Here is a 144,179-nt window from a genome sequence, read left to right as displayed (position 1 = left end):
CATCAGGGACAGGAAAGGTGAGTGTTTATTTATCAGTTCCTGTCCTCTGTTAATCAAGGGTTGCTCTAGGGGTGTTCACTTTCTTCTTACAGTTTGCACATGACCCATCACAGCCTAGAATCTCAGTGGACAGAGAAGCTTGGGGCAGAAAGCAAGGGATGGGCGGCACAGCTGAGGTGTGTCACTTTGTGGAAGGTTATATCCATGGCGCAGCTGGTTGCCACAGCCATTTGAGCAAAGTGTTGGGCCAAGGGGTTGGAAAGGTGTTTGACATACTCTCTCTACTTCAGTACACACATTGATCACATAAGGTATTTGCTTCACATTTGTGTAGGTAAATGTTCTGTCATTAGCACTGAGTTGTTGAGGAGGTTCAATGAGATGTGTGTGAAAGTGCTCTGAAAAATATAAATCATGTAGAGTATAGCACTACACATGCTATATGGAGATCTCCAAAGCTGAAGGTCAAAGAGCGGTTGAACAATTTTTTTAACCCATCAGTCTGTAGGTACTTTTGAAATCAACACCGCTATCATCTCACTATTATCGTGTAAGTCGTGAACCTTCATGACTTCTTGCTGTGTGCCATCAGTTTTGACGTTCCAACCAAATTTTGGGTAAGGGTTTATTCTCTTTCTTCAAAGTGATTACAGCACAGAGAAATCTGGGTTTTCAGTGGAAAAAAATCACCTTAAGACCTCAACAGGGCATACTTGACTGAATTCCAAACTGAGTGTTGATGTGACCCTGTGGATCGGAAAGTCCAAGTGGTTCACCTGCCCTGTGCCCAGTCATTTGGCTTCCTGCTCTCTTGGACACTTAGCCCTGTAATATTCTAAGGTAAAAATGAAATAGAAGGGAATAAAATTCATGCTGAGTAGGTTCAAATTGGAACCAGTTTGCCACTTTCTGCCTTTAGTGGAAGCCGATCTGTGTTCTACTTTCAGAACTAAATACAGTTATGAGATGTTGAATTTTCAGTGTTGTCTTTCTCCTTTGTAGTTGAATCCTCACTCCTGCCCTTACCCACTGTGGGATGTTGGTCACATCATTTAACCTCTTTCGGCTTTAATTTTCACCGCAAAATTGAGATAATGTTAATATTAAATCCCATGAACTATGATGAGGATGACTTCAATGTGTTTGGAAGAGTTCCTGGAGCATTCTAATTCATGTTAGCTGTTCATATTATTGTTATTATCATTATTGGTTTTGACAAACATCTATAGCTTTATTTTTTGAGTGTTTAAATGTAATGGTTGTTTCTATTAATTCAATTTAATGATGAGCTGCTCTAATAACATTTTATATGAAATATAAAGGCTCTTAGAATCATCTTGATGTCCTGACTGAGAGATGAGTTTAAATGCTTTTGACCCTCTGAGGTGCCCTCTGACATCAGGAAAGCACACAGCCTTTCTAAAGTTGATTTTCTAAACAGAAAATTGATAGCCCTGTCCATAACTGATATAGAAACAATTTGAGAATGTCAAGGAACTCAGAAAGAGTAATGATTTTGGTGATGATGCTGAGTACTGATGGAGGTTGCTTTCCCCGCAGAGAGCTCCATGTGCCTTGTGGTCCTGTTGCATGTCCTTCACATGCACCTGTGAAGGAGATTTGGGCTCACACCGTGTCTGTGTAGCAGACCTCTGTCTCACAGATTTATAGAAAAGAATGTAAGTGTAGCCCAGTGTAATAGAGTCTGACTCCATTTTTTTTTTTTTTTTTGATGTTTGCTGGCATCCTAAGCCTCATCCCTCCCCGCTCCTCTTCTGCCCCACTTCTGGGAAATCTGATAAGAAAGTCTGAGTGCTTCCACCTTTGATGTTGGTGGGAAGTTCAAACCACACAAGCCGCTGCCTGGGCACAGAGGCCCTCATGCCATCCTCACCCTCTTACCACCATAAAAACCTCCACGCCATTCTTCCTCAGCTCTTGCAAGCCATTTTCAGACCAGCTTGAGGAGAATGCCCTGCCTTCCCCACAAAGCCTCATCATGTAGGTAGTAAACCTTTCATATACCCTTTTCCTGTGGGTGATCAGTCTTGACATTCTAACCACATTTGAGGTGGGGGTGGGGGGGATCTACTTTGTTTCTCCAGAGTGGTTCCAACACTCAGATACTGTCTTGTACTTATAGGGACCCGGGTTCCTTGGAGAAGTGAGTCCAGGTCCAGGACAAGGACAATACAAGGTAAGTCTGGGATATTTTGTCATGCATGCCCTAAAGCAAGGAAGTGCTCCAAGACTAGTGGGGTCATGTCAAAAGAATTACAGAAGCCTGGAGGAAGGGGCTTCTACTTGTCAAAATGGGACAATTTGAGCATTGAAAAGAGTAATGATGGTAATAGATTATATCACATTGAATATAAATCTATCATGATAGAAGAGGGCAAGGAGGAGGGAGAGAAGAAATAAAGAGGGAAGCTCTTTTTCAAGAACATTATTCACTAACAAATGTAGAAAAAGGAGAGAATTTTTTTTAAAATCACCATTTTGCAGATGAATATGTCAAACAAAGCATCAAAGAATACTAAAATTTTTGAGTGAAATGTTGGGCTAACAAGATATTCACATGAGATCAAAATATTATCCCATGGGTTATATGGTTTAATTGCCAAGGAAAATTAATCTTTCAATTAGATATGTGATACAGTAGGAGGTATACAGCATTGTCTCTGTGCTGTGCCAAAACATTTGACCTGATTCTAGTGGTGAAGAACAATTAAATACAGGATGTGGGACATGATACAGGACAACTGTCCTGAATTTTTCAATATTATGAAAACAGAAACAGAAACAGAAAGACTGCTCTTCTGGAAGAGATGAAAGAAATTAAAAAGACACAACCAAATGCGATGTGAACCTTGATTTGGTCCTAGGCTGAAAAAGTAAAACAATTTTAAAAGACAATTTTGGTCAATTGAGGAAATCTGAAGATAGGTATATGAAAGTGACACTGTGGTTATATAGGAGTACACTCATTCTTGGAAGATGTGTGATATTTAGGGATGAACTGTCATGGTGTCTGTAAAACATACAAGAATGACAAAATGTTAATATTTTGATGAATCTAGATGAATGGTATTTATCATTCTCTTCTTTCAACATTTTTGTAGGTTTTAAAATTTTTAAATAAAAAACTTCAGGTTAAAAAAAAAATTTCAGGTTAAAAGCCCAAGTGAACAGCAATAGGAACAAAAGAATTTCAGAGGAGTGCTAAGACCACCACAATTCCTGTTACTTCCTCTGAAAGCTTAGTAGATTTGAACAGAGTGTAATGTTTGTACGTGGAAATTATTCTCAATGTAGAAAATAAATAGCAATTATTACTATGTTAAAACACCTGCATGGCAACACATGTTCATAAATCAACGCTATAGTCCCCTATCTAGAGCATCTATTTGAATCACTTCGCTCCGAAAGCAGAGTAAATATGTGCTCTCCGCCAACAAGGACAAATTGACAGCTGACTTGGAGATCAAAAGATTTATGGTTGCTGCAAATCCCCTTATTGTGGGACCTCGTTAATACCAGATTTGATCTGAGAGCATCATACTTGAACTGCAAATGAACCCTGACTTCTGTGATTGGAGAGCCACTGGCAAGACTCACCTGTGATTAACATCTCTCTGCTCGAATAAGGATGACTGCTTGAGGATGACATTTCCAACTTGTTCCACTGGTGTTATTATGTCTGAAAACAGCAGTAATTCCTCATCCTGCTCCTGGGCCCCGAAAAAAATAATTGGCTTGCTCATTATCTTTTAGGAGCCTGGAGGAATTTATCCTATTAAGATGGTGGGCAAATGAGTAGTTACTCAGCTCTCTCTGACTTTGTAATGCCTTCTCACAACTTGTTATTGTGCTGCCCTTTGCTGAATCTTTTTCCCTTTCTATAGTACCTTTTTTTTTTAAAGATGACAACTTCTTTTTCTTTTCCTCTGCTGAAAGACTCTGTATGCTGAGAGATTGCCAGTCAGTGTAGTATTATGAACTCAGGGTACAATGCAATTGTAAGAGAATTTTCCAGCATTACATATTCCATCCTCAGCAGATGTGAGATATAACTATCATAATCATACTGCATGTTTTTTCACATTTGTAACAGCATTTTTTGTTACCTTTTTGTTTTCTTAAATGTTCCTCGGATTTCAGTTTTTGTTTTACCACAAATCTTTTCTCCATGGTAGAGAACACAGATTGCATAAAAATGAAAAACCTTGGGCCAGTTTAATGGATACACTGAATTTAAGGAATATGAGTTTTGGTAAAAGTGAAACTTCCTTATAAAATAACTATTTGTCTCTGGAAACTGGAAACTTCCTGTTGAATGCATACTTTCAAAACGAAAACAGATTATCATCTCAGTATCATATGAGTGTTTCCAGATATCTAAAAGAGAAAAGCCTGCAATCAGATTCAGATGACACAAGTTTGAATTTTGATGTTGCCACCAGCTCTGTGTGTAGCCTTTGAACAATCTGTCAGGCTTTTTTGAACTAGTTTTGTGAAATGGGTACAATAATCACCAGTACACATGGATATTGTGAGGTTAAATCATTATCATGATGACATCTGTCAGTGAGCCTGGAAGTATTAGGTATCCAATACATGTTGGCTGAATTTGAATCTACTGAGAATCCCTAACATCCAAGCAGTTTAATATGGAAAGGACATTCACACCCTGACAAACTAGCTAAATAACTCATTTGACGTTTACCTAACAGGAAGTCTGGAGGTAGGTGCTGCTGTTCTTGGTTCAAGGGTTCAATAATATCAGGGTCCAGCAGCAACGCTCTAGGTCACCTGGCCTTCCCTGAATAGTCATCACAAGATGACGGCCACATCTCCCATCATCAAATCTGTGATTGTGGCAAGAAGAGGATCAGTGGCTCATGTTTGTCCCTTTGATCGTGAAACAAAGATTTTCCAGAAGCCCAGGTCAACTTCTGCTTCCACTTCTCTGGCCAGGACTGCATCACGTGTCCTGCTCTGGGTGGGATGGAAACTGGAAAGGGAGAGCTTAGCTTTCCGAGCCTCTGCTGTAGCACGGAGCAAGGGAGGAGAGGGAAACAGGACTGGCATTAACCCTGAGCAGCAGGCACTATTTCTTTGTTATCTGAGGCACTGGCGGGGCATTTGAAGAGCTTGGGCTTTAGATGGTCTTGATCGGCTTTGCCAGTTACCACCTGGTGACCTTGAAAGTTTACTTGATATCTCTGAACCTCAGCTTCCTTATTTACATTAAAAGGTTAATAATAATCATCTTTCAGGGTTGTTTTAAAGATTATAATATATAATATACATAGTGGACACTGGATATATCCCAACTGTTGCACAGGACATGCTTATACTAAAATAATATCCATTGTTTATCTGTAATTTTAATTGATTAGTTAAATGGAGTACTGGGGATTGAACCCAGGACCTCGTGCATGCTAACTAAGCAGGCACTCTACCACTGAGCTATACCCACCCTCCTGAACCTGAAATTTAACTGGACATCCTGTGTATTTATTTGCTGAATCTGGCAACCTTGCCATAAGCAGATCTTAAAAGCTGCTTAGATCAGTTACAGGATCCTGCTATGTCCTCCAGAGTCCAAAGAGAAAGCAAGGCCCCTGAGATGTCATGATTTTGTGTTTCTCTCTTGTCCCCAAGAACAAATTGTTCTTCCTTCCTGGATCAAAGGGTGGCAGAAATAATACCTTCTGTAGGTAGTTATCCCATTAGCTAATGAATAATGAATTCTTTGCAATAATCGGTTTTATTTTTTTGTGAACATCTAGATAGTGAAATGACCTGGAGGATAGGGGTAGGGAGACACAAAGTTTCTGCTACAGAAAATTATACAAGATTTCAGGCACTAGAACTGGATTTTTGACAGGGATCCACCACTAGTGTTGTAACTTTGTACGATGAGCTTATCCTTTGTATGTTTATTTTCTTTAATATATAATAGGCGTAGCAATTAACTCATAAAATTTTAGTGGGTATCAAATGAGGTCATTTATGTGAAAGCACACTATAAATATCAATTTTTATTAAGAGTTAGAAGCTAAAACTAGGATCAACCTCAAGGGAAGTATTTGTAAAACTAGGGCTAATTTTGGCATTTGATAATTTTCTAGGAATTTACCCACTTATCTTTCAAAATTTATTAATGTATAGTATCTAGCTATTCATCAATTGCTGATATTATAATTGTCTACCTAAAGAACTAGTAGAATCCAGCAACAATCTATTAGGACCAATATAAGAGTTTAGAAAAGTTGCTGAATACAATATCAACTTACAAAATCAAAAATGTTTCTGTATACTAGCAATCAGAAAACTCCAGAAAAATAATATTCCATTTGTAATTGCTATAAAACTAAAAGTATCTAAGAGTTAAAATAGTCTAGAATATGTAAAATGTTTATGAAGAAACTTGCCCAACTCTACTTTTCAAAAAGTTAAAATGATGACATTCATGCAAATATAAAATCAACATGTGTCAAAGACTTAAAACTAATTCATTAACAAGGGAGCCAATAAGGTGTTATGGGTAACTTCAAAGAGCACTTAAGAAGCCAGGGATTTATAGGCAATTTAACAGAGAAATATTAGGATTGCTAAATTAGTTATAAAACTAATGTCCCACAGGCAAACCATAAATCTTTGGTGTTACTGCTTCCATTAGACACAAAATTATTTGCATCTAGTGGACAAAATTCTAGAAGTTTACATGTAACCTCACTAAGTATGAGACCTATTAATAGTAAACAATGACATAAACTGAATACATTTTATAGCAATCCTTTTGTGGCCTTTGCCCCCACATGATATTCAAAGGATGTGCCACCCACCTTTTTTGGCCTTATTTCCAAGTTTCAAATCATTTTCCTGACACACTTTAAAATCTGAGTGAAGGACACGAAAGATGATATGAATAAATGGAGTGCTATTTCATGTTCTTGGATGGGATGAATTCATATTATTAAGATACAAGTTCTCTTTAATTCAGCAGATGAATGCAGTGCAATTTCCATTACAATTCCAGTTAGGTATTTTAGAGAAACTGCTAGATGTGCACTAAAATTCGTAGAGAGAAATAAAAGTTTATGGCTGTCTGTTGCTTAAAGTCATAAAGGTGAAGCACTTGCCCTGTCAGATACTAAGACATACTACAAGGCCAGAGTAATAAAAGCAATGTGCTATTGGTGTAAGACCACAGAAACAGCTAAGTGGAAGAAAATAATGCACTCAGAATGAGGCTCACATAACCATGCGACTTCAATAAACTTTAAAGGAATTACCACAAATCAGTAGAAACTGTTGAGTTGAAGTTTTTTTGGAAAATTATCTTACTGTATGGAGAAAAATTAAATTGGATCTCTACCTAAGCCTACATATAGTATGACCTCCAATGGATTAAAGATGTAAGTTGGAAGGGAAAAAACATACAGCTGATAGAAAAGAAGTTATGAGATAACCTTGCCGATCTAGGAATGGGGAAACACTTCAAAAAATTTCAAAAGGAAAAACAATAAAGCAAAAGATTGATAAATACAATCATATAAAAATTAAGGCTTTTCCCCCCTCAACACCCTGTGTAACTAAGATAGGAGTATTTCCTTCCATGTAAATGATGCCCCAATAAAGATAACAATGAAATATTGTGGGAATCTGCACTTTGGATTGATTTGTACTAGCAAGGTAGTTACTTGTATGTATATCTATGTAAAATCTGCAGATACAGACTCTTGGGGAAGACCCACTGGGAACCTGATGGAGATGGAAATGATGGAAAGAGACTGAGAAACAGCTCCTACTGCTCCACCCTATTGCAGCCCTCCCTCCCTGAGCAAGAAAGATTTTTCATGTACACAAACCAAGTAAGTTGGGGGAAGTATGCACCTTAAAGAATCCAGGAGATGAAATGACCTCTCCATAACTCTGGGAGACTTTCTACCTTCATTCTTTCGGCACATGTTCATGGCACTAACCCTGGTCCAGTCATTGTTGTAGTTGTGGGGAGAGAGCATCAAGCAAACCTGATCCACCCTCTCTACCTGAGCAGCTGTCACTCTGTCTCCAGCACCCTCGGGGAGACTTCAGGCAGGGAGAGGACCACAGGGGAAGATCCCCATGGTTGTGAAGTTAGGAAAGAAGAAATAATCTGTGGAAGCATCGACGCACTCAGGAAAACAAAGGCATTTCACTCATGAAGAATACTATGGGCCGAATTAGTAGACGACTAAATGGGAGTGGGTGGTTTCAGTGTCTGAAATTGGCAAGGGATTAATAATTAGCAGGGAATTTCTGTATACTGACAAGTCAGTTACTGCAGTGGGAAAATAGGTGAAGAATACGAACAAGCAATTTATAGAAAAGAAAACTCTCAGAACCAAGTACCCAAAGGCATGGTGAAGATAACAATCTGAGAAATTCAGCTTAGATTAACAATATTAAACTGGCAAAAATTAGAAGGCTGTAAAGTGCTGAGTGTTGTCAGGGAAGCACGTATGCAGAAAGCTTCACGGGGGAGTAGATTGGCACAGCCGTTCTGAGGAACAGCCTGGTGTGATGTAGGCAAAGTAAGTATATGTATATACTATGATGCAGCAACCCTGCTGCCAAGAATTTATCCCAAAGAAAATTTCAAACATGGAGTTTTTATAGCATGAAATATATGAAGATATTTATTGCAGTGATGGTTACAGTGGTGGGAGTTGGCGGCAGCTTGGGTGGAGTAAATAAGCAAGACTTATAGAATATAGACGATGGGTGATTAAGCAGCCTTAGGAGGAACCTATCTGATGTACACAGAGAAATAAGATTGGATCTTCAGAAGATAGTACTTAGACCAAAAAGTAAAAAGCCAAGTGAGATGTTCCTTATAAAGATTTACATAGTTTAAAATAAATGCCAATAAAATCACTCAACACGTTTTAAAGCACTTTAAAATAAAAAGAAATAAACACAACAGAATGATTACCTTGGAACAAATACATATTAAAATTAGAGAGCCTCATATGGACCAATGATTATAATGTGTCTTGAACTGAGAAGTATTACCCATTTTGCCTTGTTTATCTGATGAACAACTAATAAGATAAAATGAAACAGAGTGCATGGGAAGAACCTAAGCATTTGTGGTGATTGAAAAGGTATGTCCTGCTTACTCCTTGTCTCTGTTTAAATATACTGCCATGATCGCTTCTCGGGTGTGGCCCATCTGGGAGGCTGCCGTGGGCTGATTCAGGGTTTCACCTTCTTTAAGCTCACAGACCAGCAAGGAAAATCCAGAAAGAAGAAACACAGGCAAAATCAAAAGAGTTCTGGTCTCTACTTTTATGCATACTGTTAAAAATGCTGCAAAAGTTTTGAATATTGTCTTTGCTAGGAAGTACCCCAATGTGTCTGCATTTCCTCCCCTATTTATTTAGTGAATCGTTTTCATCTTTTATAACAGCTTATGCGTCTACAGTTTTCTAGTATGCATATCTCTTTGATGGTACATTGTTTTATCTTCATTACAACTCAACTGGAGATCCTGTCTTTTGCAGCTGAGAAAACAAAGACTTGAGAGACCAAATAACTTTCAAAATATCACATTTCTGGGAAGTGATGGAAACAGAACTGAACATCAGGTCTCCTGGCTTCAAACCACATGTTTTAATCTAATACTTCAGGCTGCTTTAATGCAAGGAACTCTTTATTTCTAACTGAATTTCAAATAATTGAAGAAAAATTAATGAAGTCCTTATAGAGCTTTTGATTGCTAAATATGTGGAAATTAACTAAGAATTATTTGGTGAAGAGTCAGTTGATATGACAACCAGGGAAAGGCAATTTTCAGGTGGAAGTGTGAAAAGCAGTGATAAATAATATCATTCCCTGGTCATCCACTATTTGGAAACTATAATGCATTTTATAATAAATTTTGAATTTCAAGGAATTTCAATTTATCCAAATATATTAAGCTATGACTTGAAAATATTCTATAGTGTCATCCCAGATGCAATTTCCAAACAAGAAATATTTATGGCATTAAACTTCTCAAAATCGGAAAATTTTTTAGGCATGTATGTAATTCAGTTTTGCAAAATAACAGGTATACAGAACTTACACTCTTGAAGAAAAAGCAACAAGCATCTGCTGTAAAGTGTCTGCTGGGTTTCCTCCAAGTGTCCCGTGAGAGATGAGACTGTCACCTCTCTCTCCTGAACCACACGATGTCTACAGCCTCCCAGTGCTCACTTGACACACAATTATCAGAGAGATCTGATTAGAGTTCTCTTACACACTCCTTCCACATTTGCTTTCAGAACGAAGACATAAATATTGCCTTGTCTAGCCCCATCTACCTTTCAAAACTAATTTCCAGCAGTTCTCCCCAACTCTAACCTTCAACTCAAGTAAATACACAGTCCTCCCACCTCCTCCAACTTGCTATGTTCCCTCTCATCACAGCCCTCTGCGTATGTGCTTTTTCTGACTGGAATGTTCTGTAATGCTCTTCAACTCCCTTCATTGGTTTAACTCTTATTCCTTCCTCAGACCTCAAGTCAGAAATCATTTCCTGAAGAAGTCTTCTGGGTCCACGTTTCAAGTCAAGTCCTGTTGATACCAGCTCTCGGAGAACCAGATCTCTCTCCTTCAGATCACTTATGCGGTTTGTAGTTAAACATTTATTAATGTGATCATTTGCTTAATTTTTGTCCTATCTCCCAACAAACTAAAAATCCCCAAAGAATTTGTTTCTTAACATGTTGTTTTAATTTTTTCTCATCATTTTCTCACCCTGTATCTAATGCCCTATTGTTTTTGGGCGGCGTTGGTCATTTATTTTGACTCTTCAGCACCTTTTTCTTTCTTGTATTTGGGGAATTCTTGACCTTCTGAGCCCAGGACCTTCCTTGCCAGCCATCATACTTTGCAGTCAAGCACAAACACATCCCAGGCTGTGACATCCAGCCTTCCAGAGACGCAGTCTAAAAGACTCTAGGAGTTGTCTCTGGTACCTGGAACCACCAGTGGAAACTGTGGTGTTGTGTCTTGTTGTGGCCTGGTGCTGGCAGAGTCTTGTGTCTTATTTTGGAGATTGTTCCTGGAAGAATGGGCATCAAGCTGGCTTCTGGGCCTTTCCCAGAGATTCGGAAACTTACATCCTTTTAATAAAATATTTTTCTACTTTAATGAACTAGAGCAATTTCTTTGGTTTTCAACTCAGGTAAGAACCTCAAAATGAATGAGTGAATAATGGAATCTCTTTGCTGCCAACCCAGATTGGATGTTTTATTGTTTAAGATGTTCTATGAAGTTATTGCAAAAGGGACTTGAATTATAGAAATGATCTGAGTGTTGTCTAGAGGCTTGTCAAGGCCCAGTATACTTCAGCTGTAGGAGGCTACAAAAATGTTCTTGGTTTCCTGTACATATATCCATTACCTTCCTAATATCTATTGCTAAAAATCTTCTGACAAGTAGTTTGGAGTTCTGTGTAACCAGTTTCAGAATAATTCAGCTCTTAATGCTTTCTCTTTGTTATTTTACTGTACATTGCTAAGTTGAAAGAAAAATGTTAGGTATTTTTGTGTCAGATTTGTGAGCACGTCATCCACTGTTCTATGCTTAGAGAAGATATTTCAAATTACACAAATTGAAAAAAAGATGTATATATGCCATGATTCTGTGAATCGTACAGAAAAGATTCTGTGAAGATACGTGTTTTATAAGATGAGAATAATCATGAATGCATATTTTTCTGGTAATGAACTTTGGAATCCTGGATGAAAGGTCTGGAAGAGCATGAAATATAGTAGAGCTTGCTTTTGTTAAATATGTTAATCCGGGTAACAGAAACAGTGACCTAACAGCTGAACTGGCCTTCCCTTGAACCACCTACCAATAGACCCACCTAACATTCACTTATAACAAAGACTTTCAAGCTCACATGTCACTGAGTCACAAAAATGTGAAACATAACTGCTGAAGACAATTGAGAGTCATGGAAACTGGGAACGAAAGGAGCATTCATGCTGTTAAAAAATAAACTGAAGCATATTAAAATTTTTGAGCTTATTTGAGCAAAATTGATTCAAATTGGGCAGTGCCAAACCAGAAATGGTTAGGAAAGATCCACCAATAAGAGCTTTGGGAGAAGCTTTTATAGAGAAAAGGCAGAAGCAAGGTAAGGAAATAATTTTTTTGGCATAGCCTAAAGCCTACCTGGTTGTTTGTGATTAGTTGTCCTTACTGTTTTGATTTGTAATCTTGAGCCAAGGAAGATGAAGGCCAGTCTTTGTTCTTAGTGATTTCAAATTAGAAGACTGGGAGAAAATTGAAAATGTTAGTTTGGAGAGTTGTAGCCAAATACTTGTGGAAACTAGAATTCAGGATCCAGTTTGGTTTACTGATACGTATTATAGCACCTCAAAGACAATGCACAGGACCAGAATCTGTATCTACAAGGCTGTGTAATAATTTTCTACTGAAACATAATTTTTTCTCTGTAACTACCCTCATTTCTATCAAAGATAATCATAGAACTAATTTGTTTACACAAGTCTAATCTTATTAAACTTGGCCCCATTAATTACATATGTGCAGCAAGAATAGTGATTGACTGTATCAGCGCTCTTAAAATATGCTTTGCTAGAACTTTTCACAGGAATCTTAGATTGGATTTTTAAAACTTCTCCAGGCTAAGAAGCCAGGCCAAGAATTCACCATCAGACTTCGCCTGTAATACCTATCAATTTGGATGAATTCCTCTCTTCTTCAGGTCCCCGAGATTTCCTAAGGTTCCTGGGCCAGCTACAAAGTGACTTTCTTAACTCACCTGATAAGGCTGCTGGGAACCCAGTAAGCAAGGTAACAGGCTAACTTTTTTCAAGGGACTTTTATTTGTTCCATATAGTCAAACTTAGTTCTGTAAAGTTGGTCACATCTGATTTTATGTATATTCTCAAGTATGACATTTCAGTCAAAGCCTTGCTGATATAACCAGTGTTTTCAATTGTGTCCTGTTACATGGAGAACAGATTATTATTGAACTTATGCAAATAACTATATTACCATGAAAATAAGAAAAGAGTTTCTGAGCGTTCTGAATTCTGAATTCTGGAGGGATCAGGTAGGAAGAAAGAGATAATTATTTCATCTTTGTTTACAAAGGTATATTTTACCAAATTGCTAATAGATTAAGAGAAAAAAGAAAAAGATTTCCTTAAATCTGGTAAAACAAAACATTAAAGAATTAACAATATTTCAAATAAAATCATAAAAATTATAATCATCCTCCTGAGTTCATTTAGTCCCATGTAGTTAAGTCTTAAGCTTGATCTTAGTTGATATTAATCTTTTGTTACCTGTTTTATAAAACCATCAGTTTCTCCATTAAAGTTCTGCAGATTCTTATCCAGTTCGGTGGTATGATCTGAAAGTTATCAGAAACTTACTAGAGTATTTTCCATGAGTCTCCTTGAAGATAAAATGCTTTTACAAGAATACTTTTACAAAAGCATCAGAGTAAGATAATAACTGTCTATAAATGGCAAAGGACTTTAAAATGGCCATAGTTAAAGATCTGAGAGTTCATTATAATGGAATTGACAAGGAAATCTGGTTATTTCTGTGACACACAATATTTTAAGATAATAACTAGGATAACAACTAATAACAGTAAACTAGGACATATCAGACTTCGAGGAATTTTATACAATTTCTGGAATACTTACATTAATAACATATATCCACATATTATAATCTAAAGGAGGTTTAGCATCACTTCCTGTTTCCCATGTGATTTAACATATCAAATAAATCTAATTAGTTTAATATCTCTCTTTTTATAAGGAGAGAGGACAAATCTTTTGAGATGTTCAGAGACCCTGTGGAAAATCCCAGAGTTTGTTCAAAGGCAAAAAGTCCTCATTTAGAATTTATTTTTTTGGAAATCAGTGAAAAAAAAATCCACTTAACCAAAGTGGCAATTAAAGACTTTGAAGGCAAATACAGAAAGTTACATAATTGTAAAACTTAAGCTCTTTTTATATTGAGTAGACTGGGTTTTCTTAAGTATTAAAAGACTTGATAAAGACAATACAAAGCACAAAAAGTAATTTTGCTGTAAATACAGAATCTTTGCTTTTTAGGTAGAGTACTTAAAAGGGAAAGAAAAACTTTTCACAGTCTTATTAAGAGAAGGCAAATATTCCAAAATAACTTTGTCCTTGTAGTAGATGAAAGAAAATTGTTTTACACTATTAATTAAAGCTTATTAAAAAAACCCTTATAATAAATTCATTTCATTTTAAGCCAGCTTGACTATACAAAGTAAAATTCTCCTTTTCTCTCCCCCTCACTCTCTCTTTCTCTACAACTTTCTATATCCATTTAGTTTGTCCTTTATTTTCCTCTTTTCATTATAAAACAACTAGTTATACTTTAGGACAAAACTACTTTCATTTCCCTTAACAAAAGTGCACCTCTGCAGCTCATAGCTTTTCTTAGCCAAAATACACCCTACTTACCCTGAGTAGAGATGTTTCCCTTATTATTTCTAGTAATTTTAATTATATTGATTAATTAGAATTTTTAACCCTTTTAATCCTTTATTCTTAACAAAAACTAAGAAGTAAGAATTGTGGATTGTCTGTTCCACAAGCATTCTGTGGATTGGCAGATTTAAATACATTTCATAGAAGTGTAACTGCTAGAAGTGTAATCTTCCTCATAGCAAATTTTTCAATGTACAATACATGTTTACTTATATACCCAATATCCTTAGTTTCTTTGTTATAAGAAGTCCAAAGTAGATAAACTTGTGTTCAGTAATTAATGTTGAAGTATTTTATCTTACTTGGAAATAATAGATATTCAATGAATATTCATCATTTAATTATCTCAGTATAACTTTAAGGTTTCAAATTACCAAAAAATTTTTGGAAATTATTTTTAAGCATAATTATTCTTGAAAAGTTTATTTACAAATGTTTATTTTGTTTACATCTATTTAATTTACTTGCTCTTAACAATTATGTTTAGATTAGCCATGAAAATGTCATGAGACATTAAACAGCTATTATCTTAAGTTATCTTTCTTGCTGACAAATTCTATGAGAGATAACATCAGCTTATTTGACTTTTATTAAACCTAGGTAGAATAAAAATATTATATTTATTGCTGATAACTCTAACAAAATGCCTGTTTAAATTAAACTAACAAACTTAAACTAGATTTATTAACTGAAGATTATCCTAGATCATATGAACTTGAAAAACATTTGGGTTAGTTTTTAAATTTTTTTAGAATATACTTAATTTATATAGTGCTTGTTTGTCTTTAAGTCTAATAAATAGAGGCCTTAACAAATTAATTTTGGCAATACTATCCGGAGATAGAAAAATGTCACACATTCATAATATACCTACATAGACATACATAAACATACATACAGATGCAGTCAGGTTTTATAGCTTTCATTTTAAAAGTTGAGTAATGAGATGGGTATAATGTCTACTGTAGCCACTGCTCCTGTCATCTCTCCAGGATGCTCTATAAAACATGTCCTGCTACTGTTGTCTGTACTGGCCTGCTGTGCCACCAGCATTCTGTCCTGGTTACCCATCTAGTCACCTTGACTCACCCTTGCCCTCTCAAGCTCTTTGTGGTCTTTTCTCTCTGCAAATCCAGGACTATGAGCTCTTCACCATCTTTCCTAAGAATCTCACATGCTCAGCCTTTTTTCTGGCCAATAGGAAATACTTACCTCTTGTGTGTCCTGCTCCCCACTTTTAGTGCTGGTAGTAGGGGAATCTACTGTAGAAGTCTTTACTCCTTAATGACATTGCTCTAGGCTTACTCGCCCTCTCCCATGAGAGGGCGGGTTTGGATAAATTGAAGTTCAAGCTTCAACTCTATCAGAGTCTTCCCTCCCTTTGGACACATAGACCCTGAAGGTGAGACTAATCTCACAAGTGAGGCCAGTAGATAGAAGTAAATCTCTTAGTAAGTGAACCCATCAGCTGCCCAATAATATCTCCATCTCAGCAGAGTCTTCCTGCCCTTTGCTTGTTTCAGTGTAGGCAGGAATACTTAGGATAACTGAATACACTGTGTACAGAGACATCCTGATGATGATAATCTGAGAGCAGAGTGTTATTACTTACAGGGTTTTATTAAGCATTGTTCACACCCAGGTGAGGGGTAAGTACTGTAGCAATCTAATGGAAAAAAAAATTACACAGTGGCAGAAGCCACCTTGAGTTTTCTCCCTGCATAATGAATTTCTCAGTGACTTCTCTAACTTCCCAGCGAGAACATTCAGTTCGTAAAAGTTATCAATATGAAAGAACTACTGAGGCACACTGTTGCTCCTTTTGTTCTGATAATAGAGACTCAGGCAAGCTCCTATGTAGCTTTCTTTTCCAATGTGAATGCTTTAAAAAAGAAAAGAAAAGAAGATGAATTGTAGCTTGCAGAGAACAGTCAGTTGGAGTGAAGGGTCCAGAGCTACTGCCGACTCAGGTTAAAGGAGGGAGAGTCGTGGTTCTGGTAAAGCACTGCCTTCAGCTCCATAGGTGGAAAGATGTGTGCCATTAAACAACTAGAATCAACCTCTCACACTGTGATAAAATGCTGTTGGTCCTCAAATCATGGGAAACAAGGGGGCTTTGCTTGTCCTAAGGGGACTTTCTTTTCAAAGCTGGGAAGGTCATAAAATAATTGCTAACACTTTTCTAACCTCTGGTCCCCTTCAAGGCGTGGAACTGAGGGTTGTTTTGCCTTGAATCATGATAAAATATAACGAGTGCTGGTTTCTCAGTCACCGTGTCACTTATGATGTCCAGTATTTTCCAGGTTCTGGTCCTTGATCATGGTGAACCTGACTTATGAGCTATATTGAATTTCCTTCTAAAAGCCAAAACAATATGTTGTAGACGGCTATGTTTGACTATTTTATGATGACTTCTACTTTCATCTCAAGAAAAATGACATTCATACTAAATGTCTCTTTTGTGCCTATTGAAACATCTTTATTCTTTTACAAGGTTTGCCTGGCTTTTATTGTCATGCTTTTTTATGAAGGCAGAGACATTGAATGAATGGCTATAGTTTCTACATTTAAATAATCTTTTTTAACCTCCTCATTTATATATATGGGTTTTTATAATGTGATGGTTTCTTTTTTTCTTTCTGCTGTGTCTCCTTGGCTTAGCTACATCCCCAGTTATTCAAACATGAATCTATGTATTGCTGTGAGGGGAATTTGCAGATGTAATTGAAATCCTTATTCAGTGGGCTTTAACTATGGGAGATCATCCAGGATAATCTAGGGACTGATTAAAGCAGTCGAAAAGACTTAGGAGCAAGGCTTATACTCCTCAGCCCTGATCCTCATTTTTTTTTTTTGACTGCTTTTTAACTGTGGGATGTGTGTGTGTGTGTGTGTGTGTGTGTGAGAGAGAGAGAGAGAGAGAGAGAGAGAGAGAGAAAGAGAAGAAAATAAATTGTGCTTATGTTTTAAATTTTTTTCTAGCTTTACTAAGATATAATTTTCAGGTTTCATCTATGTTATTGCAAGTAGCAAGATTTCCTCATTTTTAATGACTGGATAATATTCCATTGTGTATATTAAGAGAAGAGATAACAATTGGTAGCAAGGATGTGGAAAAAGGAGAACTCTTGTGCATTGTTGGTGGGAATATATATATACACCACATTTTCTTTATAGTCATCTGCTTGTGGGCTCTTAGGTTGTTTGTATGTCTTGGCTATTATGCACAATGCTGCAGCAAACATGGGGGTGCAGCTGTATCTTTGAGATCTTGATTTCATTTCCTTGGATATATAACCAGAAGTGGAACTGTTGGATTGTATGGTAGTTCTGTTTTTACTCTTTTGAGGAAGCTCCATACTGTTTTCCAGAGTGGTTGCACCAATTTACCCTCCCACCTTGATAGTGACCTCTTGTCAGATATATTATTTGCAAATATTGTCTCCCATTCCATAGGTTGCTTTTTCACTTTTGTTAATTTTTTTTGATATTCAGATGCTTTTTAGTTTGATAAACTCCCTTTAAAATTTTTGCTGTTTTTGCTTGTGGTTTTGGAGTTATATCCAAAAAATCATCTCCAAGACCAATATCAGGGAGCTTACCTTCTATATTTTCTTCTAAGGAGTTTTATGATTTTAGGTATTACATTTAAATCTTTAATTCATTTTGAGTTAATTTTTGTGAATTGTATAAGATAGGAATCTATTTTCATTCTTCTGCATGTGAATATCCAGTTTTCCCATCACCATTTATTGCAAAGACTGTCTTTTCCCCACTGTGTATTCTTGGCTCCCTTGTCAAACAGTAGTTGAACCTATATATGTAGGTTTATTTTTGAGCTCTCAATTCTGTTCAGTTGGTTTGTGTGTCAATGTATAAGTCAGTATCATTACTGTTTTGATTACTATAGCCTTGTAATTTAGTTTGAAGTAAGGACGTGTGATGCCTCTACTCTTGTACTTCTTTTTCAAGATTGCTTTGGTTATTTGGTGTATTTGTGGTTCTATATAAATTTTATTTTATTTTATTCATTTTTGTTTCTGTATGATGTCTATTACTTTTTTTTTTGAAGTATAGTCAGTTTGCAATGTTGTGTTAATTTCTGGTGTACAGCATGGTGATTCAGTTATATTAGTTTATCTTTCCAGATCACACACAAGTTGATAAATATATAACTAATAAATACACAACTGACCCTATTATTTGAGTGAAGATTTGAGGAATTAGTAAAACAAATGATAGTGGATTATGCTTTCATCATTTGGATTCTTTTTCAAAAGTCTAGTAAAAGTAGACTTATTTAACAAGTTTATCTTATAATTTAGTTTGCTCTAGTACCAGCCTTCCCCAGATTCTTATGTGTTAAACAACCAGAAGTGGACATGTCGTTATTATTGTAGCCTCAAATCCTAATTGGACCTTTGGTGAGTTAAATTGTATTTGAAAGTATTTTTAAAACCTTGCAAGAGATTGCAGATAAGGTGCCTCAGACAGTTATTTTGGTTACACGGTAAAAATGTTTTTGCAAGAAGACTAAAAGCCTTTAGGGCCAGGGCATCAGAGATACTTGTGGTTTTGATTTAGCTGGGATTTTTTTCCCCATTACTTCTTGCTTTACACATCAAGGGGGAAATCTGATGCTGTGCATAAGAGCAAGTTTCACATGGAAGATTCTTTTCTGGTATTTTAAATCCTGGGAAAATAAACCCTTATTTTTATTTCTTGTACTTGGAGCTGTAATAGGGAAAAATCCTATAATTTATAATCCTGAAGGCTTCTTCTTGTCTTGGATTTATTTGTCTTGTATAAATTAATTAGCTCTTCAGTATCTTCTTCCATGACTTACTTCTCTTTAGCTGCTAGATCCAAGCCATACTTGGGTGTTCAAGAAATGACCAGAAAACAAAACAAAAAAGAAGTCTTGCTTCCCTTCTAGTGTTGTCCAATCCACTTTAACAGGAAAGAATTATAAGAGCTTGATAATGGCATCTAAAGATATATAAAGAATTGTCAAACTGTTTATACCCAAAGGAAGTTTAAAATTAATTTTTATTTTTAAAATTTGTAAATTATTCTTATAATTATGATTTGATAAAACCAAAGAACAGGAATTTGTTCAACAGGAAAAAAAATGCTTTGAGTGTGCAAATGTAGCAAAAAGTTTTGTTTGATGTATTAAATATAAATATATGTATAAATATAAATGTTTATATGTAGATATATTAAAACACCATTCTCTCCCTTAGAATTCATGAATAGACATGTGAATTATTATTTTTTGGTGGTTATTTAATATCAGAGACAACTTTTTAGCTAGGAAATTAGCAATGCATATCAGAGGTGGTTTTAAGATTCTAGAATACATTTCTAAATCATTGTATAGCAAAACAACATATCAGAAATTCTACCAGACTGTGATCTCCTTAAAAACAGGATCCATTAATTCCGGTAAGTACTGAATATACAAATGTGATACAATTTCATTTAGAAAAGAAAACATGAGGTTTGAAGCTAGAAAAGCCATCCTTGTTTCTCTGAACTTTAGATGAAATGACAGAGAATGGATTGTTTCTGTAGAAATGAAGCCCTAACCAGACCTTCGCAGGTGCAAAAACAGGGATAAGTTACCCCAGTGCTCCAGAGGCAGACTGAACAAGACAAGAGGGGCTTATCTCAGACAAGTACAGAAATAACAGAGCCTCGTGCCAATTTTTGAAAATTAATTATTTAGAAAGAGAAAAATCACATCACTGTAGCCACATACTGGAATTCGCAGGAGGCCTGTGTGGAGCTGCTTTCCTTGTGTGATCTCAGAGACACACAACGTGACTCTGCAAAACACCCAGCTTCCTGCCGGGGCTGATTATGGCCCACAGCCCAGGGGGCGTTGATGTGAAAGAAAACCCTTATATTTCATCTTCAGAGTTGATAGTGGAATGTGATGATATTCAAGGAAAAGCTGCAGGTAGAAATGCACATCCTCTAGGGAAAGAAAATCAGAAGTTATCAGCACAATTACAGTTAGTTTCTGTGATAACTGTAAGCTACTACAAACATTGAGCAAGGACTCTATAAAGACTCCAAATGACTGTACAGAACTTGAAATTGTGCATTTGTGTGTGTTTTGATCATGTCTAAAATGAAATTATGTGTTAATTTTTAGTATTTTTTTTTAATCAAAAGAAGCATTTAGTTGGCCTGAGTTAAATTCTGTTGCTGGCGATTAGGTTCTTGTCTCGTCGTAGAAAGAATTCAGAGATAAGACATGGAGGTGAAGAAAGTAAAATAAAGTGAAGATTTATTAAGGGATAGTTCGCTCTCAAGGGGAGAGTGGGCAGGCTCAGGTGAGCAACTACACTGAGTTTCTTTTCCAAGTTGTTTACATAGGATATAAAAATGAATGGGCAAAATATTAACTGGGGAGGGAAGGGTTTGGGATTGTATTTTCTGATTTTCATCCTAGCTCCACCTTCCCAGTGGGAGGAGGGATTCTGTCCTTAATTAGTCTAAATCGGGAGTGTCATAATGTTGGTGCATGATGGGTACTTCTAATCTGCAAGGCTAATTTTATTGAGATGAGGGCATAATGAGCAAAAGGTTACATTTGGACACTGGAAATTCCTGTCTTTTCTCACCTTTCTTTGTCTGCCTCTAGGACACTTGTCACCCCAAAAGGTGTGATCTCTTACCTGTCCCAAGGTTCCTGCTTTTCTCTACCCAAGGACCCCCGTTGTTCACAGGATGTATGATTTCCTGCTGTTTGGTCTGTGCACCTCCTTTTTTCTGCCTGTTCCTGCCATTTGGCCTACGTCCCCCTTTCTCTTCTCATATCTAGCTATCTGCCTGCTCTAACAGTTCTTCAATGGCAATTCTGCTCAGTGGAGACAGTGGAGCAATGGGTTTTTGAATGTATTATAAGCTGTAACAGATATATGTTATTTTTGTTTGCCCAGCACCTTTCCCTCCTCTACAGGAAGAAGTATGCCAGTTTTCCTCTGGGGAACTGGATTACCTATTTCCTGCCCAAGTGTCCAGGAGAGACTTCACAGCATAAAAACTGTGACCCTGATTTCCCAGAGCGTGGTGTTTGTTTTGTGGAAAGACACCTGACCTAAGTGGGCTGATCAGAGTAAGTTCTTTTGGTTCTAAGTTGAGCTTTTCTAAAAGACATGCTCTTTATTTTCTGCTAGCTTGAACATGAAAGGTGTGGATTAGCTATCTTGCTTCATTGTGGAACTTGAGAATAAGCCATCCCATTAGGGAACAGAAGGGAGAGAAGGAGAGAGCCTGGCTATGCTGAAATAGTTCAAGCGCTGGGCTCAAGTTATACATGATTTTTAATCCATGTGATCCAATAAATTCCTTTATTTGCCAAATTAGCATGAGTAAGGCATCTATTATGCAACAGAAGGTGATTTAACTAATGTGATAACTGAATAAAAAGCAGGCTCCTATTCTTCTGCCCTTTTGAATACAGTGAAGTGTTTATACGAAAAAACTGAAAGAAAAATTATCAGGTTACTCATGCCTCAGAAACTGAAAAGTTCACCCAAGTATATGATTGCTTTGAATGTTGGTGCCAGAAAAAATGAAACTAAAAGATCTGAAGAGGGTATTGATAGAAGCATTTATTGAATGTGTCTCTTGCAAAACAAGTTTAATAACACATAATGTTAATTTTTTAAAACTTTAAACACCGGGAGAGTATTATTTCCCACCTTTTTAGAGCAACACCCCCCATTTGTAATTCTTATTCCAGGATCCTTTGTAAAATAATTGATTATAGTTTAATTTCCCTAAACTTTGAAGGGCTAAATAGTTGTCTGTAGGTGTAGGGGCAGAAAAAGTTTTCCCTTTTCTCTTTTAGGTTCTTTGACTGGTCTAGTAATTAAATTGATGTAAGACAGAGTAACAAGAGAAAAACAAAATTAATTTTGTACATATGAGATTCCCCTAGATATGAGACCCAAGCGTGGGGGCTGGAGGTGTAAATTGATTTCTACTTTGAACATTCTTCTGGATTTTGGACCCCTGAACTGATTGACTGTTCTAGAAAGGGTACTTTATACTTGAAATGCATCATTTAATTGAACTGAAATGTTTGTTTGCTGAGCCAAAAGCTGTCCTCTGGGAGATAATTTCATGCCTTCTACAAACCCTAAGTTTCTTAGCACTTGTCAGTTTGCATGGACCAACACAGATTTAAAAACTGTAGAAACATCTTGGCTGCAGGGGTTTATTTCCTTGGTAATACTGACTGTGACTTGTGAACATCTGAGTGCCAGAAGCAATGAGGCCCTTATGATTTTGGACAGCTATGAAGTAAATCTAGCCTGTATGATGGGTATGAACTACTTGATGAAATAAACTTTAAAACACGGGCAATCGTAGGCCGTGCACATCACCCATGCTTTACCTGCTCCATGTATTTGGTAGTAACGAGTACTAAGGGGAATAAGTTTTCTTTGGGTTCTTCACAGTAAACTACTCTATATGAGCAAGTGAGCTGTGCCTAGCTCTTAGTTCAATAAATTGTTTTCACATTAATTAATTCCTGCATATTAAAGTTTTCCCCCAATCATGCCTAAAATGTTAACCTGTCCTTTCAGTTTGTGCTGTTAAGAAGAATCACATCATGGATTGCATTTTCAATCCACTATGCACAGATTGCCTTCAAAGGCCGGCAAACGCAAGCGCTATGTAGTTAGAGCTGCAGAAAAAAAACTGGGATCTTTTGAATATTGCATAAGCACATATGGGATTTTCGGCTTTAGCATCCTATGAGAATGAGGGTGATCAGATTGTTTTGAAGTAAACAAATTATAGGAAAGCTATTGCCAGAATCCATTGAATTCATCTTCTGTTACCTAGGGACTTTTTTTTTTTTTTAAATTCCAGATGCTTGGAATTAATTCCACATTCAAAGCTTGTTGTCTAGAGGAAGAAAGATAAGCTCCTTTATAATTTTTTAAGAGGTTAAAGGTGGGAAAGTTTCTTAATTTATTTTCTTGGAGGAAACAAAATATAGCAAGACAGCATTATAATCCCTTTTAAGGATTTATTGAAATGTCAAACTCAGGGGGACTGAAGCTGTATGAGGAAAATGAATAAATAGCAGATTAGCATTTAGACAATATCCTTTCATTGACTATAGGAAATAATGCTGAATAGAATTAATTTGGATTTTGGCAGGAATTTGAATAGTAGAGGTAAAGCAGGCAAGTAATTGGGTAAATCTGAATCTTGTAAGAACATTTACTAGAATAAATTAAGGAATAGCATGATGACAAAGATTCTTTTGGAGGCTCTAAGTATTAAAAACTAAGAAAGTAAGGATTTTGTACTTGTTCAATGGTTTTCCAGAATTTAAAAAAGAAAAGTCTCTTTTTTTTTTCCTTTTGTTTTAAAATCAAGATTTTTTTTTTTTAGCACCAGTGCAATTGAGAACTAAAATCTATCACTGGTATTGAAAACCATAATTTGTTGGTGAGTTGTCCAGGCTAGAAGTAAAATGATTTCAAACCCTGTCTGGCCAGTTTCAGTTTGAATAGACAAAGAATGACCCTCTAACTCATTATTTGAAATCTTTGGATCTCTTTAGATAAAGAAAGGGTACATCATTTTTAATAGAAAGTTTTCTTCTACATAAGAACCTGTTCCGACAATTTAATGACTATAGCTTATGGAGCATAAATTCTGGACATTTCAGCTATTTTCTCCACTCTCATTTTAGATCTAATTAGAACTAGATGGCCTATTTAAATGTATACATGCAAAAATATTTCTATTTAATGGAGAATCTTAAAATACCCTAAATTAGAAAGCCATTTATTTTACTGATGATGTCTTCAAACTGTGCCATGACTTGATCAGCTCTTACAACTAAGTGTAATTAATTCACTTCATTCATTCTCCTTCCTAGATGGTATGACCTTTCAGGTCCTTGTTGGGAAAGCTTCTTTATTATATGTCTCAAGATGCCTGAGTCTATTACCACTTTCAGTGTAGAAAATACAGGTTCATTTTTCTCTCCCAGGCATGCTTTCTAGTAGAAGAATCTGGAGAGAAAAGAAGTGGAACTCTGCCGCATATTGGCAGGAGTAACTAGAAGGCCAAAGAGCTTATGGAGAGATAGCCTGCTCTTAAGAGGGAAGTGATGGGAACAAAACCACAGCTGCCCAGGCAGTTGTTTAGATGAGACATCATAGTCTTAAGAATATTGCCCTACCTTTTGCACTCCTTTCTCTCCACTCCTGTTAGTTTATTTCAGTGGGCAACTGTGATGAGGATATCCTTGGGCTGCCTGTTCTTAGAAAAAGGGGGAAAAAAAAAAGAAGAGTAGGCTCAGGATCCTACTCTTCTGGTTGTGGTTGTGGTTGGCGTGGTTAACTGAGAGTCATAATATTTCACCTGATGGCAGTGCCCCCATTGCTTATGGAGAAAATTGCCTAAGAGAACATACTTTGCCTTCTTTGCATGGGTCCTGGGCCATCTTACAATGCTAAATGAGGCGTGAAGAGCCTAGAGAAGCAATGTGTGCCCAGAGCAGTGAGAGGTCATGGACCTGACACCCTCTCCTGTCCTCTCCCCATCTCCCTTCCTCCTTCCAGTCCTGACTCTCTTCCTTAAACGGCCATCTCTTCTCTGACGTTCGTTTCTGCTCCCTCTCCACTTCTCTTCACTAACCAAATGGCTCTTTTGTGATATAGACTTGACTTACTACAAACATATAATAAAACTTGCCATTTATTAAACCAGCTCTCTTTAGTGTATTTGTCATTGCTGAAATAGCCAAAAGTGAGCCAGGAGAAAAAAATAAGATCCTCCAAATCCATTAATCTCATGACCTCATCTGATACTGTGGTTTCTGTCCCTTGAGCACAATTACATTATTTAAGCATAGTAACAGTGATTTGAATTTAAAGATGCCCTGAAGCTGTGAGTAGAACTGAAGACCTATCACATTAGTATGGATCTCTTAGTATAAAAACACCATTTGAATTAGGGCATGTCAAGTCTTAACTTTTTTTTTTAATTGAAGTGTAGTTGATTTACAATATTGTGTTAGTTTCAGGCATACAGCATAGTGATTGAGTATTATTTTCAGATTGTATTCCATTACTGATTATTACAAGATATTGGATGTAGTTTCCTGTGCTATACAGTCAATTCTTGTTGCTTATCTATTTTATATGTAGTAGTTTGAATGTGTTAATCCTAAAACCCTAATTTGTTTCTCCCCTCTTCCCTCTCCCTTTTGGTAACCACAGTTTTGTTTTCTGTGGTTGTGAGTCTGTTCCTGAACACTTAACATTGTGTCTTTTCTCTCTCACTTCTAAGCCCCCCATATCTTGAGAGAACCTCTAATTATGAATAGTCTTGGTGGAGGCAATGTCTACTCCCCAGCGTGGAAATGTAAACGGTCAGGTCCTTTATCCTGATAATACTGCTGGGGTATGACCGACACCTAGCTGCTTGGATGCTTTTGCCAAGGCATTAAATTACTAAATACAAGAAAGGACAGCTGGGTTCACTGGAGTGGCTGTGACAGAGTGTCCAGTGGTGGTGGTATGCTGGCAGATTATTACTGCTAAATATTATTCATGTGCTTCCAGCTTCTTGGGTTTTAGAGATGTTTATTTTGTATGTCTGATCATTAAGTTTCCATTGATTGTGTGAGTCCTCAGTACTTTTCCAGTAATTTTATTTTTGGTAAACAGAGCCAGATTTAGTATCTGTGGTAGATAAAAATACCAGCCTTGGTCCTTAGCCTGTGTTTATATTCAAGCTCCTAGCTATGTGATTTTGCAGTCCTTCTCATGAGAGGTGTTGTGTACTTCCTCATGTCTTGACTTTGGGCTTGGCCGTGAACTTGCTTTGTCCAGTGGAATGTGGGTGGGCAGAATAGTGTGTCAGTTCTGAATCTAGACCTTAGGAGGCATCATGTTCCTGCCTGCTTTCTTATGCTTCTGCTATTGACATGAGAAAGCTTCTTTGGGTACCTTCTGCTCCCTTAGCCCATACCTCATAGTGAAGACTTATACGATAGGCCTCAGCCCAACCTGCAGTGAGGGGCAAAATCTAGCTGGACCCACAATTTGAATATATACCACAACTTCTTTATCCAGTCATCTGTTGATGCACACTTAAGTTGTTTCCATGTCTTGGCTATTGTAAATACTGCTGCTGTGAACATTGGGGTGCAGGTGTCTTTTTGAAGTGGGGTTCCTTCTGGATAGATGCCCAGGAGCGGGATTACTGGGTCATATAGTTAGTCTATTCCTAGTCTTTTGAGGAATCTCCATACCGTTTTCCACAGTGGCTGCACCAAACTGCATTCCCACCAGCAGTGCAGGAGGGTTCCCTTTTCTCCACAGCCTCTCCAGCATTTGTCATTTGTGGATTTTTGAATGATGGCCATTCTGACTGGTGTGAGGTGACACCTCATTATAGTTTTGATTTCCATTTCTCTGGTAACTAATGATATTGAGCATTTTTTTTCATGTGCTTCTTGGCCATTTGTATGTCATCAATGAAGAAATGTTTGTTTAGGTCTTCTGCCCATTTTTGGATTTGGTTGAGAAACACAGATATGTGGTGGTGGGTCCAGTTGAGTTTAACAGAACTGAACATCTCATGTTAATCTGCAGATTTCTGAGAAATACATTATTTTTGTTTTATGCCACAGAGATTTTGTGTTTGTATGTTTTGTAGCACCCAGTAGCTAACTGATACATATGTGTTATATGCAATTAAAGGTATTCTAATCAATGGAATACATTGATGTCAGTAATATGAAGGAAGCATATGTGTATGAGCCTATCCTTAGCTCTGTGAGGTTGATCGTGTCCAGCCTGAGAAATTGTGTTTTTCTCTTCTATTTCATCTTTTGGCTGGAATGAACACATAACTTAGTTTTCACAGTAACGAGATGTATGGGAAGTCATGTGTCTGTGTGTGTGTGTGTTCACGTGCACGTGAGTGTTTGTGTGTCTAAAAAGTTTTTTTTCTTTTCCTAATAAAAGAAGATACATTGGAAAATGTGTTCTCTCTCTTCTGTTCTTTTCTTTCCAGGAGCTGAGACAGTCTGTGTCCAGTGAGGAACACCTGAGTTTAACACAGAGGGAATGAACTTGGGTGCGTGATGTCAATGAACCACTCAACCAACCCTGGACTGTCCTACCTCTGAGGTTTGTATCATTTGAGAGAATACATTTTCATTTTTAAGCTGATTGGGTTGGGTTCACTTGAAAGTATATTAGCTAATATGAATGTGGTGTGTATGGAGCATCAGAAGAACTGAATGCAGTAGAAATTTGGCTGAAAAGAAGAAAATAGTTCCAGTCACCCATCATGAAACAGTAGGCACACAGCAGCTGGTGTTAAGTGGTATGTAAGCTTTTTATACAGGTGGAAAGCAGACCAGATCTACCTGGCTTTTCCTCTGCCCTTCCTGCCACAATTTTATTGGCTCTGTGTCAATCACCAGTCAATGATGGGAGACATACCTTAATTGCTGACCCTCTTTGCAGAATCCATATCTACAAGACTCTGACCAATAAAGCACTTACCCACCTTTCACTTTTGGAGGGAAGTTTGGCAGGTCACATTGGCTCCACATCTCATCTAAAATCAGATGGTGTGTTGTTTGATGTCCAGGCTGTATCCCAGACCAATGAGATGAGAATCTCTGGGGTTAGGAACCAAGTGTGAGTATTTTTCAACCTTCTCAAGTCATTTCCGTTATGCAGCCACAGTGGAGAACCACTGTTCCAACTTCTGTCCTCCTATAAATGAAGCACCAAATCAACCCCCATATCAAATGTGTAGACAAGAGAAAAAAGGCATAGGAAAGTAAAGCCCATGGAGAGATTCGTTGTCTATTGCTTTGTAGCAAATTACCCCACAATTTAGTAGCTTAGAACAACAACAAGCTTTTATTATTCTCAATTCTGTGTTCTGGAGTCGGGGACAGCTTAGCTGGTGGTTATGCTGAGGGCTTCATGCTGTTGCCATTGTTGTTGGCCAAGGCTGCAGTCATCTGAAGGCTTGAATGGGGAGAATCTTCTTTTAAGATGCTTACTCTCATGGCGTTGATAGGAGGTCTCAGTTCTTTGCTAGCCGTCAGGAGGCGTCAGCGTCCTGCCAAGTGCTTTTCTTTCCAGAGCTGCTTAAGTTTCCTTGAAACATGGCAGCTGACATCTCCCAAGCAAGTAATTCAAGAGAAAGAAAGGTAGAAGCTCTGATTTTTTTCATGACCTAGACTTTGAGGTCATATGCCATCATTTTCATAATATTTTATTGATTACACTGGTCAGCCCTATTCAGAGTGAGATGGGACTACAAAGGTTTTAATACCAGGAGTTTGGAATCATTAGGCCTATATTGGCTACTACCCTTGGATAAAAATGAATAAATGATTTGTCCTCATTTTGAGGGTGAATGTCTGATAGGCTGAATGATAGAAACCCTCATTTGTGGCTTCCTTGAGGAGACTTCATCAGAATCAAAATACTCTGTAGAGCAGCCCTACCAATTTCTCAAACACCAGGTGGCTGGGAAGAGCCTTTGTGTTATCTTAAAAGACATTATTGAAAAGCACAATGCCCTTTAAGGAAGTCCACCTCTGCCATTACTTGAACTAGTTTTGTCCAGATTCAGATCAGTTGAGACTCACAGCTGATGCCTTGCAGCAAGTATAGAGGATGTTAGCTTCATTAGTACCGGTTCTTCTGAAAATGAAAGGACTTATGATAACTATCAAATGTCTATAGCTATCCAAGAGCCCTCTGACACTAAGAAGCCTGGCTGTCTGAATTATTTGAAATTGAGTCTTCTCCCTCACCTTTTGGATGTGGGAAACAAGGATCTTCAAAGCAGCCTTCTGTCTTCTCTATAATTCCTTATCTCCAGAGTCATTTACTCTTTCCCAATCAAAGACCACCTGTATATAATATTGCCAAATTTATATTTCTTGTCCAGATTTCTCCTATCAAATGCCAGACTTGCATTGCCCGTATGTGACAGCTCCTCTTGAATGACTAATGGGAATCCCAATTTTACTTCTCCAAATCCAAACTCCTTTTATAACTTCGAAATTTTTCCAGCTTGATAGAGACATAATTGACATTAACGTTGTGTAAGTTTAAGGTGTACAATGTGATGATTTGATGTGCATATATATTGTGAAATATTTACCACAATAAGTTTAGTGAACACATCCTTCACCTCTGATAATCACCCTTTTGTTTTTGTTATATGATGAGAACATTAAAGCTCTACTCTCATAGCAACTTTCAAGTATACATACAATATTGTTAACTATAGTCACCAGGCTGTAATTATACCCCCAAAACTTATTAATCTATACAGAAAGTCTGGATCCTTTGACCATTATCTACCCAATTTCCCCATTCCTGGGCTCTTGGCAACCACCATTCTTCTCTCTGTTTCTATGAGTTTAATGTTTTTAAAGTTTCCATGTAAGTGATATAATACAGTATTTGTCTTTCTCTGACTTATTTCATGTAGTATAATGCCCTCAGGATTCATCCATGTTGTCACAGATGGAAGGATTGCCTTCTTTTTGTGGTTGAATAATATTTCATTGTATATATACACAACACATTTTCTTTGTTTATTCATCCATCAACAGACACTTAAGCTATTTCCATGTCTTGGCTCTGGTGAATGATGCTACAGTGAACATGGGAGTGCAGATACCTCTTTGAGATAGTGATTTTATCTCCTTTGGATATATACTTAGAAGTGGAATTGCTGGATCATATAATAGTTCTATCTTTAATTCCACCATGTAAAATCAAATTCTTAATTTCTTTCTCTACATTGATTCTTCTATTTTATTCTCTTTCTTAATATCTGTCAGTTTCATTCTTCCTGTTGCTCAGGTGAAAATTTTGGAGTTATCCTTGAATCTTTCTTTCTTGCGTAGCTCACAAGCAATAGTCTATCCATAGCCTTCTTGGTTCTCCTTTCAAAGTATTTACTAAATCAAAGTGTTCACTTCCTCCACCACTACTATGCTGGTCCAAGGTACCCTGATCTATTGCCTAGAAATGCAGTCACATGTTAATGCATCTCTCTGCTCTAACCCTGCCCTTATAACCTCTTTTACATATAGCATTAAAACTGGGAGACAGATATTGTCAGTTCTCTTTTCAAAATTTTCAGATGGTTTCACATTTCTAAAACTCTTTCTTTGATTTATAATGCCCAACATGATCTGCTCCCCTCTCCTCTTCTACTCCTGCTACCTCTGTGTCCTCATCTGCCATCTCCCCTTACAATAGTCCATTCCCCTCCACTCCATCACAGTGGCCACCTTGCTATTCCTTGCACATCAAGCATTCACATTCACCCCTCAGGGCCTTTACACTGCTTCTCCCCATGTCTGGAATTTTCTCCCCCACGTATCTGTTAAGTTTGCTTACTTCCTCCTTTTAGATCTCAGCTTAAGTACCTTTCTAAGTAGGAGAATGTTCCTTACCTCCATCTATAAAGAGTGTTTTTTCAGTCTCATCTATCTCTTTACAATGCTCTTTTATTCTTAAAACACTTAGTGTGATGACATATATTTGCTCATTTTATTGTGACGACCCTGCTAGAATGTCAAGCCCCAGCAGGGCAGAAACATTATCAGTTGTGTTTTTTGCTGTATCTGCAGAGACGAAAACCATTCCTGACACATAGTAGGCACTCAATAAATATGTTTTAAATTAAATTAGATTACATTTATTCATGATGTCTCCTAAAATTTTATGTTAAAATTTCAAGATTTCTGGATAACAGAAACTACAGTAAAATCCCACTTGTGCCATATAGTAAAGAAACAATGTTATGGAAAATAAGGAGGAGAGGAGGGTATAGCTTGGTGGTAGAGTGTGTGCTTAGCATGCACGAGATCCTAGCTTCAATCCCCAGTGCCTCCGCTAAAAATAAATAAATAAATAAACCTAATTACCTCCCCTTCTCCAAAAAAAAAAAAAAAAAAGAAAGAAAAAAAAAACCCAGAAAATAAGATCTTTAATAGCCTCACCATTTAAAATATTATCAAATTGAATCCAATATACCTAGGGTTGATGAGCCAAATTACTAATTTAAATGGCAGTAAAATATCATAGTATATTTAATTCAAAGAACATTATAGAAATAAGTGGGCTTTAAACAATCTAATGAAAAAATAGACTTGTCCTAAGAAACAAACTCAAAAATGCAAGCATAGAGACAAGTCAGAAAGATGTATTTAATAGCCACTGGTGTCAATTCTTTGTACAATTTATACTGGAAACAAAATTTGTTTTCATATTACTGAAAGAAAACCAGTTATCCAAGGGTTACTGATCTGGAAGGATAGGTCAGTCAGCAAACCTGGTAAGCCAAGCGCTAAATAACTTCAAGAGGGGCGTGATGAAGCAAAAAGTGAATGTGTAAAGCAAATTTGCTCATGGAAATCAGGGGGAGGCATCACTACCCTAAGGGAGGTAGTACTAGAGAACAAGGATGAAATCAAGAAGGGAACAAGGAAGGGAGGGGGCTTTGGTTTTGTATAATATGTAAATCTAGGTGAGTCATTTTGAGGACTTAGGCTGTTGCATATATGTCCTTGTCAGGTTGGTGAATTCGTGTTAGCAATTCCTTGTTGTTTTGTCTCTTCTACCAGCTGGTAGAGCTTGAGGACTAATCCTTAGACTAGCAGATGGTGGAGTTGGTTCTGTTGGTAGTTGAATTGGGCTGCTGTGGTTATGATATAGTGTCAACTTTCTAACTTAGGTGAGTTACAGTTTGTACCTAACAGACAGATGAGTTTGAGAGGTCAGTCTCCAAAGCAATTAAGTAAAATAATTTAAAACTTGAACTAAGTTGACATTTTTGGTCTGATAAATCCAGTCCTGTAAAGAGCTGATTGGTTTGTTGATGTGAACACTCACAATTTCAGGCACTGCTTTTTTCTCCATGCTGCTGCTCTCTCAGTGATTTCCAGAACCAAGGGAAGTGAGACCAAAGAAGAATGAAGAACTGACTCCTAACATTTTTTGGCAGACTACAATGTGACTAAGGGCAGCTTTCATTTTGTCATGGCCCATCAGATCTCTGCTCCTTTTTTCTTTTCCCAGTCATTTTAATATAGAAGATACACTAAGTAGACAATCTGTGGCTCATTTTATTTTTTTTTAAATGTTTTTCTTGGAAAAGATATTAGCCTGAAACATGTGCGTGACAGTGTTTTATTTTTCTCTCACTGTTTCAGTTATTTTCATTGCATTGGTAATGCTGAAAGTATTGCCATTTTTCCTTTCTCGTTCTGTCTCTCTTTTTTTTTTAGAAAGAAGTAGAAATGAATTAACCCCTAAGCATGTAAAGGTGGACATTTAAATGGAAACAATATAAAAGTTTAAACTTAATGGTATTTTAACCCAATATTGCTAAAATGTACTAATCTATTCCTAAGCCTGAAAGATTAGTAGGCTGATAGATTTGTAATTAGTGATTTTAATTTTAGAATAATGATTTTAGCCTTAGAGAGTTCTGTGTCTTTTTTTAATCAGGGATGAGGATAATAAAATAAACTTGTGGGTGATACTGGATTCATATCAAATATGCTCATATTCAGACTTCAAATTATGTGAAATGCAAATTTCTTGGCAATTAAGATTAGCATATTCAGAAAACATCATATCCTGAGATTATGTCCTCTACATTTTAATTCTTAGACGTGTCAGCCATTTTGAATATATAATCATGACATGGTTAGGTTTTTATGCATCAAAGGGAAAGCTTCGTCTATTATTTTAAAACTGCAAATACCTAATAATCATTTTTGTGTCTTCCCTCAGTAAAAGCAATATCCCGTTCCTTTGACTTGGTGATCAGCATTTGATGATCTACCATTTCTTTGTGCTTTTGAGAAAACGCTATACCTTCAGGAGAAACAGCTGGAATGAATTAGGAGACGCAGGCTGACATGCCAAGCAACAAACAAGAAAACTAAAAGAGAATTTTTAAGGGCCTATCTTCAGTGTGGGATTGGGTTTTCCTTCAGTCTCTCTGGGAGCCCCATTCTAATCTTCAAGCTGGAATTGTGCGGCATGTTTCCTCTTGGTGTTTGAATGGGAAAGCAGAGTGAGCCAGGGTTTAAATTAAATAGCAGAGAACTTGCAGAATGGGGGCCTAGTGCTCTGCATAGGGAGTGGTTTTGATTCTCTGCTTTGACCCTTTTTGGATGAGTTAGGCAGGATTGTGTCCCTTAATTTTCTGTTCTATAAACACAATGCAAACCCTCATTTACAGGGCTCTGTTAATGCTAAAAACACTTTCAAGAGCTTATGGAAGTGATTAAATGAAACTCAAAAGTATTATCCTTTACCTTAAAATCTGTGTTGACTCTTGGACAGACTGGCTCGTTACCAGTATCCATGTCTTTTCAAGTGGAACAGTGTTTTAAAGTAACAATGTTTCATAAGTACCATGAGAAGAACTGGCTCCAAAAACAAGTTACAGTCTTTCTTGCTCCCAAAATGATGGGAATTCTTGGCAAACTGGGCCCATGAGTGAAAGCTGCTCATGGGAAGAACAGTTTGAAATGGGCAGGAATGATGAAATGACACTTAAACAGCCTACCCAATAAGTCAGAAATTAACCCTGGCTCAACAAATTAAAAATTAAGTGATTTCTGCCCTAAATTAGGACTAAATAGACTCAAAAGTCATTCATAGCAGTTCATACCCATTCCCCATCTCCCCACCTCCCCTCCCAACTGCAGCTCAGGGCTGTAGACTGAGCCCTTGGATAATAGTAGAATAAGATAACTGAATCAGATTGCTTTTGTGATATTTCAGGAATCAGTAAATCTGTGTGAAAATGGGTTCAGTCCCTAGCTAGGTTATACCAGGCAAAATCACTTAGTTATTATGAACCTTATTTCTTCATCTATAAACGGGGGTATTCTCTGTCATAAAACTTTTGTAAGATTGAGTTTGATATATAAAGCTCTTGGTACTCTGAGTGGCCTCCATTAAGAATGAAAAACTGGGAACGCCATTGGCGGTTGGAAGAAGGGAGATGTCAGTGGCTTTTAATTGTGGAAATCCATCTGCCTGGGCTCCACCCCTGAAGAGTCTGAGTTAGTGGATCAGGTGGGGCCCTGTTTTCAGTGGATGGTAAAAACTTGCCAGGTGCTTTTAATATGCAACCAAGATTGAAACTCACTGGGCTGTTAGAAGGGAAACCAGGTTTCTGCGGAGTATCTCTTAGCAAAGCATAAACCTTTGTGAATCTACGCGTGTTTTCCTTAATGGTTAAGAGGAAGTAACTAGCGCTTGTGAGTAGGTCTCATTTATGTTTTTATGTTGCTTTAGTTCATCCCCGCTGGGGATTTCAAATTCAATTGTGACTTTAAAGGAAAATTTATTCCCTTTTTTACTGTTTATGTTATGGTTCATAAATGAAAGTCTCCTTCCTCAAATGTGAGAGTTAACGACTTATTGTTATTGAGCTTGTGGCCCAAATTTAGACAGCCAGCAAAACTGGACCCCAGTCAGTGTGGATACTAGTCTGGCATCTTTTTCTGTCTTGCTAATGTGTCGACAGCCTTAAGTGAGTAGGCTGTGGGACCCAGGTCAAAGGTCACAACAACTCGCCTGTGTATGAGGTAAGAAGTAGATGTACGCACGCGCCAGTTATGTAAGCATTATGAACAAAGAAGTAAATGTACACATGCACTAGTAGCGTTTTGTAAGTCTTATGAACAAAGAAATGAACAATACGCATGTGCGGACAGAAAAGATAAAAACAGGACAAGTGTGCCACGTGGGCGCATGCCATCTTGTTGAACTAGAATAAAATGCTGTTTTGCTCCATGTGGGCTCCTCCACGTGCGGTCTGTTTTGCGGCTTGGAGGCCCCTCGCACATTTTTCCGGTTGGGCAGCTCACCTCCTCGAATCCCTCTTAAGCCCCCCTCAGCTGACATAATGCTACCTAAATAAAATTATTTTAGTATACACTATAGCATTTCTTTCTCTCTTTGGTTAGTGAGATTGACCTGGAGCACAGGTGCTGCACCTTTAGTGATGGATAAAACCACAGATGAAGAGAACATGTGAGCTTCCCTTAAGGCTTCCCGTCTGTCCTAGGTTGGTCCATCTCTGCCTCCACATCTTGTTCATGCTGCCAGGACTTCCTCTTTCACTCTGGCCTTATGAGAGGGACCTTTCTTCAAGAACAAACTTGAACTTGCCTCCTTCATAAACTCTTCCTGCCTCTGCCTGACCCAGCTATTGGGAGCCCATCCTCCTCCACATTCTGTGTTCACTTGCCCCGTGAGCCACAGTAACTGTGGGCTGTTGTTTACACTTTGTCGTGTCTGCATCTTGTCTTCACAGCTAGCTTTAAACTATTTCAAGCTAAGAAACAGCCTGATGACTTCAGGAATAAGGTCCTGCACTTCAGTAAGTACTCAGTGAATGTGTGATGGTGGTAGAAGTTAGATTTGAGAGAGGAGGAAGAGTGTGGGCTGGATTTATTAGGGAAGACCACAGAGAAGGTAGACCTTGAACAGGGATTTAGGATTGGATAGAATTTGGATTGTTGGAAGAGAGAGCCTTCTACAAAGGCTATTTTTGGTCAGATTTGAATAATCTGCATGCATATATAAAAATAGTTATACACACATATGTAAATGTGGAACCCTGAGTTCCTAGACCTTCTTAATAGCTTCAGAATCTGTCCTGATTATAATACCTGATATATGCAAATTTCTCAATTTCCAGTCTCAGAATATGAGGGCAAAACGTACATCACTGAGCCTTACTACTGGAATATGACCTGAAATAAATTGCTCTGCCTTGCTCAAAAAAAAAAATGATGTGTGTAAATTTTCCAAGCTTCATTTTCTTCATCAAACCTGTTGACAAGGGACATTATATTATTTCTGACTTTTATCTTACTATTCAGAAAGGATGATCGAAGCAGCCTTAATAATAGATCAGTCTCATTAATAAAACGTCTGCTCTACTCCAATTTACATAAGCAAAGGAGTGCATACAGCTTTCTGATTTGTACGCTCTCAACTAGAGGGAATTCTGAAGGTTGTTCGCCATCTCTTTTCAGTAATACAATTGGGGACGATGAAGTACTAGTATTATCTTATAATCTTATCCTTTGCTCCTTCAAAATTTGTAGCCCAGCCCCCTCCCAACTGGCCTTCAGGAATGTTGTATGGAAGCTGAGATCTCCAGTGATTTCATTCACTTAAAAGATCTGTTCAATATTGCACATGAAATGAAAATCTTTAACTGTGCATCACAGATGCGATGGGGGCCCTTGTCATCACTCCCCAGCTCTGACAGTCACCTTAGATGCATGATTGGAACAAGGTGATACAAGAGGAGGGAGAGTCAAATCAGCCAGTAACCAGGTTTCAATTACTATGACATTGATGTCTGACAGTAACATGGTCACAAAATTATTTTCTTGTGTCCATTGGGTTTGGGGCCCTAGATTTTTCTGTCCAGCAAGACATCTATTTATTCGAAATTTAAAGCTTAATTTCAGGTTGAGTGATTTTTAAATAGACCCAACTTTATTTTCCCCCACTCTGAGGACCACTCAGCTTTTTTATTTATTTTTTTTACAACATACATAACCTTGAATCGGGCCTTCCTCTTAAATCTCCCTGAGCTTTTGTATTCAGTGTTCACTGACTCCCACAATCAGTGAACCAATTACTTTTCATAATGAAGTTCATGTAAATTGGAGTAGAGCAGAAGTGTGGCCAATTACTTTTCATAATGAAGTTCATGTAAATTGGAGTAGAGCAGAAGTTTTATTAATGAGACTGATCTATTATTAAGGCCACTTCGATCATCCTTTCTGAATAGTGAGATAAAAATCAGAAATAATATAATGTCCCTTGTCAACAAACTTGATGAAGAAAATGAAGCTTGGAAAATTTACACACATCAGTTCTGGTTTTTTTTTGAGCAAGGCAGAGCAATTTATTTCAAGTCCTATTCCAGTTTTTTATAACTTCTAGTAGAAAAATTGAGGTCTTCTAAAGGTATGTTAGTCATGCAAAATGAAAGTTTTATTCATGTGCAACATGGAACTGAATGGTGGTATCTTTTGAAGTCCAACAGGAGTGGATTTTCTAGGATACTTACACTTTCATATTTTCTTTTCTGTTTTTTCCCATGGATAGAATCATGGATAGCATGCCATAAATATAGATTTTTAGTGTGCAAAACATGGGCAATGTCACCATTGCCCAGCTCACTTTTTAAAAAAACTCAAATGGTGAAATTATTAATGGTGATTTCACAGGAAGTAGGATAAGCAATGAGGTGGTACAGTGGGGGCCTTCTAAATGCTCCTCAATATATACTGGCCACTTTGTCTATTTCAGGATCACCAGTTTATGGAATATGTATCTCAAAGCCCTCATTAGTGACCTTATTCATTTAAATGTCTGTTGTGAATTATTTCTATGTTTTACTGTGTTTCTGACTATTTGAAATAATTTAAAACTTTAAAGCCTGTTTTGGGAAATATGAAAGAAGCAGAAGGAATTGAATTGCATTCAGGGATGGAGCAGTAAATGAACATTTTAAAAATGACACTGCACAGCGCACTGGTAGGTAGAGAAATGTAGAGGGAAATTAGAATAAAGCCCAAAAGTGTTTCTTGACTTTGTAAATTAAGGTTGTGTATTGGCCCCTGAAAGAGACTTCCTTGTGACAGCTGCAGAGCAGAGAGGAGGCCAGGGCAACACGGGTCTTTGGGCAGAAAGGAAGGCAGTTGAAGAGCATGCAGTGCTCCATGGCATACCAGGTACAAATCTTTTCACTGGCAAGGGACAGAAAAGCAATTCAAACTAATTTAATCACAAAAAGGAGAGTATTTATTAACTTACAAATTTGCTGAATTAGAAAAGTACTGGCCTACATAATTAAAAATCCAGAGAAGTTATCTCTGAATGCAGGTAAACAAGGAGTTGTGCCAGAAATCTCTTGTTTCTCCACCTCTTGTTCTGCTTTTTTGTTTCCTCTACAGGTAGGCTCCCCTCCAGAAGCATCTAAGTTATATTCTGTCTGTTTACCAACCCTAGTAGAAAGAGAGCACCTTTTCTAAGGGTTTCCACCGGACTCCAGCCTGATTCTTGTGAATTATTCCTTGGTTCGTTATTCCTTTGTGAATTGAACACTACAGTCAGGTGATACAGTGATCTAACTTAGCAGGTTTTTAGAGCTTAGGGTGGAGTCTTTTTCACTAACCCAGACCACAAGGACTGAGGGTGTGGGGAAGGGAGTTTGCCCAAAAGAAAACTGGGACTTGATAACAGAAGAATGAGCTATGAATAGGATAGGCAAACAAAGCAAAACTGAAAAGGAAACAAACAAGAGTTCCACTGCATATGGTTACAAACAATAGCAAGATGGAGGGTGGTCCTTAAGGGAGTGAGGGCTTCAGGAAAAATATAAAACAGGCGTTGACGTCATTAGCGGAGAATCTAATGAACATTATTCAGGAAATTATAATGCTGATACTCAGTTATGGTTATTAAGGAGATGAATAGCTAAATTAGAGAACATATTTTCATGCAGCTGTCCCAAGTAATTAGAAAAATATGTAGGAAGATTGATTAAATGAAAGCATTTTTCAAAGTTTTCTAGGGGAAACTTTTAGGTCCAAATTATGCATTCTTAGTAAGAGTGGGTGTTTTTGTGCAAACAGTAAACATCCTTGCAAAACATTTGTTTTTCAGTCTCTGTTTCATATGTGTGCCAATCAGTAAAATTGCAATGCAGGCACAAGTGGTTTCATTTAGCTAAGAAAGTACTGCATGCTTATTCAGAATGATTTAATTTGTCTGGGAGAGAAAAGTGGATTGTTACCAGATCCTTTTAACTTGAACTATAGACACAAACTTGTCACTTTTACAGGGATTGACTTGGTTGATATTTCAAAGTTAAATATTTTTTGTGAAATTATTCTAGTTTTCTTTAGTTATTTTCTAAGTGGTGAGAAATGTGCCTCTGTGCTCGGATGTAGAAGGATATATAATGCACAGCTTTTGGATTTTTGATAGTCTTTGTTTAGTTTTAGAAATAATTTTGCCTGAAAATTTGATATGCATACCAGAAAATCCAGCACAACTCAAGACAATTCAGAAATTATTTACTGAAGACATACACTGCAGAGCATAAAACAAATAGGACCTGTCCTGCTTTCAAACAATTGAAATTTAGTATCAGAGATATTTCTATACTTTATAAGGATGAGTATAATGCATAATACATTATTACAATATAAAATAGTTATACAAACAGGATAATACATAATAGGACATGATTATAGTGTACAATACATGATTTTAATACATACTAGAGTACACGTTTATTAGAGTAGTGTGTAAGTCAATTATTAAGAAGAGGGTATTTAACTGGGGAAAAGAAAAGTGGAAAGTTTTTGAAGGAAGTGGCACTTGACACATATGCTAAAAACTTTTCCTTTTTAACAGACAGGATTGTTTGGTAAAAGGTATTTCTATTAGAGTAAATAATGTAGAGGCAAGGCATGCATTAAGTTCCAAGAATAGGATGATAATCATGAAGAGAAGGTGGGAGACAAGGCTGGCAAGGAAGATGGAAGCCCACATGAGAATTTACAAAATGACTCACAATCTGGATTCTCTGGCAACAGGCTTAGATACGGGGATTGTGGGAGAAGCTACTAAAAAGATGCCTGGAGTAGTTAGCATGGTGGAATAGGAGACAGCTGATGCCCCTAGTATGAATAAGCAAGTCAGGGGGAGTTTCCAGTTACTGTGGTAGGATGAAGATATGGTAAGTCTGGGATGAATTATTTCTGAGTTTCTGGGGAATATTCAAGCAGTTGGGGCTGTAACTGAAGAATAAAGTTTAGGTTAGAAAAAGACTTTTGGCAACAAGTTTATACTACATAGCACAATATCTTATAGTAACTTATAGTGAAAAAGAAAATGACAACAAATATATGTATGTTCATGTATGACTGAAGCATTATGCTGTATACCAAAAATTGACCCACCATTGTAAACTTCAAAAAGACTTTTGCATTATTCTGCCTGGATGTGATAGTTGAAGGCTTAAGAAGAGTGGATAAAATTGTACAATGGGGGAAAGTCAGAGGGTAGAGACTGGAAGACTTGGAAGAAAGAAGAGTGAGTGGAAGGAAGATCAGTAGAATTAAGTTTTCCTTTACTTTGTTTCTGACCTGTGACCAATCCCTTGTACATGTGTTTTGTTTTTTCTTTTTTTTTGTCACAGTTCACTGCCTTTCTCTCCCATTACTTTGATGGCATCAGTTTGTCTTAGAAAAGTGTAGAAGAGGTTTCTTATTTAATTACATCTTGTATCAGAATCAGGTTTTAGCTTGGCACTCAGATTTCTGGTAACTTGACTATTTTTTTGCCTTGCATTCAGTATTTTTATCCATCCTGATTCAGATATGTGCTTCTTCTTAACTTGTGACTTGAGGTACCACTCAGAGTCCATGCAGCAAACAGGTGGCGAATTCATAGAAGTAAGTAAAAAAGAAGTTTGGTAAAGGGGAAATTCTCAATGGTGTCAGTAGGCTTAAGGGAACTGACAAAGACTGGTGAAGTGTTCTTTGGTGAAGCATGCTACACCAGGACCTGTCGGGACAAAGGGAGATGGTAGTTATGAGATGGTGGGGAAAGTTGGAGTTATGAGAGGGGGGTCCATGTGATGAGTCACCACCCTGGGGATGAGAACATAGCCACAGACAAGCAACACCAGGGAGGGTGCAGGGGAGTCAGTTCCCTGACTTCATCCTTCTCCCACCCTCCATCTCCTGCCAGTGCCAACCATCAGCAAACCAATGTGGAAGCCAGAGAGCAAGGGGCCCAGGTGTTATTGTCAGTAGAGATCAGCTTGCTGGGGAGAAAAAGTAGGAGAGAAGAGTGAAGAGTGTGTCTGGAAGGGGAGAAGGGGATACCCCCCATGGTTGACTTCCTGGCTTCTGGTTCTCTTTTCTGCTGCTGACTTTGGATTGGAACATGTTACTTTTCCCTTGCTTGTTTTACTTACAGTGGCTTCTTGCTTTTTATGATCTCTGATAGATAAGAACTGATGTTTCACAGATAACACAGACTTGTCAGAAGCTTCTCCTTTTTCTTTTTCCTTTTCCTCTTCCATCTTAAACTGTGGAAAGTTAAAAGAATTTAAAGGGGGAAAAAGCAGAAGAAGGCCAAAAAGTCAGGAAGAGATGCGTAGAGTAACAGACTTCTTTCTATGTCTGTGCACTAAATGTTGATTTTACACATGACTAAGGCTATTTATAATTTGGCTACTAAATATGATTAGGAATTGGCTTGGAGAGTTCTGTGTTCTAGTTCAGTTTGTCTAGAGGAGAATTTTCTTTCAAAGCCACCAGTAAACCCTTCCCTGTGGTAGACACTCCCGGCTGCCTACCCAACCCTCCCTTTCATCCTTCTTCTTTGCTACCAGACTCTCATTTTGTTCCAGTCTTGGTGGCCACGGGCTCTGGAAAGGCTGGCTCTTCGCAGCACTAGGGATGAATTTTGATTAGTCAAAGAAGCTAATTGAGGTGTAGCAGAATGCTGAGTACTATTTTTTCATGGCTTTCATTGTAATTTGGATTCTGACACTGAGGACAAAGTGTTCAGGACCATATATTCTAAAGAAAGATTGTAGATCATCTATGAAAAACTTTTAATGATTTATATTGAAAACTAATCTTAAAAGAAGATATAAGAATGGCCAATACTCACCTGGAAAGGGGCTCTACATCAGTAGTGATCAGGGAAATGCAAATGATGAACCACACTAAGTTATCACAATATACTCACTGGAATGGCTAAAATTAAAATGACTGATAATGCCAAATATTGGTAAAGATATGGGACCACTGGAAATCTCATACACTGCTGGTAGGAGTGCAAATTTGCACAACTCTTCTGGAAAACTGTTTGACAGTTGCTTATAAAGTTAAATATACACCTCCTTTATGGTCCAGCAATTCCATTTCTAAGAATTACTCGATAGAAACAAAATCATTTATCTACAAAAGACTTGTACAAGAATATTCTTAAAAGCTTTATTCATAATAACCAAAAATTGGCAGCAAAGCCAGTGTTCATCAACAGAAAAATGGGTGAAGAAATTATGATGTATACCCATAAAGTAGAATATTATTTAGCAATAAAAGGAAATAAACTACTGATAAAAGCAACAAACTAGATGTATCTCAAAAATGTTAAGGTGAGAAAAAGCAATCAGACACAAAGAGGACATAAGTATCGTTCTATATACATGAGGTTCAAGGTGATAGAAAACAGAATAATGATTGCGTCTGTGTGGGAAGGGCAATAAACCGGAAAGGGCATGAGAAAACTTTTACCAATGATGAAATCCTTCTCTTGATTGAAGTGGAGATTATATGGGCTAATAAAATTATCAGACACATCAAGCTGTATACTTAAAATACAATTCATTGTTAATTGTAACTTGATTTTTTATGGCCTCAAAACTGTACACTTTGGGTAGATGTGTTCACTGGATAAGAAGTACTCAAATTTTCCTTTAGCTGAGATCCCACAGAAAAGAGATCATTTAATAGTTGACTCTGTGGGTATTTCTTGCAGTGGAGGTGGAAACACAGACTGGTGATTCTTGTGTCCCTGTAATCATCCAATCCATGTAGTTCCTTTTGCACCAACTGTGTGTTCACCGAGAATACTCTTGTTGGAGAGGGGAGCTGATCAGTAGACATGTACTAGGCTGGCTGGTTTCTAGCTACAGACTGACAAACAGATATTCTGCTTAATATACTGCTTAGCATCAATGGATCCTCCTTGGGGAAAATCACTTTCATTGACCTTTCATCCTGATCCTGCAGTATCCATCCTTTTCTTAAAATAACCAGTTCTCTATGCTCCATAGCTTTGTGAAATAGTTGTTTAATTGTGGTGTACACATGCCTTCTTATGTCTTTAATCCCTTTTAGAGAGTTTGACTTGTTATATATCAGAATCCGGTACATCCCAGGGGTGATGCAGATTTTAAATTCAAGCAGGATTCAGAGCAAGTATGGATTGGAGGGGTGGAGAGGGCTACCTTCCAATTTGAAATGTATCATATTTTTGACAGTAAGTGCCTTTTCTGCCATAGTGGGTTAAGGGCCTAATGTTTCTGTTGTTCACTGACATATCACTATAGTTTATGCTCATGACATTCATGGAAAATAAAGGAGATGCTGTTAAAGTGGTCGTGGTTTATGGAAAGATGAGGATACTGTTTTGATTGGGGGAATGAGAAGAGGGGAAGTAATAATATAAAAATTACTTCAGAGTGGCAGAGGGGCACTCTTTTACGTATATTTACCAAACTAATTTTTTTAATTGCCTTAAGAAGAATCTAAAGAGAAGTTAGTTTATTATTACTTTCAGATAACCTGGTAACTTACCATTAAATGAATAGAAAATAAGGACAGAATGAACATAAATAACAGCTAGGTTTGGGGAAGATTGCTTGGTGCAGAAAGAAAATTCTGTAATTTATCCCAAACTCAACTCGTTAGATTCATAGTATGATGTAATCCTTGTTTGTTACATACCATTCTGTGTAGCTAAACTTGCAAGATCTTCTTTGTCCCATAAGATGAATCATGCAACTCAAACACTTTTATTCTTAGAGCTTACAGATTCTATGTAAAATGAGTATAAAATATTTACAAATAGTATACCTATAGGTATAGGGAAAAGAAGCATTTAATATTATTTTAAAGATGCTCTATAGGAGGACAGTATAGAAGTTCCTTAAAAAGCTAAAAATTGACTTACCATATGATCTAGCAATCCCACTCCTGGGCATGTATCTGGAAAAAACTCTAATTTGAAAAGATACATATATCCCAATATTCTGAGCAGTACTATAAACAATAGCCAAGACAGAGAAGCAACCTAAATGTCCATTGACAAATGATTGGATAAAGAAGATGTGGTATATATACATACAATGGAACACTACTCAGCCATAAAAAAGAATGAAATAATGCCATTTGCAGCAGCATGGTTGGACCTAGAGATTATCATACTAAGTGAAGTAAGCCCGAAAGAGAAAGAAAAATGTCATATGATATCACTTATATGTAGAATCTAAAATATGATACAAATGAACTTATTTACAAAACAGAAACAGACTCACAGACACAGAAAACAAACTTACGGTTACTAAAGAGGGAAGGGTTGGGGAGGGATAAATTAGGAGTTTGAGATTAGCAGATACCAACTACTATTTATAAAATAGATAAACAAGAAGGTCCTATTGTGTAGCACAGGGGACTATATTCAATATCCTATAATAAACCATAATGGAAAAGAATATGAAATATAACATATGTATATATATATATATATACATATATATATATACACATACATATATGTAAAACTGAGTATCTTTGTTGTACACCAGAAACTAACACATTTTAAATCAACTATACTTCAATAAAGATGTTAGTTTTTCTACAAAACAATTGTAATTAATTAATATTTAAATTTTAACTTAATTTTTTTCTAGCTCAGTCAGGAATTTACCTTGATGAAATAGTCAGAGATACAGAGATATAAATGTAGGATTATTTATTAGAGTTATTAGCAATAGTAAGCATCTAAAAAATATAAAATCTCCTGAAAAGAGAAGTAAGGTAAAATAAACTACAATATAGTTAAATGATGGATTAGTAGGTAGTCATTTGTTGTTATTTTTTCCAGGTTTATTGAAATAAAGTTGACATATAACATTGTGTGAGTTTAGTCTGTAAACGTGATGGTTTGAAATACACATAAATTGTGAAATGATTACCACAAGTTAGTTAATGCATCCACTCCCTCACCTAGATAAAACTTTTTCTGTGTGTAATGAGAATTGTTAAGATTTTGTCTTAGCAAATTTATTCTCTGTAACTCTTATTTTTCCTTTCATCATTTTATCTCATCCTTTATAACTTTTAAGAAAACTTTCAACTTTTTTCCTACTTCACTGATTTGCTGTTTTTATGGTAGCTAATTTTATGTTTTTTGCTTTCACATAGTTTTAAATTTTCCACCAAATGTTTCCATTTATGTATAGTTTTACATGACTTTAGATACATGTTTGTTTTTTGTAGTGACTATCTGATCTAGTGTCATGGAAAAAACGTTCTCTTGAAACTTGTTCAAAACTCAAAATATTTAAAAAATATATTATCTATTCTAAGTTACTAGTTCCTGGAATTTATTTGCCAGGACATAATTAATTCTGATTCTGCAGAGTGATTTCTCATTTGAACTACACCACATACTTATGAGTTTTTATTTCTTTATCTTTACAGAAGGAAGTCCTCATGTGTCCATACTGGCAGATGAAGTGAGTTTGGTAAGAAATCCATGTCCATTGCTGTGTACTACATGCCTAGGTAAAAATGAAGATGAAATTTTACATTGTCAATTAATTTTCTAGATAAGAATTCCAGAAGCCGATGTTTGTGTGTGGTGGTAGAAAGCAGGGAGAGAAGGCACTGGTCAAAGCATTCAGGCCGAGTTGCTCTAGAGAACCTTTCTTTGTCTAGAGGAGTTTCCCTCCTTTTTTTATTTGGCTACCAGTGGTTAGGAACATGTCATCAAGTATGTTCCAGGAAACTGTGGTTCAGATGCCTCTGCCAACTTAGCCCTAAGGCCAAGAAGTTCTTCCACAGCTTCTGATAAATTCGTGTGTACGTGTGTGCGTGTTTTCATTTGAACTGCTTCATCTCTTGTTGCAGGAGCAGTTGTGTGGTCCTTCTGGGGTCTTGCTCACTCACTCCCTAGGCTTGTTAGTCTTCTTTCACCAGGACGGGAGACAGGACATGACTTATCAGACCTTCTCCTGTAGTCCTACTCATGATGAATCTGGTAGAAGTTCTAATTGAAGGTTTTTAAAAATTTGACATGTGATGACATCTTCCTATAGTTTCCATTCCTTATGTTTTGTTTTCCTATCTTTACGTTGTCTTTCTTACTTTGTGGATTGAGGGTGTTAGGAGATGTCATATTCTCTGTTATAATAACACTGGGAATTAAGTTTCAACATATAACTTTTGGGGGGTCATAAACATTCAGTCCATTGAAGAATCCGTCTGTTTATGCCAGAAAATCTGGAACAATGCAGCAACAAAAACACAAGCAATTTTTGAGCTATATCAGAATATTTTTAGCTGTTAATTCCCTAAACATCTCAAATAATGTAAATTGAGAAGTAGTTTGAAATGAGATGAATATTAGTAACTCATATTTACCGTAACATGCAACTATTACTGATTCAATTAATTTTTTTGATTTGTGAATTTACTTCTATGAAAAGTTCTTCAAAGTCATCAACATTAAATAATACTCAGTTATATGTTTAACAAATTAACTTTATTGAAAAGAGTATGATACTGTGAAATTGAGAATGTTGGGTCATTGTGCATCTAAGGATAAATCTATTTTTCTTTCTGATCTATATGATGTGAACATTTCTGACTTTAAGTGTTTTCCTTGTTACAGCCAAGTGGTTGTGGAAAGTTTACAGATGGGGATCCTCAATATGTTATCTGAGAAATATAAAGGTCCTCAGTGTTTTAAACTAGTAAGGCAGCCATTCTTTAAACAAGCTACTTCTTCAGCATTGGTGAAGTGTCTACCAGAGTTTCTGGGTGTCTTTGTGTGGATTGTCATTGAATTGCCCAGACCCCTGTCGTGACCATGGTGGTTTGCCTGAAAATCAGAGAGAAGAGGACATAATATTCTTTGTTAATCAGCAGCTTCCCTTTGTTGAGGCTGAGGACAGCTTCCATTTGTTTCCAGGACATCGTTCCTTAAACGGATGTTCTGTCCCTTCTACTTACTGCTTTGTTTGTTTGTATATTTTATGAAATGTTATAAAACTTACACAAGTAGGTTGTAGATAAACCAGAAAATAGAAATTAGCAAAAAGAAAGTGGCCCAAAATTCATCCACCTAGAAATACCAACCAATACAGAAGTACACATATTTCTACATATACCTTTTGACCAAAGTGAGATCAATACTAAAAATACTGTTTGTGATTTGCTTTAACTCATTAACATATGACATTCAATTATGTTTTGTTTTCTTTGTAACAACATTCATATTGATCAAAGAAATATTTAATTAGCATGTACTCTGTAGCAAATACCATGCTAGGTACTAGAAGACATCGCTAAAGAAGATAAAGAAGACATAGCTCCTGCCCGAACCATTTTACACTGAAGTTGGAGGAAATATAATTAACCCAATAAGGCAACGTAATATATTAAGAGCTAGAATAGAGGCAGAATACAGGTAGGATGTTTCTTCAAATGAGGGTATGTTACTCGCAGAGGGTTGTGAAGATTTTTCCAGGGACACTTGGGCACTGAGATTATTGTAAGACAATTCACTTCCAACTTCTCAGCTCTCATTTGTACTTTATTCTTCACTTGGTGTGCCCTAAAGTGGTAACAGTGTGGTCAAGGTGTGTGGGTGGGGCTGTGGTCTCTGATCTCCCGTCTCTTTTTCAGTAGGCCTTTCTTCCACCGTAGAGAAAGGTAAACATCTCTTGCACTGCAGCCTTAACAGCGTTGCTTTGTTCTGGTTGCAAAAATCTCTAGGCTTCTACGCAAAAGGACAGTCTGTAATCTTGGCATTGGTGTTGAGAAAGAGAGTAATGGTAATGTTTCCTTAAAACAGCAACAGTTTTATCTGAGAAAAGTTATTCTAAACAACAAACTGGCCATTCAGGAATGGATTTTTAATCTCCTAGCATTCCACAGAGGTAACAACTTTTCATTACTAGAACCTTATACTTTTGTTGTGGAGTAGGATAGAGGGGTCCATGAAAGTTGTTTAAGAATACAAATAATTATGTTAGGATAAAATTCTGTTCGTGATGTTGAAGGTAGTACTAGTAAAAGATAAAAAGGAATGATTTAAAACTTCTGACTAGTAAAAAAAAAAGTTTATTCTTTGAATGGATGATGATTGTCAAACTGCAATGGTATTTAGATTCCATTGGGTATATTTTGAAGAATAATACAGTTGTATATGTGGTGTCAGTATTTATAATATACAGATTATTTCATCCTTTATAACTACTTAATTTGTGATGAAAAATAGATGTTATCTTAGAAATGTGTAAGGGAATGCATAGCTTTCTAAATTCTCTTCTGGTGTATGTTAAAAAAAAGTATACTGTAGTATATAGTACAGTTGTTACATGAGTAGCTTCTGAAGGCATAAAAAAATAGGGTTGAGCTCTGGATCTTCTAACAGTTCTATGACTTCAAGCAAGTTGCTTAATCTTTCTAAGCCTCAGTTTCTTCATCAGTAAGTAAGTTGGTAGTATCCACTCATGAGGTTTCTATTAAATTGAATGTTTGACTGGAATGAGTTTGTTCTACCAATGGAGGTGCCAAGGGAATCACATCATTGTATTTCTTAAATATATTTAAAAAGTTAAATCTGGCTAGATGCCCAATATCAGTTCCTTTTTCGTTTAAAGATATTCTTATGGGATTGATGACATGATGAGGAGAAGCCTTTTTTCCTAGGAGTTATATAAGAATCTCATAAAAATAATGCAGTTCAGAAAACCTGGACATGGGTCTTCACTGTATCAAGACTGTTACTTGGGGTCTTTGACTTTCAAGTCCACAAGGGCATAAGGTATTTTTGCTCTTTATCTTGCCAAGAATATGCTCACATTTCTTTTGGTTTGGTTTCCAAAGTTAGGAACCTTAATGTTTAGTTTGCAAGGTATCCATGTATATCCCCTGTCCCCAGCAGAAATACTACCATACCCAAACTTGCTGTGCTGGAGATGAACATTGAACCTGGTCACTTGCTAAAGGACATGCTCATCTTTTTTTTTCCATCTCAGAGAAGGCACACTGGGATGAGCCTTTTTCTCTTCAATTCAACACCATCCATCCCTTCCTCTTCAAAGAAAATCTAGCTTAATATTCTTCCATGAATCTATAAACCGCCAAAGCTTGAGGTTTTATTTAGGGTTTCAGGTTTAGACACAAAAGTTTGGCCATCCCAGCTCTAGGGGTTTGTGCAGAAAATAGTTAACGTAGCAGGCCTGAGAGTGCAATCTTTAGAAAGGACTGTTTGCAAGGTTGGCTCTTGGCTGATGTTTGGAACTTGGATTTTGGGAGTGTTCCCACCATTCCCTACCTTATGGAAGAGTAGCTCTCTGTGCCCAATCTGTGTGTGCAAACAATATATGGTTTATGTGGACACCTGCTTTACTTCTGGGAGCCTGGAATTTTGGCAGAGGTAGAGTGTGTCTATGTGACCAGTCTCCAGTAAAAACCTTAGGAATGGACTCTCTCATGAGTGTCTCTGGTGGACAACACTGCACTTGTCATAATTCGATGCTAGAGGAATTAAGTCCTGTGTGACCCCACTGGGAGAGAACTCTTGGAAGCTTGCACCTGGTTTCCTTTGGTCTTTATCTCATGTGCTTTTCCCCTTTGCTGATTTTATTTTGTATACTTATATCAGATAGTATATTAAATAAAATATGAGATCCTTTATTAAACTATGTGCTGAGTCCTATGAAACCTTCTAGTGAATCATTGAATCTAGGTGTGGTCTCAGGGACCCCCTACACAGGGAAAAATAGGAAAAATTACCTTTGACTGTTTCCTGGAATTTTTATACCAGTAATAACAGTAAAACAAAGACAAAAATTCATATCTCAATGACCTGTAGAAATTTAAGTGAAATGCCAAGTATCATTAAACTGAAACAAGTCTCCCCATGTGAAATGACCCTTGATAATTCTGCAGGTTCTCATGGTTAGTTGTTGCAATGTGGTTAGGGACGATTTTGCAGAAGAAGGGATCCTTGAGTCCATGTTTGTATCTTTTTAGAACTGCCCTCTCTGTGTAACAATAGTACCCTCAAGGCTGTGTCTGTGGGATTCCAATTGAACCTGAAATCCTACTTTTTCTATAGAGCCTATCTAGATGGAAAGCTAATGCAGGCATGCTTTTAATAATTCTGGTAATTTTTCTTTTTGATATTATTGCAGTTATTTGCTGAAAACTTATGTGTGTGCGTGTATGTGTGTGTACACCTCAAAACTTCAAGAATGGGCACAGTTTTAAAAATCCATTAAATAAATAAATGGAGAACAAGAAGTTGTAAAGACAGTTTGGGACATTGTTGAATCTACGTTGTGCTTTTCTAACAAGCATGTCAGACTTCTCAAAAATAATACCAACAGAGCTGCAAGCAGGTGATTGAGTATGTGGGAAACTTATCCAAATGCCTTTATCTCTTAGTCTGAATGGAAGACATATTGCTGCATTTTGATTTTCCACATGTGCGTGGGGATATAAAATATTTAGCTTCAAGCTGGCAAAAGGTGGACAAAATAAATAAGTCACTGCCTGTAGAGAACAACCCAGGTGTGTTTGTTTGTTTGTTTTGTCATTTTTAGGAAGCAATAGTTTGTTCTGAGGTGACTTTTCCTTGAGAAAGCTGTTTTTGTATTTCAAAACAACCACTGCAAAACAAAACAAATCAAATAAATAAACATACATGCCTTGGCCCAAAATAATGTTGTCTGGACAACAGTCATAGAGTTCTTCTGTCTATGGTAAAAGACTTGACATTCACAGCCAATGGCTCAAAAATGACTCAGCGTGCAGGAAAAATTAGCCTGAGTTAAAAATTTAAAATTAAGAAGGGATAAAGTTTCAATATACTTTAGTTTTTTAAATCTGCATTGTAGTTATAGTTAAAAACAATGAGCCTCATCGTAATTGTCCTACCAGAATCATCATTTTGATCATTGGCATCCTTTTGCGTAGTCTAGTCTTGCAAGTGCATCGTTGGTGCTAAAAGACTCACATTTTGCCCTCGTTGAGGACCACGTTTGAAGTGCCTCCTGTTGCTCCTCACTCTTGCAGGTTTACTTTTCCGACACAAGTACACAGTCTGGGGCTTCCTCTTCCTTACCTTTCCATTTACATCTGAATTCTGTAAGTGTTTTTAGCTGACGGTCTTTCTTCTGAGTAAAAGGAAAGGTAAAGCTGCTTATGATAACACTTTCTTCAGAATATACAAAAAGAAATACTCTGTTTACTGAGGTGTTATAGAATGACTTATTAGAAATTTTTTCTTTCTTTTTTTTTTTTTGTTTGTGTGTGTGATTGTTGGTTTGCTTGGGTAGGAGTAGCTGCAGCTAACTTGGCTCTGTCTTAGCCTTTCTCGCTTTGTCCATATTGAGAGGCCTCCTTTTCAGCTGCCAAAGTCAGTTTTAGGAGAGCACCCTGCTAGCCAATTTAATGGACCTAAATCACTCCCTCTCGATGGTGCTTTGTTCTTTATTGTCAATTGACTAATTGATTGATTGATTGATAATTACCCAGAGGATGGCCGGGGGCCACCAGGGTTAAACGGCTGTGGTCCACCACACAGACCATTGTCCCTCCTCCATATGGCCTCGTGGCCTCCCCACAGCACTCCCCCCCTCCCCCCGCACCGTCCTCCTCCCCCTCAGGGGGCATGAACTGCAGTGCTGCCCAAGCCCCTCGCACAGGAGTTTGTGTTGCCTCTTATGACGTCTTAACATCTGTGAGAACTTCCCCAGGGAAGAGCTGTCTCTTCTTGGTGTTAACCCTCTGCTCCCATTATGATTCTAATGCCAGAAGGACATTACCTCAGATACCCTCTCCTGAATTAGTGTCATCAGTTTCTACTGACTTCATGTCACTCCATTCTTTCAAATTACTGTTGTCTTCTTTCTAAGGCGTCTTCTTACACCCTGCTGCTCTCCCCACAGCTGCCATCATCTGTATTCGCTGCTAAATTTCTGGGATGAATGCTTTCCACTAATTGCCACCATTTTGTTACCACTCATGTTTTCCTTGTTTGTAAATATCTTAATTTTTGCTATTTAATGAATGTCTCAAGTGATTTTCCAGTCACCAAGTTTGGCAGCCCTGGTCTCCCACTGTTGTGACTTTGAATTTTGCACTTTTTTGAAACTCTCCCTCATGTGTGTTCATTTTCCTCTTTGAAATAGGGCTCCTTCCCTTCAGCTTAGATTTTTCATGAACTCTTTTATGCCTCAGGACTCTGCTTTTCTCTGTACTTATTCACCCCTTGGAGAATTTGGTGAGAGGCTTGACTTTGGATGTTACTTCTATTGTGAGTTTAATTCATGATAACTGTCTTCAGTCCTACCCTCTCACCTGAGCAGCTGGTCGACAGCATCTGGCACCAATAAACACACAGTAAACATTCACTGAATATGTACTGAGTGGACATCAAGGTACGCCCAGCATGAACTTTTATATAAATATTTGTAAGAATGGCAATGTTAAGTGCCTAAACTGAGACGGCTTTAACAAAAGAATAATATTCTAAATAAAATAACTCTCTGCCAACTTTCTCAGAGAAAAAGACAAAGGAGATTTTCTTTGTCCTAATATTTATGACTTTCCATTTCATATTCTGTTGACCTAAGTGCCAACTGAAATGGAACATTCTCCTTTGATTAGAGTCAGACATTTCTAAGTAATAGTGAGTAAGCTTCAAGTTCAACTTAAATTGGTTCCAGGGATGGGTAAGGGTAACACTAGGAGGGGTACTCCAGTTTTTTTCATAAGGCATTTTATAAAACTTTCATCAAAGAAATCAGATTTTCAGATAATTTTTTTTCTATAGTGATAATTGTCTCTGAAGATTTTTAACACTTAGTTTCGGGATTCATGTATCTCAGGGAATGATTTCCTTATGAGCTTTATAATTTTAAAATGTGAGATTATTTTTAGTGTGGCTTGTTTTTCGCTGTGGAAATTCTTTGTGGCCTGGATTTTGGAAGCCTCACTCCTGAATGGCTCTACATTTGCTTCTGATGAACACCTCAGGGATAATGCCAGGTTTACATTAAATTTGCAGCTCTAGAGTTTTCTGCACCTTGAAGAAACTTTGCGTTTTGGTTCTAAACCCATGTGAGGCACAGGCTCAGGCTCTCAATTTCCCACCAGGGTCTTGCTTTTTCTTTCCCAGAAAAAAAGCTATTTCCATAGTCTTCTTTGTTGGAGTTTTTCTAGTCCTCTCTTTCAGGGTGCTGATAGTTCTCAGTGAGTCCTGGTTTACAGCTGTGGTATCAATTGTGACACTTCTCTGCGTCCCCTCATCTCTTCGTTGTGGCCTTCCTGGATTTTAACACTCAGTCCCTGGTGACCACTGGGTTTAATCTCTGTCTCTCACCCTAGGAGTGGAGGATCTTCCTGAGTAGTTTGGTAAAGGGATTGTCAGAAAGAAGTGCTACCATGCAATGGAGATTGATTATTTTACCTTTTGAAACATTATGAATAAAATACCTGATCTTTTTAACCACACTGGACAGGTGATCATTCTGTTGTTCTAAATCAGTGTGAGATCTTAGTGGACGCATAAAATTTTGTATCTGGGCAAAAGATGTTAAAGCACAGGACAGTTATTCACAGGTTTCTCTGACTTTGTACTTCTATTCTCCCTTCTAGGACTGCAGTTAATATTCTAAGAGTTCAAAATATATGCCTATGTTAGTCTTTAGTAGTTAGAAGCCAGAAATATACCAAAACAGAAACCTGTGCTGGTTTACCTTGTAGGAACAGAATTAGACTTAGATAAACCAGAAACAGTTAGGAAAAGTGTGCATCCCTTAGGCAGTATGACAAACTTAGTTTTTTTGTTTGTTCGTTTATGGATAATATTATGGCATTGTTGAAGTCACTGGCTCAGAGCTAGAAGACTGGGTTTGAATTTTGGTTCCATATTTTACAAATTTTGTGACCTTGGGTAATTAATGTCTCTTTGCCTCAGCAACTCATCTGTAAAATGGGAATTATAATAAGACCCATCCAAGGGTAGTTGTGAGAATTAAGGAAATGAATGTAGGAGAAGTACTAAGAATGCCTGGTACAAAGCAGGCATGTGCAGTATTAGCCAATGCCTTGATGACATTAAGGAGGAGGAGGATGTTCTAAAGCAGGTGTCAGAATCCTAAGGGCATTCAAGTTCAAATGCTTTTAAAATATAATGGAGGTAAACTAAAGACTTCTGTGAGCTTGTATTCGTCAATGTTTATGCCCTAACTAGTTTATGCCCTCCATTAAGAATGGACGTGCAAAATTAATGGAGAGCCATTATAGAAGATGATCAATCAATTAAAGCCAAATAAAACAAAGCCAGTAAATTTAGGAACAGTGGCACCCTTAAAACAGCTTCTCTCATCAATCAATAGGTATTTACTGTGTATTGAATATGCACCTAATTTTTAGTTGGGTTAATTGATCAAATGAGTCCATGAAGCCAAAATGGTCACTTCAGTTGCTCAGGTGAGTTATCTTACTCTTTTTGGAGTCCCACATGAGTCATAACCACATGCCATTTGGAGGGTAGGTTCGTGGCTCTTTCCACACGTTGGGGAAATACAATTCAAACTAAAATCTTCTCCCAACCTAGGAATCCTTTCCACAAAGGTTGTGGAGGAAGAAACACTTTTATTAAACCAGAATGTGAAACATACCACAGGTAATCTACTAACAGATCACAGAAGACAGAAAGAAATCTCAACTTTTTTGTAGCCAAGCAGAGACAACCCATTATATGCATGTTTTGAAGGTAAACAATAACTAGTTCACGTCAAGTAAGAGGACTGGACAGCGCCATTTGCCACACAGTTCTTTCTTATTTCATGTGGTAATTGAGGTGACCATCTGTGTTAGCTAATTGGCTTTCTCCTGAGGAAAATCGAACTTCTCCTATCTTTATTACAGGATGTAGTTTTGCAAGTGGAGGAAAACATCCACCAAAATTAGACTGCTATCCTCTCAGGGAAACTGGGATACAGGGGTGCTATCTCTCTTGACATTTGCATTTCAAAGAGATGGCTCCCAGGTCCTAAAGAAAGATGTTCCTAGGTCAGAAGGCTGATGAAAAGCCTATCTAGTTTTCAAAAGGATTTGTAGTTGTTTCAAAGAGAGAAGAGAGGACTTACAATAACAAATTTTCCAAATTAAACACTTAGAGAAGGGGGAGGCAAGTAGGAATATTATTTGCAGTAGGAATAATTAAGCCTCTTGTTTTTATATTTGTCCTTCTTCATGCACCTGCCATGCAGCACCTGGACGAGACCAGTCCCCATTTTACAGATCAGTTGCTGAGAAACAGAGAAGTTAATTACCTAATCAACAGTTGATGGTTAAAACTAAGATTTTTATGTATTTTTAAAACTGGCAGTGGTAGGACAGATCTGATGTAATTTTTTCCTTCTTGTATTGTTAAAATATGGTACTTCTTTAATGGTCTGTCTTGGAAAAGAAATGATAAAACTCCAGATAACCTTTCACATTAGTTATCACTCTGCTTTTATTACCAGAACCTTGGGGAGAAGCCCTCGCCTATTTTAAATCGAAGAGAATTGCTCATTAATTTTTCATTAATTATTTCAATATGCAGACCATTTACTGTGTTAAATCAGCCTGATATTAAAAATGTGTCATTGTTAACCAACATCAGGTTGGTAGTATTTTACCCTATTAGGAGTTTTCACAAATGTTTTCATCAATTGTGAGTTTCAGATAACTAAAGGATCTAAAGGAAAGAGAAAGCAGAAGGAGTAAATCCTAGGGAGAATTCCCTTTGTGTGTTTGATTGGAGCCTGAGGCTAACAATGAGGAAGAGAGGGTCTCAGTGTGATGGTGATGGTGGCAGTGGGAAGAGGTGGTGGTAGGAGGCTGGTGGGGAGGTTTAGGGGTGATGGGGAAGATGTTGGCGGCCTTGAGACGACATTTTTTTTTTACCCTTATTTCTTATTTTTGGTTTTAGGAGATTATCTACTTTTAGTTTCCACTAAAGTGCAATGAGGTTGTTGAGTTCAGTGACTGATTTATGGAATCAAAGTTCACATGAAGCTCCCTGATTACTCTCTTTGTTCAGTCTGACATTTTATTGCGGGGGAAGTAACCTTGGCCTGTGTGCTGTTTCAATTCAGGGTCTTATCTCACAGAAACCTTTGTTGTGGACAAAGTGAAAAGATTTGCTTGGAATAAACAGTTTTCTCCAGTTTTTAATAGCTTTTATGACATTTGAAAGACGTTATTCTTTACAGACATCAGGCAGTTCAGTTTGAAAGTGGCTTTAGTGACCACATACAGGTTTTGCATCGTCACTGAGCTTAGAGCATGGCAACCTCCCAGCTAAGCAGATTTTCCTGCATCTTGAATAAGTTTGGTCAGAGAATTGGGAACTCTGGACTTATTTCTTAGAACTTAAAACATTTGATGACCTTTAGAAGAGTGTTTTTCTTTAATTGTAATTAATGATTAGTGGAGCTTAAGTGTAAAACTGTAAGCTTGAATTATCTCTTATTTACTCCAGTTTAGAAGTGTGTTGGAGGACATAATTATTCATCTCTTGTCCAAGTGAGAGTGAAAGAACAACAGAGGCAGCTTTATCAGTGCGCCAAGTGGAGTGGAACCTGCAGCTTGGATCCAAGGACAGAACGTAACTACTGCCGCGTCTACCCTTGCTTCCAAGTCTAGATCTCATGGCTTCTGATTGTGTAGAAAGCTGAGTATCTTCCACATGGAGGAGTCAGTGAGGGGCTGGGGTAAATATTGTTTACTCTGACTGTTTCTTCTGAGTGGGGGAAGGTAGAGTGGAAGACTCCACCACCCAATAGAAGCCCAAGTCGTGGGATGTCAAGTGTCTCCCTCAACGTAAAGACGGCTAAAGGCAGACCATTTATAGGGAAAACAGAACTTAAAATCCAAAACTTGGTATTTGCAGTTTCTATGATAGATTACTTTTTTTCTTGAAAAATATTCAGTCAAATTTATGTTGGGTAAGAATTGGGTTAGGATTTGAGTTAATAAGTTTAGCTGTTTCCCTGTCTTTTCTTATTTCTCAGTCACCTCTAAGAATTGCCCTTCAATGGCCATGAGCCAATACCACATCTCTGTTTCTTGCTGACCTCTGTACCAGGGACAGAAATTTTATGTCTCCCTCCTTTACGTACAGAATATATGTGAAGAGTGGTATGTTTCAGAGAGAAATGGCACTAAATATGCATATTGATTTTCATAGTTATCTAAAGTGAAAAATAGAATATTTGTAATTTTTTGTTTGGGAAGCAGTAGTGGTCAACTGTGAAGCAAGGAAAGGTATGTTAGTTTTTCAGTTCTCTTGAAGACATGGTGACTAGTGGTCCTGGTTACTGTTTTATTCCTATATTAAAAAAGCACCCAACGCCCCATTCTGGGTGATGCTGAGGACTTCAGGATTGGGGCTTTGGGACATGGGGAAAAGTAGTCAGTCCAGGAAGGATAGGAGGCAAGCTAATTCAAGGTGAATAGCTAGTTATGCACAAATTCATTTTCTCTTTGAAGAAAATAATAGTTCATTCTTCCATCTAGTTGTAGTTTCACTCTCCAAGTCTGAAGCTACACGTAGATAGTTGTAGGATTAATGGATGGGTCAGCTAGCTACCTAACTAGTGCACACTCAAGGATCTGGAAATATTTCTCCTGCTTAGAATACTTAATTAACTTGTGGCTAATATCTGAAATTTTTTTCCTATGATTTTTTTCCTATAAAAATATAAACCTAATTTGGGGAGATAATTTATTGGGATTATCACAAATTTATATCTTGTTTTAAATGAGTTTATTAGGTAATGCCCTTAGAATTTATTTTGATGGGATGGAGAGGAAAGTATTTGGGGTCACTAGGTACCTAGAAAACAGGTGGTGGTGATGACTTAGTTTATAGGACAAAAGAACTAAAAGTATGCTCGACCTTTTTTTTTTTTTTTACCATTTACAAAAACCTGTTTTTGCCCCCATGACTTTAAAGCATGTCAAGCATTTAATCATGTCAACGTGAGTTTTAATGCTGATAAGTGTTTATTCGACACACCAAAGCAAGGTGGTAATGTTATATACATGAGAAAGGGAAAGTTATTTTTAGTTTAGCCTGCAATAAAGGGTGACAAAGAAAAGACCAGGAGGGGGATACTTTTGCAAACCGTCATCCCTGTCCCATGATCCTATGGGATATTGTGTTGGAAAAAACACTTGTTTATATTTTCTTCTACAAAATAATAGATAAAAAAGTAGTAAGTATGGAGTGGGATATATACCTCATATTTTATTTGGTACCTAAGTAGCATTTTTGACAGGCTATTCAAACAAATTAGTGGAAGAATATTGTGAGTGGGTTCATAAAACAATACAGTTATTTATTTATTTGTTTGTTTGTTTGTTTGTTTCAAGTATTTTAATCCAGCAAGTTCAAACTTTTCATTTCATGGCACACATAGAAAATGATAACATCCGGGTAATTGGAGTAATGGGACTAGGTGTTTGGGGTCAAACTAAGTGGATAAATACTCAGCTTTTAAAACCCCTGAAGTCCAGTTTTGAAAGCCCTGCTTCAGCTGAGTAGAATAACATTGCTGTATTTAAACCATACAATATCGGACAATGGTTTCAGATACTATACCAAGTGATAATCATGCTTAAGAATTAAATGATCTCCTTCCATAGATTAGAATTGTAAAACCAGAACAATTTGTATTTTTTCACTTTATAAATTTTATCTTCAGAATCTCACAATACAGTTAATTTTTCTTATTGCTTAAAAATTTATCTTTTGACTAAATCTTGTTTAAACAAGTTATCAGAATTAACACCTAGACTCCTTATGGATGATTAAATACCCCAAGTCCTTCTTCTATATGGCTAGTCAGAAAAATAATCTCCATTCTGCTTCATTGTTACTTGGATATTGTTGCCTCAAACTCACTGTGTTTAAAATTGTGCTTCTTCATCCCTGCCAATCCTGCTACTCTTGTGTTTTCAGTCTTTATCAATAGCTCCAAAAGCTTTTTATTCATCCTGATCATCCATCTAGCTAGACTCTCCTTTTTCACACCTTTTTGTTGAATTTGTAGTTTTCCTATTGATTCTCTATGCTTTACATTTTTATTAATTACAAAAGTGAGTTCTTTTTAAAAAGATAATACATTTAAACTATACACAGTGTGTAAAGCAAAAAGTGAAAGTTTCTGGCTTATCCCTTTGCTTGCTAAGATTCTAAGGAGCAACAGGAAATGCTCTGCAGAACTTCATCCCAGGGCAGGAAGCTTAGGTGTTCCTGGTGTGGACTGAAATGAGGTCTGGCCACCTCGTACCTGTGCAAGGCTGGTCAAAGCCTGCGTGGAAGCAGCAATGGCTGTAGGTGCTGGGGTGAGTGGAAATGTGCAGAAGAGGTGTTTGATACAATATCTTTATGAATTATGTCTGTATTCTGTACTTATAGAGTCAAGCATTTCTTTTAAACAAACAACTGGATCACATGTTTTTCTACATCTTAAAAAAAAATAACAAAGAATTGACTGGTGACTTTTCATGTCCGTAGTTACAGAACTACCTCATTCTTTTTTCCCATTCAGATATAATTGACATAGAATATTGTGGACGTTTAAGGTGTACATAGAATTGCTTCAGTAGACTTATATACCACAAAATGATTGCCCCTATAGTATTAGCTAACACCTCCATCATGTCACATAATTGCCATTTCTTTTTTGTGGTGAGAACATTTAGATTTACTCACTTAGCAACTTTCAAGTTTACAATACAGTACTATGAGCTACAATCCATAGAATTTATTCCTCTTAAAGCTGGCAGTTTGTACCTTTTGACCCATATCTCTTCTTTTAATCACTTCCCCAGTCCCTGGCCCTTGGTAACCACCACTCTCTTCTCTGTTTCAATGAGTTTCTATCTCATTCTTTTTACATAGTTTTTGTTTGTTTGGGGTTTTTTGTTTGTTTTATTTGTTTTTTTTAAAGAGGATTCATTGTGTTGATATATCACAATGCAAACTGTATTTCCTATAGATAGACATCATTTCCAGTTTTGTTTTTTGCTACCCAAACAGTGATAAATGAGATTTGTGTGAGCTCTTTATGTGGAAATCTTTTGTAAACATCTGTAAACATGTTTTTGCCTTTGTGTTATTTATCTAGATTTTCTTCTTAATGTCTATAAGTACATTTTTATAGTTTGTTTTTCATGAGGCTTTGCATATTTTTTCTTATAATTTTTTCTGTGTGTTATAGTGACTTCCGTTGCTTTTGGCGATGGAGTTTTTCTCATTATAATTTCTAATTATTTCTGAAATACAAGAAAGGCTGATTTTTTTTGCATATTTACCTTATATATGGCTACCTCACTAAGCTCTTACTAATTAGAATACTTGATCATCCTGACTTTTCTAGGTGGAAAATGGTATCATATGCAAGTGAAACATATAGAAATTATGTGTCCAATATTGACACTTGGTCTTTTTTCTAGTCTTATTACATTGTTTAGGACTTCCAGAACAATTTTGAATAGTATTGATGATAGTGTGTATCTTTGTCTTGTTTGTACCTTAATGAGAATGCCTAAATATATGACTATAGACCCTCTTTCTTTCTGAATAGTTAATGAAAGTACTCATTTCTCTGTATCCCTTTTTATGATGGGTATTTCAATCTTTATTTGTATTTGTCAGTCTCATAGATAAAAACAATATTCCATTGTTTTAATTTGTATTTCCCCAGTTATACTGAAGACTGAACATATTTTCATATGTTTATTGGCCTATGTGCTTCTGTGAATTGCCTATTCATATTCTTTTGCATTGTTTATGTTTATAAATAAGATTTGTGTGAGCTCTTTATATGGAAATCTTTTGTTTGCTGTGCACACATTGCAAATATTTTCTTCAAGGGTATCATTCTAAGGTTTCTGGGCAGAGAAAAGAGTCTATTCCTGTTAGCTGAAGCTGAAAGGAAATTAATTAGCTTCTATGGTTTCTAGAAAAGTGTCAGTAAACCATCTTTAGTGAATGACATCCAGCTGGAAGTGATACGGCTAAGAGAAGTACCCAAAACCCTGTGAGCTCAGTCTTGTAGAAATCTCACTGCTGTCTTTCCCTGTCCCTTGATGCCCACAAGGTCAGGACCCAGTATCAGAACACCCATTATAGATGCTGTAGAATATCCAATGCCTGCAGAATTGTTTTTGTCAGAAGAGTGCAGTGCTTCGTGATCTTCCAGTCTGCCTTCTAAGTCTCCTGTTGGTGCCTCTGTTTAATGGAAACTAGTTATAAGTCTACATGCTAAAAGAAAGGGATTCTGGGAAATATAAATTTTGGATTCAACCTGGGAAAGGTGAGGATCAACAACGTGGAGCACTATAAAAATGAGGGGTGTCTGAAGGTCTTTGGGCAGACAAAGGGCAGATTTTCACCACACCTAGTCTGCCATTTGGTTTAGAGGTTTGTTTTTGTTTTCTTTAATCACACATACATTCAAACATTTCAAGTACTCTCATATTTATTGCTTATTCATTCATTCAGTACATATTTATTGAGAGCTGATTGTGTGCCAATCTTTATGCTTTTAAGTGGAGACAAAATGGTGATCCTGACTTCTGGAATTTTGAGTCTAATAAGGAAAACAGATATTAAATTATCACAGAAATAAAGTTAGCATAACAATGTGATCATTTAGGCAAAGGGTGTGTTAAGAGCATGTACTAGGGATAATTGACCCACTCAGAAAGGTCAGCTGAGAGTTTGCTATTGAAGTGGTACTTGATCTGAGTTTTGAGAGATGATTAGGAGTTGATTTAGGAAAGGTGATGGAAGGGTGTTTCAGGCAGAGCAGATGACATTTTCAAAGGCCAGGAGGCATGAGGATACCTGGCAAAGGATGACGATTTGAAAGAACATGGTTGTGATTGTGAGAGTCAGGAAAAATGTGGTTCTAAATGATGCTGGAAAGACAGGCAGAAGCCAGACCATGAAGAGCCTTGTGGCCAAGATAAGCATTCTGGTCTTTGTCCTAAGAGCCTTGGGAATCTTCTGCCTTAGGCTTCAGTGTGGAAAATAGTTCAGAAAATTCGAGGTGACTGTGGGTGAACAAGTAAGGAGATGACTCCAGTTGTTCAGGGAAGAGCTACCCAGTGCTCAGCCCAGAGAAGTGTTTGATAAATGTTGGCTGGGGGAACAAAATAACTACATGCCAAAGTTAATACTGATGTGTCTTTTAGGCAATAGTAAAGCAAAAACAAGGGTATCTGGAGGGCATTTTGTGAATACTTGATGAGCAAATGCAATAGAGAAGATAAAGCAGCAATTTGTTACAGATTAGCAAGACATAAGATCAAGAATATTTCTATTAACTGAAAGCACCCAGTTATAATGAAGAGAGCATCTATGCAACATGTAATTATTATGTTTAGTTCAGGTTATTTGTTTTTATAATTTAACATGTTCGTTGGCTGGCTAATGAGATTTACCAGTAATAGCATGCAAACAGTTCAGCAGAAATCTATTAATTGAGATCATAAGGTGAGATAGGAGCTTCCTTAAGGAAATGCTCAGTGCCTACCAAATATATCGTTAACTGTGCTGGTTAATAAGGTCATTTGTATAAAGGCAATAACCTGTCAAACCTTGAGTTTAGTTGTTAATGAACTCTTGCTGAATATACTAAGAGATTTGGAGTTTGTTAGTCCCAGCAGTTTTTAAATTGAAAGTCATAACCTTCTTGAAGTTCTAGAATAGGTTTAAGGAGAAACAGAGATGACTTGATAGAACTAGAATGTGCTTTATAATTTTTTGAATCCATGCACAGCAGGACCTGTAGATATTTCCACAGATGATCTAGTTTGGGGGAATACATGGGTAGGGAAGCCTTTGGAAAATCAGGTTTGGTGCTAGTAAACAGAAGGAAAAAAGTAGAATGAGGAAATAAACACTAAGCACAGTGGATGTGATAAGAGCCTCAATTGTTGCCTCTGTCTGAGGTTAGTTCTGGTCTGAGTGTTGCCTTCAGAAGGATGGAGAGGATCAGGGGTACCTGGAAGTACCACATGTTCTAAAGTTCAGTGGCCTTGAACTTTCTTTGGTCTGGGTGCCCATAGACACCTAGCCTTCCCAAGACTCTCTTTGTACTTCTTCCTGGGCAAACCTAGGTGTTGTTTACTAAACTCATGAAAGACACTAGGTTTATCAAGGGCATCATGCCTCCCCAGGTCCCATAAAGATCTCACTATCATGCCAGGAATCTAAGGGTCTCATTTTGAAAGAGCTTCTACTTCCCTATTAAAGAAAGAAGGGGCTGGCTCAGTGGGATTGTGACTTTGGGAATTTTTCATGTTTTACTAGGTTACTGTCCTTCATGTCAACTTTTGTCAGTTCTTCCATATCAGAACTGTCCCTAGGGGCCAAGGAGTGGCTTTCTGATCATGAGGGAAATAGCCCTCTGTTGCTTAAAAAGCCCACTTCTATGAAAGTTGCTAGTTTTTTGTTTTTTGTATTTTTTTTTTAGAAAGGGCTTTTAAAATAGGAATTTCTGCTTTGCAAAAGATGTTAAAAACCAAACCTAAAAGGGACACACTATGTTTTAGGAGTTAGAAGGGAATTTAGTGGCATAATCTGTAACCTTTTCTGTGTATCCCCATAGCTCAAAATGTTACTGATGTCTGTATAAATAAGTGACCTTGAATCAAAAGCTACCATAGAGGCTACCAGCACATAAATGTCACATTTATAAACATAGCACAGAAAATGCCACCACAAACCCCCAATTTTTGTTATCAGAAGCACAAACTCCAAAAACAAATACAAACCAAGTCCAGTAACCTAAATTATTTGAATTTCTTTCCTTAAGTATGATTCAGGGAGATTAATGTTGGATCCTAGAGGCAACTGATAATAGACAGCCAGTACTGCAGTTCACAAAATTCCATAAGCTCTTGTTTTTTTCCTTCTTGGGATACAGTTTAATTCTTTTGCCCTCAAACTTTGCTTGTACAAAGTAACATCATCCTCCATTTCAAATTCCCAGTTTTGTCCTTGTTTACTTTTTCTTTTTACGACTCTTAAATGATGGCCTCTCATTCCCTCTGGGTGGGCTAGATGGTCCTTGGTAGAAGCAAGATACTGAGTGAATGCTCCAAGCCCAAGTTTCCTTGATTGTCAGCAGCTCATGAATGAGTTTCTTCAAGGTAGTGATGACGAGGAGATGCAGAACATTTGGTTTATCTACACTGATCACAGGTATATCAGTGAAAGAGCAATATATCCTCATTATTTGAAATTCCCTTAATCCATTGGTTTCTCTAATCTAGACTCTTCTCCAGACCTTCCCCCCAGATTGATCTAGTTAGATCTTATGTTTTGCCACTTACTTCTATTGACTTTATTTGCATAATAATATCATTAATGGGAGAGAGTAGTCTCTAAGCAGAATAATAAGGTATGGTGCCTATTCATTTAAGCTTTACTAGTGGTCAAGAATATCTGTTCTCTTGTCCTTCTAAGACACCTTGGGAAGTGCCCTTCTCGGCTTCCCTTAGGTTGGTCAGGGCCATATGAATAATTATGGCAAATGAGTTGATTGGAGGTGATTTGAGTTGCTTTCGGCCAAAGCATTAGATTGTCAAGCAAGAGTCTTCAACTCATTTTTTCCTCTGCCATGTTGATCATGGAGACACAAGGTGAGAGTAGTCTGATTGTTGAGCCTCCATAGGGAAAACAGAGCCTTGGAAATTTACCTGGTACCATAGCAGACTTTATGTAAGAAATAAGCCTTTATTACATTATATCACAGAGACTGTGAAACTTGCTCATTCCTGCAGCATAACTTTGCCTATCCTTAACCATTACACTGAAATTTCTGCCATAATTAGTTAAACTTGCAGCTGTGTTTTTGACTCACCTAATGCTTAAGGTCACAGGAATATAAATCCTCTGTGTAGAGCTTGTTTCTGTATCTTGTTTGTGTTCTCATTGCCCTGCTGGATGACACGTTTCCTAGAATTAATGTACAACACATTCTATTTCTGCCAGGTAAACATAAAACAAAACCTTGCAATTATAACTTTTTTTCTTGCAAAACCTGTTACCAACTAACATATTAAAAACTAATTTCACAATTTTATTTATTTCTTCCTCCTGTGCAATAGGAAGAAAAGGAGATTTATTATAAGGAATTGTTTACGTGATGATGGAGGCTGAGTCCCAAGATCCAACAAATTCTCATCTCCTGGGTCTCTAGAAAAGCTTGTGGTAGATTTCAGTCCAAAGCCCTTAGAACTAGGGTAGTCAGTGGTATAAATCCCAATCCAAAGGCCAAAAAAAGATGAGATAACCCAGCTTAATCAACGAGGTGGGGAAAATGGGGCAAATTTGTTCTTCCTCTGCCTTTTGTTCTATTTAGGCCCTGAAATGATTGGATAATGCCCACCCACACAGGGGTGGACAGCCTACTTCATTGAGTCCATCAAATGCCAGGTGGCTCCGTGGTGCAGTGGATAGTGCATTGGACTTCTAGAGTCCATCAGATGCCAAGCCCATCTGAAAACACTCCTACAGACACCCACAAATAATATTTAATATGGATGTGCTTTGGCCAATCAAGTTGACATAAAAAATTAACCATCACACCCTATTATTTTGAGAATGTACCTAGCAGATATGTTGGGATGGTTGTTCTTTTTGTTGTTTCTGCTGCTCTTATTCTTGTTATCATTAATTATCTCTAATAGAGATGGAAGTAGAGATACAGACAGAAAAGGAAACTAAGTTGCTGGAAAGTTACATGATTTAGAACAATGTCCCATACTTAGCAAGTTGCAAAGCCTAGAGTTGAATCTGGATCCTTGAACTCTAAATCCCTTTTTTTTTTTTCCTTTTCTTTTGGCAAACCTGAATAACCACTCAAGGCTTGGCATTAGAATCTGTCTCCATAATTATAAATTTGTAAATATCTTCAGGTTTTAAGAAGTTAAAGCATGAAGACTGTGTCCTCATTCTTGATGCCCAAATATCTGCTTCAGTTGTAGCACAATCTAGAGTATAGTCTTAGACTGCTTTTCTAGGTTTCTTTTTTCATCCTTAAGTTTTCATCCATCTCGATTGGCAAAATCCTGTGTTAATCTTTCTCTCTTAGTGTCCTTTGTTGAGAAGTATTTTCACTGTGGGACATCATCTCTCACTACTCTACAGGCAGTTTTTTATTTTTTCTCTCTCAGTAGTGAACACACTGTGCTAAGGGATATGTCAAGTTTATTTTATCTTCTTTGGGTATTTGAAGTTCCAGTAGAAAGACCAACTACCTAGAGGCATCACCCTCTCTGGTAGGGTTCTGTGCTGCTCTCTCAGATGAATGAGGTCCATTTAAAAGCACTTTTACTGGGTTTCTCATGAAATGGTTCTTATACTGTTAAAGATTTAAAATTTATTTTAAAACGTTCTCTTTAAAGTCATTAAAGTTTTATTTTTATCAGAGAAATATTTCTACGTTAAAAAATAAAGAAGACAGAATAGTTTATAATGAACAAGATTTTAGCCCTTACTCCATCCTATCCCCATCCCAGTCTTACTTACTAAATACAACCACTTTATTTTGTTTGTTTTTTGTTCTTCTGGTCATTACTTCCATAATTCTAAATAATATGCTTCTTCCTTAATTTTTTTCATTTGTGATCTTTAGAGAATAGCTACTGACATCACCTACATTCCTAAGGGTGAGAATTTATCTCTCTTGCTCAACTCCTACCTCTTTGTTCCTTTTTTTTCTTCTTCCCATTTCTTCTAAGTAATCATATATAGAAACATTCTTTTGTTTCATCTTCTAGCTTCCAATCATATCCATCTATCTGTTTTTTATACATCTGTGTATTTTTTGCATCCACTTTTAGTAGCCTCCTTTGAATCCCTGCTCTGTAAGACAGATGTTTTTGAGCTGCTCACTTTTTTTTAAACATGTTGCTCTTTCCATAGCTCAATTTCTGACAGCTATACCTCTACCTTTACATTTCTCATATTGGAAACATTTACAGTTTATTCTATAACCATAATTAATCTTGTTCATTTCTATAGGTTAATTCTTCAATCTGAAAACCAGTCCATTTTCATTTGTCTCTAGGTATTTTTTAAATTTCTTCTTTGATTTCTTCAGTGATCCATTGGCTGTTCAGCAGTGTATTGTTTAGCCTCCATGTGTTTGTGTTTTTTTTGCAGTTTTTTTTTCTTATAGTCGATTTCTAGTCTTATAGCATTATGGTTGAATGCTTGATATTATTTCCATTTTCTTAAATTTACCGAGATTTGCTGCTTTGGGATGGAATATTTTACATATATATATAATATATTATATATATGTATAGTCCAACTGGTCTAATGTGTTATTCAAGGGTAGTGTTTCCTCATTGATTTTCTGTCTGGATGATATGTCCATCGATGTAAGTGGGGTGTTAACATCCCCTACTATAATTGTGTTACTGTTAATTTCTCCCTTTATATTTCTTAATATTTGCTTAATGTTTTTAGGTGCTCCTATGTTTGTGCAAGAATATTTACAATTGTTTTATCTTCTTGAATTGATCCCTTGATTGTTTAGTAATGTTGTTCTTTGTCTCTTGTGACAGTCTTAGTTTTAAAGTCTATTTTATCTGATATGAGTATTGCTACCCCAGCTCTCTTTTGATTTCCATTTGCATGAAATACCTTCTACCATCTTCTTACTTTCAGTTTTGTGTGTCTTTAGATCTGAAGTGAATTTCTTTTTGGTAGCATATCTATGAGTCTTGTTTATCTATTTAGCCTCTCTCTGTCTTTTGATTGGAGCTTTTAGTTCATTTACATTAGTTACTGGTAAGTATGTATTTATTGCCTTTTCATAAATTTTGGGGGGTTTATTTTTATAGTTCTTTTTTGTTCCTTCCTTCTTCTTTTGCTTTCTTCCCTTGTGTTTTGATGACTGTTTTTCAGTATTATGTTCAGTGTCCTTTCCCTTTTTTGTATGTGCCTCTACTATAGATTTTTTATTTGTTGTTACCATGAGGTTTAAATACGGAAATCAGTCTGTCTGTCTGTTTATCTATGACTGTTTTAAGTTTCTGATCTCTTAAGTTCAAACCATTTTCACAATCCTGAATTTGTAGTCCCGTGCCATGTTTACTATTTGACATCATTTTACATCTTTTTCTTTTCTTTATCCCTTTACTACTTATTATGGATAAAGCTGATTTTACTACTTCTGTCTTTTAACCTTCCTACTACCTTTATTTATGTTTGATCTACTACCTTCACTATATATTTGCCTGTACCAATGAGACTTTTCCTTTTGTAATTTTCGTATTTCTAGTTGTGCTCTTTTCTTTTCCACTCAGAGAAGTCGCTTTAACATTTCTTGTAAAGCTGGTTTGGTGGTCCTGAACTCTTTTTAGCTTTACCTATCTGTATTTTGCCTATCTGTATTTTGGTCTCTCCATATCTGAATAAAAGCCTGCTAGAGTATGCTTGGTTGTAGGTTTTTCCTTTCTCCCCTTCAGATATATCATGCCACTCTCTTCTGGCCTGTAGAGTTTCTCCTGAAAAGTCAGCTGACAGCCTTATGTGAATTCCCTTCTGTGTAATTTGTTCACCCCCCCCCCTTTTTAAGTATTCTTTTTTATGTCTAATTTTTGCCATTTTAATTACAACATGTCTTGGTGTCCTCTTTGGGTAGATCCTGTTTGGGACTCTCTGTGCTTCTTGGACCTGGATGTCCATTTCCTTTCCCAAATGGAAGCAATGGAAGTTTTCAGCCATTATGTCTTCAAATATGTTCTCTGCCCCTTTCACTCTTTCTTCTCCCTCTGGGACCCCTATAGTGTAAATGTTGTTGGGCTGGGCATTGTCCTGGATGTCTCTTAAACTGTCTTCATTTCTTTTTATTCTTTATTATTTTTTCTGTTCAGCTTCAGTAATTTCTACTCTTCTGTCTTCCAGCTCCCTGATCCATTCCTCTGTGTCAGCTAGTCTGTTAATTCCTTCTAGTGTATTTTTTATTTCAGTTATTGTAGGCTTCATCTGTGGTTGTTCTTAATATTTTCTAACTCTTTGTTAAAGCTTCTAACTTCTCACTCTGTTCATCTAATCTATTCTCGAGTTCTTTGATCATCTCTCCCATTAATACCTTGAACTCTTTATCAGGTAGGTTGTTTATCTCCACTTAACTTAGATATTCTTCTGGGCTTTTATCTTGTTTCTTTGGAACATATTCCTCTGTTGCTTCATTTTGCCTAACGTGCTGTTTTTCTTTCTATGTATTTGATAGGCTGTTTGTATTTCCTTACTTTGGAGAAGTAGCCTTTTGTAGGAGATGTCCTGTGCACCCCAGCAGTACACTCCCCTTTCATCACCAGAGCTATAGCTGTGCTAGGGGTGCCCCCAGTGTGGGCTGCATGAGTCCTTCCTTTGTGATGGGCTCATGCAGAGGGTGGTCCAGTAGGCGTGGTTGGTCCCTTGTTTGGTTGGTTGCCAGAACCTGCCTTGTTTAGAGGCTGCTGTTTGCTTTTGGATAGGGAAAAGTATGAGTAGCTGACTGCAGATTCCTGGGGGGTTCTGGAGCTAGTTTTGGCCAATGGTGGCTGGAGCTAGGTTTGGGGTGGGTAGTCGTAGGTTTGGGGGTCCTGGATCTAGTTTTGCCCTGCTGGTGGGTGGGGATGGTTTATGACATGGCTGACTATGGTATGCAGTTTGGAGTGTCTCAAATCTGGTGTTGACCTGCTGGTGACTAGGCCTGGATCCCAGGGCAGCTGGCTGTGGGACTCAAAATATTCTAGTGGGACTCAAAATATTCTAGAGCTGGTGTTGGCCTGCTGGTGGGCAGCACCAGTGCGTAAGGGGTCCTGGGTGGTGCCAACTTTCTGGTGGGTTGGCTTGGTCCTGCAGCTCAGGCTGTAGGGCTGAGGTGGTTCTGGTGCTGGTGCCTGCCTCCTGGTGAGTGGAATCATGTCCTGGTGTCACTGGCTGCAACACTTAGGGATCCTGCAGCTGGTGTCAGCTTCCTGGTGGGTGGGGCTGGGTCCTAGGTTGTCCTTGGTCTGGTGCCTTCCCACTGATGGGTAAGGCTGGTCCTGGGGCTAGTGCTGGCCCACTGAGGGGCTGAACTAAGTCCTGGAGTCTTTGGCTGCAGGTTTCCAGGGGTCTTGGAGTTGGTTTCAGCCTGCTGGTTGAAGGAGCCAGATCCCAACACCTGGTTTTGGGGTTCCAGGAGGTCCTGGGCTGAGTGCTGGCACACTGGTGCATGGGACCAGGTTCTGGGCCCTCCGATGGGCACAACCAGGTCTTGGATTGGCTGTGAGCTCGGGGGTCTTAAGAAAGTTGGCTTGCTGGCGAGTGAGACTGTGTCCCTTCCAGCTAGCTGCTTGGCCTGTGGCATGCCGGTACTGTGGTGCCCACAGGCTGCTGGGCAGAGCTGGGTATCTGCCCTAAGAAGCTAGAAGGAGGATTCCCAAATGTTACTTTCCAGCACCAATGTCCTCGTGATAGAACAAGCTTCCAAAAACAATTTCTCTTTCCCCAGTGTGAACACTGGTGGCCTCCTGCCTCTCTGGGAGGCTCTCCAAGGTGAGCAGGTAGGTCTCTCTCAGGTTACTTTCATATTATTGTTTCTGCTCTGGGTTCCACAGTGTGTGAGATTTTGTGTGTGCCCTTTAAGAGTGAAATCTCTATTTCCCATAGCCCTCTGGCTCTCCTGAAAGTGAGCCTCACTGGCCTTCAAAGACAAATGTTCTGGGGTCTTGTCTTCCTGGTGCAGGACCCCTGGGTTGGGGGGGCCAGCTTGGGGCTTGGACCCCTCACTCCTCAGAGAGAACCTCTGCAATTATAATTATCCTCCCATTTGTGGGTCATCCACCTGGGGGTACAGGTATGGGCTATGCCACAACTCTTCCCCGCCTACCTGCCTTGTTGTGGTTCCTTCTTTATATCTTCTGTAGTAGAAAAGCTTTTCTTCTAGTTGTCCAGCCTTTTTCATCAACAGTTACTCTGTAAATAGCTGTAATTTTGGTGTGCACATGGGACGAGATGAGCTCAGGGTCCTCCTATTAAGCTATCTTGACCACTCCAGCCCATTTAGTATGTTTATGATGTTATTTAAGCAGAATCTTTGATGGAATGTGGATTCTGGGATGTGAACCTAGAATCCTTTTTATTTAAAGTGTGTCTTATTTAAATAAATGAGGCATGAATAATTCTTACTATAAAAATTCAGGCAATACAGAATTGTATAGAACAAAAAGCTAGTATTGCCTTTATCGCTTACCCACTTACCCTTCACTTCCCCATGATCAGCTGACTTTTGGCATATGTAACCCCCCTTTCCTGCCCACTGATATCCTTATATATAACCACTGTCAATAGTTTGGCATATAGTTTAGTGGACTTTTTTTTCATTGCAATTTGAATCAAATGTAGTCATAAAGGTCTGTTTCATTTTATAATAAGTGGAACCATACTCCAGGTATTATTTATGTAGTGTGCTTTTTGGAAAGATTATTAAATAATATGTTTTTAATTGCTTGTCATAATTAATTTCTCCCCCAGAATTAGCTGGAATAAATTTGGGTTAAATTCTTTTCCTCAAGTTAACTATATTGAATGTCACATGTTTGATATCATTTCATAATTATTTGATATTATTTCATAATTTGGGCTTTATGTACTTTAAATTATCCCTCTAAAGTATTTTTATCTTGCATAATGATTTGTACAAAAAATAGAAATTCTGGGCTGCTTTAAATCAAAGTATTTCAGGTTTTATTATTCTTATTTCATAAAATAAGAAGCTGAAGCTCAGAAATACTGTGATTTTCCAAGGTCACAGGGATAGCAAGAAGGCTGAGCAGAGCTCATGGATTTCCTGACTTGTGATGTGGTGCTCTGTTAGCCTGATCATGGTTCCTTGATGATTGAAACCCCCCCCCTTTCCCAGGAAAAAAATTAAACTACTAATTGATGTGAAATATCCTTTAAACTTGAATAAAGTAGACCTCATATAAGTAATAAGTAAGACATTTAGGAGGGATATATCCAGTAGCTCTAGGCACAGGCATAGTTAAAAATTTTCAGCACATAATAAGCAAAGATAGTCTGGAGTGTGTGTGTAAATCTCTTCTAGGTAGACATTCTTGACAACCTGTCCATCTCTCTCCTCCCACGCCAGCCCAGAGAATTAAATAGTTAACCACTTCCTTTCCTAAACTTTACTGCTGTGCTGTTGCTTCTACATTATGATTTGTTTACATGTGCATCTTGTCTCTTGGTATTAAACTCTTGGGTTATAGGGACTTTGTCTTATTCATGCTGAATCCCAGCACCCAGGGCAGTACATAGCTTACTAAATGTTTCTTGAGTGAATTGACACTTTCTATTAAGATGTTAAGTTCTTCAGATTTGACCCCAAGGATAACTAACTGCATGCTGTGACAAATATTAATTCTATGAATAACCTCACTGGGAGGAGATGCTGAGTAGTTGTCATGATGATTATGAGACAGGACAGTTTAAATCAAGCTGGGAAAGGTCACTTTTTTTTTTTTTTGATGTCTCTGAATTTGTGAATAACATTGACCCACTCCCTGCTTCTCTCTCTACTCTCCTTCCCCCTTTCTGTTTTTCACACTGTAGTGAGAGTGTTCATTTCAAATATTATCACCCCAACCCCTGGCTTGAAAATCTTTTGGTGACTTCTCATTGCTCTTAGAATAAGATCCAAACCATTAACATGAACTTTAAGACCCAACATGATTGGACCCACCTCTTCCCAATAAGGCCTCATCCCGCTCCCCAGCTCTGCTTGCTTGTTGACTAAGCTATGCCTTGATTGCTGTCCCTCAGTTCATTTTGTTCCTTCCGCTTGAGGTGCTTCATCTGTCCTCCCTCCCCTCCTTCCACACTTGCCTATCCCCAACAAGTTCAAATGTCTACTCGGGGACTGATGCCTCGGAGAAAACTTACACCCTGCCTGACAACAGCGAGCCCTCCTGTGATGAGCTAATATGACCCCATCTACCTTCCCTTCAGGGCACTTAGTCATGGTAATAATACCTCTATTTGTGCTATTTATTAGTTTAGTTCTGTCTTCTCTGCTAGACCGCACATTCTGTGAGGAGTGCCCAGACCATATTTGTTTTTGTTCACTTGAGTCCTCACTTCTTAGGAAACTTTTTGACACATACTAGGTACATAATAAATAGGTCTGGAATAAAGGAAGAACAAAAAAAGGCAATGAAGTTGGATGTTGGGACAGTGGGAGGGTGGTGAGATATGAACAGGTAAAGGGAAAATGATCTTTGTCTTCTTTGTCATTTAGCTGTGGTTCTTCCTGGTGAGGATGAGTGCCTTTTCTGTCTACCGAGTTGGAACTGGAGATGTTAGAGAGATTAAGAGTACTTGGTAATATTGCTTCTTAGGACATTTCTATTTGCTATTTTGCATTTTCTTCATGGGCTTTTTGATGTGAAAATATATGTATAAGAAATGGTTAATTGTGAGAACTGAAATATAGAAGCTTCACTTGATAAAAAAGTATTCTCATTGGTTGGGAAGATTTTCCTAGGATGGAGAAAGCTTAAGGGCCATTTCTATATTCAGGTGAATAGTTTTTGATGGTATAAACTAAATCTTTTGTAAAGAAGTTGCTAAAAAGTGAATCTCTTTTGAGATTTAAAAATCATCCATTTATGTGCAAGTAAAATTGCCTGTCATGGTTTGAAAGGATTATTTATGGTTTCTAAACATTCATCTCTCCCAACTCGGCTCATATATTGCCTTTACAAAATGGGAATTTAATTCCATTAGAATGTTGTATTGTCTACTATACAGACCAGGTTATAACATGATTACATTCAATTGCTCCACTTGTTACATTAGAAAATGACAAAGGACATCAAATTGTTTTAAACTTTTTACTATAGTTTGCCCTGGTGACTGTGACTAGTACTACTGATGATCACCTCAAAAGATAATCACTAGGAACAGTGATACTTTGCAATGACCCAAGAGAAAACAGTTCATGGCAATACAGAAAAGAATAATAGTGGGAAATGATTTGACAATACACTCTCCAAGGTTAAAGCCTTGCAAGGTAGAAAACAGGGTGAACTTTAAATGACATTTCTTTGTATTTGAACCTTAGAAGTGGTTTCTTTGGTTTATATTGGATTTTTACTAAGTTTGATATTAAACTTATGTGATAAAACATTGTATAAATATGATTTCTTGGTAACTATAAGTGCTGAAATTTCTTAATTCTTGAAGTATGTTTCTGTATTTATGAGACGGTGCTGGTTGCAGGTGAGGGACAAACTGAAATCTGACAAAATGGTCTAAAAGATATCATGTGCTTAACAAATTATGATACAGAGATACAACCAGACTAAAGGGTACCTGTCCCACTTAAGAAATTGGCACTTTCATGCTGCTTGGCCAAATGCTTGCTTTATAGGAGGAGACACCATCTGCCTTTGGCATGACTCACATTGAGGGATGCATGAACAGTAATTAAGGGAATATACAGCATAGGTTCTTAGCAGCAACAACAACAAAAAAAGACTTTGGAGGAATTTGATGCTGTTCGTGAACATATGATTAGGAAGAACACTCAGTTGAAAGTCTGAAGGAGAATGCACACATCAGGTATTCAAAAATGAATTTATTTCTCAAGACCAATTTGTATTTTTTAGGCAAGAGCAATCTGTAGGATTTTAAACATCTCTGTCTTCCTTTCTTTTTGTCCTCTTCCACAACTGAGAGTAATGATTTTAGCAATGTCAATGTATTTTTTGACCATGACTTCTGAATTAGAATGTGTGTGGTTATAACTACTGTGAAGGTCCAAGTGCTTCTAGGGAGCTTTGTACCCTCAGCCTGTCCACTAACACGGAGCTGACAGAGGTCATTGGCTTAACAGGAATAAAGCCATAAATTAAAGTACAATTTTTGATCATATCTTTCTGCTGTATTCTGAGAGCCATATCACAGAACTAATGCAACATCATCTTTTCCTCAGTTCCTGCTAGTATCTTCAAGCAAAAGAATCTTTTATGTCAAGGGAGAGAGCTTTATTTTCAGGTGAAAGACAGAACCATGGCAGAGTCTTGGGATTATTTTAAAACTCGTCAAATGACAGCATGTTTTATTAAGTTGTCATGATAACTCGTCTGAACTCTCTGGAGATTTTGGCAATTATTTCTCAATTTTAATGCCACTGGAGGTATAATGTAATCATAAAATTTCAAAACCTTTATTGGGCTCTAGAAGAAGTCAACAGAGTCTATGTATATACTTAGGGGGTTTATTTTTGCAATGAAATGGCAGCTTTATAATTGATTTTTACTCGCCTTTTCTCCTAAACTGTGAAAGCAATTGGTCTTAATGATTGTGCAGTTGTGTTTTTGAAAACAGTATAAGTATTATGGGAAAACAATTTGGAATTTTAGCTGTTAGATGGAATGGGCTAATTTAAGGAAGTCAATCACAAATTAATCCTGGGTTACATTTCTTCCTAAAAACTAGTCTGCAAACTCATTGTGGACAGAGACCATGACTGTTTTGTTCATCTGTGACTGTCTATAACCTGGGACTTTCTGTGTGCTCAGTAAATAATTGTTGTCTGATTGATGAATGAATAAGAAATAATAACAGACTGCTGACTAGTGTTATTTAGTAGATGTTATATCTAATGAAGACAATTATTGAATTTTACTGGCTAAGTACTCAGTACATCATGTAATATACCATGCAGACATAAAATATAGGGTCCAGCCAACCATAATAGGCAGAGGAGGAGAAAAACAAGGCACAGCAATAGAATATAACATCCACAGTGATTCCACTGAAGAAATATTTATTCCTATTTGTGTCAAGTAAGTACAGACTGATGAGAAGATTGTTGGGGTGGTTAGTGTACAAGTACTTTGCTTTGTGAAACAGATGTATTTATGAAGAGTTGTGTAGTTGATAATATATTTTGATGATCAAGGGGAAATTACTATGTAAAACAACTCCTATTGAGGATTAACTTGTAAAAGTGATGACAATGATTTATTCTTTATGTAACTTGAGATTTCATCCTTCAGGAAAGCATAAAATGTAGAATAGCAGTACAAAAGATACACACAGTGTTACTTAGGATAAAACAAAACATTCTTTTCATGTTGCTATGCAGTGCTTTCTACCATGGAATTCTGAGAGACAGCTATCAGAATCACATCTTGCTTTACAAGGGAATGCATATTTTATAACATGAGGCAAAACAGACAAAAATAAGCTTAATGTCATCAGTATTCTGTAAGGTGGTTTCTTGCTTTGTTTTTTTTTTCCCATGAGCATCTCCATGCAAAGTCAGATTGAATCTACCCATTTGTGTATAAAAATTTCTCTATATAAAATCTTTATTTTATGTATCTATACATCATATCTATCAAGCTATCTATCTCATCTCTACATCTGTATACCCACATCTATAGCTCTGTCTGTATAGTTCTTCCTACCCATCTACATCTATGTATAAAAATCCCTAGAGAGATTCTTGGACTTTGAACTTTCATAAGATTTTTTGAAAACAAATGAGCCAATAATGAGAACTGTGCTCAGTTCCTTACAGATGAAAGTATAAAAATATATAAATCATTCTAGTGTCAAGTTGGAGTTCCTTCTCTCTCTGGTTCTGGTGGTAACTCTTTATCCTTGCGCATAAGGAAATAGTTTTGGCCACTTGCTGATCGGTTGCTTGGCAAGTAGCAGATGCTCAATAATCACTTACAGAAACCATCAGTCACCCACATCCCAGATCCCTGGGTTCTTCTGCGTAGCCTTCTCTGGCTTCCCCAGGGTGTGCCCTGTGGTGCTGACGTCTTGCTTTAGGGACTTTATTACTTAAATAAGTGACTTTATATAGTTGTTGAAGGAGTACTTGGTACATTGGTAAACATTTTATAAGTGATATTGAATAAAATAATAAATAACAGCATTACTTATTTCAGAAAGGGGTCCTCATGATATCATAAATAGGGTTTGGGGGCAGGTAGAAAAATTCATGCATGTTTTAGTTAAAGGGCATTAGGCAGCAACTTATGACTAAGTACAAATCAAGACTGTAGAACATAAGCTAAATGAAGAGGTGACTGTTTAGAACTGTGGAGAGGCTGGGATCTTACCCCACCTTCAAGCTGACAAGTTAGCCACAGTTCCATGGGTGCTGATGCATGGCCTTCTGGACTCAGTCCTCCTGTTTAGAGGACTTGCAGTTTCCTCCAGCAGTTCTGCTGACTCCATTCCAAACCAAGTTCACTACAGTTGCCGATCGAAAAGTCATAGGAAGATTTGGTTCAGCTGCACCAAGCCTGGAACACAGCATGAGCTGTAGCTCCTAGCAACGTTTGGTAGCAATTTTTTTTAAAATTTTTATCTGATAACTCCGGTGAAAGTTAGGGCTAGAGATTCAGCATTTCATTTTTGTGTGAAGATTTTTAAAAAATTCCTCTTATTCCCAGCATCTACTGTTTTGTTCAAGATTTAGGGCACAGAAAATCTGCTTTGACTCCTGCTCATCAACTTGAATTTTGTTTCATTTTAAATTGATAGAGATGTCTATAATATGTTTAAATCTATGTCCTTGCTATTTTTGTGTTTTACCCGTTATCTATCTCTTTGGAGAAGAAAAGGTTAAGGAAGTGTGAGGTCCCTGCATTGTCTTGACCAGTTTACACTTGGAGGTGATTTTAGAGCTGTGATTTTGAGCCAGAGTCGTCTTCTCTTATCCCATTATCCCAATTATCCAGATGGACGTCAGCAGTTCCACTTCCTAGTCTGGGGTGATGGTCATTGCACATTGTAATTGCTGGATCAGCTGATCACTCCTAGTGGGAGGAAAGTGTGCTGAAGCATAGTCACTTTGATGTTCACATCCAGCTGTAGTGGATTAAGCATGCATGTGCTTAAAATTAAAAAATGTATTACTACTACATTTCCTGCCGCCATTGGAAAGTTCAGCTGTGTTTTATTTTTCATGACTGTAGAATGGAACATCAGGCACATATATTAGATTAAATATTAGATTATAAAATTAGAACAACTCTTCTTGGGAAATTATCTAGAAAACACATGATTGTCAGCCCACTCGGTGGCAGAAGGAACTAAGTAATCTTTTGAACTGTCTCTCTGTCTTAACATGTTGAATGTGAGATGGGGCAGATATTGATTCTCTCTACTTACCACCCAGAGTAGATGCTGCTTTCTCGATTCAGTTATTACTTTCCAAGGAGGCCTTTACTACTTAAAGTTCACTGCTTAGGAGAGTTCACAGCTCAGTAATGAATGAATGCCTCAGTGAATGGTTAAGTTCAGGTTCAGACAATTTTGTTGCCATTTGGAAAAGGTTGGGATTTACATCAATTATACTGAAAGCACTTGTGACGTTCTGGAATTTTCTCTATCATTTAATCTAATTTTCAAAGTTTTACAATTGTTGAACTTACTTTTTTAAAATAAAGTTTAATTGTTTTAACTAGTATGTTGGCAACCTATACTTGGTTGTATGATTATATAGTGACATGTTTAACTACATATGGTGTATTCACATTTTCCATTTTTAAAATAAACGTCAATTATTTACCACAAATTCTTTATGGCCTCAAAGAGACATTCTTAGCAACAGTGTTGTCAAGGAAACACACTGAAACTGTTACATAAAAGATTGTCTCTTTGACAAAAATCTTTCAAAATGATATTCCTATTTTTTCCCAGATTGTGTGAAATTATAATTTACAAGCAATTGAGTTTAAGCAAATAATTTATAAGCAGTGTACGTAATGGTGTAGTTCTGGAAATACTTGACAAATACAGACATTTTTGAATGTTAAGTTTAAATAATTAGATGTCACTAATGCAGTACAAAGGCCTAATCAGGAGGAGATTTAAAAATAACACGATGTCTGATTGTCATGTTAAACACATTAAATTTTGATGAAATCTTTAAGATGCAAATGACATAGGTTCTTAGAAGAATTAATAGATGGGGATTTCCTTTATTTCCAGGTTGACAGAGTAGTTGAGGGAGAGGGAAAAAAAGGCAAAGATATAAATTTCAAAGACTTTAGAAACTTAATAGAAGTACCATTAAACAGCAAGTGTATATTATTTATGTGTTCAGGCAACCATGTTAGAAAATACTAGTTGGAGACTAGGTTGGTCACAGACTCCTGTCTTTAGCACTTGATTGCTATCTATTTTACATTTATCTTTTAGCATTGAAGGATATAACCTTGAGTGAAAAGTTTAAAGTCAGATATCTTGGAATATATATCACATGTTTTTGCTAAAAGTGTCTTGATATGCATTATATCATAGAATGGATTTGTGGGGACCAAAGAAATCTTTTAATGGGTAAGGAAATGTGCCAGGAAATGCTAAGAAACTGGCCTGAAGTTACGTAGAGTCAAAGCCAGAAACAGAACCTGTTTTCTTGATTCCTAGTTCAGTGCTGTTTCTGTGATACTGTTGGCCTGAAGAACTTGAGTTACCGCTCCATTCCTGTGATTCTTTCCCAACAATTAGCACCATTGATCTTCAACTGAAGTGTCAACTCCACATAGCATTTGGGATGTTATTTAAGTCACTCCTTGTGGGAAGGAAGAAAAGAAGGTAAAAGTAAAAAAAAGATTTTTTTTGAGAAATATATAGGGATTCTCAGTAGGCCTTGATGATGCCCTAAGGAATAAAAGGCTGTCAAGTATAAAGGAAATATAATAATACAAATAGATTTTGATAGTCACAATTATGAAAATGGATAAGCTTTGGCTGGAGAAAAAAGGAAAATAAGATATAAGGAGGGAGCCAAAGACTACTCTTGTGCATTCATGTTATACCATGTTGCCCAGACCAACCCTAATTAAGATGGTCTTCCTCCCTGGCGTGTCTGTGGGAACATCAGCTTCTAGGTTGGCATTGTCAAGTGACTCCCAGAGTGAATACCTGCAACTGATAGAGGGGGGTGTACATTCTGACCTTTTTCAGGGCAGCAAAAATTGATGAAGTGCTACTTCTCACTGGCCAATTTTGGTTAATAATCTTACACACTTGAAAAGACTATATATTCTTCTTTCCTCTGACTGTTTTTAAGATTTTTTTCACTGCTGTTAGTTTTCAGTAGATTTACTAGTATGTGCCTACATGTGATTTTCCTTTTAATTATCCTGCTTAGTGTTCATAGTGCTTTTTGAACCTGTGATAATATTTTTTATCAGTTTTGAACACATCTCAGTCAATATCTCTTCACATCTTCAAATATTATTTCTATTTTGTTTTCTCTTTCTCCTTCTGGGCCCCTAAATACATGTACGTAATACCTTTTGTTATTCACACAATAGTTTCTCTATCTTCCATCTTTTTTTTCGCAGATTGTGGCTTGGATATTTTGTCCTGACCTTTTTTCTAGGTCACTAATTATCTCTATAGCCATATTTAGTATTATTGAGACCAGTACTGATTCTAGGATTTCCATGTGGTTGATTTTTGTTATGGCTTTAGTTATTTGCTCTATTCTATTAACTTAATTATATAGATACATTTATCTTAGTGCTCTTGTCTCAGGATCCCCTTTGTGACTATTTCTATGATAGGCTGTTCCTCTTGGATTTTAGAAACACGATGTTCTCTAAAGTTATTTAGACACACAGTATCTCCCACTTTGCCTGTTTATTTTCATCATGTGCTGGATATTACATATAAAAAATTATGGATAGGATTTGAGGATTATGACAATATTATCTTTTACCAGAGAGAATTTATACTTGTTTTTGGCAAGTAATTAGGGACACTAGTCATTCCAGGTAATTTTAATACAATCAAGAGTTGAAATAATTTAAAACTGGGGCTTCAGTCTGTGTGAAATTGTTTTATTTCAACAATTCCTAACTCCTCCTAGAATGTCAAACTTTTCAGTCCCAGCCCAAAGTCAGGATGGTGTACCATATCACCTTCCACCCCTCTGCCCTTGGTTGATTTTTTTTTTAATATTTCACAATTCATTTGTTAAAGTTAGTATAACACTAATTCTTAAAACCAGGCAAGAATTTATAAGACAGGAAAAGTATAATCCAATCTCTTTCATGAACACAGATAAAACATTTCTAATCAAAATTTCAGAAAATAAATCCACAGATATGTAAGAATGAGAATATTTCATAATATTTTCACAAATTTAAGGTTGATTTATCAGTATAAAATCCATACTTAATATCAAGGCATGGACTGAATAACAGAAAAATTATATGATCATCCCTGTAAATTCAGAAAAAGCATTAATTAAAATTGAATATCTGTTCAAAAAAAAAAAAGAAAACTCTTAATAAACTGAGAATAAAAGAGAGCTTCCTTAATCTGACAAAGGATATCCATGAAATATCTAGAATCAATATCATACTTGATAAAACATCAAAAATCTTTCCTCTACCATCAGTAATGATAGCATTTCCTTGTTTTTTTTGTTTTTTTTGCCCTTGGTTGATTGTTGATTTTCAATTTTTGTCTTAGCTTTGTGACTGTAATAAAAGTTCTGCTCAGCATCTCAAACTTTTCTATTAAATGGAAAAACATCCTTAGGACACAAGGAGCCCTCATAATCAAAAAACCCAATCAGAGTTTCCTTCTTTTCCTAGATCATATCCCCTTAAGTCTTCACTGTCTTATGAGTTCTTTGACGTCATTACATACATTTTGTTTTGTTTTGTTCAAAGTTTCTATTTTCTTTCAGCAAGAAAACTGGTCCAGATTATCTGGTCTTCATTACTGGTAGTGAAACCCATGAATTTGTCTTTGAAAGTTGTCCTATTTTTATGTACTTGTTAAGTTTTAATTTTTACAGCATCAAGAGTTTGGGAGAATGGACTTATTCTGTGTATGTTCCCCCCACCCTCTTTTTAAAACCAGTGACACAGAGCTACAGCATAGCAAAAAAAAAAAAAGGAGAAGAAGAAAAAGAAAATTAACTGTATTTTAAATATGTTCCTTTCAAGGCTTGCAGGTAGAAGTTCAGCAGAATTTCTTGGTAGTGGGTGAAATATAGTATGCTATATCTTTTCAGTGATTCATTTAATACCTCGGTTGTTTCAGCTAATACCATGTGCTTCTTCTTGAAGTTGAAGTGATATTCTTATTTCCTGATTAAATACTTACATTGTAGCACATGATTGGCAATTGTAGAGTTTCTCTGTTGCTAACATATGTGGAGTATTGGACAATGCTAACTAAAAGCCTTTTAAGAATCCAATTTTACATAATGTGGACATCTCATTACCAGTTTTCAGAAAATTTCAAATGAAAGCAAAAGTTACTTGCGATTGTAGGTAATTTATTATTGAATATGTATATTACATATGCACATCTAGGTATGTATTACCTTTACTATATACCAGATACACAAAATTCAGTTACTCAGAATTCTTGATCCATGGCATAATTTTATTATTGATTTATCATGGTCCACTTTATTTGCTTTATAATTAAGTCAGTTACTTATAACAAATTAACATCCACGAAACCACCATCTTACCTGAAAATTAGAACATTAACCATAACTCCTATATATCTGTTTATTACTCTCCCATCCTGCCTTTTTTCCTCTTGATGTAACCACTTTCCCAGACTTGTGTTTACCTTTATGCCCAAATAATACCTTGCTTAATTTTAGTCATATTAAATTTTTTTCTAGAGCCCAGACCTCTTGGAAGCATACTGTCCATGGTCCTCTGGGACTCATTTTACTCAATATTATTCTACAAATAGTCTCATTTTTACATGAGTTGGAGTTCACCTGTTTTACCACTACATAATATTTCACTGTGAATTTACCACAATTTATATGTTTGCCTGTTGTGAGCATTTAACATGTTTTATGTTTTTAATATAATTAAAATTTTTCCTATGAAAATTTTTGGTATCTTGCCATCTGTATATTTACAAAATCTTCGTTGGTTCTATTCATAGAAGTAAAATTTCTGGATTTATAGTATGTAAATGTTCATATTTTTAAAATATGACTGTTTTTGGCAGGCCAGATGGGTGTAGCTTCTACTGGGTTCCTAAGTGTAATCTTGTTGGGTCACTGGGCTGGACTCTGGCTGGGCAGGACTGCCTCCAGACCACAGGACAGCAGGGCTGGAGCCAGGTCACAGAGGTGCTTCAGGGACTGCAGTTGGGTCCAAGGCCAGCAGGCCTATTGCTGGTGGTACAGATGAGTGTGGTTCCTCCTAGGGCCCTTGACAGAAGGAACTGGTAGCAAGACTGTGGACAAGAGGGGCTAGCAGCAAGACTGCAGGAGGCTGGGGATGTTTCTGGTCTGCAGGTAGGGCCAGAGTCCCTGGTCTGCCACCTGTGTGTGAGGCTGCCTTCTTCAGGTGACCCTCTTAGGTTTTGGGCTCCATGAGGGTTTCACAACCTCTTACCTGGATCCCAAAGTCCCCATAAAAGCACTTGTGTCTGTGGGATCCCTGCCAAATATTTGTTTGTATGGCAGGATGTGTGCTGGGATCTCCTATTCTGCCATGTTGTTGACATTACTCTGCAAGAAACTGTGTTGATTCCCACACTCTCTAATAATCGTTTTGTTAGAGTTCTTGACTTTTGTTTATTGAGTATATATAAAATGATACCTTACTATGGCTTAGATTTGCAATCTGTGATTATTAATGAGATTGGGCAACTCTTCAATTCATTGACCATATGTGTCTCTTCTTCTGTGGAATCTGTGTTCATGTCCTTTGCCTGCTTTTCCCATTGGGATATGTTCACTTTTCTTCTTGTTTGGTTGGAGTTTTAATATTTATCCTTTGACACTAATATTTGAGTTTTATGTTTGAACATGTTTTTTTCCCAAAGTCTTGCTAATATTTTTACCTTCTTAAGATGTCATTTGATAAAAAAAATTCTTATTTTAAGGTGATCCTTATAAGGTATGGAATTTATTTTTATGGAGAGATCATTTATCTGACTCAGTGGGTGAAAATCATTTATCACTTGGGCATTAGAAGGTTATGAAAGACCAGTGTATCTTTCTCTTTAACAACATTCACCCTCATTGTGATGACTTCAAAAATGCCTATAAATGAACCCATAAATTTTCTCAAGTATTTATTGCTAAGCTGTTTGAATAGAAGGCTAACATGCCAGGCATCTCAGGCCCATTGCTTACTCCTTCCTATCCAAGGAAAGGAGAACTCTTTGTTAAGGCTTGCATCAAAACAGGCAGAACCTCAGCATACATGCTTAATAGGCATTTATGGGTGGAAGAATTCTGCTTTTATTGTATTTCTCAATCAGGTCTGTAGATGGTTTGCAAAGGCAGCTAAGTCTATGTGGGCTACAAATAACTAGTATGAATCTTATGCCTGGAATACAAATGTAGTGCTGTATAAGCTGCCCTAAATTCCATTCCTATTTATGTGAACTGCATTCAGCACCAAGGGAACGAACAGTGGAGGAGCTAAGTGCCTAGGATCACGTGGATTGTGCACTGCGAGTTTTCTACTCCCATCCCACTTCATGGACTCATAAGGGCTCTCGAAGTGCTAATTATAACAACTCTGACAATGGTTTTTGATTTCAGAGGCCTAGATTCTGTTTTTACCCTTAGAAGGTTGGAGAAATTTACTAAAGAACAAAAAGAATGGATAATCTTCATATATAGGGAGTAGTACAAAAAAGTAAAAAAAATTATCGTGAATTCGAAGCCTAAAGAGGAAATTAAAATAGAGTGTACCTTATACACTCTCTTTCTGGAATGTCTTTGCTTGGAATTCAAGAAGTATATACTGGTTTAAAAATATGGTTTGATTTTATTATTAGAACAGAGATTTGGGGAAGAATAAAAAAAAAGAAACATAAAGTAGAACAGGCAAATTAAATTGAAGGGAGAAAGGAGCCTGACTGAAATCTTAGAGGTCTGATTAGTTAGATATGACAAATTTTAAAAACATAAACTTAATGGTTCTTGTAAGTGGAACTATCAAAGAGAGATTTTTTTAAGCTATTTTAGGATTACAGAGGGTGATTGGGGCCTAAAGAAATAGAATTATAGCACAGTAGCAGGATCCCTGAGAGTGTATTGAAATTATTATACTAAGGGATCCCAGATCAAAAAACTCTTGAAAGATGTCCTCTTAAAGTTGTAAAAAAGGAGTCTTTAATGAGAGCTCACCATATGGGGGAAGAACACTTGGACAGATTTGAAAGGGAATGACTGAAAAAACGGTCTAAAAAAAAAGAACTGATTCTCAAGATGATGCTGTTATTGTACAGAGAGATGAAGACATTGCCTCTCTCCCAAGGGGAAAAACTTACTAAATAAAGGCTTGAAGGGAAAGTACCTGAGAGATAATATACATAAAAAGATGAGACAATAATAGATTGAATCCAGCTGAGGTTGGACACTTGTATGATGAGACAGTGATTTGAATGATTTAACTGAGGAGGTGAGGGTGAGCAAGTTTTTTTGAACAGTGGGTGTTTCTGGCAGCACCAGAACTCACTGACTATATTCCTATCATACTAAGACACCTTACAAGACAAAACCTGAAGAAAATTATGTCAGAAGAGCAGATAATTTGGCTTCAAAACAGAGACAAATGAAAAGCAAAGCAGATTACTCAGATCTTGTGATTAGCCAGACATGTGGTAGAAAAGGAAAAGAATCAGTTTAAGAAGCAGATTGAACTGGTTTGAGCCTCTAGGAATAGGAGAAGAGCAGATAGAAATAAAACATTAGAGCCTTCTTCTCTATTGCAAAAAAATATGTAACAGAAAGAGGTGTTGCCTGAAGTATAGAACATTTGAAAGGTGAGGAACGACAGGGCCTGTTGATGGTGATTCTCCAGCAGAGACTGAACTCGGTGCAATATGGAAAGGTTCCCTCATAGGCCTAGGATATTCCAGAGCAAGTGGCAGTAGTCCCTGTGGAATAAATAGGCCTGCCCCTTGGACACATCTCATCCTTATGTGTAGCACTAGGAGTGGGCCTGGGGGCAGAAAATTGAGACTCAAAGGCAAATGAAATTTAAAAGTTTTTAATATAATGAATGGGATTCAAAGAACTTCAGTAAGACCTGGAGACTGAGTCTGTGACCACTGCAAAGTTTAAAACTTTGCCAGAAGTTTCTTGCGCTCTCTGAGCAAGGATAGAGAATGCGAAAGTGGACACCCTCACCCTCCATACCTGTTAAAACTAACTGATCTCCATATGGCAAACTTCACAAGTTTCACAGGTTTTGGACCACAGACAGGTGACAGATGAATTGGGAGTCTAGTGGAGCAGAAACTAAGTTTTTCTGCACTTACTCCCCTTTCCTCAGATAACGCTGAGCATCTGGGAATATGCTTTCTGAATTTTTTTTCTGGGATAATTACTTTGGAGCTAGAATGAGGTGGTTTTTTTAACTGGGACGCTAATAATTTTATATGTTCTATTAACTCTTTGTACTTTCTTAGTAGTGGGGCTCCTAGGCAAAATAATTTAACTTGTGATGCTTTAAAGGAACCATATTCATTCCTACATAACTAGTACTACAACCCAGCTGGTCAGGCTTTTACTCGAGCATATGGAAAGCTCTTGAGGAAAATACATTCTAATATTTATTGACTGATTTTACTTTAAAAGTGAGATGACTTACCATTGGGGCCTTGATTTCTTCTTGAGAACCTAATACTGGGAGAGTATTTACATTCAAATTTTGGTCCTTTTTATGTTATTGACATTGTATAACTGGAGAATAGTAATTCTTCTATTTGATGTCATTATGTAACCTCTAGTGTGCTCTGATGGACAGTGGAACTGGACCCAAATTAGAATGGGAAACAAAACAGGGAGTACATTTTTAGCCTAAGGTACAATAGGACTTTGCAGTGTTTACTGAATGTAATATTCCTACCCAATTCATGTCTTTCATGGGAAAAAGCCAAACTGGCCGCAGTGGAGCAGCGGTTGGCATTTGGAGAAGAGCCTCACAGACAAGGGGGAGGACTGTCCTAAAGCTCTTCTCCTTGCCTGAGGGAAGCAGGAATCCCCTCAACTGTCATTTCCTTGAGTGTTAAACTAAGTAGATGAAAAGAACAGAAAACAGAGGGATGTGCATACGTGTGTGGGATACTTATTCCCTACCCCTTATATTTCCATGAAGGGGAAATAGTATGTATTCTGATCCCCAGAAGGGAAAATATGAGATAATTTCTTTCCCCATGCCTTTACTCCTAACCAGGGTTGAAGTGGTGACCTGTGTAACTGATAAAATTGGGAAAAGACACAGAACAGGGTCAGTTTTGCTCGTTCTGGGTTTTCCCTTTTCTGGAGTTTGTCAGGGCAGGTTCTGTCTCTGCAGCGGAGAGGTCTGCAGTTTTGGACGGGATTAGGTTCTAAGGTGAAGGTGAATGTATTAGGAGGACCATTTGGACCCTAATCCAAACCACCTTCTCCAGGTCAGTGTTGTCAACAATAAAGCTGAATTTTTATATTCATTTCCCTAACTTCCTAGTCTATGTTTTAACTCAGGGAGGCTGCAGACACATGGGTGTGATTCTCATTCTCAAACTCCAGCAGACAGAGAGAAATACCAACCAATGTAGGAGGAGTAGTAAATGCAAGAGCTGTGCAATGAGCCGGGAGAGCTTTTCACTGAGCCTCAGGCATTCAGTGACAAGAAAGATTTGGATCATCAAAAGCAGAATAAAAATGGTTGATTTCTGAATATGAACTCTCTTTTTGGATTCAGGGAATATGATCTCAAATGCCTCCAAGGACAGGTAGGTGAAAACAAAGAGTAACAAAGTGCTGGATGCATGTGCTCCTTGTGTGAGTGGTGGTGATGTGGGGGTGGGGGAATGTGTGACCTGGAGAGCACGGGCCTCCCCGCTCCCTCGCCACGCCCAAAGTGGAAGGTGTTTTGCGTACCAGGAAGCTGTGACTGAGGAGGAGTTACTGGATCTTCCTTTTTCTAAGGGAAAGCATAAATATTTCCCTAGAAAATTTCCCAATATTTAAATGTTGGGAAGAAAACTCTTGGACAACTAAAACAGATCTGTAGATTGGAGGTGATTTGGGCACTGTTGTAATGGAGCTGATAGTTCTCTTACTATATTGCGGACCCGCCCCTCAGTGTGCTTAGGTTTGAGTTTCTTTATCGTGAATTTGCTTGATCCCAGTTGGGAAAGGCAATTCTGTTTCCTTTCTGTTTGCTGTATTTAAACTTCTGCACTACCTCTTTTATTACCCCTGATTTAAGAGTCTATCATATACTGCCCTAGACCAAATGTAGCGTTTATGACTCCAGTGTTCATGGGGCTTGATTAGATCCAAAGAAGCGCATATGGTGAAATGTGCCATCTCAACATTTTGTCAATTATGCCAGTGTACTTGTGCCAGGGAAAGTGATTTCTCCCTCCTAAAGACATTTGAGCCAGAGAGAAGTTCTTTGATTTCTTGTTTTATGTGACATTCTGTCTGCAATTAGTAAGCTTCCAGATGTTCATGCATTTTATATTCAACATATATAGTCATTTATGTTTCCCACCAGAAAGCAGAGTGGTTTATGTTCCAGAAACTCAATTGAAAAACATTTCTTCTAACTTGAACTTGAAGCAACTAAATATTTCATGGTACAACTTCTAATTATAAATGTTCTGTGAGTTTAGAGGACTTTTATTTTTATCTGGGTAAGCCTGAATTTTATCCACATTCATTGAACAAATATTTGAAAATATTTCCTTCAGTTTGGAGCTGCTTGAATCTTTCTTTCTTTCTTTCTTTTTTCATCGATAGGATTCTTCTGCTCAACTTCTAGAACTCTAAGTGTAACTTTTATTCTCACTTTAAAAATCACATTTGTTCTGTGTTGTAGCCATATATTCTGGTTTTCACTAGGTTGTGAGATACCTGAGAGGCTCTTGCAACACTTAAAACAGAACTTTCTTATATTAGATGGTCAAGAAATTTATTTCATGAGTATTAATTCACTCTCCTTTGAAATTCAGGGAAAGGATATCTATAGATCAATAATCTAACTCATTTCCCTTCTTAAGATCCGTGGGCTATCACCATCATCCATGACTGAATAATGGAGGAGTCTCTTCCCTTACCTATAAAACCCAAGCTGCCAAGCTTGTTCTAAACAGGGATCAGTTTATCATGGAGCCATGTTGGATTAAGGAAGGGAAATAGCCAGATTTATGACACAGTCCCTTGAAGCATAGGAAGTTTTCTTTAATACCAGTTTTCGTTTAAATATATAGCAATTTTGGAATACCAAAATCAAGAGTTATGTGTACATAACTTGTTAAAGTTTAGATGCATAAAATTATAACTTTGAGAGGTGTCATAGTGATAGTTGACTTCAATTTTCTTCCTAACTTGATTTTATGATTTTTTTAATTTTATTTTTTATTGAAGTGTAGTTGATTTACAGTGTTAGTTTTAGGTGTATAGCAAAGCAATTTGGTTTTGTGTATACACACACACACACACACACACACATATATTTTAGATTCTTTTCCATTATAGCTTATTACAGGTAATTAAATATAGTTCCCTGTGCTGTACAGTAGGGCCTTGTTATTTATCTGTTTTATATATTAGTAGTGTGTAACTGTTAATCCCAAACTCCTAATTTCTTTACAGAGAGTATTAACCTTCCAGGGATGAAGAACAATCTTAAAATGCAATCTTTTAAAACAATCTTTTGAAGCGGGTGGTAAACAAATTTTTCCTTATATCAAATCAAATCTGCCTTTTTTCAGTTTCGTTCATTAGTTCTAGTTCTTCCCTTTGGGACAACACAATATAAAGTTAATTTTTCTTTCACACAAACTTTCAGTATGTCTTCCCTTGGTGTTTCCTTCTCCTTCTCCTCTTCCCTTTTCTTCCTTTAAAATGGCCTTATTGGGATATAGTTTACATACCATAAAATTCATCCACCCTAAGTGTGCAATACGATAAGTTTTGGTATATTCATAAGAGATGTATAATCATCATCACAATCCAATTTTAGAATATTACCATCACTACAAAAAGTTCCTTGTGCTTGTTAGTAGTCAGTTGCTAGCCCTGGGCAATCACTGATATGCTTTCTCTTATGTAGCTTTGCCTTTCGAGAAATTTCATTTAAATGGTGCCATGCCACATGAAGTCTTTTGTGTCTGGCTTCTTCCAGTTAGCATAATATTTTTGAGACATTCGTGTTGTAGTATGAACGTTTTCACAGTTTGTTCCTCTTTAATGCCTACTAGTATTCCTTTGCATGGGTGCTTGACATTCTTCTTAGCTATTTACTTATTGATGGACATTTGGATTGTTTCCAGTTTTTGGTTATTTTGAATAATACTTCCATAAATATTCATGTACAAGTATTGTGTGGACATGTATTTTCATGTCTTTTGGGTATATATCTAGGAGTAGAATTACGACATTTTATGATAGGTATGTGATTCATTTTTCAAGAATTTGACAAATGTTACCATTTTTCATTGTTCCATTTTACATCCAAGCAAAATGTTATAAGTGTTACAATTTCTCCAGTATCTTTGCCACACAGAATTGTCAATCCTTTTTTGACTGTAGCCTTCTTATAGTGGTTTTAGTTTTCATTTCTCTAGCAACTAATAGTGTTGAATATCTTTTCATGTATTTATTTGTCATTTATATATTTTCTTTGGTTAAATGTCTAGTCATTTATATATCTTCTTTGGTGAAATGTATTGACCATTTTAAAATTATATTGTTTGTAACATATAATTCTATTTTATATAAGTTGTTAAAAATTCTTTATGTATTCTAGATACAAATTCTTTTTTAGATACATGTTGCACAAATATTTTCTTCTAGTCTGTGGTTTGATATTTCAATTTCCTAGTCAAAGAATGTTTTTAATTTTGATGAATTTAATTTATTAATGACTGAATAGTAAGGTTTGAAATTGGATAGTGTAAATCTTCCAACTTTATTTTGCTCTTTAAAAAAAATTTGGCTGTTCTAAGTCTTTGCATTTTTATATAAATTTTAGGGTCTGCTTGGAAATATCTACAAAGAATCCTGCTGAAAACTTGATAGGGATAACACTGAATCTACTGGTCAATTAGAGGAGAGTTGACATATTAGCAGTAGTAAATCTCCAGCCTATAGACATAAAATGTCTCTCTGTTTATTTAGATCATCTTTAACTTCTTGCAGTTAAAGATGTCATTTCAGTGTTCAGGTCTTACATTTCCATTATTAGATGTATCACTCCATATTTTACTGTTTTTGATGCTATTATAAAGTGAATTATTTTCTTGATTTTAGTTTCCTCTTGTTGCTAGTATGTAGAAATATAGCTTGGTCTTATTCTGAAATTAATTTGTGTGTTCCTGGCTGTCTTTTGTTGTCTAGGGAAGATGAAGGGAAAAGCCTGAGCTTGTGTTCTGGGCTCACTCTCTCCATTAAATTGCCTTGCAAGGGCTATTATTTTCCCAAGATCACTGAATATTGATGAGAATCTGAGTTACCTGTGTTCAGAACATTATGTATGAAAATTGCAGTCATATTAGGAGGGTCAGCAGTCAATCTATTTATTTAGATAAGCATCTCCCAGCTTTGATCAGGGTGATAAACCAGAGAGGCTATTGAACAGGATACCCATTAGTCAATAGGCTTTGAACCCTGAGAACCTATATGCAAGGCCATCATTCGTCAGCCTAAAATGTGATGAAAACCTGCTACCTTTCAGTGGTTAGTGAAATGTTACTGTAACCTTGTGTAAGCAATATCTTTGTGACACTTCCATGACCTGCCTGCTTGCGTTGTCCTGCCATTCCCTCGGAAGAAGAATGCTCTGTGCATCCTCTGCCTCCTGCCTCCCTTCATCAGCTGCTGGAGACCTTGCCTCCAGATGACCATATCCTTAACTTTTCCCATATATTTGTATTATCAATTTTTTGGTTAAATTGTGATTACCCCTTTTTTCCACTAGGGTCTCTAAAGTATTTAATTAAAAGGGAAATCAGTGAGGATTGTTTGTTCTCTTATCTCCTCTCTTGAATCTAGACAAATCTTCTTGTATTATTCAAGATTGAATTTGATCAAAACTCAAAACAGCCTGGGTATAATGGCTTAATAAAGACTGTATCTATCTCTGTATCTATCATCTGTCAATCAAACAATATATCTATCTAGCTATATTATTTATCTATTTATCTGTCTATCTTTCTATAGCAAAAAAAAATGTAGTCTGAAGATTCAGGGATATTTTGGCTATCAAGAAGTCATCAGGGAGCCAATTGTTCTGTTCCATCAAGTTTAGTGTATGACTCATATATGTATAAGACATGTATATATATATATATACTTTTTATTGAAGTATAGATAAATATTTTAAACTTAACTAAAAGACGGTTTTGACAGCTCAATAGTTAACAGTTCCCTAAAATCATTAAATAGGTTTTGCATTTCACCACTTGTCTTAGAGGGGAATTTTTTAAACAATTTACTTGTTCAAAGTCGGATCCAGACAAAGATTATAATTGTGATTGCCTGATGCACCTTTGAATTCTCTGTTAATCTAGAGATCAATCTAAATATTGCCCCCCTCTCATTCAAAAAACTGTGTCGTTTGTCCTGCTGAGTTTCCCACAGTATGAATGTTGCTGTGTGCCCTCATGGTGTCTGTTCAACGGACTTCTCTGTTGCATTTTCTGTCGATGGCTAATTAGATCTAATACTTGGCCAGATTGAATGTATTTGTTTATTTATTTATTGGCAAAAACACTTTGTGGGTGACATTGTGTCCTTTCATCAGCAGGCACATGATGTCTGCTTGTCTCTACCATTATTCCCCTGCCCCGTTCCCCACCTTTTTAAATATCTTGAACACCTTAGATATAGCTTCTGTTCTTGACAGAGGGGATGCATGAAGCTTTTAGTACGATCCTGATTGTCTTGACAGGGCCATTCTCTCATTTTCAACACAGTTGAATGGTCTCTTTCTTTTTAAAATCAACTCTCTTGCAGTATAATTTACATGAATAAAAAACATGCATTTTAATTGAACAGTTTGATCAGTTTTGATAAATGTATACATTCATGTAGCCATCCCCACAGTTGAGGTGTAGAACAATTCTATCACCCCCAAATCCCTTGTCCCCTTCCTGGGCAATTACTACACATGTAAACATGCACAAACTAGTACTGAGCTCATAGTCAAAGGAATTTATGCAAATTTGGGGACATCTTCTCCTTCATCTTCTTCTTTGTCTTTCTTCTTCTCCCTCCTCCCCTGACTTTCCTACCATCTCTCCCTTTATACTCCTCTTCCTCCTCCCCTCCTTCTTCCTCACAGCTCCCTTCTGTGCTTCACAACTTCCAGCCACTTTGTTCTCTCCAACCTCTGATCTTTGTCTCCTCAAAGTCATAAACTTCCTGTGCTCTGCTATGGATTCTTTTTCCAGCTTCACAATCCAGAGTGTTGCAGGCAGTGGAGACTCCATCTTATGATCATTCATTTTTCCAATATTGGCAACCTGGTGTGTGTGTTGTTCTAGGTGCTGGGAAAACAATCCTTAAATGTCACAGTCCTGAATTCAAGTAGTTTAATTTAGAAAGTAATTTTTTAAAATTCCTTGAGGAGGAGAATGTTGGCAGTGTTGAGGAATACGGACAAGAGCAGGGAAAGACTGGTGTTAGGGGGACCAGGCATGAGGGCTAATACACATTTGTAAATGGGAGGTGCTGAAGTCTTGAAGTGAGGCAATAAAAGTAGAGATGGAGAGCAAAGATGAGATTTAAGAGACATTTGTGTGGTGTAAGTGCAACAATTTGGTGAGGAATAAGAGAAGTCAAGACTAACTCAAATTTCTGGGGGAAAAATAGATGCCATTTACAGAGGGAGAGAGACAATTTCTGAGAAGATATGAGAGGACGTATCACATTTGAGATGCTCAAAGGTAGTAAGGTATACTTGGAAAGAAACAGAGATCTCTAGCAGAGGAGGAAGCCACCCAAAGAGAAGAAAAAGATTTGAGGCTCACTAGATAGAAGGCAGAGCTACCCAGAGGTTGAGTTAGGACTGGCCGAGTATGATGAATAAAAAGAGAACCAGATATGTAAACTCAAGAGAGCCCAACATTTAATAGGGTGGACAGAGGACAAAACACTTGCAAAGAAGACTTAGGCTGGGGAAGTGGAAAGGTAGGAGAATGAGGAGCATGAGTCATGTAGTAAGCCAAGGGAGGAAAGAATTTAGAGAAAGGGAAGTTACTTGGAGGAGGACTAAAAGTAAGCATTTTGACTTGGCACTTAGATCAGTAGTGGCTTTGGAAACTGTAATTTCAGAATGGGTTTTGCCAGTGTTCCATCTCTAATATTGATTGTGTACTTGATTATTCAAATATTATCTAAATTCTATGCCATTGTCTCTAAGTTCTTGTAATGTCTTGGGGATGTAACTGATTTGGCTTAGAGACTTAAACTATGTGCTATTTTAATGAAGACAAGAGGAGCTCACGTTTGTACAGAGTTTCAGATTTCATAGCATTGAGTCCCTGGAAGATTTATGCTGCCCTCCTGGATGGGTTTAACAAGACGAGTTTCCTACCATGGTAGCAATGCAAATCTCTTATAAATTCCAGAAAAGCAAGCACTAGAAGAGCATAGCATCGTGGATTGAAAAACCCAAAGTTTATTTCTATTAGTTTTGAGTCTAGGTCACCTGCACAGAGACTATAGGCTGGTAGCATGCCCAGAAGTTATTAAGCTCAAAGCAAATTCTTTTTATCAACAGCTCACACCTTCACTTACCTGATCTCAGTCATCCCTCTGCATACTACCTGTTTATCATCCTTTCTTGTGGTAAGAATGTCAACATTATGTAATGTCCTCGTTATCAGGACTCAGTCTTCAGTTATGATTGAGTCATTTTGTTGATTAATTCCTGCTATTCTTAGTGTTTTTTAAATATATATTTTTATTGAAGTATAGTTAGTTTATAATGTGTCAATTTCTGGTATACAGCGTAATGCTTCAGTCATACATGAACACACATATATTCAATTTCATATACTTTTTCACCATAAGTTACTACGAGATATTGAATATAGTTCCCTATGCTATACAATATGAACTTATTATTTATCTATTTTGTATATATAAAACACCAAATATTTCCAGACATGCATTCAAACTCTCTTTTCCAATACATGATACATAGTTGTGACTTGGCTTAATAACCTCCTCTACTACATGACAATAGATTTCCTTTTTGACCACTAATAACTCATACCCAACATTTCCCATACATTATTTCACTGAATCACACATCCCCGTCTTTGGGCTTCAATAATTTTATTGTTTGTTATTCCATTTACAGTTTTAAGGATTCTTTGATAGAGAGGACAAAAGAAAAATTATTCTTGAGAAGTTCTGTGTTCTCTCTGCCATCTGTTAACATTATACCATCTGCTTCAAATACTGATCTAACCCTCATTTTCTGTGCTTTTAAAATTAATCTGTTTCTTTTCTCCCCCGCATCCTTTGTGATTACGTTGTCAGAAACCCTTTTTCTCTTTCCTTCTTCCCTCCCTCTCTCCATCTCTCCCTCCTTCCTTTCTTGAGATGCTCATTCTCTTGGACTAGAGCTAAGTGTCTTAGACCAAGTGATCATATGTATTTTTCATAGGAAATGCTTGCAAAAACCTATTTAAAGTCCAGGCTATCTGATTGTGTTCAGGATTCATTTTGTGAAGTACATATGTGTGCATACACACATGTATATGCTTGCTGACATGGGTAAGAAGTTGGGGACAGCGTGAGGGTGTGATGGGGAGGGGTAGAAAGGCAGAAACCTGAACATCTCTGGTTTGTGTTCTAAGTGATCTGATGGCATCGCTTTCAGTCTAATTTCCCAAAATAGAAGTTCTTATGTCATCCAGGATTTTTCCCATTTCTTATTCCTTGCACTCATTTAGTCCCAAACTCCTACTGATTCCACCCCAGAATAGCTCCAAGATTGACCTCTGCCTTTTACTCCACTGCTACCCCACTCCCTTAGTTTAGGCTCACCTAACCTGGACAATCATGTGACTCCAGAAGGCACAGGCCCATTTTCTCCATTCTCCTTCACACGCAGCCTTGTCACCTGTCTTATCTGCATCCGCATTGACCCCGTGACTTCTCCATTTATCACTTGATAACTTGAACATCGACCTTGATGATCTAGTCAGCACCAGGCCCCTCATTTCCATAACCTCCTCACCTCTAATTTTTACTTCCAGCTTTTTCTGCAGTCTACTCCCATAGTCATCACCAATAACTCTCCTGCCTCCATAATCGTGCTTTCAAACATTTTACTGTATTATTACTTCCTAGCCTTTCAGCTTCCTTGTTCCAGTATTTCCATTTGAAACAGTTCCCCAACCTTCATGAGGCCTTCAGTATATTGACCTTATCTCTTTTTCACTAGTCTTAATTTCTTAACTTTCTTTTTTCCTCACTGAATTAGTCAGTTCAAAGATAATTTTCTAGCTCCTTACTTGAATACAGTATCTGATTTATTTCTCTAGATGAATGTGTCTTTACCTAGCATCTCAGATTCACAGATTGTAAGTTTTGAATAAGCTTTATGATTACTGTTCATCTTTTTGAGTTATAGTAGGAATGAAAGGAAATGCTTTTAAGATGAGTGAAGAAGCTGAAGATTACAGTTCACTACATCTCCAGGGAGGATTTGGGCCTTGCTGACCAGAGAGGTGATAAGTGGTTATTCTAAACATTTGTAGGCAGCAGACACAATAATAGCAACATGGACCTAGTGTATACTTTCTAGCCTAAATCTAGGAGGATCGTTCATATAGACTTCCGTTTCATGGAGCCAGCTGATTGCTGACTCTTATTCAGTAAGTCCAGACAGGTAGGGGTTGTCGACTGTCCTTAGTGTCTACACCAAAGCAGGCACTACACCAGTTGCTTTGGTGTAAGCAAATTTAACCCACCAAACCTTTTAAAACATAGAGCTAAAAGCCTATCAAATACTTACAGTTCAAATGTAGCAGTGGCTCCTAACTTCAAACGACTTTAGTGTTATGGATTTTTATCTACCAGCTTTATCATCCAACATCTACAAGCTTTAACTGCATTAGTAGATAATCTGCTGACCAAGGAAAGCAAGTTTCCCTGCATAGTATTTGCTTGAAGGCCCTCTTAATGGAACAGACCTTACTTGACTTCTCAGCATCATTTGGCAGAAGTAATCCCTCCGTCCTTATGAAAATACTTGCTTTTCTAGGCTAATATCACACTCACTTAGTTTTCTTCCTATTTCAGTGGTCACTTCTTTAGTCCTCTTCTCTAATTTATTCCTGTCTACCAGACCAGTGAATATTAAAGCACCCCTTGAAAGTGTCTTTGCCTTTCTTTTTTCATAATCTGATAGTCTCCTTAAATGATCATTTCCATGTTTATTGCTCTAAATGTTATCTATAGGTTTAAGTCCATCATATTGACATCACCAATCCTTACTTCTCCCCTGAACTCTACACTTTTATATCTGGCTGTCTCATTTGATTTCTTTATAGTCAGCTCAAATCCAACATGTTCAACCTAGAACTGTTGTTCTGCCTCCCACCCCAGCTGCTTCCCTCCAAGTTTTCCCAACCTCAGAATAACACCATTGTTCTCTCAGTTGTCAATTCAAGGCATTGTACTTGATGTGTCTTCTTTCCTCAAATCCTAAACACAGTGTGTAAGTAAGTCTTATTGATTTTAATTTAATTAGATAATTAGATGAACCTATCTAATTTAAGTATATCTTGAATCTGAATACTCATTGTTACCTCCATAAAAAATACTCACATTGCAAGCCTCTATCATTTCTCAGTTTTAATATTTAAATACCCTTTTAATGAATTTCTCTGCCCTCATCTTTGCTTTCCTACAAAATCATAAGATATATAACAGTTTAAGTGATTTTTCTAATGCATGAATTGTATTATGGCATTTCCTTTCTGAAAATCTTCCAGTGGTTTCCTTTTGCAACCTGAATAAAATTTGCAAGCATACTTCTTACCCTGACCTGTATTTTCAGGTCTTCTGCCTGCCTGTCTGACATAGTCGATCTCCATCCTCCCTTTTACTTACTGTACCTGCTCACAATGCTCATTTTTTTTTGTTTGGAAAGAGTTACTCCTATTCCTTTTTGTGGGTGCGTCTGTTTCATAACTTAGGTGTTATTTCAAATGTCATGTCTTCAGAGAGAACATCCCTGACCACTCTAACTAAAGCAGCTCCCACCATTTTCATAGGGTTGTAGGACTGAGGTGTCCATTTCCCTGCTAGATTTGTACTGGCTGGGGCCAATCTCAGCTCCTCGATGTTGCCATATGTCTCCCATAGTTTACAGGGTGGATATTTGCTTTCTTCCAGACTAGTTGCATTGTGTCTCTTTGCTTTCCTCTTCTGCGACCAGCTGGAGAAAACACTGGTTTTAATTAGGGCCACTCAGAATAAACTCCCAGTTGTCATACAATCTAACATAATCACTCATATGCTATCATCGTACACAGAGGGGATTCTATAAGGCATTTACACCAAGGGAAGGAAATTTAGGGGGCCATTTTAGGACTTTTCCTGCCACAGTTCTATAGCTATTAAAGAAAATGAACTAGTTCTTGAAAAACTCCCAGCAAAGAAAACTGCAGTCTTAGTTGGTTTTACTGGAAAATTCTACCAAACACTGAAGGAAGAATTAACACTAATTCTACATAAATTCTTCCAGAAGTTGAAGAAGATGAACTGTTTATCAACTCAAAGATATTAAAGATAACTACATGCCAATATTAAAGATAACTACATGCCAATATACCTCAAAAAACTCTTTTTAAAAACTCTTAATAAATCTTATCAAATAAAACCTGGCAATACACTAAAGTGATAGCACATCATGATTAAGTGCGGTTTATTGCAGGAATATAAGACTGGTTTAACTTAAAATCAATGAAATGTACCATATCACTACACTGAAGATAATGTTTTCATCTCAATAGATACAAAAAAAATTTTTTTAAAAATTCAAAACCCACGCATACTTACAAAAATAAAACAAACCTCCAGTGTATCAGGAATTAATGGGGACTTCTTCAAATTGACAAAGGGAATCTACAAATAACCCTACCTCCAGCATCATACTTAATGGTAAAAGACTGATTACATTCTCTGTGGAGTAAGGAACAAGACCAAAATGTCCACTATCAAAAACCACTCCCATTCAACATTATAATATAGGTCTTAGTGCATGAAAGCAGGAAAAAAATAGTAAAAGACATGCATATTGGAAAGAAAAAATAAAATGTCTATTTGAAGATGACATGATTAACTACTTAGAAAATATCAAAAAATGTGCAAAATATTAAAACTAATAAATGAGTTTATCAAGGTAAAATCATGCAAAGTTAATATAAGAAATTAACTCTATCTAGTTCTATATGCTAGGAATGAACATTTGGAAATTTAAATTGTAAATATGGTATCACTTTCACTAGCACTAAAATCATGAAAAATAGGAATGATTCTACCAAAATATGTAAAATATTTGCATTATGAAAATGATAAAACAGTGATTCCAACTGTATGTCAAAAGAGATTAATGTATGTGCAAAGATAAACCATTTTCATGTATTGGAAGACTCAGTGTTGTTAAAGTGTTGATTTCCACAAAAATCTGTAGATTCAATGAAGTTCTAATTAGAAAGCCAGCAAGCTTTTTGGGGGGTTAAAAATTGACCAGCTGATTACAATATTCATATGGAAAGAAAGGAACTTAGAATAACCAAATTGTTTTTGAACAGAAGCAAAGTTGGAGGACTTACATTACCTGATTTCAGTTTTTATTATAAAGCGACAGTAATGAAATCAATGTGATACTGTTTCAAGGATAGATACTTGAGGTAGATAATGAATCAGAATAGAGACTATAGAAATAGACTTGCAGGTATATAGTTGATTGATTTTTTATAAAGACATCAAGGCAAGTTAATGGAATAATGATAGTCTCTTAATGTATAATGCCCAACTATTTGGATGTCTTTATGCAAAGCAATGAATGACAAGTACTTTGCTCCATATAGAAAAATTATCACAAAGTGTGTAAGAGATCTGTATGTAAGAGATAAAGTTATAAAATTTCCAGAAGGGAATATAGGATAAAACCTTTTGGCATGGGATGAGATAAAGTTTTTTAAGGCAAGGCTCAAAATACCTAGACTACAAAAAGAAATACTGATAAATTGGGCTTTATCAAAATAAGAAAACCCACTTTTCCTCTGTGATATGAAATGTTACAAAAATGAATAGAAACTGACTTGGAGAAAATGTATGCAAACATAAAACTGATAAAAGATTTTTAATAAATATAACAAAGAACATTCACAACTCAAAATAAACAAAAAACTGAATTAAAATGAGTAAAAAATTTGAATCGACACTTGATCAAAGAAGAGGTATAAATGGCAAACAAGCACATGAAAAGATTTTCAGCATCATTACTCAACATCAGTTCAGCATATTTAAAATCTTTTTGCATTAGGGAAATGCAAATTAAAACTGCAAGGAGGAATCACCACATACCTCTTAGAATAACTACAACCAAAAAAATCTGATTAATATGCAGAACAACTAGAGATGTCATTCATTAGTGTTGTGAATATAAAATAGTACACCCACTTTGGAAGACAATTTGGCAGATTCTTATAAAGTTAAACATACACATACTATATCATCCAGCAGTTCCATTTCTAGGTATTTATTGGAAATGAAGGTCTGCATAGAGACTGACACAAAAATCTCTATGTAAGTGTTTATAGTAGCTTCATTCATAATTGTACAAACTGGAAAAAAGCCCTGAATGTCCTTCAACTGCTGAACGTATACACAAAATTTAAGTACATCTGTACAATTGAGTATAACTCAGCAATAAAAGGAATGAACTTCTGATACATGTGACAGTGTTAATGAATCTTGAAAGCCAGGCTCAAAAAAGCTACATGGTGAATGACTCCATTTATGTGACATTCTGGAAAAGACAAAAGTGTGGATAGTAAGTAGGTCCATGGTTGTCAGTGCTGGATTCCCTTTCATTGTATTTTTCACCTCAGACATTGTACTTTTCAATTCTATTAGTTTGATTTGGGCTTTATTATATGTTACATTTTTCTGCTTTGTGAATATATGGAATACAGTTATAATAAGTGTTTTAATGTCCTTGTCTGCTAATTCTAATATATGTGTCAGTTCTGGGTTGATTATGATAGATATTTTTGTTCTCTCCGTGATAGATCATGTTTTCTTCCTTTTCATGCCTGGTAAATTTTGAATAGATTTTAGGCATTGTGAATTTCATCCTTTCAGGACTTGATTTTAAGCTTTGTTAGGTGGGAAGCTTTGCTGGTGGAGCAATGTTTGTTCTAGGGCGAATTATTCTCCATTACTGAGGCAAGACCATTGTGTGCACTGTGCACAATGCCCCCGGTGAATCTTCAGACTTTCCATTCTGGCTGGTATGAGTAGGCACCGTCCTTGGATTCTGTGAGTTAGGCAATGTTACCTCTAATTCTTCCATGTGACTCCTTCTTCAGCCTTGGTAATTTCCTTACACATGTATACAGATCTCTGGAGTCCTTTTGCTGTGAGGCTATCTCCTCTGCAGCACTCTGTTTCATGAACTCTAGATGCCTTGATATCATTGCACCCCAACTCTGTCTTCTTAATTTGGGGATATGCAGGTCTCTTTCTGAGTTTCTTTTCTCTGTGCCTGGAGACTCTCGGCACAGTAAACTGGGCAGTAAACCACGGGGCTCATCTTTTCTGTTTCCTGTCTCTCAGGGGTCACTGCTTTTTGTTGCTTGATGTCCAGTATCTTGAAAAACCATTGTTTTGTATATTTCATATGGTTTTCTAATTGAGGAAGGTGAGAAAATCTGGTCCCTCTTACTCCATCTTGGTCAGAAATAAAAGTCTACAGTATGCGTTCTTGATACTATTATGGCTCTTTCCTGTGTTTTATCATTGAATGAACTGATTTTTCCTACATCAGCCTTTTTCAAGAAATTACTTGAGAGAGTCAGATGGAGGTCAAGATAGTGTCCCAGATTTACTCTTGTTCACAATTCAGAAGTTCTCTTCCTTTCTTGCCAAAGTGCAGACTGCTTCATTTAGCTGTAGCTTTTTCTTTTGACTTCTTTTCTTTTAAGTAGAATGCTTACTCTACTTCACTGAACCAAACCCTATGGAAGAGAGTTTTCAGTTACTAGCCCATTTTAACTCAGTTCTTGCACTCCCCGTATGTCAGGTGATACAGTTTTTAAACATCAGTCTGAACCTCTCACTTTTACAAATGCATTTTGAGAGCACTTTAAGGTATATTCTCCCTTACAGAAATTTCACTCTGGATTTTATTCCAGGATTCTTTACCAGCCACTCTCTTAACCCTGACTGCTTTAGATGATCAGTCTTATGTATAGTTCAGTGGCAATCTGAACTGGAAATGGTGTTTGCATTAAAATCTCTCCTTGTTGCTTTTAGAAGATTTCTACAAGGGGAGTGTGAGATGCTGATTTACTAAACTTGTACATTTTGGAAGTCTATCTTTTTTTAAATGAAGCTAAATTTTTAAATTGGAAGCTAAAATGTCAATATGAAGGGGGTGCATATATTAAAATAATAGTGTAGAAATGCCTTTAGTGAGATAAAGACATTTATGTGATATTATTAAGTAAAAATTCAGGTTACAAATGGCATTTGTAATAGATACTACTTTAGAAAATATAGTAAGGAAAAATGAGGAAAACTATCAGCAAAGTGTGAACTGTGGACATATTTGAATGTTGAACTTATATATGGTTTCAGTTTTGTTATAACCTCTCTTTAGTAACTTTTTAACAAAAAATCATGTGTTTCTAATGTAAAATTGTCACTTCTCCAAATTACAATAAGTACATAACTCATGTCAAAATGTAACAACTTAAAAGTATAAATTAGGCACTGTATCAGTACTCCATATATCCTCCCAAGAAAATATTATCCTGAATATACATGTGGGCTTACATTAGAAGGTTGGTATCATTGACATAGTTAGATTAAAAATGGCAATAATTCTCATTTTCACCTAAACAAATAATTTCTTTTAAAAGTAACATCGTCAGTGAGGCAATCTCATAGAGTCAAATTTGCTCGGGGTCAGATTTTAAGGTAGATCACATTTGATCTTCTACTATTAAGACTTGAAAGAAAAAAAGTGACAATGGGCTTTAAAGATTAGTATAAAGATGGATGAGCTCTTTTATTCCTTCTGGAAATGATACAGAGGCCTATTGCTGAATATGTATATGAGAGTTTCTTCCAGCTGCTGCAAAAATATCTATATTCTGTAGCTCATTTACATTGTTGTTATCTATCTATTAAAATATTTTCTATCAGCTGGATTGGTTGCCTGTTTAAGTTACTACTGGAGTTTCTAGATCAAAATAGGGTATTTCTCCAAGATGACAATAGTCCAAATGTGATTTCCAAGAGTACTGTAACAACTTGGGCCAGCCCTGTTTATACAGTGCATACAAGATAGTGATGAATCTTTGATTTGTAGTAGCATCTGTCATTGCAGAATCTGCACTACTTACAAGTTTGTCGTTTGAGAGTTTTATCTGAGCCTTTGATTTACTGTTCTTCATTACTGCTATTGATGGCCAGATGCTCAGAACTGTGATTTTGGTTTTGGTTTTGTTTTTAATACCTCTTTATAATGACATAGTTTCAAATGTACAGAAATGGCACAAGGATAACACAAAGACCGTGTTTACCTATCTTAGTTTTCTATGCAGGTTAAACAAAGAGCTACAAACTTAGCAGCTTAAAATAATGTATATGTATTATCTCATTATTTATGTGAGTCAGGAGTCCAGGAACAGCTTAGCTGAGTCTTCTTCTCAATCAAGGTGTCAGTCAGGTCATGTTCCTCAGAACTATGATTTTTTAAATTGGTATCTCAATTTTGCCTACCTCTGTTGTTCTATGCTTGGTAGGTATCTGTGTATTCTAAGTAACTCTACCAACTGCAAATGTAAAAAGCACCTGCCATTAAATACAGTCAGGATCTTTGGAACTAACTGGTGTCTAGGGTTAATTTATTTTTTTCAAAAAACTCTTATGAAATGCCTACTACGTCTTAAGCACTGGGAGCACGAGGATGAATACTCTCTTTGTCAAAGTCTTTCAGCCGAAGACCATCAGAAATGTATCTGTAGTCAAGTGAAGTTTAATTAGTTGGTTTATTGCACTGAGGGAGACCACATACGACGGAGAAACATGGTGCTTCACTTCTGTTGTTGAGTGTATTTATTACAGAATTTGGGTTTGTGTCAGGTGATTTTTGAGGAAGGTTCAAGGAAGTGGGACTGCCTCTGGATTGGGTGCTGTTAGGGAACAGGGTGATTTTATGACTGGGTATTTTAGTGAACCTTTCTAGAAGGCAGGAAGAATAATGTGAGTCTAAGCCTATAACCGGCAAAGCATGTTCGCCAGGAGAGGAGGATGTCTGGTAATTTTTATTGTTCATACCATCATCTTGTTTTGTCTCTGTCCTGACAAGATTATAGAATGGTCATTTTCATCTCACTTTATTAATGTCACAGAGCTACCGCGTCTGATGTCGATGCTCCGTGAAGTTCGTTTTAAGAAAAGAATGCCACGATTTAGCTGTGAATGCCAGGCTATCTCATAATAGCTCCTAGACCTAGCTGCTAGTGTTAGGTGAGTTCTTGTGTGTCAGTTTGTTTTTCTTTTTCTTACCTGATTCATTGTCTAGAGGGGAATACAGGCCCTTCATATGTTGGTGGTGATGATGATGGTAAAATAGCAGCACATCAGTAAGAGCAGCAATAATAACAATAACAGCTAACATGTATTAAATTCTTATGTTCCAGGCACTGGCCTGTATTGGAAATCTAATATACTGTTTAATTCTCATGACAACCCTATGAGGTGGATACTGCTATTATTATCCCTATTTATAGATGTGGGAACTGAAGTTTAAAGTTAAGTGATTTGCCCAAAGATGCATGGCTATATGTAGGATTCACATCTACAGGCAATCTGATTCAAGAGCCCATGTTCTTAAATAATACTTTAAACATATACTGTAGTGTGACAAGTGTTACGTGGTGTAGTGAGTACTGTTGGTGTCAGCCAGATCCCTTTAACTGGCCAGGTACCCTCTCCCCCTGTTGCTATGAGTATGGCTGCTAGCAGCTAACAACTGCCTCTTTCTTCTAAGAATTGCTACCTCACTAGGGAGATGATGCCCCTGCTCAGGACAGCCCAGGGGTAATGACCTTGACTGATGGGTGAGTGAGGGGGAAGGCAGGAGGGTGGGGTGGCTGAGGGGGAAGAGGCTGGTCCCTTGCTTTAGGGTGAGATCAACCCTGTGATGCAGTTAGTGCTGTGGAATTCTCTAGGGGAGTGGGCTGAAAAGCTAGGCTCCAGTTGAGACCCAAGACAAAATCCTTGCGTTATTTTCCCTCTGCCTTATCATGTTTTCTTCACTCACTCCGCTTCTTCTGCGAGCACCCTTGTGATGATCTCCTATGTAATAGTCCCTGTCTTAGGCTCTGTGTTAGGCAACAGTCAGGTGGTAATATGATGTTATTTAAGTGGGAAGATATTGGAAGCAGAGAGCGGAGACACCTACACTCTCCTGGCTGGAAAAAACCAGCCAGGGGTGGTGTTGGTGAGAGGGGTGGTGTTGGTGAGAGAAGCCTTCCTAGATGAAATGACTCCTAAATGCAGTCTTAAAGGATGAAATGGATGAGGTAGATGAGGAAATTATCTCTGAAGTCAACCATTTCATTTGCTAAATCTGCACTAAAGAGTAAGGTGTAGGAAATGAAATGTTCATTTGTGATTAAGTTAATATTGTTGCAGGAATTTTAGTTTTAAAATTCTTACATTTTAAGTGGCAATATTTATTAAAGGAGCAGAAAAGGAAACTTACTTTCACTGATTCAATGTGAAATGTATCATTTTGGATAATTTTTATATACTGCCTAATAGTTTAACTCAACAGTGAAGAAGTGAGATTCAGAGGTGAAGGAAAATTTTCAAGCTTCAGATTGCAAATTCATGTCATTTCTCTTTTTAAAAATCTACTTTATTTTAGGTGTCATTTACATGCAATAAATGTAAGTTTTTATATATAAAATTTTAAGTATAAATTTTGATGAGTTTTGACAAATTTATAGATCCATTTAAATCTCCTACCATCCATATATGCAACATCTGTATTGCCTGAAAAAGTTCTATCTCACCATTCCCAGTTAATTTCCTTCAAAATTCAGCCCCAGCCAAACGTTGATCTGTTTTATATCATTATAGATTAGCTTTATGTAATAGATTTTTGGTTTTGTTATACTTTTTATATGTATCCACATTTAAAAAGTATTACCGTTAGGTAAAACGAGCCACATTTTATAGAAATGCCATGTATTTATCCCATGGGTTTAAAAAAAATTTAGACATACCACAAAGTACCCAGGAAGAACTTACAGACCAATTTGAGAAACATTTTCTCAGATATGTACAGGAACATGGCAGAAATTTAACCAAAACAAAATTGTGACTTCTAATGATAGTCTTTTTTACCTTATAATCTGCTCTAGGTTCCCAGTGGATCTCTGAAGATATGTTTGTGTGTGTGTGTGTGTGTGTGTGTGTGTGTAGGTGCACAGAGAATATATAGGAGGCAGGGAACTTCTATTTGGCTGTGATACCAAAACATACATGATTCTGAAACAATGTCCCATAGCTGATATTGTTACATACCAGTATTTGGTTTTATATTTACATAAAGCAAAACAGAAATGGGAATACAAGTGTTAAAAATTCGTATTTTTAAATTCTAATCTTTTAAAAAGAGATATATAATATGGAGAGGATGAAATGAACATTTTCCAGGTATGGAGGGTGTTTAGATAGATCTTGGATATCTACACTGAAAACACATTGAGCTAATGTGAAGCAACATATGGAAGCTGAATGGTATTAATCTCGTGAATGGTGCAAGAGGCAGGGAATTAGATTATTTTGATGGACTTGGTAAGATACGGAGTTGTTAAGAATAAACTGCTACTACATTCTGCTTTGACATTCAAACTACAAGCCGTACGGTTTGAAGCAAATTCACTTTTACAGCATTTTATTCAGGTTATAACTTTTAGGTGTTTTGCTATGTGATGTTTTCATTTTTTTCTGTAAATATGAAACATAGAATACCTAAAAATAGTTATTAGTCACAACTTTTGGGCATGTTGGTCATAAACTTTTGCCTTAAAATTTTTTGCCTGGTTAAATCTCAGTCTTTTAGTGCACCTGTGTCTCAGGACTGCGATCTTCACAATTGTTACTCCAATGGTGTTACTCCAGTGGTATTACTCCGATGGGTGGATGTCCCCCACCCCTTTTCTCTACTACTTCCCTGAATGCAGCATTTTCAGTGTGTTTCATTGAATCCCCAGCCGTTGTTGACTTGTTTTTCCTCTTTGGGAAGGCAGCAATACCACAGGGGGATGGAGCAGGAGGAATTCTCTTCCTCCAGCTCAGATACGGCTGTGGCAATAACTTTTCTCCTGGAGAGGAGGCCTTGGTTGTTGCATAAGGTCTGGGCATATTTCACGACCATTACTCTTCCTCTCCCTCTGACAGAGCCACAGAAGGGTCATTCTTGGTTCTTCACTGTGATAATCTGCTGGGGCTCCTACAGCAAGGCCCCAAAATTGTGGGGACCCCCCCAAGATTGTGCTGACTAGGAGTTTCTTACTCTGTAGGTAGTCCACACTCAGGCCCCAGCAGTTAGATACATTACCATTTAGCTGTTCTTGTCAGTTTCTGGCTCCAGAGGCTTCTCCTCCAGGTGAGCAGACCTTGGCCGCGTCTCTTTAATTGAGCTTGTCTCGTCAGATTTTCTGGTGGCAGTTTGCCCCATGACTGTACATCCTCTGAGATCCAAGAAAAAGCATTGATTTTCAGCTTTTTCTTGTGAGATGAGAGTGACAACTTCCAGGCTTTTTATGTATATTAGCAATGAAACTAGAAGTCCTTCTTCAAATTTTAAAATAAACCAAACATGCTACTAAAAACAAAGTTATAAACCAGATTGTTTTAAATATTAGTGGAATAAACTTTTTCTATACTTAGTAGTTATATTTGACTGGATTTTTATAGCCATAAAATAATATTCCTATCAGCATATTCCTATCTAAAGACACTGATTTCCTACATTTTAATATTATATCGGTAACCATTAAAATTGTTTTCTTAGAACAATAATGCAACTTTTGTGACTTTTATTGGGATAAAATCTGATGTGTAGTCTTAAAAATATCTATGTTATCCTTCAATAACTTTCATCTATGGTTTTCAAAGTATTTTTAGACATTCCTTCTTTAACCATCATGTTTCCCCCCGGTAGAAAAAGCATGATTTTATGTATTTTGAGCCATTTTAGCCTGAGAAAAAAATAGAAACATCAAAAGGCCAAGTAAGTTTTAAATGTTAAAACGTCAGTTCCATAGACTTGATCTCCACATGATTCTAGAACAGTTTTAAGTTTGACTTTGTAAGTTACCGAAGTAACTAAAATCCACCTAAAATTTTCAGACTTAAGGTTAGGGGTAATAACCATTATTATTTTATATTTGAGGACATTCAAAAGAATCTCCTGTAATTAGGTATAAAGCTGGGATCAGAACAGAAACTTTACATAAGTCACGTATGTGAGTATTGGTTAGTTTGGTCTGCAGTGATATGTTTTTATCAGCCAACTCCAAAGAGAAAATTTTATTAATCATACTGCATATATACTATCTATGCACTTCTTCCAGTAAGCAATAGAAATGGAGTGTTACTCCTAGTCAGTGGTAGCTGTAGCATTTTTAAAGTATTGAAAATATGGGTTGCTTTATTTTCTTCACTTGTTTCTGTGTAGCATAGTATGTATTGTTTATCTTTGCTTAAAGACATGGATGCTTAATGTTTTCTCATCAGCTCTTCTACCAGGATCTGCTTCTTGAGGGTAGAGTTATTTTGCTTAAATCGTGGATACAACCTAGAATAAATACATGGGATATCTTCAGATCCTATAAGTAAAGTTTTATTTTAAAGGTCAGAAGAGGGTGAACATATTTCAGAGACAGAGACATATGCATTTCACTGTGTAACATCCAGTTTTATACGTGCTGTTGTCGTAGGAGTTAACCATATTTAGCTAAGAAAAGGGTTTCAGAAATGAAAAAACTGGAATCTCACTCTGCATCTTCTTAGAAGTCCCCATTAGCTGTTAAGGAGAACAAAAATAAAGGCTTTTATGGTACAATGAAGACAGCAGAAGTCTGAAGAGGGGCTCTTGATCCTGAGACAGTGATTGACTGAAGGGGGAGCTAGACCCTTGAGATGCAGCAAGAAGGAAGGCATGCTCCTTGTACTGTTAATTATGTCTCTTCTGGAGCTCGGGGTCTAGGTTGTGCTTGTAGGCAGCCATTGGTGCCTGAGAGCCTCTTATTTTGACCTTGATCAGAGACAAGAGGAGATGGTACCAGTATTCATCCAGAGTGTTGCAACACCTGAGTCTCCTAATGCTGAATGACTGCAAATTCTCTGATGTTTTTTAGATCTTCCTCACTTCTCTTCTCCTCCCAACAGCCAGGTAACATTGGATTGTCAAGGAAATGGGCTGAGGAGGATGGTGGTCCTGGATTAGTGGGAGAAAGGGCTCAAAGTATTATTCCCATTGCCTTTCCAAATTAAACTTTTAATGAACATCTTCTAATGCTTTTTAAACAGTTGCATTGGATATAAAACGTACCTTACACCAGCGGCTCCCACATTTTGCTCTACATTGAAATCAACTGAGTGTCTTAAAAAATATTGATGCCCAGTTTCCACCCCCAGACATTCTGACTTAATTGGTATTAGCTGTTACTCGGCATTGGGATTTTGAAAAGCTCCCCGGGTAATTTTAATGTGTAGCAGTTTTAGAACCATTGCTTTAATCTTCAAAATTTTGGTGTATAATTTAGTCTGTCTCTGTCAGAATCAAAGATCCCTGTAGAGATTTTGTCAATATATTTCAGTTTGCCAGGGTACAAACTAGTTTGGTGTTTATTTAGCTGTTATCTTTATGTCAGCCTAATGTGACTTCTCAATAGTTATTTCTAATTAGCTAAGGGTTTACTGCATATTTTTGTGAGTGGGAGCTTAGAACAAATGATTGGTGTTCCCAACTTCTGAGATTGCTTGGATATTGATCTCATAAGCATAGCAGTTGCTTACTCTTTTCAACTTCTCCAGAGGAAGAAGTCATGCAAACAATTCTGGCAATGAATTAAAGGAGTTCAAACTTAGGAAATCGTTGTGATTGCTACTTTTTGACCTCTGTGCTAGAGATGATAGTTAGCACTTGCCATATCCCTTGCATTATGCTAAATATAATATTTAAATTAATTTTTATTTTCATAAAAGTTTGTATATGTTTGTTCCAGTTTGCCCATGAAAGGTAAAAGTCACATGATAGATTCATCACTTCACTTCCATAAAAAATTGAACTTTAAAAGAAAATATCAGGGAGAAGAAAATTCTTGAGCATAAATGGATATCTAATAATAAAACTTCAGGCATCAGGCAGGACATTATTTTTAAGGAGAAAGACTGCACATCCAATTTCAGTGCCACTGTTTGTTAACTGCCTCCTTTTCTTCTCCTTATTCAATTAACGGCCAGGTCTGATCTGGTTTACCTTAGTTTCATGTTTAAATTAGTCTCATATCTTCCTGTGAGCACATCGCTTTGAAAAACGTGAAAATGAAAAACAAAAGAAAGCAAAATTTCTTTAAGCACTCCTTAGCCATTGCTAAAGCATTAATAAGTTCTGCCTGGATGACAGTCAATTTGTGTTTTTCAACTAAGGCAGGAACACAGCAAGATGGAATCTTTCCTTGAAAAAGCAGATATTTAACCTTATGCACATTTCTAGCTTAGCAGGTAATACGGCCTAGAAAGGAAAACAGGCGTCCCAGATTATCTCTATTGGTCAAAAGCATCACTGAGCACATGGCCACTCGAGTCTGAAATTTTGGAGTTATTTGGAACATTTACCCTGACAACTTTTTAATTAGTTACTAAGTCCTGTTAGGGCTATTCTGTGAATTCTTTGAATTTATCCTGTTTCACTATTCCCACCTCTCTGCTTCAATTCTGTCCCTAATTATCTCTTATCTGAATGGAAACAACAGCTTTCTGTTTCACTTGGAAAACAGACAATTTACCCCAAATAAAGATGCACTGTGGCCCATATTTATGTGAGTTGATTTATTTAGGAGCAAAGCTTCTGACTAAGTAAGAGGAAGGGAAGTTTCCATAAGTTGGTTTTGTTTTCTTAAAGCTCTTTTATTATGAAGTACAACCCACACATAGAAGTATACAAAGCACATTTGCAGCTCAATGAGTCGTCAGAATGTAATACTCATGGAGCCACCACTCATGTGAAGGAATAGAATGCTGCCACACCCCAGAAGCATCCTTCTGCCCCCTCTCAGTCACGATCCTTTTTTCCTCCCCAGAGGTAACCTATTATTCTGATATTTATCTCTATAGTTTAGTTATGCTTATTTTTGATCTTGGTATAAGTGCAGTGGTATCTAGAGTCTTTGACTCAACATTGTGCATGCTTTACAAGCTCTCCCCTTGTCACACCAGCATGCTGAATTTGAGTATGAACTGGGCTGACTGCTGGCTTCCCTCAGGCCTGGAGAACATCTTAGTCGTTTAATAGTTCTCTGCTCTTTTATCATGCTCTGTCACAACACATTCCACTGTGGCGCTGAAATTCATGGATGAAGAGGCCCTTTTGCCCTCCCCTGGGGTTCCAGCAGGGCAGGAGGAAGCCTGATGGAAGTGATGAGGATGGTGAGGCTCTGCGGCCTACTTCCCTCCTAAAAGCTTTCACAAAGAGGATACGTGACCCCTTATTACTTGACTTCTAAGGGCCCCTGTGGGCTGACTCAAGTATAATCACAGTTGACCCTTGAACAACAGAGGTTTGAACTGCCTAGGCCCACTTATATGTGGATATTTTTCAATAGTATGTACTACAGTTCTAAGCAATCCCTGGTTGCTTGGCTCAGTGGATGCGGAGGAACCATGGGTACCAAGGGCCAACTATAAATTATACTCAGATTAACCCTCTTCTCATTCAAGGGTCAACTCTATGTTGTATTGAAAGTGCCTCTGGGAAGGCACCTTTCTTTTTGTTTTCATTTAAAAACAAGATGAAATGCTTTTGCCTCACTTTGGGAAAGCAACATAAAAACAATATTCATGTCCCCTTAAGTGGAAAGGAATTTTCTGGGACTTTGGGACATTCTTACAGTAAGTGCTCTGTAAACATGGTAAATTTATTCTCATAAACAGATGATTTTTCTAATGAAATATTTAATCATATGTAGAATTAATGGAGATAGGTAGGACCTGTCGTATTTGATTTCTTAAGTACTATTAACAAGAATTAAGGAAATGCATATAGATCCTTTATGTTTACAGTAGCCAACTAATTAAAAATTTTTAAAATTATAATTTGTAATACAGAATTGTAAGTTTATAACCTCTGTTGCCTACATTTGGCATACCTAGCTATGTCCCGTTTCTGTGCCTTCCCCGCTGCTGTTCGTGTGACATGCCTTCCAGGAAGGCATCCCTGAACCCTCCTTTTACTCTCATAACACCCTGTGTCTATGTTTGTGTTATTTAATATATTAGATTGAAATCCTCTGTTTCTCCCACTAAACTAAGGCTCTTCGAGATCAGTAACTGCTTTCTATTGTTTGTACACTGCAGCACAATGCCGATCGTAGAGCAGACCTTGATTGCTATTTGTTGAACTGAGTTAGTGATTCTTCACCACTAAAGATGATCAGACAAAGGCTCAAAGTCGTAAAGTTCTCCAGGTGTGATCCCCAGACCAGTGCCTTCACTGTCATCTGGGAACTTACTTGAAATGCAAATCCTCCAGTCCCATTTCAGACTTAACTGGATCAAAGACTCTGAGGGGAGGGCCAAGCAATCAGTGTTTTGACAGACCCTCTAGGTAATTCTGAGACAACTCAAAAGTTTGAGAATCCCTGATGTCAGGGGATTTGTTTGACCTTTGGATGTGGGTAGGATCTAAGTGTCTTTTAAAATATTTTCTAATGCTGAAATCCCATGATCATATAAAAATTTCTGCAAATTCCATTTCCAAAATAATTTTATTGATTCTTCCTATTTTTAGGTTTGAATCAAGTCTAGGAAGGAAAAGCACCCTAAAGTTGTATGTGTTCTTGTTTTGATTAGTTCAGTGGTTTGATAAAATTACCAGGAAGCAGACAGTTTGTTGTGGGCACCTTTACTGTAAATACAGGGATTAGACATTAAATGAGTGTTTCAGAGTGAGACTCGGGGTGTCCAGGGGTCCTCCCTCTCATCTAGTGTTCATAGCTCCCCTCTACAGCAGTAACTTTCAGACTGCATCCCAGACAGCAGCAGTACACTTTTAAAGCCATGAGACTTTGGCTGAGACAGCTACTTTCTCATTCGCCTGTATGAACTTGACACTGCACTAGATTTTCAGTATTTTACTGTATGCTGATTCCTTGAAAAAGCCACTCTCTTGTGAATGTTAATGTGGCTGCTGTCTGCCTTATGAGTGTTTTCCTGCGTATGAAAAAAAATCCAATTTAGTGCCAAGCATTCATCATATCTTATGTTATTTGTACCTGAACATGAAAGGTATATCTTAAGAAAATCCATCATGATTACAGTGAAACACAGACAAAAAGCAATGGAGCTAATATGATCAAGGACTTTTTGGCTATAAATTTTGAGATTGAAAGTATTGTATGTGATCTTTCAGAAAGTTATGTGGTCTCCAAGCACTCTAGAAAATGACCAGTTCTGCTGTGATTTTATGCTGTGTATCTTTAATAGCATCTGCCCCTTGTTACTTTGGCATATTATCCAAGGTGCCTAGAAACATGCCAACAATGAAAGTACCACTTCATCATTCCATCTCTCTTATTCTCTTTGCCATTAAAAGGAATGAAGAAATACATACATTGCCTTTGTGATTATGATAGCCAACTTATCTTTTAAATTTTCTTTGATTGTAATTTACAATATCAAATTATATATTTACAGCCTCTGTTGCCTATACCTGCTGCCAAAAGGAACTTAGATAATAAGCTTTATATGTATAAATTCTTTATCATGTATTATTGCATGTGTTTTTTTCTGAGATTGTATTACAAAATACACCACACTGTCTTTTATATTCCAAGCAGTGTATCTTTTAGTTTAACTTTAACTTTTGCAGATAATTCCTATGTGCAGGCACTTTGAAGACATCAGAAATGTTAAGATAGTAATACCTAATCCTTGCTCTCAAGGAGCTTCCAGACTTATAACCAAGGTGGATATATAAACAAAAAATAGCATGCAAGCCCAAAGTTTTATTAACACATTTGATTTGCATATATTTAGCTGAAAATACATTTTTACACTACGTTAATGAGTAGAATGTCCAGCTGATGCACCCCTTTTTATCCCATGTCAGCTTTTGCAGATGTCTCTCATCTTGCTTGTGGAGGCAGGAGATATGGAGGGTCTTTTTGGATAAATTCCTCATCACTGCTTTGGGAATTCCTGTTACTCATTGTTATAGTCTGCTGGGGTGGCCATAACAAAGTGCCACAGGCTGGGTTGCTTCGACAGCAGAAATTAATTTTCTTACAGCTCTGGAGTCAGGAAGTCCAAAATCAAGGTGTTGGCAGGGTTGATGTCTTTTGAGGCCTCTTCTCCTTGGCTTGTAAATGGCAGTCTTCTCCCTCTGTCTTCACATGGTCTTCCTCTGTGCATGTCTGTGTCCTAATCTACTTTTCTTATAAGGATGGCAGTCATATTACATTAGCCAACCCCCCACCCGTGCCCTCATTTTAACTTAATTATCTCTTTGAAGAACTTAATTTCAAAATATAGTGACATTTTAAAATCTTAGAGGCTATGACTTCAACATACAAACACAAAACAGCCCATAACACTCATATCCTATCACCACTGAAGTCTCTTCCAACACACCAGACTTTCATCATGAACTTCTGTCATTTCAGCTCTACACCAACCTCATCAAGATCTCCAGTGTTGGACCTGTTCTTTGGAGCCATCATTTCTTCATGACTTTACTTATTTTCCATCAATCCATGTCTCCTTGATGAACTCAACCATTATATTACTGTAGCCTTAACATTAAACTCCTCAATTTTTTCAGAGCATCCACCCTATTGATCATGTGCTGAGCTGTAAATTAGCTTGAGGAAATCACCCAAATATGAAAGTTAGTGTCCCTGTGAATTCATGGTTTACTACCTCAGTTTCTTTGGGACCCTAGTGCTAGCTGACAGTCTTTCATCCTTCAGGTTTCTTGTCTGTTCCTTGTCACAACACTCCTTAAACACCCAATCTCCCTTCTGTCTTAGGAGACAACTCTGCCTCTTCTTAAAATGAAAAAATGATCTCTTGTGTTCCTTAACTTTCTTTCTTTATGTGATTAAGTTTATTTATTTACAGTTACTCCTTTGTCTTCTCTCCAAATGCTGAAGAGGACTATTCCTTTTCCTTTAAAGCAAATTATTCAATCCCCTTCTATTCTTTTTTTTTTTAATCCTTGGGACCTTTATCAATTAACAATCTCTTTAACCTTTGTTTCTCTACTGGTTCTTTCATCTCAGCATAGAACAACATCCAAGTAATACACATCTTCAACAGAAAAACACAAAACTTCTCATACTTTTAATCTTCATTGTCTGTCTTTTTCTATCCAAGCTTCTGATAGCAGTTGTCTTTATTTGATTGCCCCCTCTTCCTCACTGTTCACACACTTTCCTGCATTCTGATTTCTGCCTGCATTCTTGATTTTGCCAAATTACCATTGACAACTTTGAGATTAAAAACAATGGACACTTTTATACTTCCTTACCATAAGTGTCTTTCCTAGACTTTTTTGTCTAGCTCTTACTTAAACTTTAAATCTCAGTTTGAGAGCCTTGGAAAATTTCTCTTACTCCTTTTGCTATAAGAATTTTAAAAGAATTAGGCTAAAAATTTGTTTCCCCAAGTATCCTGTGCATATCTGTGTCATGGTGCTGCACCTTCTTCAACTCTGTAACCTGTCTGCTGGGAGCTTGGAACAATGCTTGGCAAGCTGTAGCAGTTAAGTGAATACTGATTAAATGAGTGAAAGGTCTCATATCTTTTCACTTCAGGTAACCTTAATTTAAGCACCTAAATGCATACAGACATAAATATATACAAATAAGTACACTTATATATATGTATACACACATATACGCACATATATATGTTATATATAATATGTAATGTAAATGTGTATTATATACACATAAATTTTTTGCCACTTCTGCCATTAAAGAACTGCCATACAAGAAGTACCATGTGTCTAAAATACTCCAAAAATAGACTCAACTGGTCTCTTTACATTTCTCTATAATTTAATTCTATGCTGTAAATAACTAAACAATAACATTTTAAAAGTTAAATTTATTAACCTAGCTGTAGCTTCAAATGAGAGTAAAATGTAGCGAAGGTAGCAGAATATTGGCAAACTGGATAAGCAGCAATGTTCCTCTTCTCCAACATATAACATTATGAAGATGAGTGTGACTAAGCAAGCATAAAGGAAGGACTGTGAATATAAGGTGATTTATCGTATAAGTCAAACCTTATGATTGCTTTTCTTAATAAAATGTTCCAGAAGATAATGAAATATAAATAAATATAAAATGAATGCTTCACTTCAAAGACTATCTATAGGATTTGTGGGAGTAGTTTAACAGATAGACATAATTAATATGACAGTTGTTGAATAACTTAAAACTTGGATAAATTGTAGGGGAAAGGTACTAGCCTGATCATGTTTTATGTTTCAGATGGAGCTTGGAAAACTGAATACTTAAGAGTGGACAGTGAAAGGGAGATTCTGACCATGATTAAATAGATAAAAAAGTGAACAAATCCAACTGACTATCTTCTCCATAAAAATATTTCTTTTAATATTATAAAGAAACTATAGAACATGCAGAACTACTATATGACCTAGCAATTTCACTCCTGGGTATGTAGCCAAAAATAATCCCTCCACTAATTTGAAAAGATACATGCACCCCAGTGCTCATAGCAGTATTATATGTAAATATCAAGAGAGAGAAGAAATCTAAGTGTCCATCAGCAGATAAATAGATAAAGATGTAGTGTATATATACACAATGGAATACTACTCAGTCATAAAAATGAATGGAATGTTGCCATTTACAGCAACATGGATGTACTTGGAGGACATTATGCTAAATGAAATAGGTCAGACAGAAAAAGACAAATACTGTATAATATCACTTACATGTGGAATCTAAAAAATAGAACAAACTAGTGAACAAAAAAGAAACAGACTCACAGGTACAGAGAACAAACTAGTTATCAGTGGGGAGAAGTGAGGGGATAAGGCAATATAGGGATTGGGAGTGAGAGGTACAAACTATTGGATATAAGATAGGCTCAAGGATGTATTGTACAAGGGAATGTAGCCAATATTTTGTAATAACTGTAAATGGAAAAATAACCTTTAAAAATTATATAAAAATTATTTTAAAAAATGAAAAAGCCAAGACATTTTAAGTTCAGTCTTTCTTTATTATGTACTTCCCTCTGGATGGCACATTTTTTTCCTATTTCTTGGAAGTAATTCTTGTTTTTAATTTAACCTGATTGTAAATTTTTATTTTGTTAAAATTAATTTGGGTCTCATCTAATATGACTAGAAAATGCAAACATATTTTAAATATGTTAAAATAATTAAACAAGGAAAGCTTTAGACTGAGGTGTCTCTAATGCCCTGGCACCTACCTGAACAAAGCAAAATTTAAACCTGCAGTTGCCTCAGGGTTATGAAATCCAAGCCTAAAGACAAACAGTCACAAATAGCCAACTAGGTATTAAGCTATAGCCATTCCATAATTTCCTAACTTTGCTTCCACTTTTTCTCTGTGAAAGTTTTCTCCTTGTTTCTGTTTGCTCTGAATTGCTACTAGTTTGGCACTAACCAAATTTTCTTAAAATTTAATATGCCTGAATTTATTTTTTAACAATACTAAAGGAATACAAAAGAAACCTAACCTGAAACTAACATTGTACATCAACTACACTTCAATATAAAACAAAGGAAAAAGAAACCTGAAACACAACCTAGGCAGTCTCATTATTACCCATAAAATCTTTGTGAAATTGAAGAAGTTAGGGAAGCTGGGGAGCAGAAGAGGATTTTCCTGAAGTCAGTCAGAGTGAGGAGCTGATGGAAGGGCATCATTTGGGACTTCTCAGTAACAGCCAGGCTTCAAAATGAGTGTCTCATGGCTTTGCATTGGTGGCGTGAGCACATTTTCATCCCTTGGATTAAACTTTGTTGTTTCCTTGGTGCTCCATGGATCCTGTGTCAGGGTGGCAGCCTCTGATGTGCCTTCTTCTTTACTATCCTAGACATTGGAGACAAGTGTGAGGTAACTGTATTTGGAGCCCAGCTACTCTTTACTGGGTTGCTTCCTGTTTCAACTTGCCTATGGGAAATGTAGTTCTTGACGTGTGAACTTCTGGACTTGAGAGGAGCAAAGGACTAACACTACTTGAAATTAAAGCTTAAAAGAAACCCCATAAAGTCAGTTCAAATAAATCCGTCCCCTCTTCTAAGGAGTATACATTTTGCATCCTGCTTTCACCAATCTTATTTTTAATCCAGGGAGAACTTTTTACATCTGGCTTAAGAAATGAGAAGGAGGTTATGGGGCAAGAATTAGTAAGAAAGAACCCCTGTTGTCTATAACATTATAGACCACAATCCTTTAAAACCCCACATACATAAACAGTAAATCACACTTTAGAACTGCAACTTCTCCTTTGAAGAAGTTTTACAAGAAGGAAATAGTATAATTTCAAGAAGATGGACTTGACACTACATTACTTGTGCCATTCATCTCATGGGAATCTGACACCCTACACGGAACCCCTGAGAGGTTGGTATCGCTATTGTCCCCATAGTGCACCTGGAGCAGCTGAGGCTGAGTGAGATATAGATCTCGTCTAAAGTTTCTTGGCTCATAATTGGCAGAATAGGGATTCAAGCCTAAATTTGTCTGCTTTCGAAATTTCAGATGCATTTAGCTACTGTACCATACTGCCTATCAGCCTTGAGTCAACTGATTTATGCTTTGATTAGCAACTCAGATTTACCACTGGGGTAGGCAAAGCAAGTGTCTCTCTGAGTTCCAATTTTCTACTAAGAAAATGGTGCCCAGTTGACCCTTAAACAACACGGGTTTGAACTGCCAGGGTCCACTTATAGGTAGATTTATTTCAGTAGTAAATATAGTACCACCCGTGGTTGGTTGAATTCGCAGATGAGGATCTGGCGGATAAGAAGGAACCAGCAGATATGGAGGAACCTGTGTGTACGAAGGCTCCTGTGTATATGGGGCTACTTTAAATTATAGGGGTATTTTCCACTATGCGGAGGGAGGATGCCCCAACCGCCCCAACCCCCCCAACCCCCGTCCCTGGTTGTTTGAGGGTCAGCTGTATAAAGACACCTAATATACAGGGTTATTTTTAGAATTACAGTTCTTAATAGATATAAAATTAGCTAGGTTATATCCTGGCACAAAGTTCATGTTGAAGAATTGCTAGTTGTCTTCTCCTTCCTCTGCCATTGACCTGTCCAATCCATAACCCAACTCTGTTCAAATTGTGTGCAACTCAAAGCAGATAAACTGGTGACTATGTCATGACCAGTCTTTATTCCCCTCATTTGAAAGGGTCAAAAATATTTTATTGTGGGTCTTTGTGCAAAGAAATCCTTGGTGTGCTTGAAGAGCACCATGAGTAAAGCACTGTGGATTCATAGACAAGGTGATGAATGAGCTCTATGCTCCGAGATAGGAGGCAACGAAGGAAATGTGGGAGCCCTCCTGGAGGAGACGGAACTTTGAGCTGAGACTTAGAACAAGCACAGTAAGAAAAAGTGGAGAAAAAGCAACTGCATTTCATGTCTTGGAAATAGCACAGCAAAGGCAAACAGTACCCAGTGGATCAGGGGATCAGAGGGACAGCTGGAATCGGGGGCACTTCTAAGGCAAGAGGCAAGGATGGATATTGTAGGAGATCTTATCCTACTCTTACGGCAGGAGAGAGCCTGGTGTCCGAGCAAATTCAGTGCTTTGAAAATTAGTGTTCTTTGTTTTATTTAGATGATCCTGGATAGCCAATAAATGATTCTCATCTTGGTTGCTTTTTAGTAGCAAAACATGAAATATTTTGGCCTTGATCTTGTCAATTACTAAGAAATCACTTATTTCACTAAATGCAGCGATGCCTAAATTTATTATAGAATACCAATGGGCTGAAAGATAATACATGTTTAAGGATAATCAATCTGTTTTTTGAAAAAAAAAAACCGGGCTGTGTGAGATTTTGTGGAGATCACTTGTTTTTCTTTTTGAAACTAACAGATTTAATACTATTTGTGTTCATTTTGTGGAGATCACTTGTTTTTCTTTTTGAAACTAACAGATTTAATACTATTTGTGTTCATCCTACTAACTTTCAAAGTTTGGGGAGGTCAGCCTTAAAGTATAGCATAAAGGGACCTCTTAGATTTGTTAAAATTCCAATTTCATACCACTTTAAAACTGCTTAGTTCAACCAGTATATCAAAACTTGAAAAAAAAAAAGACTTACTGACATTGAGAATGCTTTTCTATCATTTGTTTCAACTGTCGTAATTCATGAAACTATATGTGAATCTAATATTTAAAAAAATTTTTAACTGTAAGAAATGCTGCTCTATCTTCTCAAAAGATTTCTCTTCCTGAGTTAAGTCAGAAACACAAGGTTCGAGAGTTTATAAAGGCACATATTTGAACTAAACCTTATAGGGAGAGAATGAAAAGTAGACGCTCAATCTAAGATTAATTTCACTTCTGTAGGATGAGCATTGTGTTATGTAACTAATTAAAATAGTTCATAGATACCGTATTTCACTGAAAGCAAATGTGTGTATAGTTTATACATGTTTAATGAATGCATTTAAATGAAAACTATTGTGAGCTTCAAATGTAATTTCCCCCCTTTGCTAAAATTAAGGTATATTCTGAAGTTGCCTTTGTTCTATAAGCATTTGTAGCTTGAGATATTTAAAAGGTGTTCTTGGGGTTCAGTCTCTTTTGCCAGAGACATTTGAAATCAGACAACTGACTGTCAATTCAAGTACTCAACATCCATTTTGCTTTCTTACAATGAATTTTCCAAGTCACATAATAATCGATTTTATGCAGATTTGTGCTGTAGTATTTCATCTTTTAATCAAGTTTATGCTGGTAATTTCATTTTGTGGGAGTGATTCCTCCTTGATGATCTATTTTCTTCCTGTTCATTGTCCTGGTACTAATAGAACAGTTGAGTGTTTATTAAATGTCTAATGAAGTGCGTTGGAGTGATTATGAACTATGTCCCTCTCACAAGCACATCATCTATTTATAAAAGTTCTGGCTGTTATAGTTTGGCTCTCACTTTATAATATGCATCCATAGTATAAATATATATCATGTAGTCTTACTTTTTCCCAGCCTTTCTGCATTCCTCCGTTCCAGTCAACTTCCTCTCATGGTCAATTCGACTATTTTATCTATGTCACAGTGAAGAGATGAAAAAAATGACTGAAGATTAGAATAAGTCAAGCCATGAAAATATAAACTATGCCCAACACATAGAGTCTAACATTCCCATAATCTAAGTTGCTCCCTATTTCTAGAACAAACCATAATCTAGAAAAGGTATTTAGAGATAATGAAGAGCATAGAAAAATATTTGGAAGGATGTACACCAAGCTCTTTATTATATTGGTTACATCTGAGGAATAGAAGTAGAGACAGAGGATGGGAAAATTCTTTATGTGTTTTTTTCCCAATGTTTACAAGATACTTTTGGAATATAAAAAGGCATCATAGTGTGTTATGGGTTAATTTTTCCAGAAGTATGAATGGCAAGAATTGTATATAGACCAGCAATGTACCACACCCATATACTAGATCAAAGTAGTCAGAGTACATGCAGAATAAATTGAGTAAAAGAAAAGTGTATAATAATTATTATTATGAATATGTAACATTTATTGAAAATTTATTATATGCTAGTAACTTTTGTAGGTGCTGTACATTCATTATTCCATTTAATGCTCACACCAAACCTGTGAATAGATATAATTATTATCCTCTTACACAAATGAAGGAATTGCTGCAGAGGAAAGTTTATTATTTTACTAAGTTTAAACAGCGAACATGTGATGGTTCAGACTTCGAAGTCAGGTGTTGAGATTTCAGAGCACATACTCCTAATTACTTCTCTATTCCATGGTTGTGACTAGTTGGCCAGAAAATAACCTCTTTGTCTTTAGTCCTAGTTGTCAGAAATTTCTGTAAGATGATTTAACTTTCGTGCCTTATTCTCTGAGCATAACTCAGTTTTGCTTTTGTTGAAGATTCTTCCATGTCTAGACATAAAGTTTATATAAGGTTCATGTCTAGGCAGATGCTTACTGTAGAAGGCCACACATATAGGAAATAAGTTTGAATTTGTTACACCAGCAGCAATATTGGAAACTGGCTATTAAAATAAATTCCTAATATTTTTCTCCTAAAAGTAGAGATCTTAGAAAACATTAATATTTGAGGATAGTCCTGTTTAGATACGTTCTGGCATTATATTTTTAATTCAGTGTTACGTGCTGTCCAGTCCTAAAAGGATCTCAAATGGCCATCAACAATTTATATTTGGTTTTCTGCCCAAATGTGAAGACAGTGAAATACATTTTTGCTTTGGGAGCACTTGGGAAAAATCAGCCAACTTTATGCAACTCAATAAACATCAATTTTTAATGTAATAACAGAGAGTTATTGTAATCTGGAAATCTCTACAAAAAGAACTAGAGGAATGAGCAGGCATTTGAAAATTAAGATAATTTTTATTTTGAGGTTATACTTGATTCCCACTAAAATACACTTTTTGGCATATTTCTGGGCTAGGCTGTAATGGTTCATTTATTGATTTTAATTTTACAGCATGATACTTAGAAATTATGATTGGAAGTAAAATACTGATTGGACACATTTACCTTTAAAAGTGGCTAAAAATATAAATTTAACTGTTTGTAAATTAAATTTAAGCCTCTGAATAATGGGTGGGAAATGGGAATTCTAAAATTAGATAAATACATGGACTTCAGTGTCAATTAATTACATTTAGATCAGTGAGCATCAAAATCTTATACAGTGCATATAGTTATAAGCAGTAAAAATTAAAGAAGAATGTATTAAAAAAAAGAATCTGTTGCATCTATGGGTTCTTCAAAAAGCAAAGGAAAACAATGTAATTACTATGACTTATACATGGAATGAATGGTTCATGGAAGGCTTAAGACCATGTCTTCCTTTTAGAGTACTTCCCATTCTGGGTAAAACTGTCAGTTACAGTTGCTACCAGGGGCCATTATTGTAGTATGTTTTTAGTGATATATTTATCCCGCCGTGTAGAAGCAATCAAAGACTCATGTTAAAAGGAAACTTCATAAGTATCACATTAACTACTTAAATAATTAATTAATACAACAGGGAAGAGTAATGATTAGATTAAATGGTAGTCTGAATCCAGAGTGTTCATTGTTAATAATTAAATTAGCCATGTTCTTCATCCTGAGCATTCATGATTTAAAAGTCAGTTTATGTTTCTCCAGAGCAGTTTGCTAAGGCAATGAATCTAGTCTGGTTCTCTTTGTTTTCACTGGGCATTTGCTTTTTAAATATCATAGCATTTACAGCAGAGAGTGCTTCCTGGTATAATAAATGGAGAAAGTAATATATGATTGCAGGATTAATGGCTAGAAATAATTAAAGTGACACCACGAAGCTCTGTCTTTTCAGGGAGAGAACTCCAATTAAGCCACATCTCCTTTCCATTATCACTCTACTGCCAATTAAAGTCTGATGTATTTTGTCAGTTTTAAACAGACAAAGCTTCTGGTCTTTCATATACTCAAGAATTTACATTTTGGCAGGATTATAAAGGGCTCTGTCATTTAAATTTTATATGCCTATAAAAGACTCCACTCAGACCTTCCTGTTTTTAACTTTGCCACTTCTCTCGTCACCAAATCAAAAAATGTCTTTTATTGTCACAGCAATGTGATGCTTGCTCATGTTTAACATTTACATTTTCTCAGAATGCAATTATGTAAGAAAGAAAAACTCAGAATAGTTAAACAAAGGATACATAGCATACTAATGAGAACTGTGATTTATGGACCCTTTACAGGCATCACAGTTTTGTTTGGGTCAAGTGTGAGACAGAGCTGCCATTAGACTGTTCTCTTTAAGCCAATGGAAACTTAGAAGAGTAGGTACTTACTATTAGAGGTCGGTATACTTGTTTAATATTTATCTGCAATGATGATAGAATAGTTTTTAGGAAAATATGGATAGTAGGATAAAATATAAAGAGAGAGAACTATTTTAGAATTATACATAGATTTAACCTATTTAATTGCAGAACATTGATAAGTATGTGTTGGACAGAGGTATATTCTGGAACAAAGCAGTTCTGAGTTTGATTCTCCAGCTCTATATCTTACTTAGTTGGAAGCATTCCTCAAGTCATATATTCTCTCTGAATATCAGTCCCTGCATCTTTCATATGAGGATAATAATATGGAGTCAGAGATTTTTGTGAAAAGTAGAACCAATGCTTGGAAAGCACCAAGCACAGCAAGGAGCAGATATCAGGTATTTGGTAACTGGTAGTTGTTGAGGTTATGGTTGCCTTTCTGTTGTTCTAGTAACTGAGTTATTCCCAGTCCCAGATGTCCCTTACTGCTTCTCACCCTTATTCCTATAAGAAGTACCGTATGGTTTCTCAGAAAAACATGTCTGCTGATATTCATAGCAAAATTGTAAGCTAATCACTAAAAAATCTTTAGGAAGAATAAAGCATTAGATAAAGATAAATGAATATTTGTATCATAATCTCCTTGTCCACTGATCTCTTTCTGTCCCAAGTCGTTGGTGTAGATATTATAAATACTTGTTGTGGAAGACAGGAAAGAGTATTATGCCAATTCTGTTCTTCGTGGTTTTAAAGAAAATTTTAGCAGAAGTGAAATCTGTGACTATATTGCCTTAATGTTTGAAAATGAACCATTTAATCCTTGTGATAATAGAACAGATAGAAATGTTTGAAATGACTTATAAGTCTGGTCCCTTTTATTGTTGTTTGTTTTATAATTACTGTTTTGCAAAGAAAACCTTTGTTCTGAAAGGTTGATTGTAGAATATTCCTTTAGTTTTGGCATAACCACAAATGTTCAGTCTTAGTAAGCCCTTTGGTAAATATCGTAAATGATCCTCTTGCTACAGAATATTCATTCATTTCTTCCTATTAGCACACAAACATTTTTAAACTCCCTAATTTAAAAAGAAGCCTTCTCTTGAGCCCACATTTTCTTCCAGCCATAGTGCTTTATCTCTGTGCCTCTTTATAGAAAAATTCCTCAGGAAAACTGGCCAGTAATCAATGACTCCACTTTCTCTCTTGTTCTTTCCCAAACTGTATATAAGCATGTTTTCACCTTACATTTCCATCAAAATACCTCTTCTAAATACCACCAGTGACCTATGTATTGCCAAATTAAATGGTTATGTCTTAGTCTTACCTTACTTGACCTATCAGCCTCAACTGACACAGTGATCACTTCTGCTTACAATACTTCCTTTGTTCAGCTTTCAGGAGATCACGCGCTCTTTGTATTTATTTTACCAATCATGCCTTTTTGATCTCTTTTGTTAGTTTCTCCGCATCTTCCCAAATGAGGGCTCCGTCCTGGGGCTTCGTCTCTTTCCTATTTCCCTTCCTTCCTAGGTGATCTCATACAGGATTTGCATGACTCATATTGAATATCTGTATCCTGATTTCACCACCAAACTGCAGATTTGTTTATGCAACTGCTGACTCTATGCCACCACTTGAATGACGTTTAGGTAATCCACTTTGTCTTCTTCGCCTTTCCCAGGCTTCCTCCCTTTTTTTGCAACATTCCTCATTTCAGCAATGAGAATTTCATCCATCTAGTTACTCAAATCAAAAAACTTGGAGACACCTTTGATTTTCATCTCTCACATCTCATCTGTCAGTTAAATTCGGTTGGTCCTACCTTCAAAATACATCTGGAATCTGACGACTCCTTGCTACTTGAAGTCCCCGACAGCTCTCATCGTGTGCATTGCAACAGCCTAATGGGTCTCCTTGCTTCTACTCATGACTCTACAGTGTAAGTCAGGTTATGTGGCCCACTTACCCTTTCAAGCCCTCATTTGGCTTTCCATTTGGTGTAGTAGCGGATCTAAAGGTCTTATAGTGTTTCTGAGGCCTGAAATGATCTGCCCTCCTCCAGTTCTCTCTCTGACCTCATGTCTTCTCCCTTTCTTAATCCGCTCCAGCCTCACTAGCTTCCTTGCTGTTCTTCAAATTAGGCCAGCAGCCAAGTCCTTTCCTACTGGGGGACATACCATGTGCCCCTCCCACTGCCTGCCACTCCTTTTCCTCAAAGTTCCGTACTCGCACCCTCATCTCTTTCAGGTCTCTGTTCAAATGTCATCTTCTCTCTAAAGCTTTCCTTGACATCCTATCAGCAACCATCACAACTCAACTGGACATGTCCTATTCCCCTTATTCAGATTTCTTTTTGCTTCAAGACACTGATGACCATCTGATAGATTTTTTTATTTTAAAATTTTCTGCCTATTCCATTATCTAGAAGTTTTTGGAGGGTTTGAACGTTATCTGTATTCCTGAATCCCCGTGCCTAGAACAGAGATTGTAAGTAGTAGGCACTCAAGAAACATTCCTTGAGGGAGTAGGTGATTAAATAAATCACTTCTCTTCACTTACAAGAGACGAACTAATCCAAACTTAGTGGCTCTGGAGGGATTTTTTTCAAAAGAAGTGACTTCTAAGTCTAGACCTAAAAGATGAGTAGGAGTTAACTAGATGAGGAAGAAGAAAAAGAGTGCTCCAGATGGAGGGAAATGAGTGTGTTAGAAAGAATGGTGTGTTTGAGGAATTGAAGCAGTTTATTCTAACTGGAGTGTGATTTGTATTTGGGGCAGGGAGTGGGGGTAGGAGAGTGGCAATAGATGTGGCTGAAGGCTTGAGTACAGAGCAGCTCACTCTGAGGACTTTATATGCAGTGCTAACATCTTCATAATTTTATCTGAGGGAAATAGTTGCCCTTCAGGGATTTAGGGGGAGAAATAGCATGCATTTTAGAAAAGATCATACCAGCTGATACATATAAAATTGAAATGAGACAGAGAAGCCTGGAAGGGAAGACTAGGTAAGAAGCTAAAATAGAAATCTGGGTGGGAAACCTTGGGTCCTGACCTGGCAAGTGGCAGTGGACCTGGAGAGCAGTGGGTGGAGTCTAAGATGTTTATGACCTTGTAACTGACTGGATGTAAGGGCAAAGACAATGGAGGAATCAAGAATGTTTTATAATACATAAACTGTGTGTTGATGCTCGAACAGATAGGATTGTAGAATTCCCCACCTATCTTTGAATGTCTGAATTTCCAGTAAATTCCTGAGATAACTGTGAAATATGTTCTTGTAGCATCTTACAGATATTTTCCTGTTACAGAGTTCTTCGTAAAATTGTGGAGGAATATTTGTTTATAGAGAATTGATCAATTACAATTTGTTTGGAATAAAACCCACCAAAATTTCCTAAGAAATTAATTTGTGCGAAGTATCCTACTCTTGGACTACAAAAAAGTATAAGAAATGATATTTTTCCTTAGTGAGTTTAAATGATAAACATAGTTGTCTAGGAGCACTTGTATTTAAATATTTCAGTATTACAGTATAGAAAGTGGATCTAGAAAATCCAGTCATCTTCTAGATTTGGCTCAACGGTGTGTTTCTGAAAGTTGGAAAAAAGCCCAACACTATAAGCTTAATAAGGGCAGGTACCATTTACTAAGCTCTACTGTTGAGCACTGTGTTCAGTACTTCCTGTGCGTATTATTTCATTCAATCTGAATTACAATCCTATGGGGGTAGGTACTTTTTTCTTTATTATTGCTATTGGGTATGGGTGAAGGAACTGAGGATCTGAGAGGCTAGGTAACTTGCCTAATGTTACACAGCAAATAAATGGTGAAGCCAGGCTAGAGTTTCCAATGTTCTGTGACTTCAAAACCTGCGCTCTTCCATTGAGCCTACTGCTAGTCTTTGTGGTTTGGGGGCTTCTTAGAAGCCTGGAAACAATATGGATTTGCTGACAGCTCTTATAATAAAGTCTAGAACTTTACACTTGCCCATCAGTTTTTGTAATACGTGCCCTCTTAATGTTTCTAATTATACCTCACCTCCCAATAATATTCAATGTTTTCTATTGAATTTTGTGCCCTTCACAGATTTATACATTCAAATCAAGTTTCTCAGTTACTGCACAGCTAAGCAATACTTATTTCATTCCTTTAATCTGACATATGCATAATGTGAAAATCAGCAATAGTGTGGGCACCCTTAATTTGTAATGTTCCCTGTGTTAATTTTATTTTTAAGTTTCCAACTCTCACATTTTCATTGCATTTAATATGCATCGTAAAAGTGCCTCTTTGGTAAGTTCATTTACATATGCTCTTTGATTGCAGTTAGTGCCTTTGGAATTGCTGTTAGGCATGGTGGAAATAATTAACAGCTTAGGTCGATGCTGATTTTAGAACAAATAACTGCAGTAAGTCAGTTTCTTAAATAACTTAATTACTATTAATCAGTGTAGTAATATTATACTATATAGCAATGTAGTTGGTGGGTAACAACTGCCTATTCAGCACGTATTTCCTTTTCTCTGGGAAAGAATAACATCTTTTACTGCCCAAAGCTGATAAAGATAAGCTTTTCATGTGTCTATAATTTAAAAAGAACTGTATAGTAATTTTGCTAGAAAATATTTTTTTAAATGGTTGAAATTCACTTGTGACCATCCCAAGTTGCTAGATAATATTGAAGAATTTAAGTGATAAATGGCCTATATAATAAAAGTAACTTGAAGTTTTTTATATTCATTCATTCATTAAAATACTTTTTTGAAAAATGAAGCAGTTAATAATTTAAACAAAGGGAAATTGGAGGCATCTCTCCCAACCAAACAATCAAAATAACAACTGAAAAAAATGCAAAAGTGTCAATTTGTTGTGTTTGAAATAAGGGAAGGCAAGTGATTATTTGTGTAGCAATATATAATTATGGGTGTGGTGTGGAGGTTCTCGATAATGAGGACATTAGAAGCATATAGAGATATGCATCTGAGTTGTGGCTTATGGATTCATGTCTCCCACCTCTACTACGGCCATGTGAGTCCACCTATGGGATACAGATTTGTACACAAATCTTTCTCCTTACCTGGTAGAAATTAAGCCTGTTAATAGTAATGTAGGTAAACTGCATATATAGACTTTATACGGTGTTTTTTTTTAACTGAAATATTGTTGATTTACAATGTTGTGTTAGTTTCTGATGTACAGGATAGTGATTCAGTTACACACACACCCACATATATTTATTAATATTCTTTTTCATTATAGGTTACTGCAAGATATTGAATGTATTTCCCTGTGCTATATAATAGGAGCTTGTTGTTTATCTATTTTATATATAGTAGTTTGTATCTGCTAATCCCCAACTCCCAATTAATCCTTCCTCCGCCTTCCCCTTTGGTAACCATAAATTTGTTTTCTATGTCTGTGAGTTTCTTTCTGTTTTATAAATAAGTTCATTTGTGTCATATTTTTTATATTCCACATATGAATGATACTATATATCTGTCTTTCTCCATCTGACTTCCTTCACTTAGTATGATAATCTGTATGTCCATCCATGGCATTATTTCATTCTTTTTATGGCTGTATATATGTATGTATGTATATACCACAACTTTATTCAATCATCTGTCAGTGGACATTTAGGTTGATTCCTGGTCTTGGCTATTGTTGACAGTGCTGCTGTGAACATTGCAGTGCATGAATCTTTTTGAATTAGAGTTTTCTCTGGTACATGCTCAGGAGTGGGATTACTGACTCAGCATAGTGTTTTTGATATTTTTCTAAAAGCCCCAACAGATGTTAGATATCTGTTCAGCAGTTAATAGCAAATACTATACATATGTAGATAATGAGTCAATATCATTACTCTGTTGGAAAACTTCTCTAATATTAACTATTTTTATACCTTTAAACTTGCCTGTATATTTAGCTTGACACAGAAATATAGCTGAATTTTTTTCTCCTTTAAATTTTAATTTTTAGCCTTTTACTTGTTAAAACAACTTTATTGAGGTATAATTCATGTTCAATAAATTGCAAATTTTTAATTAATTTTGGTAATATTTGACATACATACATACCTGTGAAACCAACATGGCAATCAAAATAATGAATATATTTATCACCTGAAAAGTGTCTTTGTGTCCATTTGTAATCCATTCTTTCCTCTCTGCCTGTCTTCAAGCAACCACATATTCTCTTTATGTCACTATACATTAGTTTTTATTCTCTATAGTTTTATATGCATGGAATCATACAGTATACACTCTTTTGTTTGGCTCCTTTCACTAATCAGAATTATTTTGATGTTTATACATATTGCATCAACAATTCATTTCTTCTTATTGGTGACTAGTGTTTCACTGTGTGCATACATACCACAGTGTGTTTATGCATTCTCCTGTTGATGAACATTTGATTTGTTGCTGGTTTTTCACTATTCCAATAAAGCTGGTATAAACATTTACATATACGTCTTTGTGTGGACTTCTGCTTTCATGTCTCTTCAGGAAAAGCTGAGATGTGGAATGGCTGGGCAAATATTTAAACTTTTTAAGAAACTTTAAAAGACTTTCCAAAGTAGTTGGCATAGTCAGTTCAGGCTGCTGTAACAAAGTACTATAGACGGGGTGATTTATAGACAACAGACATTTATTTCTCTCTGTTCTGGAGGCTGGAAGTCCAAGATCAGGGTGTCAGCATGGGTGAGTTTTGGTGACAGCCCTCTTCTGGGTTGCAGACTGACTCTTTCTCTTTGTTTCTTCACATAGTGGAAAAAGCAGGAGGGGGCTCTCTGAGGTCCCTTTTATAAGGGGCATTGATCCTATTCATGAGGGTTCCACGCTCATGATCTAATTACCTCCTATAGTCTTGTCTTTAAAAATTTTTTTATTAAAGTTTTTTTAAAAAATTTATTTATATGAAGGTACTGGGGCTTGAACCCAGGATCTCGTGCATGGTAAGCATGCACTCTACCACCGAGCTACATCCTTCCCCCTTATGTCTTTTTTAAAAATCTCTCTAGGTTTCATTTGGGATTATTGGAATAACTTTAAGTTCACTAATATTGTCTTCTGCAATGTCTCCTCTCTTATTAATCCTATCAAGTGCGTATTTACTTTCATGTTTAATTTTTATCTCATCTCACTTATTTCATGGCAGTTTTAATCTTGGAGTCAACTTGGTATTTTTCATGCATGCCTTTAAGGTTTTACTTAACATGTTCAATCTTTCCTGTAGCTTTTTGAACACATGGAATGCAGCTATAATATTCATTTTAATGTTCTTGTCTGCTAATTCCATCATCTGTGTCAGTAGTCAGTCCATTTTGATTGATTGATTTTTTTCTTTTCATTATGTGCAGTATTTTCTCACTTCTTTTCATGCCTGCTAATTTTTAAATGGGTGATAGACATTGATTTTTTTCTACTTTGTTGGGTGCTTGAAAATTCTGTATTCTTACAGTTGAATTTTGTTCTGGAATGTGGTTAAATTATTTGGAAGCAGTCTGAGCCTTTCATATCTCGCCTTTAATATTTATTAGGCAGTAACAGAGCAGCAGTCAGCCTAGGGATATTTATTTTCCAAATCTGAGGGAAGACTGTTCCGAATCTTCTACCCAGTGCCCCAGTGTGGCTCCTGGTAGCAGATACTATTCTCATTCGTATGTGTGAGCGCCTGTTCTTGTTCCCTCCAACCTTTCTGTTGTTTTCCCCACTCTCTGGTAGTCCCATCCCACGTTATCAGTTGATTATACTCTGCTTAACACTGCACAGAATGTTTATGCAAATCTCTGGAGTGTTCTCTCTGAATACCTCTTCTCTTCGGTACTCTGTCCTGCACAACTTAGTGTCTTGGTCTTCCTGGCCTATCAGACATGCCTCCTCATCTCGGGGAATGCTGTGAGTTTGCTCCAGCTCCCCTGCTCTGTGCTTCAGCCTGGAAACTCCCCCAAGGCAATTAGCTGGGACAATCACCAACAGACTCTTGTTTCACATCTCTTCTTTATAGCCTGATGTCCACTGTCTTAAAAACCTTTGTTTCATATATTTTGCTCAGGTTTTTTTTTTTTTTTTTTTTAGGTCAGACTGTAAATCTGATCCCTGTTACTTTATCTTGGGCAGATTGGAAGTCACAGATTCACTGAAAAAAAGATATCTTGGGTATTATGTTTTTAAATAGATTTTGAGATCATATGCAAGGTTGTCTGTTAGTCGAGCAGAAGTTAAGTGTCCTAACTAGTAAAATCACTTACGAGTATAAGTCTAGGCAGAAATATTATTACTCACTTAGGAAGAGATTTATATGATAAACTACATAAAAGTTGTGGTTATTAGTGTTTATTGCAACTTGTTTCTCCCCCTCTTTCCCTTCACTGCGTCTGTACTTTAGCCACAATTATTTGCTGTCTTAAATGAGAATTTTGTTGTGAACAAAACACTTTTGCAGACTGAAGCTCATATAGCACTCAATGGCACAAATTTATCATTTCTCTATGTAGAAAAAAAGCCTCAAAATCAGTAAGCAACGTTAGACATGGTTTTCCTATAATTAGTGATAACACTTGACTTAATTCAAAACTTTGCTCTAAGATGGTAACATTGTGCAAGGACATAGAACTAAGTTAATTTTTGCATTATTCAATAGGAATCTTTTTGTGCTTAAAATTGGTAATGGAACATATTATGGATGTGGTAACTAACACTGTAAACTGTATGTACTCCTGTTGATCAAGACATAGACATACTAGCATCTTCAGCATCTCGTTTAGGCACAAACTGCTTTTGACTTTATTAAGTATTGAGAGTTTTCCCATGTAGTTTAGTCGGATATTTGGTTGCGAAAATAATAGAGCCTGTTTATAATGCTTTTGTGGAGAAAAACCAAAAAGCCTCCACGCCTTGATGAAGGGCCCCCACGCAGACCTGTAGGTGGGCTACTCACTAGTTTGAAAACCACAGCTTGTGGTATATTCAAATATCCACACAGAATGCCACTGAAGCCCCTTAATTTTGTACCAGAAAGAAGGGAAATAATGATATTCTGACTGTACACATCTATCATACTAGATCCTTAAGATGGCTCTGTTGTCCTATTTTCTCTTCAACAAGACTGAGGGACACTTCATGATGTTACATCAGAGTCCAGAAGTACTTAAAATTTCTCTGTTTACTTGAAAATCTTAGGTGTGAGAGTGCATATAGAGTTAATTAACTCTCTTCCCTGAAATCCAGCTATTAAAGATAAAATATAAAAAACAGGGAAGGATTGCCATCCTAATATAACGAGATAACAGTTGAAACTTATAGTTTGTGACAACTTTTTGCTAGCTATGCAGGCATGGCTCAAACTGAGAAAAGAGGCTGAAATCTGATTTTAAGGCTTCAGTTGTTCAATCACACATACATTTTTCTAAGTACAACTTATAGTGCCCTGAATGGGGGAGAGAGAAATAAACTGGAAATAAAAATATGTTAGACAGTTTTGGAGATATAAGCAAAGGCAAATGAGCAAAAAATAATCCTGCTTATCTGGACTTGCTGACTGTGGGACCTCCCTATGAGTTATGAGACCACATATTGACATGGCCTTTTGCCAGAGAGAGTGGAGGACAGATTGGGGCACAGATATATTCATGAGCCATCTGTGACTGTACATCCAAAAAAAATCAGCTATTTGTTTTTCCACAACCTAGTATCATAATAGGGTCCAACATGTGGAAGAACCTCAATAAACACCATACGCATATGCTGAATTCTTATTGTGTGTCTACCATGAGATATGTGCAAACACACATGACTGATACTTAATTAGTGTGGTTTGATAAGGCAGTGTAGGTTGTTTATTGCTTCTATTCCTTCAGTTTGTCAGTAGTTCATTCCAATTGGTCATTGAATGGGTTGTAATATTTATTAAATATTTTGACTATCACCCCCCATACACAAACCCACCTCATTCGAAACTGCTCATATGCCACACCCTTACTTCTCAGATAACTTACTGTAACACACATTCTTCTGCCTTAAGGACAATACTGCCAACTCACACTGCACACCACGCACATAGCATCTCTGTGGTATACTTCCAATAAAACATGAGTGCCCAGTGAAGCCCTAATATAAACCCCCTCCAACATGTTCACCAATCACAAGCTCACAGATCGTAGAGTTCATACAATAACCAAGAGCATTCATCTTAGTTATTGGATGTTTACTACAAATCATTCACACATATGCATGCATGTTTCTTAAAGAAGAAAACAAAACATTTTTGTTCTCTGTGCATGACGATGATAATGATGTGTGTGTGGTGAGGGAGGGTGGGAGGAGGTACTGGGGAACCAGATGAAGAGCTGAGGAATTACTGACTGCCTTTTTAGAAAACATGCAACATGTGTCCATCACTACTAACTTCCAGGGACCAGCATTGCATGTATGGATTCTGGTTGCTTTACAAAAAGCATTGAAGCCTTTTCCAATGTCTGAATGAAGGGAAGAGTGTCTTTTGTGCTTCTGCTATAGAGTGTGATCTAAGCTCATGGTAATGATATAAAATTCCACGGAATAACTCAAAGGAGTCCAACATTCTTCAGGAGCTTCTTCAAAGTATGTTTCTCAAGATTTTCTCTGTTCAAGAGACTTAAAATAGCTCCTATTCCTTGATTTCTCTTAATGGCTAATGTTCCTCAGTGGTGCCCCTTAATATGTTAATATGATAGAAATAGGTAGACAAGTACTGGCCGAGGTCCACTTGGAAATACGAAATTTCACTGTGTTTTGAGGAACAGTTACTGAACCTAATGCAGAGATCTATAATCTTTTTCAAGGCTACATAGAAGCTTTTAGACTATAGTGGATCTCTTCTTTTTTTGCCTACAGGGCATCTATTTCTCACTCTTCTAATGATAGCATCTCGACTTTTCTCTAGGGACACTATTCCTTTTGAACTGTGCATCCATGGGAATCCACACCTCCTCCAAGATGGGCACATCACTCAACATATTTTACCCTCCTTCACCTAGTGACAGGAATTGTTTAAGAGAGAACATCAGAACCTAAATACTTAGGCAGCACATACTGCTGCCAAGGCCTGCTCCAAGTGCTTCAGGTGTATTAAATAATTTAATTACCCAAGTGATCCAGGAAATAGATACTGTTTTACAGATGATGTTAATAATTTAATCCTCCAGTTGATTCCGGAAGTCAGTACTATTTCACAGGTGTTGAGATTACAGCTCAGAGAAGTTAAATGACTTGATCAAAGGGATGCTAAGTCACGACATGAACCTACTTGGTTGTTCTAGCTCTACTACCAAGGGCATGTTTCCTGAGTCAGTCCAATTCTGACAGTTGTGCTGGAATTATGGGAAAGCAGACCTTTTCTTTTTTTGTGGGGTTGCTGTGTTGCTAGGAGGCAGATCTTCAGGTGCTAGAGATCATCCAGCCATCTCTGAATGGAGAGGCTGTTGGGACTGATAGTAACAGAGAAAAACAAGGATGAGAGATAGACTCCATGACATTATTTGAAGCTGTTGTCCCCTTGGATTTTAAGTTACACGAGTAATTTTAGGTCTCTATTTTTAAACTTAAATTATTTAAGCCAGTTCGAGCTGGGTTCCTATCACTTATGGCTGGAACGTACTGACTAATACATATGTACTTAACTTGGATCCTAATAATAACAGTATCGAGATTTGAGGGAGTGTTGAGGGGAAGCGATGGAAAAGAAAAAACATGTAGTAAATCTGTCCAAGGCCATATTTTTTAAGTAGATCTACCCACTCCAGACACTCAGGGGTCTAGGCTATAATTGTCCATGGGGGTTCATTTAGTTCAGATTTCAAACTATAACAATACATGGAGAGGTTATTTTTTAAGTTAGAAAAAGAGAAATATGTAACAAACAATTATGTACCCATGCTAGTAAGTAACAAAGGGGAATTTTACTTTTGAAAAGAGGGAAAATTAGTATCTCATGAGTGTTAAATGTGCCAAACGTTATTCTAAATGCTTTTTTTGTATCTTACTATTTAAGTGTCCCAACAGAATGAGGTTATTTTCTATACATGAAGATTGAGGCTTGGGACGTTAAACTCCCAAAAGCAGAGATGAAAGTGCTGTACCTATAGCAGACGCTGTTGACCAAAAAACCAAAATGTTGACTTGTTCCCAAATGCCTCTCCTCTTTTCTCCCTCCACATAAGAGTCTTATACAGCTCAACATTTGATTTCCTGGTCTCAATAGCAGTTGGGAAAGGGCACATGACACACTTTGTATTAATGAGATGTAAGTAGAGCTCTTGTTGGGTGTTCTGGAAAATACCTATTTTCTTGATAAAAGGGACATAGACATCTGATGTCTTCCACTTTTCTCTTATTTTTGCTGTGAACCTGGGCTTAATTTCTGGGGATTCAGCAGATATTTTACAACTATGATGGGAGAGGCAGATCCTTGAAAGGATAGTAGAACACAAGGATAGAAGGAGCCTGGGGATTTGATGACATCACGAAAGACTGTCTACCTCCAGATTTTTTCTTGGGTGAGATAATTAAATGTTTTTCTTATCCCATTATTACTTGCAATCCACAGTGTATGCATGAGTTTTTTATTCACCACCAAATGCACTTCTAACACATAGACCTTAGATAGACCCATGGATAATGCTCACCAGTATTTTTTGCTTCTTCTTCAGTAAGAATGAGATGTAATTTACCAGTATCTTATTTGAAGATGATTATGCATAATATAAATATCAGTCAGATAGATGTGCCAGAAGGGGATGTCATAGAGATTGAAAAGTACTTGACATGCCCTAGTAGACCTTTAAGCTGAGAGAGGGGCAATATGTGCAAGAGTGCCAATGACTTTAAGGAGCTTAGAGAAGCTCCTGGCTGACAACCAGCAAGGAAATGAGGACGTTAGTTCTTTAACCTTAAGGAAATGAGCTTGGAGGGGCATTCTTTCAAGAGCCTGCAGAAAAGAATCCTTCCCTTTCCAACACCTTGACTTTGACCATGTGAGATCCTAAGCAGAGAATTGGCTGAAATCCATGCTGTGCCCAGATATCTGATCCATGGAAATTATGACATCTTAAATGGATGTTGTTCTAAGCCACTGAGTGTGTGGTGATTTGTTGCAGCAGCAGTGAACTCCAGTCTTTGCCCAGCAAGACAACTACTCTGTTTGAGCCCCACTTCTCTGCAGCATGCATGGGAAGTGCCCCCAGGGGGAATGTGATTCACCTCACATTTTCCCCTTCTCTCCAGAATTATTGCTTTATATTACAATTGCTTAAACCCTCAAAATAGTGACTTCATATATTTTGTTTTATGTTGTTTATAGCAGAATGGCAAGTTCAATACCAATTACTCCGTCATGTCTGGAACCATGCATTTAAATAGATTTCCATTTTGTGGTATGGCATTTGTTTTTGTTTCATTTCTTCTTTGCTTTGTCTCTGAGAACTTTTGGATACATGTCTTTGTTTGCAGGGTTTTGACGTTTCATGATGACATTGTTTGGTGTGGGTGTTTTTTCACACATTGTGCTGGAGAAATGATAGGCCCTATCAATTTAGAAACTCACGTCCTTAAATTCTGGGCACTTTATTTAAAATACTTATTTGATAATGTCCTCAGATAATGTCAGCCTGTTCTATTTCTTGAAAACACGTTGCAGTTGGTTGCGAGCGTTTAAATCTTCTGTATCTTTATTGATTTATTTTGTTTAGTCAATTTGCAAAGGGGTAGGTGTTAAAATACATAACTATGATTATGCACTTACCTGTTTCTTCCTTTAGTTTTGGCAGGTATTGCTTTGAGTATTTTGAAGCTCACTAAAGTGCATATACATTTAGGAATGTTATTAAGAACTTATTATTTATTGAGATATTTTCTTCTTAATTTTTAGTAATATTTCTCTTCTTGAGTTTTGTCTTTTGATGGATTTCTTTATCTTTTCTTATGGTACAGGTCTGCTAGTGATGAACTGTCAACTTTATTTTATTTGCAAATGTCTTTGTTTTTTACTTGTTCCATTTTTTTTTATTGAAGTAGAGTCAGTTTACAATGTATTAATTTCTGGTGTACAGCATAGTGATTCAGTTATATTTCAGTTATATATTCCTTTTCATATTCTTTTTCATCATAGGCTCTTACAGGGTACTGAATATTGTTCCCTGTGCTATATGGTAGGACCTTGCTGTTTATCTGTTTTATATATAGTAGTTAGTATCTGCAAATCCCAACCTCCCAATTTATCCCTCCACCCCCTCCCCTTTAAGATAGAGTTCTGGGTTGACAGTTTTTATTTCTCTCAGCACTATAAAGGTATTCTGTTGTCTTTGGTCCTTCCTTACTTTTTGATGAGAAGTCAGTAATCATTCATATCATTAATTCTCGGTGGTTGTTTTTTGATCTTTGTTGGATTTCAGATCTTCTCTTGTTTAAAAAAAAAGATTGAAGAAGACAAATCAGGTGATATAAACTTTTAACCTTCGTGAAGCAGACTGTTTCCTTTTGGAGAACAGTAAAATGAGGTAGAAGCCAAGAAACTTTTATAGGATAAAGAATAAAGAACGAGGAAGAGACAAATAGAAAACATCTGATTGGCTGGGACCATATAGTCAGTCTTGTTTAGGGCACGTGGGCCAGAGTTGGGCTGGTGTTTGGAGACTGGCTGACTTGATACACTGTGTTTCTGATTAAATGTAACTTTTACGGGAACATGAATGTTACCTAAGGTTCGGTTTGCTAACGTGGCACCTTGGGCAGGAGTGGCTCCATCTTGGGTCTGGAAAGTTATTTCAACACTCTATCTTAGATTTTCAGCAGCTTGACTAATACGCCTAGGTAAGTGTTTCTATGTATTTTCCTTCTTGCTAAGCTTCCTGCATTTATATGTTTATGCTTTTTACAAAATAGTGGAAATTATCAGCCTATTTTGTTCATATGCTTTTCTGTCTCACTCATCTCCTCTTGGCACTTCAATTACATGTATGATAGACAAATTAATATTGTTCCAGAATTTCACTGAGTTCTGTTCATCTATTTTAATCATTTTTTCACTGTCCTTCAAATTGCCTAATTTCAATTGATTGAACTTCAGATGTATTGATCTTTTCTACTGCCATACATAGTCCTCTATTAATCTTGTCTAGTGAAATTTTCATTCTCCATTATTGTACTTTTCATTTCTAGAATTTCCACTTGGTTTATTTTCATAATTTTTCTTTCTCTTTTGAGATTCCTTATATGTTTAAACTTTATGACCATTTTTCCTTTACGCCCTTGAACATACAGCTTTTCTGATGTTTTAAAACCTCTTTTCTTGCTAATTTTATCAACTGGGTCATCTCCGATTCCCTTCCTATTGATTTTTTCTTGACAATGGATCACACTTTGATTTACTAGGGAAACTGAAGGGTTTACCAAGCCCCCTCTGAGCTGGAAATCACAGACCAAACTCCTGGCATGAGTGGTGGCCAGCATCTCTGCTGACCTTTTTCAGCTTGCTTCTTGTTCTCCGCTGATATTCTGAGAGTCTCTCCTGGCCTATGCAGATTTTAGTTTCCTGCTGTGCTTTTGTGCTTTCTGACGTTCTTCTGTTCAGTTTCTAGCCATTGATCCATCCTCTGGTATCTCAAGCTTGACTTCTAACCTCTGCAAATAAGAAATGGTGAGCATCCTTAGGAATAAAGCCCACATTTATATAAACATTCATCTCACTTGAATGATTCACTTCCTTCAAGCATCAGATTCTTTCTAGAGTCTCTGCTTTTGGTTACTCTCCAGTGCCTTCAAACAGTCCAAAAAAACTTTTTTTGAATATAGTTTACAGTTGTTGTCTGTGAGAGGGTTAGTCTTAATACTGATACTTTCACAGTGACTTTTTTTTAACCACTTTACTGAGGTATGATTGACACATAAAAACCTGTACACTTTTAATGTATGCAGCTTGATGAATTTGGAAATAAGTATACACTTATGAAACCATCCTCACAATCTGTGACATAAACACATCCCTCACCTCCAAAAGTTTCCTCATAACCTCTTTATTTTTATTATTAATATACTATACTATAATATATAAAAAATATTGCATATTAAGTAAGTCAGAAAAAACAAATATATGATACCACTTTTATGTGGACTGTAAAAAACAAACTAGTGAATATAACAAAAAAGAAGCAGACTTACAGATATAGAGAACAAACTAGTGGTTACCAGTAAGGAGAGAGAACAATATAGGGATAGGAGATTAAGTGATACAAACTATTATGTATAAAATAAGATATACGGAGGCACTATACAAGTACACACAGGGAATACAGCCAATATTTCATAAAACTGTCAATGGAGTACAGCCTTTAAAATTGTGAAGCAGTCTGCGGTATACCTGTAACTTATGTAATATTTTACATCAATATCCTTCAATAACATAAAGGAGACAGACAAAAAAAGCAGTGATAGTAGTACCTAATACTATGTTTGAGGTCAAAAGACACAATTTCAACATTTCAACATTATGTTATTTGCGGTAGCTTTTTATACCTATTCTTTAAGCAAATCTCCTTTTAAAAATAATCATGAATGAATTTTAAGTATTTTTTTGGCATCTATAAGACTAATCACTATTTCTCCTTTAGTCTTTTAACTTGGTAAGTTATAGGAATTGCTCGTTTAATGTTAAACCAATGCTGCATTCTTGGGAAAATCCCAATTAAGTCACAATATAGTGTTATTTTCATTTATTGCTAAGCTAGTTTCATTTTTATATTTTTAGGATTTTTGCATCAGTATCCATGAGTGATATTTCCCTCAAATTTTCCTTTCATTCTTTACTTATTAAGCTTTGTTATCAAGTTCCTTACAATGAGTTGGAGATTGTTTACTTTTTCTTCTTTATTTTGTCATAGCATATATAAAAATGCAATAATATGGCTTTGGGGTTTTGGATTCACAGGTAAAATTGTCTGGGGAAACACTACATGATTAGTTCATTTTCCTTAATCTTATAGGATTTTGGGGGTTTCTATTTATTTTTGAGTAAATTTTGAAAAAAACAAATTTTTCTAACAATTTGTCAATTTCATCCACATTTTTAATGCTTATGGAGATAAAATAGTCATAATATACTTTTATTAGCTGTTTAATATCAGCTACATTCATAATTACGTGAATTTTTCTTTTTCACTCCTAATGTCTATTTGTGCCTTGCTTCCTTTTAGTTATGGTATATTTTGTCAGAAGTTTGTCAAATTTATTTTAGATTTCAAAGAATCAATTATCATTTTGTTTATCCTTTCTATTTTATATATTATATTTTGTTAGGTTTTCCTTTTAACATTTGTCAGTTCATTTCTTCTTACTTTTTTCGGGCTATTGTTAGTTATCTGTTAATCTCCTAATGTGGTTGCCTAATGTCTAATTTTCAGTCTCTCTTCTTTCCTAATAGAAGTGTTTGAAACTATACATTTTAGTGCATCTCTATGATAGCTGCATCCTATAAATTTTTATGTAGTATTTCCATTATGACTCAATTGTAAAACATTTTCTGTTTTTAATTATAATTTCTCAATGAGTCATAAAATTTTAGAAGAATGTCATCTTTGAATTGTATGATTTTAAAATTTATTTTCTTATAAACAGAGGATAAAGAAGGTTGTCTTTAAAACAAATTTTTTTTTCTTGAGACTTTTGCTTCATTACTAAGTGGTCAATTTTTCTCTGGGAATATAATTGTAGGTTTGTTACCAAGTCCAAACTCATTCTGCTTGCTGCATGACAGGCAAATTGGGAGATGAGGTGTTGGGGTAAGGAATAACAATTTTATTCAGAAAGCCAGCAGACGAACAGGATCGGGGACTAATGTCCTAGAGAACTATCTTACCTAAGTCAGAAGTCAGGCTCCTTATATATTAAAAAGGGGAGGAGGTGTGGTTGGTTGTTGCAAACTTCTTCATGTTAGAATCCTTTGTTCTTGGAGCTGTCTACGTAGGTCAGGTCATGATGTTCCTGTAAACCTCCAACAAGACAAGTGTTATTCTCTGTTCTGCAACTTTTTATCTCTATATGAATGGAAAAGTGTTATACCCTTAAAGGTCAGAGCCTTGAGAATGGGCTATCCTCTGTATTTCAGACTATAGGCAACATTCTTTTACAAAAGGTGCAGAACCAGCATGACTCAGCACGGGGAAACAGAGCACAAGATTAGAGCTAGAAGAACATGGTTTCAAAAGACACCAAAAGTCAATACTTACATAATAATTCAATTTCTAAGATCTGTGAGTAGATTACAAACAAAATAACTTTTAGATAATTTTAGGAATTTGGAGCATGATCAAAATATACACAGTTGTGAATTAATTTAATGTAAATAACACATTTATACTCTCAAAATCAGCATTTATAAAAAGCTTGCACTTAAACTTAGACCCCGGCTAAATTGTACTTCTATCAAATTGGTAGTCTCATTCTTACAATGTCATTATTTCATCTAAAATCTCCTCCTTCCAGCCATAAAATAAAATTTAAAATCAGAGGATATACTTTGTATTGGCATACTCAAGTTGCCTAATATTTGTCAGCTTTAAGAAATATTATACAAACACTTTAGTTTTGCTTTAAGCAGTTTGTCATTGCAAAAGCCATTTTTCTCTGATTATTGGGAGGTATTTTCCGTTAGTGTAATGACTAAGCTTTTCAAAATATTCATTGGGAGGAGGAAAAATTTGCATGTTGCCGTTAATAGACCTATTCTTCAAAATGCCAAAGAAAGTTGTGCTGTCTGATGAACATTTTATTAAAAAGTGGAGTGGAATAGTAATATCCTGGATTCAAGTTTTCTCAGTTTTCCCACTTAAAATCTCAGGGGGATATACTTAACTAGATAACCCTTCTATGAGCTCTTTACTTGATTTACTTTGCTTACTGAGGCAAATATGTTTTGCTCAAGAGTGTTTCAACTCTAGAGTATCAGACACAATGTTGTATCAGATTAGGCT

Source organism: Vicugna pacos, chromosome 3 (genome assembly GCF_048564905.1).
Source record: "Vicugna pacos chromosome 3, VicPac4, whole genome shotgun sequence".
Classification (NCBI taxonomy): domain Eukaryota; kingdom Metazoa; phylum Chordata; class Mammalia; order Artiodactyla; family Camelidae; genus Vicugna; species Vicugna pacos.
Note: the sequence above shows the minus strand (reverse complement) of the source record.